This window comes from Garra rufa, chromosome 5 (genome assembly GCF_049309525.1).
Source record: "Garra rufa chromosome 5, GarRuf1.0, whole genome shotgun sequence".
NCBI lineage: Eukaryota > Metazoa > Chordata > Actinopteri > Cypriniformes > Cyprinidae > Garra > Garra rufa.
In genome coordinates, this window is record NC_133365.1 from 41,950,135 (window position 1) to 42,094,313 (window position 144,179).

The window sequence follows — 144,179 nt, forward strand, 5'->3', positions numbered from 1 at the left end:
ACTGAAATTTAAAAAAGGTCTAATCACAGTCATATCTGTTGAGCATGTGAACACTATGGCCAATCAGCAATGTTTAAAAATGGTCTCAACAGTGCTCAAATGTAAGCGGGACTTGGACGTTTTTAAAATTTCAGTACCGAAAGTACTGAACTCTGTACTTTTTGACAACTCTAATTTTAATGTTACATCTAAAACATTAAATAACAAGTTAAAATAGAACGTTGGAAAAATACCTCAGACCTTTTCTTCATGTCAGTTGCGGCGAGCTCAAAAATTACCACCTGAAAGATGAGCGAGGTGTGGGATAATTTTGAATAAGAAGGATTCAGAAAAGTTTTGTGTAAACTGTGTAATGTCACATTGGCTTACAATAACTCTACTGGAGCAATGCATAATCATATTCAATACAGGCACGTAGGTGTTAGCTTAGAGGCTAGCCAAAGCCAGCTAATGTCAATCACGGCATTCATTACAACCCACAATCGCTGTGATCCCGTCTGCGTCTGAGTGTTAGTCATCGCGCGGCTCGCCAAGCTTTAATTTGTGGCTCGCATGGCAGTAAATAATACAATAATATGATCAATACAGATATTTAATAAAAACATTAAAAACAAGCAGGGCAATAACATAACCCAGTAAAAAAAACGTTCACTGTGTCTACACCGGACGCGAACGTTGCGACAAAAGACAATAGAACCCATTATAATTATATATTAAGATACGGAGGGAGTCGTGGAATGCAGTTATAAAACAGAATTTACCGTGTAATGTGAAATGTTACCTAAGTTTGGCTGAGTAAATCAAAAGTAGGTCATTACATTTAGATTTAAAAATGAATCCTGAGTGTCTCTTAATAAATGAATGGCACAGGCACGCGGTTTCGTTTACTACACACATACTGAAGCGTGCAGTGTTTTCAGCGTCTCGCTAAACAAGGACATAAATACATAAACAACATTCAGTGTCTGCTTTATTACAAATAATTTATATTTTAAAAATACCCAATTACAAGATGGAAATATACACTAGAAAGATATTTGAACTTGCTCTGCACTTACATCAATGACATTGATTCACTAAATAAAAAGTTGCTTGAATCATGTTGTAGTTACATTTTCAAGTTGACTAGTTAAAAATCGTAAAAAAATAAAAATGAGAATTGGTCAAGCATTCTGAAAAAAATTTAAATTTACATCGCCCATCACTATCTTCTATCCATCTCTGTATTCGGTTGTATCTATCTGTCATTCAATTTATCTGTCATTCTGTCATTTGCAGTCGTTCATCTGCTGGGGTTGCCCTGGCATCTGAAGCGAGTGGAAGGAGAGCTCTATGAGAATGGTATGAGTAAAGAAGATCAGCCTCTACCGGGAGCTGATTTCACCTTCACTCCCGTCCACCTGCCAGGACTCAACACCACGCAGCCAGGTGTGTGTATGTGTGTGGTGTGCTACTTAAGTCATCTAACATAAGATTTCTATGCAGTGTGATATCAATTCAGTGTTTTACACAATGTGCCTAAATGTCAGACTCAAGTCTTTGCCTAAAGCAGGAACCAAGACAGAGAGTGTGTGTGTATCCATTCAGTTTATTTGCCATTTAATTAATGGCAGTAAACAACAGTAAATTATTTTCTCTCAGATAACCCCTGAGATTATGAGGTCATTTTTAAGCGTGAGGTGTGTTTGTATCTGTATAGTTTGATAAAGTGCAAATTAAAGGAAGTGTCCTTGTTTATTAGAGTTTGCTTTGCTGTGCCCATTGAATAGAATCGAATCAAACAGAATAGAATACTCATCTACACTACCCTGGCCTGTGCTTACATTGTAGCTCCAAGATGTACGTCAACCATATACTAAAATATAAATATTACAGGACGTTGTGAAATGCCACTCACCCCTTGTCATCCAAGATGTTCATGTCTTTCTTTGTTCATGCGTAAAGAAATAGTTTTTAAGAGAAACATTTCAGACTTTTTCAGACATATAGTGGACTTCTATGGTGCCCTGAGTTTGAACTTCCAAAATTAAGTTTAAATGTACTTTTTAATCTCAAACTTTTGTCTTGCTATGCTTGAACTCAGTTAGGGTTTGTCGAAAAACGTACTTTTGCTGCGATGTAGGATGATTTTTAAATGATTTTTGAAGTTGAGGGAGAAAAAAAAGATGGGAGTTTTTTTACCTACCCTAACTGTCTTAAACTAGGAAAAGAGTTCAGGCAGAGCAAGACAAGACAAGCGGTTGAGGTTAAAAAGTACATAAATTGTAATTTTATAAAAACAAAAATTATTTGCTAGATAAGACCCTTCTTTCTTGGCTGGAATCATTTACAACTGCATTTAGGATCGTTTGAAGATGCATTTAAACTGCTTTTTGGAAGTTCAAACTCGCAGGCACCATAGAAGTCCACTATATGGAGAAAAATCCTAAAATGTTTTCCTCAAAAAAGCATAATTTCTTTACGGCTGAAGAAAGAAAGACATCTTGGATGACAACGGGGTGAGTACATTATCTGTAAAATTTTGTTCTGGAAGTGAACTTCTCCTTTAAACAAACAGGTAAGATTTTTTAAAAATGCTTTGTAGATGCTCACCAAGGCTGCATTTTGTTGTTGTTGTTGTTGTTGTTGTTTTTAAAAAATATGGTAAAACAGTAATATTGTGAAATTTTATTGTAATTGAATTTTTTTTTTTTTTTTGCTATTATTTTAATACATTTTAAAATGTAATTTATTCCCATGATGGCAATGCTCCAGTCTTCAGTGTCACACGATCCTTCAGAATTCATTCTAATATGCTAATGTCATCAATGAATAAAACATGTGTGATTTTGCTGCTTAATATTTTTTGTAGATCCTTTGATGAATAAAAAGGTGACGAGAACAGTGTTATTTATTCATTGCCATTTTTGAGCCAAAAACTCATCCCCAGACACCAATGACTTGTACATAGACTTTCTTTACAACAGAAAAGTTCAAAACTGTGGCAACAAAGATAGAAACATAAATCATGTATTTAAAAATTGTATTTCCATCTCAGTTGCAACATTTTTGGAAGTGTCTAAAAAGTCATTGGTGTTTGATGATGATTTTTCGGCTCAAGGTCTGCATTTAAAGTCACACCAGAGGTGGGATTACAGCTTTGCTTTATGAAGACCAGTCAAGTTCTTCCACACTGACTGACTGAATCAATCATTTCTTTTTGAACCTTGCTTTTTTCAGAGGCACTTTCATGTTAGAATAGAAAATGTTCCTGTCAAAACTGTAGCTATAAAATTTGAAGCACACACTCCCCTAGAATAGCATTATATGCTTAAACATTAAGATTTGTACTCATGAAAATTACTACAGTAGTCAAAGCAGTTCATTAAAAGAGGGTGTCCAAATACTTCTGGCAATATAGTGTGTTGTTTCATCAATATTTAACGAAATCTAATATAGTCGTAGTCATTTTAGGACAAGAGAGAAGACATGTTTTGTTATAGGGGACGTTTTGCCCCCACTGTTGCAGCGACTTCTACCTGATGTCTTCATGTTATGATGCAAGCATGTTCTCCCTGGAGCAACTTACCTCAGGTGTTAAGCGTCTTGCTCAAGGGCACAATGATCATAGTTCAAGGAATGCCCTTGCAGGGCTCAGACCTGCATTTTTTTAGTTGTCTAGCACAGATCTTTGACCACTAGGCTGCACTACTTTAGTTTTTCTGTGCACGTACATTTTAACGCACAGGTGTGCTTGTTCTATCAAAGCTAATGTAAATAACCTCACACCTGAGAGTCCATAAGGGTTTCAGTCCCGCTACTAAAGCGATGTCTCGATACGGCAGGTGCCGTTTCATCTTTGCCGTCACCTGAATTTGACTCTAGACAGCAGAGCTTTTCAAAGAGTCCTGCAGATGATCATTTTTGATTCACATCAACTGAACCTCTGAAAAATACATCATTTTTTTGACACTAAAGAAGATATGGAGACGTCTGTGTTGATAGCATCAGAAGCAGGATTCATTCAAAAGCCCTCGGGCACCGTTTTTTGTACTTTTCACAGCCACAGCCTTTCTGTGACCGTCCATCAGAGAACCTGAGCTTGGTTGCATCATTTTCAGTCTTTAGCAACTATCATCCTAAAGCTAAAATTAAGAGTAGGCTATAGTTGTCTACATGATTTAAGAGGACTTTCTCTCTTTTTTGCAATCCAAAAGATACATTTAAGAAGAAAATCCTGTTCACTGTATTTCACATACTCAAAGTGAATGAGGACTGCTCCTTTCAAGCTTGCAATTGACAAAATAGCATCATAATGTCGCCTCTACAATATTTCAGTCTATTTCTGACACAAAGCTATCATATGGAATTTAAGACTGGGAATATTGAAAATGAGTCATATGGACTACTTTGATGAGACTTTTATGGCGCTTTTTGTGTTTTTGAAGCCTGAAAGCTCCAGTCTGTATTCATTGTAAATGCATACAAAAGAGCAACCGGAATATCTTTGAAAATGTCTGCTTTTGTATTTCATGGAAGAAAGAGAGTCGGGTTTGGAACGACATGAATACATGGCATGCACTAATACTTAGCTTAGCTTATGTTAGAGGCAAATGCTTGGTCTTTTTTTCTGTTTGTCTCTCTGGATATTTCAAGAAAATGGGATACATGTTATTTTTATTTTTATTTTGCTTGACAGATAAAGAGGTGATTCAGAAAGGCAGGGTGATAGAGAGGGGAGAGGTGGCCGTCGGGACGCAGCTGGTCCAGGCGATTCCTCCTGGACTCTTCTGGAGGTTTCACATTACGGTTCACCACCCCGAGTATGTGAAGTTCAACATCTCACTCACGCGGGATGCTCTGCTAGGCATCTATGGCAGGAGGAATATACCACCTACTCACACGCAGGTGATCACATGCAAACACAAATACAAAAAATTCTTAATAAAGTTCTTTTATTAAGAGAGTTGCACATTGTTTCATGTGTTATTGTGTATTTATTTATAATATGTGACCCTGGACCACAAAACCAGTCATAGGGGTAATTTAAAAAGCTGAATAAATAAGCTTTCTATTGATATATGGTTTGTTAGGATAGGACAATATTTGGCCGAGATACAACTATTAGAAAATCTGGAATTTTAGGGTGCCTTTAAAGTTGTCCAAATGTTTTTAGCAATCCATAGTACTCATCAAAAATTAAGTTTGATATATTTACGGTAGGAAATTTGTAAAATATGTTCATTGAACATGATCTTTACTTAATATCCTAATGATTTTTGGCATATAAGAAAAATCGATAATTTTATAAGTATTTCCATGCTACTTAAGACTGGTTTTGTGGTCCAGGGTCACATATGGCTTAAGAATGAATGTAAAATAATTAGCAATAAATTAATCACAATTAATATTTGCAAAGAAAAGCCCTTCCTTGCCGTTGTCGTCTTTGGCTTACTCAGTTGGGGTTTAAAAGACAATTAATATTAAGTAATATGATCGATTTAACCGCACTGACACTCTCAGGAGGAGAACAAAACTTGAGCTGAATAATGACCGTAACTTTGCAACATCAACACTGTTATTGAACTGAATTGAGCTGAATAATGACTCTGCCGCCTTCTGTAAAGCAGCTTACAGCTAAATTTAACTTGTTTCATAATTGATGAACTTTGCAACATTGACAGTTATTGAACTGAATTGAAACAACATTGAACTAAACTGAGCTGAATAATGACACTATTGTTTTCTGGAGAGCTGCTTTACAGCTGAAATTGAGTTTGTTTCGTAACTGATGAATTATACAACATTATTTCCCTGTTTATTAATGTGAAGCTGCTTTGAAACAATTTGAATTGTGCTAAGCACATTATAAATAAATGTGACTTGACATTGCTGTGACAAACAAGAGTAGAAATTATGAAAGTGGCTTTCAAAATAGTCCTTATTTTATTCACAGATTATTAAACGTTAATCACCTGCATGAGCCATGTGAAGTTTAAAAAGTAGTTCAACTTTGAAAAACATATTTTGAGATCGCTGTGTGTTGATTATTTTATGCCACAATGTAAAAAATGTGCACAAATACAGAATTACTTTATAAATAACTGATAGAATGCATGTGTGTGTGTTTGAAAGACTTTTGTATGGGTGCCCAGGTTTTGTCATGATTGTTCTTGTTGGTAAACGTTTTCTAAGTGCATATTGTTATGACTGGCAGATAACAAGGAGGATCAGGAGCGTATCTAACGAGGTGCTTCAGACGACCCCAACATGCTAATTACATCTCATTATTCAGGATATCATCCGAGATTAACTGTTCACTTTGCTCAAGAAATTAGAGCCCGGTGTAATTCAATTTAAGGCTTCTCGTTTTCGCCTCATTTGCATACGCGCTCGCATATGTAGGCGGAGGCAAAGCAAGAAGACTGTTTAATTGTTCCCGCTTAATGAAAAGCCTCCTTTTGTGTGTGCGTGTCAGAATAGAGATGTTTACACTGCCACAGCTTCCGTGGGTCTACTTCGTTGTGCGTGCGCGAGTGAGAGTTCGCGTGTGTGTGTGTTCACTGAGGCCTGACAGATCGCTACTGCACTGAGACTGTCAACTCCATTGCGGCTCCCACGATCGTTCCTCAGTTTCTGTGGCTGTCATTAAAAGCAGTGGGGCTCTGGTGCAACTGCTGCCCTGCTGGCTCCTGCCTGTCAGCGTGAGAGTCATTACAGTCGATAGGGCTTCAGTGCCTCCACTGCTTCCAGAGTGACTCCGGAGGAGGAGAGGGACTCATTATAGCCAGAGGGTTCTGTAGTGCCTCGGAGAACGCCGCTCATTGATGTTTCTGATGTTTGTAACAGCTCTGTCTAAACACTGGCAATCCCCCCCAAAATACAGACAGACAGACACACACACGCTACGTATCTTTTCCAGTTTCCTTGGAGATAGATTCATCCCACTTACAGGATGGAAGTGACACAGTAGTGCGAGGTGATGAGACAGACGCTGAGCACAGATATACTGATCGCAGACTGAGTCAAACGAGCGCAGATGGTGAGCTGTAAACGTCTCGTATTTGCAGCGACTCCCGACTTGATCTGGACTCTGTATGTGTGAATGGGAGCTTGTCTGGCCATATTTGCTCAAACCCCAGGCGTGTTTTTGTGATGTGTGTGGATGCTGAAGCATGGAAAAGGGATCGTCCTAGTTCATGCCCAACAACAACACGTTAGTCATGATTAATATCACTAACAGAGCATTTATAGAGCTTTTCCACCAGTAATGAACTACGTTGTAATGGAAATGCCGCTGCTACTTATTGTGCTCAGAACCTTTCAGCTCAATGGAGTCTTATTTTTGATCTTCAGTTTATCTTTTTTTATTACATCTTTACTTTACTCTCTAAATTTATTTTGTGTTGTTATTTTATTCATTTTTTTGCACTACAGATATATCATTTTATTTGTTTACAGATCTTTTTCACACTATTGTTTTACCGCATTTGACATTGTTAAATCTGTTATCTGTTTTCATGGTTTACTGTATTTTTTTTTTTTTTCAATTTCGCATTACTACTATTTTTTATTTGTTCATATTATTTGTCTTAATAGTACATGTTTATTTGGACTTGTTTTACTTAATTTTACTTTGTATAATTCATTGGTTTTTGTTAATTGCTACTCTCTAAATTTACTCTGCATTGTTACTGTATCTCATTTAACTTTATTTTATTTTGCATTACAATTATTTTGGTAACAATTTACAATAAGATGTCATTTGTTAACTAACATGAACAAACAATGAACAATACATTTGTTCCACTATTTATTAATCTTTGTTAATGTTAGTTAAAATACAGTTGTTCATTGTTTATGTTAGTTCCCAGTGCATTCACTAATGTTAACAAACACAGCTTGTGATTTTGATAACATTAACTAAGATTAATAAATCATGTAGAAGTATTGTTCATTCTTAGTTCATGTTATCTAATGTAGTTAACTAATGAACCATATTGTAAAGTGTTACCGATATTTAATTTATTCACGCTGCTGTTTTACATAATTTTACATTGTAAATTTGTGTTCTCGTTTACAATTATTAATTTATACTTCCTTAGTTTTTATTTTAGTTTTCACTACTGATACTTATTTTTATTCATTCACATTTTCTGTTTATTTTTCCCCCTCATTAAAAAAACAAGAAGATATATGTGATGCCATGCATTAACCATGTGGAGACTTCCTGCAGGTGCAGATAATGAATGTGTTTGGTAACATGCTTTTAAATTAATGTATCTAAAAATACATTGCCAGACATCGAGGCATTCAGAAGGTTTATCAGACACACTCCCTGGGTGAATGTAATGTAGCGTGGTTGTTGCCAGTGTTGGGTGGATATACTTGATTTACTGTTTCCAGTTCTGTAGGATGCATGTTTTGGCAAGTATTGGACATATAAATAGGAGCTTGTTTTCTTCGCGGACTATGCCAGGGTTGGCAGCATCAACATCAGAGACAGGATAAAGTACAGAGCGTTACTGAGACATAGAGCACCAAGTTATGGACGGTCAGTGCCAAGGGCATGAATTCAACTGTCGATCTGTGCTATGTTCTTTTTAACACAATTTAGATGAGATACACAAATAACTGCATGTCCTTTTTCTCCAGTTTGACTTTGTGAAGTTGCTGGACGGGAGACAGCTGATTAAGCAGGATTCCCGGTATGTCAAAATTCCGAACCCTCCTCCGCGGAGTCTGCTGGTGACTGCTCTGCAGGAGACGGGCTTTGTGGAATACCTTGATGTAGGCACCTGGTACCTGGCCTTTTATAATGATGGTCGCAAGATGGAACAGGTGGTGGTATACAGCACACCCATAGGTGAGAGCAAGACATGAGTATTATAAGTTATGAGGTTTTTTTCCGCCTTCGTTTCAGTATAACTTGTTACGGCATGATTGTGTTTTTGGGTATAAAAATGCTTGCTTAACAATACACTCAATAAATTAGTACATGACTTCAGAATTATTTCAGTGTGTAGTGAATTGTGTGTCTGTGTTTTCAGAAACAATAGATGGATGCTCCACCAACTGTAACGGTAACGGAGAGTGTGTCGCCGGACACTGTCACTGCTTTACTGGCTTCCTGGGGCCAGATTGTTCAAAAGGTACTGAAGGCAGTAATACACATAATGATACATAGTAGCATCATAATAATCAGGGGTGCATATAAGTGGTTGGCATGTGCGACCAAAATAAGTAAATAAGTTCATGGTTGCAGCTGTTAATGCACAATTACCATTTTCGATCGATGCTGTATTTTATTTTAAAACATAATAGTATTACCATACTTTATTATTTAGTTTATTATTTTATTTTAAAAAATAAAACTAAAAAATAAAGTCCAATGATATTATTCTATTATTATTATTTAAGAGTTATATTTAATGGGTCACACTATGTGTAGTGTGAGAACCAAACCAAATCTCCAGGTACTATGAAAACCTGGCTTATGTGCACTCCTGATAATAAGCAGCATAATCACAAAGTAATACCTAATATAATTATACACAGTTCACAGTTATGCACAAATACACAATATTACCACATTATATAATTACTCAGCTAGGGATGCACCGAAATGAAAAAAATCTGGGAGAAAAAAAAAACTGAAAATTCTGAATGCACTTAGCTGAATTTTTAATGTAACTAATGCTTTTGTAAGACTGTTCAATTTAACTAAACTATTTTAATGATACTGAATTTAAAAAAATACAAACTAATAAAATAACCACACTTTTATTGAAAGTAAAACAATAAAATTGCACAGAAAATATGTGACCCTAGACCACAAAACCAGTCATAAGGGTCATTTTTTAAAATGGATACATTGATACAATGTGCAAAAAGCTAAATAAATAAGCTTTTCATTGATGTATGGTTTGTTAGAATAGGACAATATTTGGCTAAGATGCAACTATTTGAAAATCTGGAATCTGAGGGTGCAAAAAATATATAAATAGAGTAAATCTTAAAAAAAAAAAAGAAATTTACAAAATATCTTCATGGAACATGATCTTCACTTAATATCCTAATGATTTTTGGCATAAAAGAAAAATCTAAATCGACTTAGGACTGGTTTTGTGGTCCAGGGTCATCTATATTAATATTAAATATCAGTTTTTATTTAGTTATTGAGTATTTATTCAGTTCTATGCAACTGAATCAGATTTATTTTTGTTTAATTATCCAAAAAATTCACAAAGCTATTATTATCAGACCATTAGCAGAGCATAGCCTACATATAAGATAGTTTCAGCTTATATTTTTCGCCATTTTTCTCTTTTTGCCAAAAACCTAAATGCCATTTCTGTGCAACCCTATACTCAACCTTTTATCTGTTCACTAAAGCCATCAAACAACATTTCAGTCAAACTACAAGCCTAGAGGCACATTCACAACAAGGACTATAACAATAAATATGTTTTCAAAATGTGAAGAATTCACACCACAAATGTCAAGTTCTATCATGAAACTCATGTCATTAATGCAAACTGATGATAATTCACAGCATTAAACTACTTGGTACAAGCTAATTTGGTTCTTGTTGCATACACAGCCAATGAGCTTACTGCTTTATATTTAAATGGCTGTTTAGCATTCCTCTGAAACCCTCCACCCAGCTCCACCTGTATAGACTTGCTACAGGTTATTATAAAAGTTAATTGTGCAGCAGCAGTATGTCTTAAATACTCATAGCACTGTATTGGCAGTAGCAAGTTCCTGTGTTTGCTTTGAAGCAGCAGTAATAATCTACAACAACAACGACCAACATACAGTAACACTGTTATATCCATTACCATGCTAAAACATTCAGAGAGGTGTCATGATAGAACTATATAATAAACAATTAAAATGTTATAGTTGTAGATAGCTATAACGTTATAGTTGTCATTTTTTATTTTCACACAGTATTACTTCTTACTGTTCCACAATGTTACAAAGATCTGATTATTTATGATCTTATTTGTATATTTCAGACTCTTGCCCAGTGCTGTGTAGTGGTAACGGCGATTACGAAAAAGGTGTGTGTGTGTGTCACACTGGATGGAAGGGGGCGGAGTGTGAGGTGGAGGAAGGCCAGTGTATCGATCCCACCTGTTCCAACAATGGAGAATGTGTCAACGGAATCTGTGTGTGTGCTCCTGCTTTCAAGGGCGATAACTGTGAGCAAGGTACAGCTCTCTCTCACCCCACACACACACACTTTCATTAAAAGATTTTCAGCTTTTGATGGACTAGATTCATTTTTAGATAGAAAGATTGAGTTTGAAGCACAAATAACCCTCATCTGCAACATGACCATCATGCTGAGTGCGTGTGTGCGTGCAGAGCTACTAGTCTATCTCCACGGCTTGTTTATGATGAATGTCCTGTAATTGGATTTTAAACACACTTTCTCCCCTAACCATTAAGCTGAAAATTCATTGCCGCCATTTCGGTGATCGAGAGAGAGACAGAGAGAGTTAGAGAGAGAGACTCAATTTAATCCCATGTAGATCCATCCACCAAATTAGCTTTTCCATCAGACACCTTCCCTACCTACACACACACAGACACGCACACATTCACTGAAGTGAACATACTGTTGCTGTTGTAATTGGAATTTACATGTATTTGTATCTTGTTCTTTTTTGTTATGCGCTCTCTCTGACTGTGCTGTTTTCATGTTTCACCTTCTCTGCCTCTGCCTTAAACACTATACGGACATTCATTTTCTAAACGGCGTTTGAGTTACGGTTATTAACAGAGGATGTCCATGGTTTTTTGTACTGACAGACCAAATTGAGGTTATTTAATCTAAATATAATCTATATGATTAAGGAGAACATTTAAGTTAACACCCGATTATTTGAATACATTTACATGTATTAGTTTAGAAGATGAAATTTTTCACAAGCAATTATTGCTATGATGAATGTACAATAAATAGGTGCCATGTTACAGAGTCGTGCAATTGCGAGGGAAAAAAGTCGATATTGTGGCTGCACTTTACTAATTAGTTCCCTCATTTTTTTATTTTAATCGTGGCTTTACTAGTTAATTTCTTTAATTTAGTAAGTCAAAATGAGAGAATGAATTTGTACAACGTGGCCACTATTTACTACAGGGAACGAATTAGTAAATTATGTACATTTATTTATAGTAAACTGTAGTTTATTGCTCAGCTGAATTTTCAGTAGCGACTACTCCAGTTATCAGAGTCACATGATCGTTCAGAAATCATTCTAATATGCTGATATGGTGCTCAAAAAACTATTTTTATTGTGAATATTGAAAACAGTTTTTGTTTAATATTCTTGTGGAAATCATAGTACATTACAATTCAATTATGTGTGGTAAGATTTAAAAAAATAAAAAAATAATACTTTTATTCAACAACAATGCATTAAATTGATCAAAAATGGCAGTAAAGGTATTTTTAATGTTACAAAATATTTGTATTTCAAATAAATACAAAAATATTGAATGGCAAAAACTGTTTAAACATTGATATCAATAAGAACATTGTTTTAATAATTGAGCACCAATAATAAATAACAGTTATAAATTATATATATAGTTTATATACAGTGCTGCTTGAAAGTTTGTGAATCTTATTCCATCTGTGAAACATAGTGTTGGTAGTACCATGGCTTGGGCCTGTTTTGCTGCTTCTTGGCCAGGACAGCCTGCCATCACTGATGGAGCAATGTATTCTGAATTATACCAGCAAATTCTAAAGGAAAACATCAGGACATCCGTTTAAGAGCAGAGTCTTAAGAGAATGTGGGTCATGCAGTAAGACAACAAGTCATTCTACCAAAGAATGTTTAAAAAAGAGCAAAGTTCATGTTTTGGAATGGTTGAGTCAAAGTCCAGACCTTAATCCAATTAATATGTTGTGGAAGGACATAAGCAAGCAGTTCATAGGAGGAAACCCACCAACATCACAGAGTTTAAGTGGCTCTACACTAAAGAATGTGCTAAAACTCCTACATGTTGTTGTGCAGGACTGATCAGCATTTACAAAAAGTTTTACCTTAAGTTACTGCAGCAAAAGGAGGTAACACCAGATACTGAAAGCAAAGATTTACATACTTTTGCAATGCACAGATATGTAACATTGTATCATTTTTCTCAGTAAATATATAAAATATTGTTCTCTCACTTGTTTGACTGGGTCTACTTTCAGGACTTACATGAAAATCTGATGATTTGTTGGGTCATATTTACGCAGTAATATAGAGAATTCTAAAGGGTTCACAAACTTTCAAGCAATATATATGTAATTTATCGTTCGATATTGAGTATATTTCAGCTAATATTGGATAATTAATTGTGCCTCTATAATTGTGTATCTTGGTCGTCATCTTGTGCTCAGTTAAAAAACAGTAATAATTAGGGATGCACCAATGTATCGGCCGCCGATATTTATCGGCCAATTTCTGATTAATTGAAAGCCATCGGAAATAGCTTAAAAACGGGCCGATATCGATGGTTTATTAATTAACTGCATGAAGATTTTCTCTGGGCAAAATAATGAAATACTTGCCAAAACAAAGTACGGCCTATGCAAATGTGACGCATCCAAGTGAAATGCCCACACTCAGGTAAATTCATCATATGTAAGTTACAATGGCATTAGTTTATCTGAGGATATGTCACGAACCGGCAAGCATTAGGCCTACATTTAAGTGAAAATGAATGGCAGGTGTAATATGCAGGTTTTTTGAGTTTGAAACCAGCAAAAATGGCAGGATAGTGTAGAACACGTACGGTATTCACACAAGGTCACATCACGCACCTGCAGCGCTTCTGTGAAGTTCACAAAAAGAAAAAAAAAAGACAGCAGAAAGCCATTTTATTAATTTTGCGAAAGCTTTACAGTTTTAAATGATTTTTTGCTTCTAAAAAAAATTGATAAATTAGGAGTAACAGTTGCAGTGATCACGTCGGTGCCTCACAAGCACACACAACATATTTTTGCTAACTTGACATAGCAGCCGGTTCAAAAATGTCCATAATGAAGATGCACTAGATAGCATAAGAAATTCATCTGTAATTACAGTGTTTGACATAGGTCAAAATATATGAGAAGATGCATCGTGAAAACAATAATATACTGCAATCACACGCTTTCCGATCAGGATGGGATTAGATGTCTCTGAAGTAATTTGCACTGCAATTCCTACCCAAGTTGTGTGAAGAAAAACTCTATTCGAATGGGATTAAAATCATGAAGTACATCGGTGAAGCCCCAATTTTCCTAACTTCCTCAGGGAAAACTAATTCATATGGCTTTATATGCATATACATCCTACATGCACCTGTAATCAAATATTCATGGACAAATCTGTTATTTCTGTGTGTGTTTGTCTGCAGTGGATTGCGTGGACCCCTTGTGCTCGGGTCGCGGTGTGTGTGTGCGCGGTGAGTGTGTGTGTTCCGCAGGCTGGGGAGGAGAGAGCTGTGAGACGGCACTTCCTGCCTGTAAAGAACAATGTTCAGGTCATGGAACGTACCAAGCCCAGACAGGGGGATGTGTGTGCGAACAGGGATGGAGTGGTGACGATTGCTCTGTGGGTGAGTAACAGTCAAAACACACAGACAATACAAATGTGCAGGCTTTATTCTATCACCTTATCATTGGTAATTCTAGTCTTGAAAGTGCTTTTTCATCATTTGGTCATGCGTCTCTCACTCTGATTTTATTTTGATTCGGTTACCATTGACCCCAAAACTCCAAATCCAGTTCCGCTCCTGTCTGACAGAGTAAAGCAGGGCCCTCTGCGCAAGAGTATGGATCGGATCTTAATTGTAATGTGATATATATTGCAAAAGGGAAATGTACTTTCTTTAATAGCGAGAAAATGCATTCGTTCTTATTGTCTGATTGATTGTGCGTCTTGTAAATGAAACCTGCTGGACTGTAGAATTTCCTGTTTTACAGATAGAGGGAGAGGATTGCAGTTAAATACATGATATATACTGGGCACTTTCCACAAATGCAGTACACTTTGGTATCCCATTACTATTTTAAAAGCTTTGGAGGCCCAAGTCCCATATTTTTTGGGCGGGAAAGAACTATTAGATATGTCAAGTAAAGTATTATCTAACATACAAATAAATGTGTAAAAAGTAGGTAGTTGTAAACAAAAATGTTATAATTTTGTCATTGGTATTTGCAATTAATTAATTAATTATAACCTTTTTTTTAATTATTTAATTTTTCTAAATAATCTCACTTAACTTTCTCAGTATTGCCGTGCTGACGCTATTACTTGAGCTAAACCCTGCTACTCAAGTTATTGTAAGAAAAAAATATTTTAATTTAATTTATGAAACATAAGTTTAATAAAAACTACTGTACAAGCAAACTTTTGGTCCTCAACTAGCTAGACCCAACTGAGTGATAACATAATTTCAGGTAAATATGCAATCTTGGGTGTTTATTTAAAGTTGGATGTTTTTTTTTATGTTTATTGCTGTAAAATTTATCAAACTGTATTAAACATGTGCCACTTTTTTGTTACAAGGTTGCAAAAATGGTAGACCTCATATAAAATGAATAGAAAATAAAACAACTTTTGTAATATTTAGTACAACCTCTCCTGAGGTTGACGATCGATATATTTTGAAGGTTAAACAGTTCCTTTCACTGTACAGTTTGTTGAAAAAAGAACTTCCTGTTGTGAGCGTTTCAGGCCCTATTTTGTACCCTATTCATGGAACATGCCACCAGTTTCATCATTTCCTGGTTAACAATGATGATATTTAAATAATAACACTTTTTATTGCAAAGAGATTGCTCTTCTGGAAGATCGGCAGGATTTGTATCTCATTGCCTTTTGGCCACTGGCTAGAATATGAAGCCATTTATTAAATATTAGATTATCAAAATGCAATATTTATCAAAATGCATGAATATTACAGCACGAAACCGGCCGTTTCCACAGCAGAGCAGTTAAATTGATAATGTGTGTATTAATAAACATTCCGGTTTAATGCCCTTCCTGTCATTTCCAGACATTTATATCTCGCGCGTGATTGAGAGGAAGAACTCTCGTCCGATGTGCTTTATGGAACAGCAAGGATAATTTGTTTTGAACGGTACGAGACGTAGAGGGCGATAGGAGTGAGAAAGACAGAGGAGAGGCTGTCCAAACTCAACGCTCACTGCTGCAGTTACAGAGGAGAAATGTGGCAGCTGATTTTAAGTGACTTTTAAGATATGAAAAACTGTCATCTCAGTTTGACCCGTCACGAATCCTGTAAGTACGCGTGAAGACAAAGCCATTCTGTCTGAGGGCCAGAGAGCTGAGGTATCTTACTCGTTCAGGGAAATTGTTTTTGTCATGAAACCGTGCTAAACTATGTCTTGAATTCAGAACCGCAGTAATATTCGGACAGTTTACGCTGGTGTGATAAAGTAGGCTGGAGAGGAGAGGTGTGTGTGAATTTCAGCTCTCTTTACACTCATTTTCAAAAATTAAAGTTGTACAAAATTATAAAGTCTTAGTTGTCTTAAAAGTTTTAAAGTTGATATGATTCTTATCAGTCTATACCATACTTTGGTTAAAATTTCTCAATGGTAGTGTAAAAAGCACTCTTTTTACCTTGTCAGAATCAGCCCTTTTTAGAGTGAGCTATTCTGTTGCATGTTACTTTAAATGCTAATGACCTCTGCTCACCCCACCCCTCTGTGCCATGGGATGATGGGCCGTAATGTTTACTTTAGCTGCATTTAGCTGTGTTTAGCTGCGAAACATGCTAACTAGCACATTTTTAAGATAAGCCATTTGCAAAGATGCCTAAAAACCCTTATATTCACTTCTGCTGTGGGTGAAGCTGCATCACAAATGATTCGCACGAACATAGACGCATATGTAGATCGGGATCGGTGCTTTCCTTTCAAAAATGTAAATAACGTTAATCCTCTGCATCTTCAGTAGCTCAGATGTTGGGAGTAAATGACGACTGCTATGTTCAGTTTTACATCCAACAACAGAACACCTCAATCACTCAATCGGAAACATTCTTGTCTTCCCCTGCACCTGAGTCGACACAATGGCAAAGTCGGACTGTTTCAGCTGTCGTCACACCGACAAGAAGCTCAGAATGACCTGATTTTAAAAAGGCCATATTACTTTTAAAGATTAAAAAATACCACTGGGTGGATTTTTATCATTGTAGGGTGGTTGTGTACACAAACTGCCAACACACATTAATGTTCAAACAACATGTAAAAGTGAGTTTTGCATCCGATGACCCCTTTAAGAAAAACCTGTTTTACTCTAAATGAGTTAGGCACATTTATGGGCACATACATGTGGCAAAGAAAAAAGTTATGTATAGTACTTTTAGCCAGTATGCTCAGATTGTTTGCAATTTCCCAGACAAAATGAGTGAAAAACTCCAAATAAGCAGTCCCTACTGGAGCGATGAAACAAACCGTGACGACCGGCAACAGCCGTGCCGCTGATCGAGGAAAAACACTGGGACGTCAAGTGCAGAGTGTGAACACATGACCACACTACTAAATTCCTTCGTTCAAGATATAACCACAGCAGGAAGTGAGCTCTCGGCAGTCATGGTGCAGCGCAGCAGCCAGCTGTGAACCAGCATGGTCCACCAACAACACACAGAAAATCACTGGATTGATTTCAAGAACGTCCATATACTGTATACTTAGTATGAAATGGAGGAAAAGAGACAAAAAGGAAGAAAACAAAAAATGAACTTTGATGTGAAGCATCAAGAGTTAGTGAACTTCAGTAGGTGTCAGTAAAATATCCAAGACCGAAAGAAGCAACAGCGTAAACAAAAACTTGCAAATATTTATTTGTGTAGATTGTAATGAATAGTAACAAATGTCTCTTTCTCTCTGCTTTTATTTCAGAGGTTTGCCCCGTTCCCTGCAGTGCCCATAGTGTGTGTGTTGCTGGGCGCTGCCAGTGTGAGGAGGGGTGGGAGGGGACCACTTGTGACAAACAGGCGTGCCATCCAATCTGTGAGGAGCATGGAGAATGCAGGGATGGACAGTGTGTCTGTCAGCCTGGCTGGGAGGGAGAGCACTGCACTATTGGTATGTTAGAATGACACTAATTGCATTATACTATTAAATGACATTAGCAGCGTTGGGGAGTAACTAGTTACTGTACATGTTATGGCATTATGTAATTGAATATATAAAATGTAACTGTAATAGTTATAGTTAACTGTTATAGTTACTGAGACAAAATAATTAAATCACAGTTACTTTTTTTTATGGGAGTTACATTTGAATGTTTTCTGTAAAAAGATAGGAAATGTTAAATAATAATAATTTTTTTCTTTGCCTGTTTTTCACTGACTGCTTTAAAATATGCGACAGCAATGTTTCTGGAGTTTAGGATACATATTATTCAATAACCTTTTTGATTTATGCTTTATTTTTTAAGAGAAACTGTGTTTTCCAAGGCTTTGTTAGATGCCAGTATATACCTGTTATAGCTATTCTAGATTTGATTTTGAAAACATTATCTTAAACTATTAAAGCTATTAAATTATTAGGGCCCGAGCACTACAGTGCGAGGACCCTATTGGAATTGCTCCGTTTATTATTATTAGGGCCCGAGCACCGATGGTGTGAGGACCCTATTGGATCTGCTTCGTTTATTATTATTATTATTATTATTATTCTTCTCCAAAATGAATCGCATTTTTGAGGGCTTAGACATACCCGAAAACTCATGAAACTTCGCACACACATCAGACCTGGCGAAAATTTACGTCTGATATGGGTTGCAGAAGTGGGTGTGGCAAAATGGCTCGATAGCGCCACCTTTACACGTTCCGCGGTGTGCGCTTTCAGTTGTGATTCACGTACATGCACGAAAATCGGTACACACATGTAGCTCACCAAAACCTACAAAAAAGCCTCTTGGAGCAAAATTTGACACCCAACAGGAAGTCGGTTATTTTTAATTTTCTTAGCAAAATTTGTGTAATTTTTGCCATTTTCAGGCGTCATACTTGAACGAACTCCTCCTAGAGATTTATTCGGATTAACGGCAAATTTGGTGAGTCTAATCTAAAGCCCTTTGTGACGTTAAATTGCGAAGATCTAGAGTTTTCATCGGAGGGCGTGTCCGTGGCGGCCTGGCAAATTTCGATGCTTCGCCATGAAAAAGGAAGTTGCTATAACTCAGGCATAAAATGCCCGATCTGCCCCAAACTTCACATGTGTGATAACACACCTGACCTGATGACATCTACATGCCCATATTCAGTTTTACTCATAGCGCCACCTGCTGGCACTAGGAAGTGTCATGCTGTACTCTGCAACAAACTCCTCCAAAAGATTTAATCAGATCAACACCAAAATCGGTCAGTCTAATAAAAAGGCTTTAGCGATGTTAAATTGCGAAGATCTTGAGTTTTCGTTGAAGGGTGTGTCCGTGGCGGCCTGGCAAATTTCGTGGTCTCGCCATGGATATAAAACTTGTTATAACTCAGCCATAAAATGTCCGATTTGCCTCAAACTTCACATGTTCGATAAGAGTCCTGGCCTGAACCAATCTGAAGGCCTATATTCTATTATAATCACAGCGCCACCTGTTGGCAATAGGAAATGACTTGTACCAAACTCCTCCTAGAGATTTAATGATATCAACATTATATTTGGTCAGTCTGATCTCGAGGCCTTAGAGATGTTAAATTGTGAAGATCTTGAGTTTTCGTCAAAGGGCGTGTCCATGGCGGCCTGACAAAGTTTGATGTTTCGCCATGGACATAAAAGTTGTTATAACTCAGCCATAAAATGTCCGATCTGCCTCAAACTTCACATGTTTGGTAAAAGTCCTGGCCTGAAGACATCTAAAGGCCAATATACAGATATTATCATAGCGCCACCTATTGGCAGTAGGATATATCATATCTTGCACTAACTCAAACATACCAAGGTCAATCTGCACCAAACTTCATATGTTTGATGAAAGTGCTGGCCTGAACACATCAACATGCCAATAATCAGTTATAGGCATAGCGCCACCAGCTGGCAGCAGGAAGTTTGGCACATTTAAGTGACTTTGATCTATTTTTCCTACATTTACTGTATTAAAAGCATACTGCCCACCGTTTGCTGTGTTCCTAAAGCCACCGGTCGGCGGTGAGCCCGGGTGCGAGGGCCCGTTCATCGCTGCTTGCAGCTTTAATTCTTCTTCTTCTCCAAAATGAAAAGTCTTTTTGAGGGCCTAAACATGCCCGAAAACTCACGAAACTTTGCACACGCATCAGACCTGGCGAAAATTTACATCTGATATGGTTTTCAAAAGTGGGTGTGGCAAAATGGCTCGATAGCGCCACCTATAAAATTTCAACGGAGTGCGCCTCGAGCTACGTTTCACGTACATGTACGAAACTCGGTACACATATGTAACACACCAATACCTACAAAAAAGTCTCCTGGTGCAACATCCGAAACCCAACAGGAAGTCCGTTATATTGAATTTCCTGTACGATTTTTGTGCAGTTTTTGCCATTTTCAGGCCTCGTACTTTAACGAACTCCTCCTACAGTTTTTATCCGATCATCTTCAAATTTGCTGAGTGTCATCATAAGGCCTTTGCGATGTTAAATTGCGAAGCTTTAGAGTTTTCGTCGATGGGCGTGTCCGTGGCGGCCTGACAAACTTTGATGTTTCGCCATGAAAAAGGAAGTTGCTATAACTCAGGCATACGATGTCCGATCTGCCTCAAACTTCACATGTTTGATGACAGTCTGGTCCTGAACACATGTCAGTGCCCAAATTCAGTTATAGTCATAGCGCCACCTGCTGACAACAGGAAATGACATGTTTAACACTGTTACGGACTCTTAGCAACATATTGAAAAGCGTTAACAAGTCGTAAATAGGCTAGCAACATGCTACAAACATGCTAAAACATGCTAGCAACACTTAGCTAAGAGCTAAAGCATGCTATTAATAAAAATACAAAAGGAAATTGCTGTAACTCATGTATATACTGTTGAATCTGACCCAAACTTAATATTCAACATGCTACAAAAATAATAAAGCATGCTAGCAACACTTAGCTAATATGCTAAAGCATGCTAATAATACAATAAAACAGGAAGTTACTCTAACTCAGGCATACCATGTCCAATCAGCCCCAAACTTAACACGTTTGATAAGAATCCTGGCCTAAACACACGCCCATGCCTGTATTCAGTTATAGTCATAGCGCCACCAGCTGGTAACAGGAAGCCATATGTTTAATACTGTTGTGGATGACTAGCAACATTTAAAAAAAATCAACAACTGTTAAAAAGGGTAGAAACATGCTAGAAACATGCTATGACATGTTAGCAACATTTAGCTAAGTGCTAAAGCCTGCTCTTAATGCAATGAAACAGAAAGTTACTGTAACTCAGGTATGCAATGTCCAATCAGCCCCAAACTTCACATGTTTGATAACAGTCGTGACCTGAAGATGTTAGTGATGGGTCGTTTTTGAACGATTCGTTCATTTTGAACGAATCTTTAATGTGACTCGGGAAGAACGAGTCGTCTCGGGAGTGATTCGTTCAGTCGCGCATGCGCAATTGCGCAACTATGAACGAACGACTCAAACCCGAAAGACTCGAGAGATGAACTAATCAATTCTGTTTCCGGCTCCAGCAGCATAGGTTAAGCGTATGGGGCTGTCATGTGATGAACGAACGACTCAAACCCGAAAGACTCGAGAGATGAACGAATCCATTCTCTTTCCGGCTCAGGCAGCATAGGTTAAGCGTATGGGGCTGTCACGCGATGAACGAACGACTCAAACCCGAAAGACTCGAGAGATGAACGAATCCATTCTCTTTCCGGCTCAGGCAGCATAGGTTAAGCGTATGGGGCTGTCACGTGATGAACGAACGACTCAAACCCGAAAGACTCGAGAGATGAACGAATCCATTCTCTTTCCGGCTCCAGCAGCATAGGTTAAGCTTATGGGGCTGTCACGTGATGAACGAATGACTCAAACCCGAAAGACTCGAGAGATGAACGAATCCATTCTGTTTCCGGCTCCAGTAGCATAGGTTAAGCGTATGGGGCTGTCACGTGATGAACGAACGACTCAAACCCGAAAGACTCGAGAGATGAACTAATCAATTCTATTTCCGGCTCAGATCGCGTTAGTTAAGTTAATATGGGGCTGTCACGTGTTGAACGAACGACTCAAACCCGGACAGATAGAGGTGAGGGAGTTAATCATAGACTGAAGACCCAGGTAAAAAATGAATTAGTCTCTTATGTTTCTAATAGCATTATAGTTTTGTCTTGTTTGTAGTGTGATCAACGTTTGTATAAGCAGTACATGTGTTATGGAAGTAACACGTAGCTTTTTTATTATATTTTGGTAAAATGAACGGAATGAACGAAATGACTCGAAAAAAGATTCGTTCATTTTGCTGAACGAGACTCAAAGATCCGAGTCGGTAAAATGATCCGAACTTCCCATCACTAGAAGATGTCTACATGCCAATATTCAGTTATAGTTATAGCTCCACCTACTGTCAACAGGAAGTGACATGTTTAACACTGTGACACACTATTAGCAACACACTAAAAAAGCCATTGAGTGCTAAACTAGTTTAAAACATACTCAAACATGCTAGCAACACTTACTTAGTGCTAAAGCATGTTGTTAAAGACATAAAACAGGAAGTTACTGTAACTCAGGCATGCAATGTCCAATCAGCCCCAAACTTCACATGTTTGATAAGACTCTTGGCCTGAAGATATATACATGCCCATATTCAGTTATAGTCACAGCGCCACCTGCTGACAACAGGAAGTGATGTTTAATGGTGTTACGGACTCCTAGCAACATATTAAAAAGCTTTAGCGAGTTTTAAATAGGCTAGCATCATGCTAGAATCATGTTAAAACAGGGGTTTTCAAACCTGTCCTGGAGCCTCCCCTGTCCTGCACATTTTGTATGTCTCCCTTATTAGGCACACCCAATTCAGGTCTTGCAGTCTCTACTAATGAGCTGATGATTTGAATCAGGTGTATTAGATGAGAGAGACAAGCAAAATGTGCAGGGCAAGGGAGGCTCCAGGACAGGTTTGAAAACCCCTGTGTTAAAACATGCTAGCAACACTTAGCTAAGAGCTAAAGCATGATATTAATACAAAGAAAAATAAGTGTAACTCATGCATACAATGTCCAATCTGACCCAAGCTTAATATGTTTGATAAGAGTGCTGGTCTGAACACAAGCCAATGCCCATATTCAGTTATACTCATAGTGCCACCTGCTGGCAACAGGAAGTCACATGTTTAATACTGTTGTGGATGCCAAGCAACATTTTAAAAATATCAACAAGTGTTAAATAGGGTAGCAACATGCTAGAAACATGTTAGCAACATTTAGCTAAGTGCTAAAGCATACTCTTAATGCAATGAAACAGGAAGTTACTGTAACTCAGGCATGCAATGTCCAATCAGCCCCAAACTTAATATGTTTGATAAGAGTCCTGGCCTGAATACATTTACATGCCAGTATTTAGTTATAGTCATAGCGCCACCAGCTGGCAACAGCAAATTACTTGTTTTACACTAACTTAAGCATGCAATGTACAATTTGCACCAAACTTGACATGTTTGCCAATAGTCCTGGCCTGAAGACATCTAAAAGCCAATATTTCGTAATAGTGCCACCTGTTGGCAGCAGGATATGTCATGACTTACACTCAAGCATGCCATGTTCAAGCTTCACCAAACTTCATATGTTTCATGAAAGCACTGGCCTGAACACATCTGCATGCCAATATTCAGTTATAGGCATAGCGCCACCAGCTGGCAGTAGGAAGATTGGCACATATCAATGACTTTGACATATTCCTCCTACATTTACTGTGTTAATAGCATAGTGCCCACCATTCGCCACCGATTGGCGGTGAGCCCGAGTGCGAGGGCCCTACCATCGCTGCTTGCAGCTTTAATTTCTTCTTATGATTTTAAATCTGTATTTAACCTCAGAACGATCTCAAAGTAAAAAAAGGTGCTAAAGCCTGATTTTGTGGTGGCTATGCTTAAAATGTAAATTATTAAAGGCCTAATCTTAATTAAAGTAAAGGATTTGACAAAAGAAGTCTGACAGTAATTAGTATTGAGTCCTATTGCAAGGTTAACCCTGTCTGGTTTAAATGTTTGAAAATGAATAACAGTTGAAAACATGTGTTAGAAATTCAGAAAAGTTATCAAAAAGTAATCAAATGTAATGACATTACTTTAATAAAGTAATTGAAATAGTTGCACTACATCTTACATTTTAGGATTACTTGTAATCTGTAACCAATTCAATTTCCAAAGGAACCTTCCCAACACTGATTATTAGACAATTTGTATGTATTCTATTATACATTTCAAATGTTTGGAGTCAGTCTGATTTCAATATAAAATAGATTTATTAAAAATATATTTATAATGCTAGAAAAGATTTTGATTTTAGATTGAAGACTAGAGTAATGGCTGCTGAAAATTCAGTTTTGCCATCACAGGAATAAATAACATTTCAAAATATATTTAAATAGAAAATTTAACATTGTAATAATAGCTCAAAGTACTATCTACTGTTTTAACTGTAAACTTGGTAAGCATAAGAGACATAAAAGAGATCACGCTGCACACAGAAACATTTAGGAGAACAGAAACGTGTCAATGCTGATAAAATAGTTTAAGCTAAACTAAATTCACAGCTTCATTGTTTGTTGAGAGAGATGCGTAGATGCAGCTAATTCACACATAAAACTTATCTCTCTATCCATAATTAATTCAAGTAAATGCTACAATTCATTCAAATAAATGTGATCTTACCACACTATTTAATCTCTGTGTCTGATTTGAAGCAGGCAAAATTATAGCGCTAACGAGTCATAACTGACAAAATGACCGTCATTTTTACCTTTCCGGTCAAATATTGCACTGCAAACATCATTAACATCTTTAACTTGTCAGTGCTAGCAAATAACCATGGTATAAGCGGGATAATTGCACGGCTAGCTGTGCATTAAATGAGTTTGGATGATTCTTTTACTCCATATTGTGCATTAAAATAATTTAATGCACAGCTAACCAAGAATTATCCCTTACATATACAGTATGTCACAAAAGTGAGTGCACCCCTCACATTTCAGCAACCATTTTAGTATATCTTCTCAAGGGACAATACTATAGAAATGAAAGTTGGATATATTTTAGAGTAGTCAGTGTGCAGCTTGTATAGCAATATAGATTTATTGTCCCCTGAAAATGACTCAATATACTGTACAGTCGTGGCCAAAAGTTTTGAGAATGACACAAATATTAGTTTTCACAAAGTTTGCTGCTCGACTGCTTTTAGATCTTTGTTTCAGTTGTTTCTGTCATGTACTGAAATATAATTACAAGCACTTCATACGTTTCAAAGGCTTTTATCGACAATTGCATGACATTTATGCAAAGAGTCAGTATTTGCAGTGTTGGCCCTTCTTTTTCAGGACCTCTGCAATTCGACTGGGCATGCTCTCATTCAACTTCTGGGCCAAATCCTGACTGATAGCAACCCATTCTTTCATAATCACTTCTTGGAGTTTGTCAGAATTAGTGGGTTTTTGTTTGTCCACCCGCCTCTTGAGGATTGACCACAAGTTTTAAGATCTGGGGAGTTTCCGGGCCATGGACCTAAAATGTCAACGTTTTGGTCCCCGAGCCACTTAGTTATCATTTTTGTCTTATGGCACGGTGCTCCATCGTGCTGGAAAATGGATTGTTCTTCACCAAACTGTTGTTGGATTGTTGGAAGAAGTTGCTGTTGGAGGGTGTTTTGGTACCATTCTTTATTCATGGCTGTGTTTTTGGGCAAAATTGTGAGTGAGCCCACTCCCTTGGATGAGAAGCAACCCCACACATGAATGGTCTCAGGATGCTTTACTGTTGGCATGACACAGGACTGATGGTAGCGCTCACCTTTTCTTCTCCGGACAAGCCTTTTTCCAGATGCCCCAAACAATCGGAAAGAGGCTTCATCGGAGAATATGACTTTGCCCCAGTCCTCAGCAGTCCATTCGCCATACTTTTTGCAGAAGATCAATCTGTCCCTGATGTTTTTTTGGAGAGAAGTGGCTTCTTTGCTGCCCCTCTTGACACCAGGCCATCTTCCAAAAGTCTTCACCTCACTGTGCGTGCAGATGCGCTCCCACCTGCCTGCTGCCATTCCTGAGCAAGCTCTGCACTGGTGGCACTCCGATCCCGCAGCTGAATCCTCTTTAGGAGACGATCCTGGCGCTTACTGGACTTTCTTGGACGCCCTGAAGCCGCCTTAACAATGCAGTGGAAAGTTTTTTTTCGGGATTAAGTTCATTTTCATGGCAAAGAAGGACTATGCAATTCATCTGATCGCTCTTCATAACATTCTGGAGTATATGCAAATTGCTATTATAAAAACTTAAGCAGCAACTTTTCCAATTTCCAATATTTATGTAATTCTCAAAACTTTTGGCCACGACTGTACAGTCAAAATAGCTGGCAACAAAAGTGAGTACACCCTAAGTGAACTTGTCTAAAGTGTCAATATATTGTGTTATCTGGCACTGCCTTAATTATCCTGGCCATGGAATTGACCAGAGCTTCACAGGTTGTTGCTGAGATCCTCTTCCACTTCTCACGCAGCTGCTGGATGTTAGACACATGGTGCTTCTCCACTTTATGCTTGATGATGCCCCACAGGTGCTTTATAGGGTTTAGGTCTGGAGACATACTTGGCCACCCCATCACCTTTGCCTTCAGCTTCATCAGCAAGGCAGTTGTCATCTTGGTGGTGTGTTTGGGGTCTTTATCATGTTAGAAAACTGCCGTTCTGCCTAGTTTCTGGAGAGAAGGCATCATGTTCTACTTCAGAATGTACAGTACATAATGGAATCCATGCTTCCCTCAATGAACTGCAGCTCCCCAGCACCAGCAGCCCCAGACCATGATGCTAGCACCACCATGCTTGACTTTAGGCAAGACACAATTTTCTTGGTACTACTCACTAGGGCATCGGCACACATGCCGGACACCATCTGAGCCAAACAAGTTTATCTTAGTCTTATCAGAACCAGAATATTGTTCCAGTAATTAATGCTCTTGGACAGGTTGTCTTCAGCAAACTGTTTGCAGGCTTTTTTGTGAGCCAGTTTCAGATGAGGCTTCCTTCTGGGACAACGCCTACGCAAACCGACTTGTTGCAGTGTGCGGCGTATGTCCTGAGCACTGACAAGCTGACTCTCTACTTCTGCAACTTTTAAAGCAATTCTGGCTGCACTCATGCATGTTTTTTGAAGCCAGGTTCTGCACCTGACGCACAGAACAAGTGCTCAACTTCGTTGACCGACCCTTGCAAGGCCTGTTCCGAATGGAACCCATCTTGTAAAACCTCTGTATTACCCTGACCACTGTAGTGTAACTCAGTTTCAGGGTTTTCTAATAGCCTTGGCCATCTTTGTGGATAGCAACAATTCTGTGGTCAGCATGTGAACTATACTTAAAGCACCTAATTTTAACACAACTTTGTCTGGTCCTGTCAAGCAGACAAAAACATGATGAATAGGAAATGTGGCTTTGCATGGTTAAACAACATACTGCTGTTAACACTTAGGGTCTACTCACTTTTGTTTTCAGCTATTTTGACAATAATGGCTGTATGTTGAGTTCTTTTCAGAGGACAGTAAATCTGTACTGCTATACAAGCTGCACGCTGACTACTCTAAAATATATCCAAGTTTCATTTCTATAGTATTGTTCCTTGAGAAGATATATTAAAATGGTTGCTGAAATGTAAAATATATATACACTGGCTTTTCATTGTCCAACCCCAAACTACATATATGCTCATGTATAATCATTATACAGGAATTTAAAATGTGGAATCTGTGGCACCAGTTGTTTTGAACTCTGTGTGAATAGTTTTAATGTGCAAAATTGTTTGTGTTTCACAATACTTTTTGTACTTTCTTCGTGTGAATAGGCCTTAACACCCTTTTTTTTGTAACATCTCATTTCAGTCTTAATATTTACCCAACATTTCGCCAAACCTTTGGCAACGGGGTGTCACATTTGATTAACACGTTAGCATAAAAACAATCTTCAGTCTTACTGGCAATCTTTTAAAATCATGCTGCAGACACATTGTAAATATCATATCTTGATGATTATTTGCCTTTTCAACCATTTTTCAGCAGTAATTTGACAAGCTTTGTGCATTTTTTATGAAAGATGTAAATCAACTGACGCTGAACCAACACGAAGCTGTGTTTTTGCCTTGTTGATGATGTATAAACTAAACAGCCTCTCTCTTTCTGCCCATCTCTCTTTCTCTTCCTCTTTTTATGTCTTTTTTCCTCCTCCGAGCCAAACTGTGTTCCTTTAATTGTGGCGCACATGATGAGAACAGTCTGTGAAACTCAGGGGACAAATATACGCTTAAGGCAGCAAACGACAGGGACACTTTAAAAAAAACAAAAAAAAAACACCAATGCACATACACGAACACACAGAGCTTCTCTGAAGTATGTCTCCAATGTAATTTCTCCTCTTTGTTCTCTCCGTCTTTCAGCAGCACATTACCTGGATCTGTTTGATAAAGGTAAGTGTATGTATGATAGAGTGAATGAAGGAATGAATAGATGTCTTTTGTATGAACAATTTTACTCAAGGTCTGAAGAAAGAACATTGTGATTATAGATGTGCTTTCTCTCTCTCCCTAAGATGCGTGTCCGGGGTTGTGTAATGGTAATGGACGCTGTACGCTGGAGCAGAGTGGTTGGCATTGTGTGTGCCAGTCAGGATGGAGCGGGCCAGGCTGTAATGTCGTCATGGAAACCGAGTGCAATGACAGTAAAGATAATGACAACGGTAAAGAACCCTATAGAAGATGAGCTGTGCAGATGACAGATATAGAAGAGATGAATTTAGCTTTAGGTTAACAGACACATCCTCTCAATGGTATTGTTCTAAGCATGACTAGTTACACCAGAGTTCAAAAATTTAAGGTCAGTAAGATTTTTTTTTTTTAAGAATTTAATAATTTTATTCAGCAGTGATGTATTCAGTTGACTGAAAGTGGTAGTAAAAACATGTATATTGTTACAAAAGATTTTTATTTAAGATAAATGCTGTTCAGTTGAACTTTCTATTTATCAAAGAGTCAGGAAAAAATGTATCACATTTTCAACAAATATTAAGCATCAAGCATTTTCAACATTGATGATAATAAGAAATGTTTCTTGAGCATCAAGCCAGCATATTAGAACCTAAAAATTCAGCATTGCAATCACAGGAATAAATTATAGGGCTGGGTTTTGACACAAATTTTACTGTTCCATATGATTCAGATTCACAAGCTTGTGATTCAGTTTGATTTCCACTTCGATTCTGTTTGGTAGAGATTATTTTTAGATATACATCAGGTACAGTACATGCCAGATTTTCTCATGGAAAAAAAAAATATACATTAGATTCCGTTGGTACTACATTACTATAATATTAAAGGTTAAAAATAAGTTATAAATGCTTAAATTGCACAAATTACAATTATGTTTTTAAAATAATAAAGTTTCAATTGCATAATTATATTTCTACTCCAATTTGTTTTGTAAATTTGAAATTTAAATATTTAAATGATGGCTGTCATAAAAACTTGACAGATTTATTCAAACATAAATTAAACATTAAAGTACAGTAAAAATTATAGTAAATGTGTTATATGGTGCATTTATTTAGCAAAATGCTCCTGTCTAGAGTTCATTTTTCTAGCTGACTAAAGAGTTTATGGTCAGCAAATATGTGTTTTTCACAGGTAAATGTGATGTTACGTGACATTTTTTTACAAGCTGATATATTGACGTCTTTGTGCGGTTAAAGCATTGATCAAAAGATTACATGAGACAGGATATAGATTCTGGTATGTTTTACTAACATAGATTTGGATCTTTATTCATGTTTATTTTGTGCTGAAACTGGTTAAAGTGGAGGGAAATTATCAGTTCACGAGTGCTTCGCCAAATTAAACAGCGCCAAAACGACATTTATTGTTTAAATACTGTAACAAAATGGACAGAATTTGAAATCTAAGACTGTTTTATATCTAAAGTACCAAAGAACAAAAGTTATTGCTATTATTTTTTATTTATTTGATTTATTTATTTGTTTATTTATTTATTTGCATGGAAGGTGCTAAATGTTCTGTTTATTAACTGAAAACAGGCTAGACTAATTGATTCTTGATATTTAAGAATCAATATTGTTTCACAAAAATTAGAATCGATAAAAAAAATAACAACAATATTTTTTACCCAACAGGTATTTTAAATTAGTATAATATTTTATAATATTGCCGTTTTACTGTATTATTAATCATAAATCCAGCCTTGGTGAGCATTTAATCACCCTAAATGTTTGAATGGTAGTGTAAAAATGCACAACAAAACCAGCCCTATGATTAAAAAAAATTGCTAGGCAGAATTGTAAACAGAAGTTTTTTTTTAAAAGGTAGTGTTGAGGAGAGTCTATAGTGATTAACCTTAGTTTTATATAAAAACATTGGAAGTCTAAAATACACATGTCCTCTTTAAGGGGTCTAAGTAAACATATGTGTGGGTGTGTGAGAGAGAGGTTTCTGGGTTATTCTCTCTGAGACTTTCTCCTGTGGGAGGTTAAAAACACAGATCCCCTTTAATGGAGCTGACAAATGAGATCACGCACACACAGACAAACGCAGAGCAAGGGCAAGCTGCATCAAGGCTACATGTCTCTGCATGTAAAGTGTGTGTGTGTGTGTGTGTGTGTGTGTGTGTGTGTGTGTGTGTGTTTCAGATGGTCTCATGGACTGTGTCGACCCAGACTGTTGTAGTCAGCAGGTGTGTGTGAGTGCCCCACTGTGCCAAGGCTCGCCTGACCCACGTGACATCATCCAGCAGAGCCACGCCCCTTTTGAGACACGCCCTTCACGTCAGTTCTTCGACCGTGTGAGATTCCTCATCGGACGGGACAGCACACACATTCTGCCAGGGGACCTTCCATTTGACAGCAGGTGATAAACACGCACCTGCAATTATTAGCGCAAAGACTCTGAGCCAACACACAATGCGCACTTAATATTATTACAGGGGAAACAGCACTTGGTCATGATCTTTCCAAGATATTCATAGATTTGTTTGCATGATTGTGATCAAATTTACTTGTTTTATTATTATTATTATGTTGTTGTTTTTTTTATATAATTGTTGTGCAATCCCACTGACATTTTGGGTAAAAATAACGGCAGACTGTGTGCTGCTTCAACTGTCTTTCTTGTCAGACTGCAGTAGACATCTTAGTTCAGACTTTGGTCACGATTGACAGCATTGACTGGCCGTTTAAGCCACCAGCCTGCATCCGTTTTGACATCCTCATTCACATGCGAAATTGAAATGATACTGCACAAACCCAAGCACGCCCTTGTGTGCTAATGTTGCCAATGTTTTGGCTGGAAAAAAGGGAAAAAAACAACGTCAAGTGTCTGGAAGTATTTGTGAAAAAGAGGTCATGGACTGCTCATTTTTCAAAGTAATTCTGATCAGGCATTATGCTAATTTGTGAAGGTAATTCTGATTTCTTAGATTTTTATTTTGCATACTAAATTTCTATCCCCCTTTTTCACAGAAACACTTCAACACATTATCAAGTCTATCAATTATTCAGCATTACTTTTTTACAGTTTTTTTTTTTAATTGTTTCCGAAATGTTGACTGTTTTGCTTCATTTCTGTTTCAGGTTGGTCATGTTATGCTGGGATAACATGTATTTTTATAAAAAATAAAGAGAATTATGTGTCTTTTTTAACCAGTCTATAGAGACATCAGAGCCAGCAGCAAATTTTAGAAGATCTGGCTGAGGTGAGGCTGCTCTTGGTGGGTTCATGAGCGCTGAACAGCCGCTGACGCCCTAGAGCTCACATCTCCCAAAACATCTAAGCAAATTTTCAAATATACATTATCTTCATTAACAAACTGCATATTTGAAGTCTAAACAAGTACATTCTCACCTAAAAAAATCTTAAAACTACATTCTGTGACACAAATTTGAAATATTATTTATAAAATAATTTGGGCGTCCGCCATGACACTCACTGGAAGAAATACAGCAAGTAGTGATACAATCAGTAAAATGGTTGTTTTAATATCACTAGAATATCGCACTCCTCTCAACCAATCAGATTCAAAGACCAGAAAGAACTGATTTATAAATATACATCTATCCCTTTAGTTTAGGGATCAATTCTTTTGGCTGTTTATTAGTACACTCTAAAAATGCTGGGTTAAAAGCATAGACTGTATAAAATATGGACGTAGTATCCGTGACGTCACCCGTAGGATTCTGAAGCGCTATTTTGAAGCCTATAGTGGGCGGGAGTCGGCCGTCGCCATCTTGGAATCCCAGATAATCAAAAATGGGCAAAAAGGCGGGACGTGGGTGGAGCTGGTTGCTGAAACCACGCCTGCCTAGCGCGACAGTGGTGACAAGCAGCGGCAATCCCCCTGTCACTCAAGTGGCCACGCCCTTAATTATGCAGAACTTTAAGGCTTAATATAACTTAAACGGATGAGTTATAAAAAAATTCACCCCCCTCACAGTTGACATTAAGGGCAAAACTAGCTATATAGACCAAAACCATTTTTGAACCAGGCTTTAAACATACTATTTTCTGCTGTAAAGTTGGGCATTTTAACATGGGGAGTCAATGTGACTGACTCCCTTCTGCAGCCAGTCTCTAGCGGCCAGTCGATGAATTGCAGTTTAAGTCTCTTCCGTGTTGGTTTCAATAGAGAGAGCGGGAGGTTGCCCCTTGGTTAAAAGCAACCTAACTGATTATTTGGCAACCCAGCGTTGGGTAAATATTAGACGGAACCACTTAATCACTTTTCACCGAAACAGTGCAAATTCTCGTGCCGGTGTGTTGGCGAAATTTAACAGGCTGCTGTTCACCGGGGGACTATGACTATGTTCAACTATGAACCTCAGACCGCTGCCTCGCATTACTCTTGTAGTTGAAAGATGCCGTGACTGACTTCATAACCTGCCTATAAATAAAGAACCAGGCGGTTGGTTAGAAAAAATAAACCAATATTTAATAACCCATTAAAAATGACCCAGCAGCTTAGTTATAGAAAAACTAGCCAGCACCTGGATAAAAAATATTTATCAACCCAGCAGGCTGAACTCAGCATTTGGGTTAAAAAAAATAACCTACCACTACATACCTAGCTACAATAGCACATATTCATGCCTTATTCTTATATATGTTATATTAATATATATTAATTGTTGTTTGGAGGCACAGTGATTGATTAGAAAATTAAAATTAAAAATGGCATTTTATGACAAAATGGTTGCTGATCCCCTGAACTGCAATCCAACACTTAAAGCACTAAGGCAGTACATGTGTTTAAAACAAACATTTTGACGTTGTATGTAGTATGCAATAATGAACCTTCAGTTATCCAAAAAGGACGTGTTATAATATGGTGATGCTGGGTCCATAAATATGTCCGTGCACAGATGAATGTGTTCCAGCGTTTCATTAGTGTGCGTGAACTGTTCCTCAGGCTCTCATATGCTGATACAATAACAGCTAGCTGCTACGAGCAGTGTGACTCACCCCAAAAATAATCTCCCAAAATGATTTTTGCCATCATCGTCTAGTTTGAGGAAGTTCAAAATCGATTGAAGCATGTATTGTATTTTTCTCTGATTACTGAAAAGAGAGTGCTCCTCTCACAGTTTCGATCTCTCCTGGCAGATCCTTTGGTTTCTCTTGCAGTGACTCTCTCTCTCTCTTTCACTCTTTCTCTCTTCTCTGTGCAGTCGAGTGTGTGTAATTCGAGGTCAGGTTTTGGCCTCTGATGGAACTCCTCTCGTTGGTGTGAACGTCACGTTTCAGCATAACCCTGAATATGGATACACGCTCAGCCGGCAGGACGGCAGGTAACACTTTTGTACACTTTGTAAAGAAAGACATGGAACATGCACTAACACACACACCGTAGACACTGTAATAACCTCTCCTGTATATTTCCTATATATGAAATGTACTGCGTATGTTCTGCTTGTTGTATAGGCTCTATATATACAGGTATACTTTATTCTTTCTGTACATTCAGTGGGAGGCAGAAATCTCACACTGCTAGCTGAATAGAAAAAAGGATTATTTGTCACAAACTTCTTAGTATTTGTCCAGTTTTGCTTTACTAAGAGCTGCACTCAAGCTGCATGAGCTCCAGTTCCTAATAATTCTTTAAACAGCATTCTGTTATTTAACAGTGATCTAAAAATGTTTCAGAATCTTAATTTCGTATTTATTTAACGTTTCCTTGTTTATAAATGTTTAAAAATGCTAAAATTTATGAGCCTGGACCACAAAACCAGACTTAAATAGCATGGGTATATTTGTAGCAATAGCCAGAAGTACATTGTATTGGTCAAAATGTCAAAAATCATTAGGATATTAAGTAAAGATCGTGTTACACAAAGACATTTTGTAAATTTCCTACCTTAAATATATCAAAACTTAATTTTTGATTAGTTATATGCATTGCTAAGAACCTAATTTGGCGAACTTTAAAGGCAATTTTCTCATTATTTCGATTTTTTTTGCACCCTCATTTTCCAAAAATGGACCAGGGTCACATTTTGATGCATATTTAAATTAGATTTTACATCCCTGATGTTTGAAATGTACACACAGATATGCACACACATAAATACACAACCATTCAAATTGTGCGAGTAAGATTTTATAAGGATGCATTAAATTGATCAGAATTGACAGTAAAGACAATGTACAATCTTTAAAATGTTTACAATGTTATAAAACACTGCTGTTTTAAATAAACGCTGTTCTATTTCCATTCATTTTTTCAAGACTTCTGAAAAAATGTGTAATAGTTTCCACAAAAATAATAAGCAGCACAACTGTTTTCAACATAATAATAAAAAAAAGTTACCTAAGCACTAAATCAGCATATTGGAAGGATTTTTTAAGTATTATGTAACATTAGAGCAGAGTAATGGCTTTTGAAAATTCCGCTTTTACATTTGAAACATATTAAACAAAAAAATAGCTAGTTTAAATCTTAATGATGTTTTACTGTATTACGATTTATACTGTATTTGTGATCACAGAAATATAAGTGGCTTCTTTTAACATCATTAGCAAATTGCTACCAAATGTCCAGTATACCCACACAGTTTACTGTATATTTACTGTATGAAAAAACAATAAACCTTTGTTTTTAATTGTTTGAATTAAAATTTTTCCTTCTAGCTTTGATCTTCTCGCAGTTGGCGGAATCTCCGTAAGTCTATTGTTCCAGCGAGCCCCCTTTTTGTCCCAGATTCGGTCTGTCTGGCTTCCCTGGAACCAGTTTATGGTCCTGGACCGTGTTTTTATGGAAAGAGCTGAGTCCAAACCACCTGTCTGTGACCTGAAAAACCTGATCAGTCCACACGCCATTGTTCTCTCCGCCCCCCTCCCGCGATTCGCCGGCGACTGTGAGGACAGAGGAACTGTCGTACCTGAACTACAGGTGCGAGACACATTCATTCTGAGAAAACACTGAATGCAGTATCTTAGAGACTTTACCAGAATCAATGTTACTCAAGTCTCTACTTCAACTCTATTTATGTGACACTTGAAACTGCTCGCTTGCAGTGTTAGCTGTGTAATACCTCATATACAGTGCAAGCTGGTACTAGAAAAAGATGAATGTTCCTGTTATAATCAACAAGGCATAAACAGTGTAAAAATAAGATTTCTGCAGTGTAGACATTTTTTGTCAATTATAATGTGAGCATTTGCAAGAGTCCAAATCTCGGTTGCGTAAAACTGTGTAGACCTGACACTGTTGTTGATTGTAATGTAATGAGAACTTCCTAATATTGATGCGTTGCGCACTTTGAGTGTATAATTTACTCAACGTTTGAAGAAAACAGACTCTCTGAAGTTGAGTGATGAATAAAACAGCAAGTAATTCAGGAACACAGTTCTCAGCTAAATTTAGATGTGTAGCGCACAGAAACAATATAACATACTCATTACCCACACAAAACAAGTATTTTTATTTCTAGTATTAATCATCGTGATTGCAATATCAAGGGAAATCAATGAGTTTTTGTCATTTTCACACAGTCCTTCTGCTCATGCAAAGCGTTTCAAATCAGTCCCTCATGAGAATTCATTTCAGTTAAGATGCTGTCTTGGAGGGCAGTATCCCATGTAGGCAGTAGACAGCGAGACAGCTCACTCAGTTTTGGAACGGAGCCTGTGTGTGTCTGTAGGCTGTAAGAACTGCAACCTGTGTTTATGGGACATTTATTTGGCAGCATTACGGTCATTGGCTTGGGTTTTGTTCTGTATGGAAAGTGCACGCAGTAAATAGAAATACAATTAATTTCTCTCACTCTCACCATGCCTCTGCCTAATTCATCCTTGTTCTTTGCGTCTGCACGTCTGCTTCTGTCTCTTTCTCTCTGTAGGCGGTCCAAGAGGAGGTGGTTATCCCTGCTACTATTCTGAAGTTAAGCTACCTCTCTTCCAGAGCTCCAGGCTATCGGTCTCTCCTGAGGGTGGTTCTGACCCATTCCACCCTCCCGCCGGGCTTGGCCAAAGTCCATCTGTCTGTGGCCGTCCAGGGTCGGCAGCTTCTGAAATCATTTCCTGCAGCTCCAAACCTCATATATGTTTTCTCCTGGAATAAAACCGACATCTATGGACAGCAGGTCACGGGGCTGGTGCAGGCGCACGGTGAGAGCCTCTGAGCATGTGTGAAAAATAACTTTTGTTTTTTGAAGTTAAGGCTTTATTCAGTTTCACAGTGCAATTCAAAAGTTCAGGTCAAAAGATTGATTTTAATTGAATGCTTTTATTCAGCAAGAATGCACTAATTCGATCAAAAGTGACAGTAAAGACATTGATAGTGTTTCAAAAGATTACTATTTCAAATAAATGCTGTTATTTTTAACTTTCTATTCATCAGTGAATCCTGAAATGTATCACATTTTACACTAAAATCATGCAGCACAACTGTTTTCCACACTGATAATAAGAAATGTTTCTTGAATACCAAATCAAATCAATCATATTAGGAAGATTTCTAATGAATCATGTTACATGCAAGATTGAAGTAATGGCTGCTGAAAGTTCAGCTTTGCCATCACAGGAATAAAAGACATTTTAAATCAATTTAAATATTTAAAAATTCTAATATTTCACAAATTTGACCGCTTTGACTGTATTAAGGGATGCACCAAATGTTTGGCAACCAAAATTAATAAAAAGCTATTTTGTGTTCGGCCGAATAAGCGAAAAGACTATAAATTATACCGAACAATGACGTGATACGATCAAATAGAGGTGCACAATAATGCAGCAAACATGTCTGCAGTGTGAAAGCATTTAAAACTGTCTGAGAAAGATGCAAAAATCATTACAAGCACCGACAGTGAGAGACAGTTTAGTATCGCATCACAAGCAAAAGTAATGACTTTACTCAACAATTTCTTTGTTGTAGTACTATTTAGTCATTTCTTCTCTTCCATATCAGACTCCGTTACGCATTCAAAACAGTACCACGATGATGAAATTGTTGAATAAAGTCATTTTTTTTCTTTTCTTTTCACACAAAAAGTATTGTCATAGCTTCATAAGATTACAGTTGAACCACTGATGTCACATGGACTATTTTAACAATGTCCTTACTACATTTCTAAACCTTGAACATGGTAGTACTGTTGCTGTCTATACAGGGTCAGAACGCTCTCGGATTTCATCAAAAATATCTTAATTTGTGTTGAGAAGATGAACAAGGGTCTAATGAGTTTGGAACGACATGAGGATGAATAATTAATGACAGAATTGTCATTTTTGAGTGAACTATTCCTCTAAACTCTTACCGACCCTAAACTTTGGAATGATGTTATAACCATTACACATTAAATAAAATGTCAAAAAATGCAGTTGTGTCTGGATAATAAGATGCAAGAGGCGTCTCTTTCATAATTGAACTGTATTTAGGAGTCCAAAAAGAACTGACAACTGTATTCTACCTCACAATACCTCTTTTTCTGTCATTTTTCATAAGCTGAGATTGACAGCTAGCTAATATTAATGATTGACAGCTAGAAAATAACCTACGAAGCTCACACTTATGTCCTGGGTATATCAATGATGTGACTGACAACTGTTTGTCAAGTGTGGTTCCATTCAAACAGCACAAGTCAATCGAACTCACTCTTAAAGTTTAGTCGTGACCTCTGGAAAATGTAAGAAACTAACTTGAATGCGGTTGTCACTGTCTTTTGTAACTGAATTTTGTATGAACAACCATATTTAGTGCTCCAAACAGGACTGACAACGGTATCCTTCTGTTGTACAATCGCAGCCCCTCTTTCTCGCTATCTCCCTCTCCATTATTTCGAGATCCATCACAATGACAGCAATCAGACACCGCCGAGAGTCTGAATCCATCATCTTTTGCTCATTGAAAAGCATTCTGTTTTACGGCACCCTTACGTACCTACTGAATAATGGATCAAAATTACTAATTACTGGATATTATGGAGGAAATTAACTCCTGTTTTCAAGTAATAATTAGAAAGAATTAAGCGAAAAACATTTCACGCTTATAATAAACAAATGTGTGAAATATGTGTGAACAGCTGATTTTTCTTTTATAAATAGAAATAATCCACAAATTACAGGATGCTAATATAGATGTGAATTCATTTAGTGCTTGTAACATTTTGACAGTAACATATTATTAAAAGGTAAAAAGACAATTAAAAAAAAAAATCTCATGACTCAGGATCTCTGCCCTGCAAATAGGCAAATATAATTATTGGTTAATAATTATTATTCATCCTCCTAACTCTGTTTATGTTGGCTACAGTTCAAGCGTTGCTATTTTGAAGCACCTGCCTAATTAAGATCACCGTAACACCATGGCAACACAACTGTAACTGAAGCAAATATAATTTATCCACATAGACTAGCAACCTGCTGCTCACTTAACTCTGAGGATGGATTCAGCTCTTTAAACATCTTCCAGTGACGTGACACATTTATGTTTAGTGAGGTATTTGTAAATGTTATTGAGTTAGGTAAATACATTTTTAAATGATTAATAGTATCAAGATTTTATATATTAGCTCATATTAGTTTAATTAATCTTGTGGAAATGACAGTAATTATTGGTTATACTGGGTAATTTATGCATTAAAATTATACAGTTTCACTTTAAAATGAAGAATTACCACTAAAAGTGTGTGTTAGTAGGTACGTTTGTTTATTCCGATGATGGTGATGATTTGTCTCTTGGATTTTGATGATGATGATGATATTTAATGGGCACTTACATTGGTGTGTGTGTGTGTGTATTAATTACAGTCTCTGTTGGATATGAGTATGAATCCTGTCTGGACGTTGTGCTCTGGGAAAAGAGAGTTGCCCAGCTGCAGGGCTTTGAGCTGATGCCATCAAACTTGGGCGGATGGACACTGAACCACCACCACGTTCTCAACCTGGAGAGCGGTGAGGGATTATCACACACACACACACACACACACACACTCATGCACATGGGTGTTTTCTTCAACTACAGGCACTTTATGGCTCTGTGTGCGTTTAGAAATTAAACCACTTTTCAAAATCATTAGTTAATTTACCTAGCCTTCTAAAATGTCCAGCAGATGCACTGTAGTACAGGCGAGTTCTGTCATATTAATGTTTTTGGCCCTAAAACTGTCAGAAATTATTTCCACCATTTCTCAAACCAACATTCCTTTTGAGGAAGGAAATTACATTTTAAACATTTTTGGAATTAAATAGCAGACTATGTTTTTCTGTATAATACACACAATTTAATACTATTTTGACAGTTTTGGCATAACAAAATTACAGCTTAATTAGAAAAAAACGTTCAGTTCACAACATTTTACACATCTTATATTTCATTTCAGTCATGCCCTTCACCAACACAGCTGTCTCATTTTTAAGCAAATAAACTAATTTTTAATACAGTGGATTAGGGTTAGGCCATGGTGTAAATGACAACACAGCTGATAGATAGTAATAATTTGTGTAAAAAGCTATTTTTACACAATGAATGAATTGAATGTGCTAGCTAACCATGTGCTGATTAGCATCTTTGAGCTGGGCTTAAAAGTATCTAAAATTGTCACTACACTGTTAAAAATAAAGGCTCCAAAGGAGTGTTTTTGCAGTGACGCCATAGAAGAACCATTTTTGGTCCACCAAATAACCATTTAGTAAACAGTTCCTAAAAGAACCATTTTGAAGAACATTTTATAAATCTAAAGAACATTGTTCCACTACAAAGAACCTTTTCTGCATTTAAAGGTTCCATGGATGTTCAAAGTTCTTCATGGAACCATCTTTTAAGAGTGTACCATAACAGTCATGAATGTGTTGTTGTGCTACCAAAATATTACTGTCACTACCAAAAATGTCCAGTCATGACCAGAACATGGATGTTTTGTCAAAAATAAAGTATATTAAATTATCAAGTAAGATCTTATGATAGTGTTTGGTTCAGTGCATATTCAAACTAATTAATTCTTAACTTTGAGCTCAGTATGATCAACTTTATGCCTTTTATATAGAAAAATTTGGATGAAAAATAGAACACATGTCATGAATCACACTTGAAATATTCTTACAGTTTTAATTGTTATTGATTTACCTCTAAAACCTTTTAATAAAATAGCAAAAAAAAAAAATTTACAAGGAAGATGTAGACAAAATCTTAATAGGTCAATATAACCTTTCTTTTTAAATTATATATTACTGTTTTTCAGAGAGGGAGAGGAAAAATATTTTTAAACTTTCTGAAAATACAATATGAGAATTAACGACACAATTACTAAACGCGTACCTTGGATGTTATACAATTTGCATGCATACAAAATTTGTGGAAAAGACTCTTTTTATGTCAAGACGTCTCCATCTTTGAACCAATTCTGTAGAATGGCCCATATAGTCTTTGAAATTAATTTCCTTGTTTTAAGATTGAGAGCCTAAGCTAAAAGAAATAATTCATAAAACCAAAATAATCAAATGTTTCCAACACCATTTTAAAATGAGAAGTTGATCCTTTGGATCTTTATGTGCTCAAGGGAAAATGAGCTTAAACCATGACCTTCAGAAAGCAACACAGCAGTGATTACCAAAAAAAGATGCCCAACAAAGAGCATGTTTAAATCAAACATCCTCTCGCTCAATAACTTTTTTTGGCTCCCGATAGCTCCCTAGATGGCAGTTTGTATCATTCTTTGCTTTAGTTTGTTTCTACAGGGTCTTTTAGCACCATCACATTTCATCATTGATATATAAAGGCTTCAATCTAATATTCTGTTTCTTTTCTCTGCTGCAGGTATCCTTCATAAAGGTAATGGAGAGAATGTCTTCATTTCCCAGCAGCCTCTGGTCATCTCCACAGTGATGGGGACAGGGGTGGTCCGCGCAATCCCATGTCCAAACTGCAACGGCCCGGCAGTGGAGCAGAAACTGTTTGCCCCGATTGCTCTAGCCTGTGGTTCAGATGGGAGCGTGTATGTAGGTGACTTTAACTACATTCGCAGGATTCTACCCAACGGATTCGCCATCACCATCTTGGAGCTCAGGTCTGCCATCTTTTATCTATCCTATATATACACATATTTATATTCATTTCATCATATAAGCAACAGTTGTATGTAATTTCTATTGTTTGAAACTAATATTTTTAATCAAGAAATATCAAGTGTTTAATCATTTATTTTACTAACATTGATTTTGTTGTTTATTTATAAGAAATTTATTTTTGTATTTTTTATTTTAGCTGTTTTTATTTAATCCTGTTCATTAATAAAAAGGTAGAGTTGAATCATATACCCTTTGAAATATTTAAATCAGTCTATATTAAACTGCTTTATTAAAAATAAACAAAATTTAATTATTAGATTATGTAAAAATTACCCTTGAGGTAAAATATGTTTATAGCATTTAAAACAAAATTTGAAATTGTGGAAATCATCTAAGGAATATCTGTTTTTAATTGTTGGCTTACATTTTTTTTCCTTCCGCATCCAGAAATCGTGATATTAGACACAGGTATGTTTCTTTTCAGAACCGCTATCACCATATAGTTTTTCAGTGGTTTATACAGTGCACCTGTGCTTGAATTCATTATTTTTGTTTTGGATCTCCATTCATCCATGCATCAACCTTGGAGGAGCTAGAGGTTAAGTGACTCGAGTCTCAAATGCAAAACAACTAATTTAGAGGCAGCAGTCCCTATAGTAAGTCAGCAGAGTCCAATTTTCAAAACTGGATCTTTTCTTATGAAAAAGCCTGAAATAAAGTTAATATGATATGTTTTATAGTGTTAACTGATGCTCCTAAACATTAATATTCCAATGCTCGATAACATTAATGATAAAAATAGTAGTAACCCCCAAACTTTAGTCAATACATCCAATTAATCATGATTTTTAATGACTACAGCTTTTTTTCAACTGTAGTTTTATTCCTTTGATTGACCCCTCCTTTATTGCATGGCTTGTTTTTTTACTTTTCATTGTTATACATTTAATTCATTTGTAGTTTACCTTTTAATAACTGCTGAGCATAACATCTTTTATTTGCTTCTAACTGAGGCAATCTTTTATCATTTCTTTTGTACATATGAATGCATGGAATCTCAATGTGTTTATTTATGTAATTATGTGTCCATCTGTGTGTATTATTGTGTTTATGTGTGTGCACCCATATTTGTGTGTTTATGTGTGGGCGCGTGTGTTATGAAGCCACACAGTGGCTACTGTTGCTTGTAATCTTCAGTGTGTGGTCAGAAATCCATCGGAGGCATTTTTCTGGTCGATGGATTGAACACTAACAGCTTTTCTCAGCAAACCGCTAGCAGCGCCACACCGCAGTCTCCCGTTTATCGTCTAGATCTTCCTCGTTTCATGTGAATTTAGAAACGGCGCCCCCCACAGAGAGGGAGTTAGAGTGCGGGATAGACCTCTGCCCCACAGACTAACACTGACAAGCGCACTGTAATCCTTTATCTTTGTGTGCGCGTGTGTGTTTGCACACAGTATTACATCCCACAGCAAGGGGGAAATCCTACCTTCAGCCTTCTTTTGGAGATAATGCTTCTGATCAAACCAAAGTCTGATTCGACCTCGCAGAGACTCAAAAGAACCTTATAGTATTAACATTTTCAATTTCATCAATCTGTCAGTAAACACAGACAGCTTGACGGGCAGATTTTGCCCTTTATTGTAACAAAAACAGCTTTGAGAGAAATATGAATCTCTGTTACCATTTCAATATTGTTTGGTTATTGGCTTTTTGAAGTACATTCACATTTGTGCAACCTTTTGTTCTCAAAGTAATTAACAGTGAATTAGGGGTAAGCTGAGTTGATTTTGAGAAAATGCAAAATCACCAAGCAACATTGCATATTTTCCTCCAGTTCTTTTCTTAATAATACTATATAATCACAATATAGATATTTTTTAATTTTATCTTTGTTATTGAAAATAAGAACAAAGATGCAAATAAACAGTAGTTTAATCAAGAGCACAGAGTGATTCCGTCTTTTCTTATAATGTTTAGCATTGAGACAGATCTATATTAAGACTTATGTATAGTTGATGTATAGATGTATTGATGTTAGATGTATAGTTATATGGTAATATAATGTTACACATTAGACTTTTCCCCAACCATTAACTAAATGTTCGTGTGAATATTGCCAAGATATGTTTGGCAATAATGTACTTTATAGGGAGATTGCGCACTCTCTGAGTGGAGCGTCTTATGCATAATTTTAGATGTTTAATTACTATTTGGAGCATTCGGATCGCTAGAAGAGGGCTTAATGAACTTGTTTTTGTGAAACCTCAAATTCGACCAAAACTGATATTTTTTGCTTCTTTTGCCTGTAGCTTAAATTAGACCATGCAGATTCTGACTCATTTTGCCTGCACAGGTCACATATAGTTATTTTTGCTTTAAATAACGTCTTTATGACATTCACATTTTTGATACTATAGAAATTTCATAATTTTTGTCCCCAGTGTCAGTATCACAAAAAAACTAATACTAGCCTAAAAAAAGCTCACTGAAGACAAGTAAGCAGTTAGTTTAGCTAGTAACAGACAGCAGGAATATTAGACTGCTCTCACTTTAAGAGCTGCCCGTATTCAACATACTGTTACACATGTGTTCTCTTTCTCAGCTGTTTGCTTTTACTTAAGAGCTTAATTACTGTGTTCACGAAGATACTTGCAAAAACAGAATTTTATCAAAACAGCAAGTTCTGGCATAAAATTCTAGATTGTGCAGTCCGATAGGTCTAACTCAATTTGATATAATGACATCATTATCATATGGAACAGCTGATTGGTTCTCTTCTGTATCAGTAGCCAATGAGCTTGCTGCTCAACATTTAAATATATGACTGGTGCTTGCTGTAGCAGTTTGCAGCGAGCTTCAGAAACCCTCCACCTTCCCCAGCTCCACCTGTATAGATCTGCTACAAGATGATTCATGTATGCTATATGGGGGTTATTTAATGTATTTATATGTGCAGCAGCAGCATTCTTTACATGCTCACAGCAGCATGTTTTGGATGTATTGGCAGTAGCAATCGGTACTTGCTCTGCCGCAGCATCAGTGTACCAGATCTCTTCCACCAAGACCAAATACTTTAACAGTGCCATGTACATTACCATACCAATCCCTCCAAGAATTGTCATGACAGACCTTTAATACTCCCACACTCTATGAGCACAAATTTTTCGGTGACTTAAAATCACCTGTTTTTAAATCACAATGCTTAAAAACGCATGGAAACAATAGGTTTTCGTGACCATGTTGCATAGCAGTGTGATGTGGGCATGTAACCGCGATGGAGACAATATCTCTACCAGTTGACAGATTTCTACCGGTTAATCACGTCTACCAGTTGAGTTGCTAGAAGTTGGTTAATAGCTTTGTGAAGTAACTATTCACATTTGTGAGACTCTTTTCAAAAGCAACTAACTAGCAGTGTACACTTGCATTTTTAGGAACTGAACCCATGACCTATTGAAAATTCCCCTTTATTATAACAAAAACAGTTTTGAGAGAAATATTACCATTTCACTTTTACTATTTCAGTTTTTGTTTTACTTTGTCTAATGGCTTTGTGAACTATTTTTGCAAACTATTTTGAAAGCAACTTACAGTAAGTGTCTTCTTTATCAGGTGTTGCTAGTGGTTGCGCAACATGAACTACTCCCCTTTACCCTGACCTCGAAGCCCCTACACACTTCTAATCCTTAAGCCCAAAAGAGTGAATCAACTTCTCTTAAATGTCAGAGCAGCAGAATGCCTCGTAATCTTCAAGCACCAAACTCAGACGCCACAGGTGTTGTGCCAGAGGATGTGTTTTGCTTTGACAAAGAGAGCACAACCTCAAAAACATGTTTCTGTTGTCAAAAAACAAAAAAGACCTCATCAATTTTTTCTGGGGGACAATGTTTTGCTCTTTTTGGAAATGCTGCTTTTTTTTTTTCTTCCTTTCGTTCTGGCTAAGGAACAGTTGAGAAAAAGGCAGCAGGTAGATGTGCTCTTAGGGCAGAAGCGGATGGAAGGAAGGGAAAAGAAGGTTTTAGACTGGCAGGGGTCCGACACGCTGGAGGGGCTGGGAGTTTTGATCGGGGCTTGAGTTCAGAATGATTGAAATTTCTGCAAGGCGCCAAGACCTGGAGGGGTTTTTTACTCTAACCGTGTGTGTGCACGAGTCTGTGTGTGGTTGTTTTTGGTATAGATTCCGACTCGGTGAAATAGTTTAAGCATAAGTATGTTGCCAATATGTGTTCAGCCCTGCTTTGTCATAAAGCCTTGTTAAAATTCTCTTTCTCCAGCTCTAGTCCGGCTCATAAGTACTACTTGTCTATGGATCCCGCGCGCGAGTCTCTCTACCTGTCGGATACCAGCAGCGGGAAGCTGTACCGCCTGAAGACTCTGACTGAACCGAAAGATCTCAGCAGGAACGTGGAGGTGGTGGCTGGCAGCGGGGAGCAGTGCACACCCTTCCACCCGAACCAGTGCGGCGATGGAGGCAAGGCCACTGAAGCGGCGCTCAGCAACCCCAGGGGTGAGAATCCAGTGCACACACATGCTGCGTTCCCCAAGTCAAAGAGAAAGAGCGAGTGAGCGAGGCGGAGTGGTTATCGAAGGCGAAAAGAGAAAAATAGCGGCATGTTTCAGCGAGAGAAATGGGAAAACTAGAAAAAGTAAGATAAATGAAAGATGCCTTCCCTCTTTGCTAAATCAGGCGGAGCGGCTATTAGTCCCGCCTATCCATCACTGCCACTGTCTCTTTAAAGCCGTCAGTCAGGCTGATGGACAGATGGGGGCGTGGCTAACAGGCACGTATGTTCTCTTATCCTTCAAGCCTCATTGTGCACTCTCTCTCTCTCGCACAGAAACTCACTCACTCAACTGTCGCAGTTAAAAGCCTCCACTTACTTGTAAACCCCTGAGGATAGAATTCATAAAGAATCCCAGAGCAGGAATGTTATGTATGTGTGTGCGTGCGTGCGCGCTTTGATTTTGGACTGTTCTGCAAAGGGCTGTGTTTCAGATCAAACTGTAAATCACATTTAAAACTGATTTAAGCCTTTTTACACTCGCTTCAACGATCCATATGCGTTTTTTTCTGGCGAACTGATGGATAAAAGCCTTCCGTTGTGCATGTCGGGGTGGAATACCCGTTTCTCCCTTTGTTAAAGTGTTTTTACTGAAGTCTATTATCTGTAACAGGCTCTGACCGAAATGCTGAGAGCTTCAATAACTGCAATCCGACCTTCTATGTTCTCGGGCCGCGAGGGGGTCCACACAAATAGACTGCAACCAAAGCATTAGCATCTCCGCGTGATGACTTTTTGCTGTTTAATTCTGCGAAACTGACCCGTAACGCTGATATGTGTCACTTACATATGAGTTTTGACAGCTCTGTATGTTGCTGTGTGGCTTGACTTTGGCTGGCTGTTGATTCAATTAATCTCAATATACGGAATGTTTTTATAATCAATATCTCTTTATACACATAGAAACTCAGAGTGATGCAGTATTGATCTCTGCACCACGGCAGCATCTTCCGTGACTATGATCTCTTTAGTGCGGTAAAAACGGATAGTCTTCGGCTAGCTTCAACTACCAAAGGCCCAGAGCTTCATGCAGAGAAGCCAGTAAACAAGACCAAATAAAATCAAAATTGAGATCTTTTAAAACACACTGTTTGTTTTGAAAAGGAGATTTTATTTTCAAGAGATTTAATGGAACATTACAGGAAAATATACTGGCAGGATTGACACTTTCGGTATCTGTAAATAATGATTTTGAGCATTTTTGGACTGTAAAAACTGATTTTACCATACGCTGTATTTGTTGCTCAAAGATCAAGTTGAAGTCTGGGCATCACTCTTAAAGCTGCAAGACTTTTGCAGTTTTTCATTATTTATTGGATAAGGATTTGAGGAGAAGATTTCTTTTCCCCCTCATAATTTCAACCTGATACAGTATTTTAGAATTTGATGAAATTAGAAAAATGTAAATTTATGTACATAAATTATAAGATTATAAGAGTTATGAGATTTTTATTAATTTACATGACTTTTTAAAGTCTAAAAATCAATCTTTTAAACTTAGGCTACCTCATATACCCCGGTTTTCCAAGACAGTGGGAATCTTGATTCTTCTAAGAAAAACAAAAACAGTTGTAATATCTTCATTTTAGTTGTTTCGGCTAATTTCAGTGATTGTTTTGTCTTATTTTAAGTCAGTTTAAGACAAAATATGTAGAAAGTTCTTTTTGGTAACCTTTTCGGTTTTTACAAAACAATATTAAGTAGCACAACTGTTTATAACTGATAATAAAAAAGAAACATTCTTAACTCTTTCTCTGCCAAACATGGAATTTTCAGTTATTTATGAGACAGCACTTCTCTGCCAAACAGAGATATTTCAAAGTTTTCACTGTTATACACTTGGGGGTTGCTATTATGCATCTCCCGATTAAAAACACATGCAAAAAAGACACAGAATTGAGTGATGTAAGCAGATGCATATGTGACCCAGGACCACAAAACCAGTCATAAGTTTCAATTTTTTGAAATTGAGATTTATACATCATCTGAAAGTTGAATAAATACTGTAAGCTTTCCATTGACATATGGTTTGTATCTAAATATTGAGAAAATCGCCTTTAAAGTTGCCCAAATGAAGTTCTTAGCAATACATATTACTAATCAAAAATTAAGTTTTACCATATTTATGGTAGGAAGTTTACAATATATCTTCATGGAACATGGATCTTTACTAATGATTTTTGGCATAAAAGAAAAATCGGTAACACTTTACAATAAGGTTCATTAGTTAAACCTTAGTTAATGTATTAACTAACATGAACTAACCATGAGCAATACATTTGTTACTGTATTAAATAATCTTTATTACCGTTAGTTAACGGAAATACAGTTGTTCATTGTTTGTTCATGTTAGTTCACACTGCATTAACTAATGTTAACAAAATTTTAATAATGCATTAGTAAATGTTGAAATTATCAAGATTAATAAATACTGTATAAGTGCAGTTCATTATTAGTTCATGTTAACTAATGTGGTTAACTAATGTTAACTAATGAACCTTATTGTAAAGTGTTACCGAAAAATCATATAATAATAATAATTTTGACCCATACAGTGTTTGTTTTGGCTATTGCTACAAATATACCCGTGCTACTTGTGGTCCAGGGTCACATCTGAAAAATAATGTGTTTATCAACAATAAATAGTATAGCAATAAAAACTGCCTAATGTTCAAGTGTTGATTCAAAAAAGAATGCTTGAAGCTAGAATAAAACAGAGTCTTTTGTTTATTCTCTGTTGATTTTTGTTGTATTCCATGTTCAGATATTCATAGAACAAAATATTATAGAGGCCACTTTTTTTGCGAAAATGATCTAAAATGCTCAGAGCTTCATGCAGAGAGCCAGTAAACAAGCCGAAATAAAATAAAAATCGAGATCTTTAAAAAAAAAAAAAAAAAAAAAAAAAAACACTGTTTTGAAAAGCAGGTTTTATTTTCAAGAGATTTGATGGAACATTACAAGAAAATATACTGGCAGGATTGACACTTTCAGCATCTGTAAATAATGATTTTTGAGCATTTTTGGACTGTAAAAACTGATCTTACCAGCTGCTCTATCTGTTGCTCAAAGATAAAGAAGAGGTCTGGGCATCACTCTTAAAGCTGCATGACTTTGCAGTTTTTCATGATTTATGAATTACGGATAAGATTTCTTTTTTCCCCTTATAATTTCAACCTGTATTTTAGAGTTTGATCAAATTAGAAAAATGTAAATTTATGTCCGTAAGGTATAAGATTATAAGAGTTTTATATTTTATTTTATTGATTTATATGACTTTTTCAGGTCTAAAAATCAATATTTTTAAGATACAACCAAGTTTTCCAAGACTGGTCTTCAAAGAAAAACAAAAACAGTTGTTAAAGGTGTCAATTAAAATAAGTAATATCTTTATTTTAGTTGTTTTGGCTAATTTCAATTGTAATTGTAATTTTAAGACATTTTAAGACATCATAAGACAAAATACTTTCCACCAAACACTGAATCTTCTATTATTTATGAGACAACACTTCCCCGCCAAACACAGAATTTTCCAGGTTTCCAAGTTTTCACTTTTATTCACTCGGGAGCACTACTACGCATCTCCTGAATAAGTCCAGAATCTCTTGATCAAAGGAACACAGGTGAGGAAGATACAGAAACAAACTATCTCAAATGTAAGCAGATGCATATGAAAAATTATGTGATTATCAACAATACACAGCATATAAATGAAAACTGCCTAATGTTACCGAGTGAAATTTAAATCCAGACAGTGCTAAAAGACTGTGCATGCTTTGGGAGTGTTGATGGAAGAGATCTACTACATCTTTGCTTTGCATCTACTACATGTACTATTTGATAAAAATGCAATTTACTCCGCTTTTTGCTCAAAATGTTGCTTTTTTATGAAACATACCTACATTCAAGTTTTGATTAAAAAAGCTTGAAGCTAGAATAAAACTGTTTTTTGGTTTTTAAAGGAGATGATATGTTCTTTATTTTTGTTGCATTGCTTGTTCAGATATTCACACAAAAAATATTCTTGGGGTGTTGGCGGTGGCTGGCAACTTTTTTTAAAAATGCTGGTGGGGAAAGAGTAAAGCAGCAAAAATAGAAACTGTAAACATAATACACTTATATTTCCGCTTCCTTTTTTGGTTTAATTAATAATCGCATGGTAAAAACATTGTAATCCCTTAAGTATGCTACTCCATTAAGTACCCCGATGGAGCAACCACTGAGCAACTCCTCTGGGATTCTGCTGTACAATATGTGTCCACGCTGTATGTTTGTGTCAGCGTGTGCTGTGTATATGTGCTGTACAAGCTCAGAGTGTGGGTGAGTGTGTGGTACAGATGCAGCACTCTGTGATTCACTGAAATCTTGGATTCAGGATGGAGGGAGATAGAAGGAGAAAAGGGCACATTAATTCACAGCTCCCTGTAGGATAGGGTGCTCACTGTCTGGTCTGATGCCAGCTAAGAGTTTAAGAGAAATAGAGAGAGAGAGAAAGAGGAAAGGAGTGAACAGACAGACATGCTCCATTCAGTCTTGAGTCCAGTAGGTTCACAAAAGAGAAAAGCTCCTGCAGTGCAGTCTAAATTAATGTGGTCTGCTTTTGAATTTTATGTATGTGACGATTAGCTTCTCCTCTGATCATTTTCAATCTTACCAGTGTTTTGCATTTTAGAAGATAAGTAAGAAAAAGGGGATTTGGACCTAGGGGTCTCTGTGTGTCTTCAGGACCCTTTGAAGGGCAGAGGGAGGTATACCCCTCCATGGCAGAATAAATAATTAAGCTCGTTATGCTCGTTAAGTGGGTAATATGGCTCGTAATTAGCACCCATAACAAGATGCATTTGTAAACAGGCTAATTGAGGCAGATAGAATTTCAGTAACAAGAGTAGTGTGCGTGTATGCTTGTGTATGTGTGCCTTCACATGTATTTCTGTCTGGTTTACAGCACAACATGATCTGTGTTGTTTTTTATATTCAAGTCTAAATGGATCCTCAGCAATTAAAAGGATGTGCATCGCTCATCAAGACTAAATATTACTGTAAACTATACCACTTCAAGATCATCAACAAAAATAGTGGGACACTGGGGCTACTCTATAGTGAATATTTTGCAGAGTTGATTTACTTTTCAATGTCAGTTTCTGTATAGGGACATACATCAAAGTCTTGGCCACAAAAAAAACAAAAAAAAAAACTATTGAACATTTCCACTGCTATTGCCCAGGAAAAATGATACAGATCAGTTTTCATAATGGCATTCTGCCACTGCACACCCTATTAGAGGCTATTTGATGGCTTACCAACTAAATCTAAACCGTAAAACAATAATGCAGCACATAATTCATAAAACAAAAGTAAATTGCATTATACAGAAATGTCATCGAAAAAAATGAATTGGTAATTACTTACAATAACTGAACTACATTAAAATAACAATAATTGGTCTTAGAAAAATGTGGTAGTGTAAATCATAATTATGACTACAAAATTATACTTATGTTTGTCATAATTTTGATCTTTGTTTCTCAATTTCAAGTTTTTTTTTAGTTATAATTATGAACTAAAGTCACATATAAAATTTAGCTGCTGGCTGATAAGGTAAAGATTAAACAAGATCAATTTGTGATAAGTATTTTTTACAGCATTTCCTTTATTTCAAGCTCATATGATAGCACTTTTGACAACTGATAATATGTACTGTTTACATCACATAATCACTCTATTTTGAAAGCCTACCGAATGTATATGGAGATGATTAATGCAGAAATTATTATCATTCTAGAAGTTTGCTACAGATTTAACTTATATGTAGAGGATTGTTTTACTGCCAAATTGGTAAAACAGTGTGTGGTTATAAAGTATATTTCCAGGCCTTTTTTCATTTTAAGGCCTGGAAAACCCTTGAAAATATATTCATGCAATATTCCCTGAAGACAAAATTCATGCAATTGCATACCTTACTGTTTTCGCTTATTTAGTAGTAGAATTGACAGTGTCGTGTAAACACGGAAGACGCAAAAAGAGTAAGAGATGAACCAAATCAATTGAGTCATTTATGCTGGAACCGCTCTGATTGATTCAAACTCGTGACTTCAATCATTAATTTCAAGTGATTTTACTAGCAAAAACCAGATCAAATAAAAAGAGCCATTTATTTTCGAATTTCAACATCGCTTGTATCTAGGCCTGCAGCGACGCGTCGATGACGTCGACGACGTCAACGACTCGGTTCTAAAAAAACGTCGACGTTAAATCCAGTAGTCGACACATCACGCCCACTCACCAGACGCATGTGGGCGACCAAAACAAAGCAGCATGGATAACGAAACTCCGTCCACTTCTCAGGTTCAGCAGCCTGCACTCCCAAGCAATACATGTCATCAGAAACAGGGCTCGACATTAACGCTTGTCCGGGACAAGTGGATTTTGTGAATGGGCAAGTGAAGGAGAATTTTACTTGCCCGACCGGACAAGTAACCTGATACATCAATAACAAACAATAACTAGCGTAGCACCGAAACTTTGGTGAGAATGATTCTGAGTGTACACTCTTAAAAAGGATGTGTTAAAAACAACACAGCCTGTGTTGTTTCTTAACACACCTTTGTGTCTAGTTAAGGGCAACACATTTTGTGTTAGTTTGAACTCAACTAGTGTGTTATTCCTGCTAACACAGAAAATGTGTTGATTTTTTCTACACACTATTGTGTTATAAATACACAATTTGTGTCAATTATGTGTTATTTTTTACCAAATTTTTGTATGCAATAAAGACACTGCAAACTAATGTATAGTTTAAACACAATTTATTAAACCTGCTACTAACAATTACATAAAAACTCAAAAAGGTTAAAAAAAGAGAGGTAAACAATCAATGCAGTCATTTCAACATATAATTGTTCCTTGAGTGAAAAGTTGTTAATGGTTTATAAAGTTTGTACTTTTAAAAAAAAATTGGTATTTGACAACCTCTTAAGCATTAATCGTTTTATTTACATATTTTTATCAGCATACAAGTGATGGTGAGGGTCAGTGAGATGAAGTCTCTCGTTTGTCTCTGTCTCGTCAGTAACTGCCACAAGCGCTTCAGGAGTGTCTTCCAGTCAAAGCTGAAAGAGTAAAATAAAGATACTTTTGTTATTTATAGGCTACACATAGCGAATATTGTAAAATAGTGATAGCTAAAAAGGCAAGAAAAGCTTTAGCATTAGAGATTATGTTAGCGTTTTAGGGCAATTTGCACAATACATGTCACAACGAAGCTGTTCATTTTCAAAGAGAAAGACGCGATGAACGAATGCATTTTCTCATTAGCACTACAACGTGTCAATGATGAATTAAAAGCGATTCTGTTCACAATCCGACAAAAGAAACTATAAAGCTTGTTAAAATAAGCTCCCACCGTCGTGATGTGCCGCAGACGCAGGCCGCATCGGCATTCGTGAGGCAATTTTACCACGTAACGTTATATATGTGCCAAAAGCCCCTCGACCGTCTCCAAACAATCACAAAAGACATTTTAAAAACGTATAATGGCAAATACAAACATTTCTTACCTTCACACATCGAAGTTATGTCCTGACGATGAAAACTTGCAGCACGAGGAAATTAGCTTGTCTCAGTAGAATAACGGCTCATGAAGTGAGGCAAGCAGCAATGTGATTGGCTGATATTTAACACATATTGTGTTGGACACACTGTGTTGGATATTTTCTTTTTTCTTTTTTGTTTTTAACACACATTTAACACAAAGTAACACAAAATGTGCTAAAATAGACATAACAGAAACAATGTGTAAAAAATGAACACATCCTTTTTGAGAGTGTATTACTTACAGTGTAAATGGTGACTGAAAACGGACAGTATCAAGCATCAAGCTCGTGCAGCCTATCTGAATAACGGACATTTTAGAACTTATAGGCGCAACAGCATACACAAAGAAACAAACATACTGCGGTAGAAAAAAATGATAAATATTGTATAACATATTATGTAGATAAGCAACATTACGATTGCAAACGTGGCATTGATTTTATACAACAGTAGTTCAATAAACTAGTATTTAATATCAACTAATATTAACTGACTTACATTTTTAGACACATCACTGACTGTTTTTGTTAACGAAATAAGCAGCAGAACAGTCGCAAATCTGAGAAACACACAGCGGTGTTTCAATACTGAATGATTTAGCATTTAATTTAATGAATCGGGAGAGTCAGTGAACGAACAAACTGGTTGAATCCGTGACTCGCTCATTAAGACAGTGACTTACTGCCACCTATTAGTGGTTCGGTTTCATATTTAAAAGTATTGCATTTTTTCAACATTTTAGATTTATATGTTAAAAAAATTACAACATTAATCTTATAACATTATTTATGTATTTGCAATTTTACTGTGTAAATGCATTTTTTGGAACCTCTTATCTTCATTAAACAGTCTAAGTAAATACATTTAAATAGCATTTTCGATGCAGACTGGATTTTTCCTGTGCAGTGGAAAGATGGAGTTTGTTGATACTGATTTAATCTGAATGGTAACCATACAGAGTCTAGTTATTTTAATTGAATGTATTGATAAAATTTCAGAATTTAATATAAATGATGACACATTTAGTAAGGTTAGGAAAATAAAGTTAAAAAGTGTCCTAGAATCAATTTAAGGCAAATATCACAAATATTCTGATTAAAGTATGACCTTATAGAGCAGTGATGAGAATATTGCTTCAGAAAAGATTAATTTACGGCAAAAAAAGGCTCTTTTTTGCCTTGGACAAGAAAAATTTTTTACTCGGACAAGTGAATGTCTGATTTACTTGTCCGAAGGACAAGCACATGTCAAAGCTTAAAGGAACATTCCACTTTTTTTGGAAATTCTCCAACTACGGCAGCAAACTTCTTTGACTATTACACCGGAATGGGAGTGTAGTTCCTAATCTTATCAGCCTAGAAAATTGAAGCTTTGCATTTCCACCGGTCTTAGTACACGATATAACTACAGAAGAGTCAAGTTTTAAATAGGACAAATATCGAAACTCGTTGGTCATTTTTGAACGTGATGCTGTTGGTCTAATAGGATTCAATGATCTATGCTAAGCTATGCTAAAAGTGATATCGCCAGAACAGAAGAACGGCTGAATGGATTTCAAAACGGTAAAACTCAACTTATTAACTCGGGGGGAGTTGGAGAATGAGCCTATTTCCAAAAAAAGTGGAGTGTTCCTTTAATGTCAAGCCCTGTCATCAGAAAACAACTCGCCGTTCTACCTCAAAGGTGTGGGAATATTTTAAACACAGCCAGAAACGTAACGGTATAGTTATATGCAGTCTTTGCAAGATGGAGCTAGCATACCACACCAGCACGACTTCCATGTGGAGCATCTTTTAGGAGGGAACTGCTAACTATGTTTAAAAAAAAAATAAGATAAATCATCTAATTAGTCATTAGAATAGTCGACTATTCGATAAAATAATCGCCCGAATAATCGTTTTAAAAATAATCGTTTACCCCCAGCCCTACTTGTAACGGTTTTAAAAAGCATGTATTAATGAGTAAAACTAAACTTTTTGAAACTCTGAATCAGTTTAAACCATTGCTTCGCAAATAATTCACTGTTTTGAAACAAATCATTTGTTTCAGATCGGGACTTCAAATCGTGTATTGTAAATCATTTTATTTAGATCAGAACTGGGTTTGTGAATCATTTCGCAAGTTGAATTATTCAAGTCAAATGATTGGTTATGCAAATTTCCGATCTAAGTAAAATGATTTGCGATCTGTTCTCTGAGTCCTGTATCCACAAAAAAGTATACACAAATATGTAGTATACTTTGTAATACAGCAGAAGTAATACTTTGCATGTGCTTCACTTTATTTTTGCCATTTTGTATTAGTTTTTAATTTATCTATTTATCTGTTTTTTAAAGAATTTGAAATAGAAGAAGTGACATCTCTGATTGAAGTGAAAATCAATTTGAAAATCAAAAAGTATTGCTTGACGAACCCTGATAAATGTACAACTGTTGTGTTGATGTGCAGGGTTCATACAAGGTGCTTTAAGTGCTTGAATTTGACTTTTTGAAATTTAAGGCCTGGAAAACCCTTAAAAATAGTAATATTCCTAAAGAGGTACTTGAAAAGTACAGTGTATCTGTGAAATAAGTGTTTTATTTTGTCAATAAGCATGTATCTTTTCACGTAAAATTCACGCAATTAAAAAAACTTCATTCATTTCAAGTGATTCACTATCAAAAACCAGATCAAATGAAAAAAAAAGAGCCATTCATCCAATGTAGTGATGGGTGAAACTGAGCTTTTCGAAACTCCAAATTAGTTAAACCATTGTGTCGCAAAATGATTCACTGTTTTGAAGCACTCCAGTCGGATCACATATCGCAAATCATTTGTTTCAGTTCGGGACTTCATAGAGTGGATCGCAAAACATTTGATTCAGATCTGGACTTCGGTGTGGGTGCACGAATTGTTTCGCAAATTAAATGATTCAAATCAAATTTCAGATTTGCAGTCCCGATTTGAAGTCCCGATCTAAATCAAATGATTTGCAATACACAAAGTTACGATCTAAGTCAAACGATTCTGAAATGATGGTTCATAAATCATTATTCAGATCAGAAATTCAGAGAGAGGATCGCAAATCATTTGATTCAGATCAGGACTTCGGTGCGGGTTCGTGAATCATTTGTTTCAGATTAAGATTTCGGAGTGTTTTCGCCAATCTTTTTTCAGGTTTTTTCCCCCTTAAACAGTAGAAAACATCAAACCATTAAGGCAGTGCAGTTATGAAAACAAAAAAAAGTATACACAAATATAAATTAACCATGGTTTTACTATAGTAAAAACTTAGTATACTTTAATAATAATATTTTAGTAGTAATACTTTGCATGTACTTCACTTTATTTTTGCCATACATTTTTTGATACGTGAGATCTCTGATTGAAGTCCTTGAAAATCAAAAAAGTATTGCTTGAAAGGTCTTTGAAAGTCCTGGAGTTTCATTTTACAGTATCTGTACAAACACTGATGAATGTAGAACTGTTGTGTTGATTTGTTATAGTTTTCGAGGTGCACATAAATTATCCATACGTTGTTTGCTCCGTCAAAGTCAAGATTGATTGTATATGATTGAGTCAACCCGACTACATTAGTTTAAGTCATTTCAAGGGTCATGACAGATAGAAAATAAGCTTCTCAAGGGAGCAACTGCACATATTCAGTTTTTACAGCGTGGGTTTGGAAAGAAACAGACGATGCAACTGGTGAAGTACTGCTCTGTGTCAGCTATTATAGGCAGTTTATCCATATGGAGAAGGTGCTGTTACCACTATCCATACTGACAAGTGTGAGCTGTCATTTACTGGAGCTGTGTTGAGATGCACTCTGCAGGCAGATTTTCTTGCCATATACTGTCTCCAAAAATATGTGGGTCCTGTTAGTATTTTCTAAATTGTGAATCCAAATGGGAGCATTTCAAACATCTGGGACATGCATGTGTACGTTTGTATGTGGGTATGTGTGTGACTCGATCTCCCCCAGAGTAAATCAACGTGGCGAGAACAGACCAATATGTCTGCTTATCTCTGTGATTCTCATTAGAGGGAGAGAGTGAGAATAAAGAGAGCAAATTAGAGAAGGGAAAGGAAAGCCGCAAACACACACACACACACACACAAATACACACACAGTGCTATTTGCCATAACAAACTCTGATGTGTGTGTGAGGGAGATGGTTATATAAGCACGTTCCCACTTCAGAGTGAAATCCCTCTGGAGGACAAAAATATCAGTAAGCGACATGCAGCAAAAAAAAAAATCATAACCTCTGTGCTTATTTGTGTGGAGGTGCATACTACTCTTACTATGTATACTGCGCAGAATATGCAAATTTTCTGTATGCATAGAATATAATGCTATACAGTGCACTCAACTTGACCTTCAGTTTCCAGTGTAACAAATTAGCTGGAGGTAGTATCAGCTCAGATTTTTGTTTCTTGCCTTATTATTTGGTCCGACTGCCAAATGTTAAGACACAAAATTGGATCGCAATTGCTAAATGATAATTTCTTTATTTTAACATGCCGTGAAGTTTACTGTGAAATACTGTCTAGCTTAGTCTTAATAAAAATTAGGTAGCCGTATATGGTGCATACTAAAGAATATTAAGTAACAGGCTAATATTCCATTCATAGCATAGTTTGCTCCTTAGAAACCTAATGCTTTGAACGATCTTTAACGAAAGTCTTTAAAGAAACAATAACAATAAAGAACAATGAAGTCTTTGACAGCAATGAGGGTGGCGATTGTTTCCTGATGTTAGTGGCCTGGAGGTGTATTTGTGCTAAAGATCAGTTTTAATTAAACTGTAACAATGTGTGTTTGTGCGCCGCTCGATTTAAATGTAAAACCAAGTTGCCTTGCACAGCTCAAGGTGATTTGCAAGCATTCGAATAGAACAAGACAAATGAAAGAGAGAAATTGGATGAACAATGAAAAGAAATACCGGATTTTTAGCATATCTGATGTCATTTCGCATAAATCTGCATACATAAGATAATTTGCATATATTTAAGATGCTGTGAACAGAATGATCACACACAAAGGAATATACTGCCCGAGACAGTGAAACTCGTCTTTCTTCATTGCACCCTTTCTCATCATCTGCTGTTAAGCTGCGGCTGCATGGGCAATGCAAATGTAACGTTATTTGTTACGCCAATAAAGCGCATTAAAACTGAAAGAGATGGAGAGAAATGACTGTGTGTGTGTGTGTGTGTGTATCCTGTTGTCCTGCAGGTATCGCAGTGGACAAGCACGGGTTCATTTACTTTGTTGACGGATCAACGATCCGTAAGATTGATGACAAAGGAGTGATAACAACCGTCATTGGGTCAAACGGACTCACATCCTCCCAGCCAATCAGCTGCGACTCTCGAATGGACATCAGCCAGGTGAACAAAACACACACACACAAGTACAAATTTACATACGGTGGCTCCAAAAAGCATTTAGAATAAACCAAACATAATGTTTGAATGTCATTGCATTAGAAACAGAATATCAAGCCAAGTGGCTTCTGCAAACAAGTATTACTTGACCTTTTCTCAGAACTAACTTCATTTTTCTTATATATTTTTGCAATTAGTTTTAATAAGCTAGTCTCAAGGTGATTTTGTAGTCGATATATCAAGCAAAATACCAGATTTCAGATATATACTGTACTTCTCCTGGGAGAAAAATAAATAGGGTAAGTTTTTTATGTTGACTAGATTTTTAGGACTTGGTGTCAGTGAAAAAATTCACTTTTGATTCACATGCTGTCAGCTATATTTTAATACATTTTGGTATATATTTTTCAGTAACAATGTCCATTTTGCTATTCTATAAAAAAAATCAACAGTTTCAGTTTTTTAAAAACTCATGAAAACTAGGATTGATTGAAAGAACCGACTGTTTTGGACTAAACTGATAGCGCTGTACAGTATGTTGTTGATTCTTTAAAAGAACTGTCTGAGAAGAGTCATTTGTTAATGAATCGGTATACACTGTATGTTTTGATTCACAAAAAAGAATTGTTTGTAAATTAGGCTACACTGGTCATGCTGTGTGTTTTTGATTTATGAAAAATAACCTGTTATTTAGAGTAATTTTGTTGGTGAAGCAGAAAAAACACTGGTTACACTCTGTTTTTAATTCACTAAATAGAACCAACTCATGCAAATCTTTTTTTTTTTTTTTTTTTGAGAATTGAGCTGCATTGGTCATGCAATGTTTTTGCTTAAAAAAGATGTTAATAAGATTTATTTGTTTGTTAATCAGATTGACTCTGATCACACTATGTATTGTTCATTTACTAAAAAATATTATATTTTTGTGAATCGGGCTACACTGATCACATTCTATGTCTGTCTTTACACCACAAGGACAACTCAATAAAAAGACACAGTCCGTTATTTACAGTTATTAGTTATTAGTAGAGTTATAAGAACACTCATATTTTCACTAGTTATAAAATGGTTTTAAGTTAGTTATTTCTATCTTTAGCTGTAGTGTGTCAGTGGGAAATGTTATTTTACATTTCCAAACATTCATACTGATTAACTGTAATAATCCAGTGAGATTTTTGTTTGCACAAGGACTCTGACAACAGCCAGTGCTCCACACAGAGATCTGATCTCATCATCATCCAGTCTGTCTGGAATCACATGAAGAAACAAACTGAGAAAGACTAAATTCAGAAGAACTGTTGCAACATCTCCAAGTTGCTTCAAGAGACCTACCTGCAAAGCTACCTGAACAACTATGCGCAAGTACACCTAGGGCAAAAGCTGCCTTAAACACAAAGGATGGTCACACCAAATGTTAAATAAATTCAGTTAATACAAGTTAATTGGTAAAGAAAATCGATTTATGAAATTATTTTTGACAGCATCCTCATTTTACAGCATTTTTAGTACTGTAGCTTTGCAGGTAGGTTTCTTAAAGGCTGTATCAGCGATTTCTAGCCTAAAACATAAGTGTCAATTTCAGCTTACCTTTCTTCAGGATCCGCTCGCTGACTGCCCCATAAATTGTCTGTGAAAAAACCGTGTCTCTCTGGTCAGCCTAGGGTCCGAGATATGCCAAAAAAACAATCGGTACTACCAACCTTTCCACACAAAAACAAACAGTGTTCCAACCAATCAGCGTCAGGGATTTGGTGTTGTGGACGTTCGCTCCGCCTCCCTCACATCCCTGCACCAGTAGGAAAGTCCACAACACCAAACCCCTGACGCTGATTGGTTGGAACACTGTTTGGTTATCTGTGGTGTGTTGATAGCGCCGATTGTTTTTTTTGGCATATCTCGGACCCTAGGCTGACCAGAGAGACGCGGTTTTTTCACAGACAATTTATGGGGCAGGCAGCGAGCGGATCGTGATGAAAGGTAAGCTGAAATCGACACTTTATGTTTTAGGCTAGAAATCGCTGATACAACCTTTAAAGCATCTTGGAGACGTTGCCACAGTTCTTTTCGGTTTAGTCTGTCTCAGTTTGTTCTGTTCCTTCATCTGATTCCAGACAGACTGGATGAAGATGAGATCAGATCTCTGTGTGGAGCACTGGCTGTTGTGCAAACTAAAATCTTACTGGATTATTACAATTATAGGCAAAATGAAATGTAATCTGATATTTCCTACTGACACTCTACAGCAATAGCTGGTGAAAATACTAGTGTTCTAATAATTTTGGCCACCACTGTACATGGTGTTTTTGTTGCATCACATTCAAAACAGACTGCGAATTCATGCTGAAGTGTGAAACAGGGTACAGGGAACTTTACTAAAATATTCATTTTAAAAAATATAAGATGGCCTGAACTATGCATTTTTGTGAGTTAGTTGAACAGAACACAATACAAATATGTTTTAGGACGTTTGAATACAACACTACAACACTTAAAAAGGTGGATGTTGTTGATTTCGATAATCATTATCAGGATTGTTCGAATTAATCATTTGAGGTTCATTGGAAAATCGTTACTTTTACCCAGCCCTGTACACTTTGTACACACGCAAATTTACAATTCATTGATGTGTGCATAAGATATTTCTTAGATATGGCGTACCTCTGTCATTTTAATAACCACTTAACTTGTTAAAGGCAGTCACACACTCTTTTAACTTTCCGTTTGCGGTCAGACATCAGAAGAATGATCTGTCAGTATGTCTTTTCAGCATAAATGAAGTGAATAACAGCACACAGAAGCTGAAGAGCTGAAAGATGAAGGAAACCCTTCATACACACCCCACACAGCGAGAGTCTCGACCAACCCTCCCGCTCTCTCCTTCTCGCTCCCTTTCTTTCAACCTTTTCCTTCAGTTCACAGGATTCACGCACACACACTTTTCACTGTTCACCTCAAGAGTGAGAAAGTGCTGATACCGAAGGTCTCTCTGGTGCTACAGAGTTACATTATACAGCTTGCAGCAACATCCTTACTTTTCTTTTATCTCTCGCCCTCTCTCTCTTTCTCTCTCCCTCCTTTGAGGTTTCCGCCTTTTTCTGTTCTATCCATTTCGAACACTAAAATCGTAAAGCTTTTCTCAAACATAAGGCAATTCCTCGTCTTTCTCTTAAAGTGCTCTTAAAAATCTATTTTATTCTCTCATTCTGTCTCTCTCTCCCCCTGCAGTTTAACTCAGTGTGTCCTCATTAAATCTGCAGGACCGCTCTCCCTTCAAAGTCAGACACAATTCTTCCCACTTCTGAATAGCATCAATTTTTGTCAGACTGTCCCTTGATTTCTCTTTCATTCTCTCTCTCGCTCTCTTTCTCGCTCTCTCTCACTCCCATCTACACACACACACACACACACACACGCACGCTGCACTTCTTCACAGTTCATCCAGTGGGGTGTGTTGTGTGTGAATAAGAATCAGACAGTGAAGAGAGATAGAGAGAGAGGGAGAGAGAGAGAAGGGGAAATGAGGTGCCGCAGGCCACTGGGTAAAAGAAGCACTGAAATCTGCATAATTCCCAGCATGCCTGGGATATGACACACTTCACACTCAATACTGTCCGGCTGTCGGGCAGCTGCGGACACACACACAGGACCAAGATGTGTTTTTTTTTTTTTCCCCCTTTACCTGGCTGCACATTAGGGCTGGGAGGTATGACTAAAATATCATCACAGTAATGGTATATATCACAATGTAGTTATTTTTGCAGCAAATTTAACAGGGAAATGGTTTATATCATGTAGTTAGCCAAGGGGGTGTTTTTTTTTTCATCAGACTTGAACAGTGCTACTGCTCCCTGACCCTACTTTTTTAAGATTAGACTGCAGTCCACACGGTTATTTTAATGACAGCAGACCATAGACTTGCTGTGACTGGCTGTATTTTTTTAAATATACAAAGACGGTGCACTCCTATTTATGAATGGGAGAGATTGTAATAAGGAGGAATAGTCCCACTTTCTGAATAAAAGAGCCAATCACTAATTGGTAAAGTCACTGCATCACTGCAGCTGCAGTTAGATGCTTTGTTTTTATATAAACAGTCAGCGTTCTGAGACCCGTGCTTAGGACTGCACATGCATGGCTGCTCTTCCCTGAAAAATATTTTTTAAAGCTATTTTAGCATAAGAAACGACATTTATGAGATTTCTTTGGTGATTTCAAATATCTAATTTAATCATGAACTTGGCCAACAGTTCTGGAGAATTTGATGTTTCTAAGATGATTAAAAGAGAACAGAGCTGTACTTGCATGACTAAAATAGCTACCTTTAAAGATGGCATCCGAGTTAAATGACTTGCCTCAAAGGGACTTTGGTTTTAAGCAAAAGCTGTATTCATGATTTGTTCTAAATATTTACTCACTTGACTTCATATATTTTACATATATTAATTGTAAAATATAGTTTAAGCATAGTGATAATTCTAAATTGTGTATTTTTATTTTTATTTCATTTCATTTCATTTCATGGAAAACTGGCTTGGCTTTGTATCTGTTAGGTCCTCAGGATCCTCACATTCAACTTGTGTATATATATATTAACTAACCATACTTTCAAGTTAAATAACATAACCAATAACCATCCATTAAAATGAAAGGTGTGTGTGTGTGTGTGTGTGTGTGTGTGTGTGTGTGTGTGTGTGTGTGTGTGTGTGTGTGTGTGTGTGTGTGTGTGTGTGTGTGTGTGTGTGTGTGTGTGTGTGTGTGTGTGTGTGTGTGTGTGTGTGTGTGTGTGTGTGTGTAAATGTATATGTGTGATATTGTTGTTATATAATTTATGTATAATGTATAATATAGTTTGTTAATCAAGATAACGTCTATTTGAAAATTTGTGTAGATGTTTCCGGACATGAGAGTGCCTCACCTCGGCCAGATCTTCTGGAATTTACCACTGGCTCTGATGTCTCTGTAGTGGTTACACATGAAATATAATTTGTCATGGGTAAATCTAATGGTAGTCTTTGGTCTCATTAATCTAATATTTGTTCCATAGAAGATAGTTTTGGCAAAGTCTCATTTTTACATAAATTCAGTGCTGAATATCAGAGCACTGCTTTTGTACTTTTGACTGAATTGCCTAGCAACTTTTATTATGGATGTTGTTGATTAAATATTATTATTCAATAAATAATAATTAATGATAGTGTTTAGTATTGAGAAATGGTGTGTGTGTGTTTATTATGGCAATTTTAGTTACATTGTTCCACTATTAGATGGCGACAAGAGACTTTTTATGAGTCAGCAGTGAAGACTTTTATACTGAAAAGTTGACGCTATTAGCAAAAGTTTTTTTAGTTTCAACAACAGCTTGACGCAGCGAACAAATGAACTGAGGAGCAAAATCAACCTTAACACATGAAAGGATATTAACGTTACACCAATGATAAAGCTTTCCTCAGCAGATATTCAAACTAATGTTTATCGTGAATAAAAGACCGATCTGAAGAATGAATGCTGTATCAGATGTAGGTAATCACGATCGCAACTCAACGTTCCTTTATTACTGTTTCTAAAGTGACATTTTGGAATTACTAATGGAGGCTTGGACTCAGCTGTCAACTTTAGATTTGAATTCATGGAGGAAGGAAGTAACCGTGCCAATATACAGCTATAGCTCACGTATACTTGTGTGTGTGTGTGTGTGTGTGTGTGTGTGTGTGTGTGTGTGTGTATTGTTTAATATGTATAATATTTGTAATATCTTTTGGTGTATATTTATAACAAATATGTCTAGCATCAGTGCAACAGCAGCTTCACATCATGTATCACTAGAATTCAAAACAAAAGAATCAAAGCAGCAGAACTAACATCCGTAGATGCAGGGTGCATCTTTTGGCTCTCATAGTTTAGCATACTTCCTTTTTTGTTGGTAAAAAAGGTTTTTCCACCTCCAGTGGTGAAAAGTAGTTTTGGCGTTTCCACCTCCAGATGACCGGCGTGCGACACAGTTTGCAGGCAATATTTTTCTGCTCGCTTTCAAATTTTGCAAATCCAAACCATGTCCACACAATACAAGACACAGTATGATATCAAGTTATTCTTCTTCTTCACTTGTTTGGTACTTGCACATGCCTCCCTGTTTCATCTCTTCCCTGCATATATAATGTAAAACAGTCCTGCCCATTGATGTTACATGTAAATCGGTACAATGACAGTCAAAATGAGATAACTTACTGTCCTTCATGTCAGCTGGAGAGAGTACATCTGAATGGGCCATGATGAGATGAGAGTGGCTGGAAAAACTGTCATGATGAAAATCACACTTTTCACATTCATAGCACTTAATAGTATACATTTGTGTATCCACAGGTGCGTTTAGAGTGGCCCACAGACCTGGCAGTGAGTCCGCTGGATAACTCTCTCTACGTTCTCGATAATAACCTTGTGCTCCAGGTGAGCGAGTCCCAGCAGGTGCGTGTGGTTGCTGGACGACCCATCCATTGCCCCATGGCCAGTATTGAACCGGTCCTTCTGGGGAAAACAGCAGTGCGTTCTGTGCTGGAGGGAGCGAAAGCTATCGCTGTTAGCCATCAGGGGGCTCTGTACATCGCCGAAACCGACGACCGGAAGCACAGCCGTGTGCAAGAGGTGTCCACAAATGGAGAAATGGTCATAATCGCGGGGGCGACCAGCGAATGTGATTGTAAGATTGACCCCAACTGCGAGTGTTTCTCAGGTGAGATAAACATACATCAATGTGCAAAGTCTGGTGGTTTTCTTTTGGCCCTCAGAGAGGTTATTCATATTGATGATGTGTTATTTTTCCTTGTTAAACCTTTTTTTAATAAGCCACTGGTTATAAAAATGATGAATTTTTAATGCATATTTTGTCTTGGCTGAGTTTTGAAAAATTGCAACACTGGGATTTCAAGGTAGCAAAATTTCACCACTGTTATAATCAAGTATACAAATTGGCTTTCTCAGGCAACCTTTCCAGCAAGCTAGGAAGCTGAAATTCAGATATGTTAATTTCAGAGCAATCCTCTGACACTCTATAAAATTTCATAGTTCTGGAAGAATTACTTCCAAATGGATACAAGCCTACTGTGCAGTTGCATTGACTGTAAAAGCCTTCCCAGTAAGCTGGATAGCTGAAACTTGAGTGTGTTCATCTGAGAGCAGCCCTCCTACGCTTTCTAATGTTTTATTTGCCTACGTTGAAAATCATTAGGAATACTTACACTACCAGTCAAACTTTTTTAGAGTAAGATGTTTAATGTATTTTAAAGTCTCTACTGTTCACGAAGCCTGCATTTATTTGATCCAAAGTACAGCAAAAACTGTACAATTTTGAAATACTTTTACCATTTAAAATAACAGTTTTTTTATATATGTATTTTTTTATGTAATTTATTAGTGTGATTTCAACGCTAAATTTTTAGCATCATTACTTAAGTCACATGATCCTTCAGAAATCATTCTAATATTCTGATTTGCTGCTCAAAAAACATGTATCATTATTATGTTGAAAACAGCTTAGTAGAATTTTTTCAGGTTTCTTTGATAAATAGAAAGTTCAGAGGATAGAATTGATCTGAAATAGACATCGTATGTAACATTATAAATGTTTCAACATCACTTTTGATCAATTTGAAGTATCCTTGCGTTAAAAAAAAAAAAAAAAAAAATTAAATTATACTGACTCCAAGCTTTTGAATTGTGTAGTTTGTAATTATTTTTTATAATACTTTTTATTTCAGATAAATGCTGATCTTTGGATCTTTCTATTCATCAAAGAATCCTAAAAACTAAAAAATTACTCAACTGTTTTAAGTATTGATAATAACAATAATTAAAGGGTTTCTTGAACCACAAAACAGCATATTAGAATGTTTTCTGAAGAACTACTAAAGGACCACTAAAGACTGGAGTAATGATGCTGAAAATTTAACTTTGATCACAGGAATAAATTACATTTTAAAATATATTCAAATAAAAAGCAGTTATTTTAAATAGTAAAACTATTTCACAATATTACTGCTTTTGGTGTATTCTTGGATCAAATAAACGCAGGCTTGGTGAGCAGAAGTCTTCTTTAAAAAAAAAAAAATTAGTGTTCAAAAACTTTGGCTGGTAGTGTATGTGGAAAGTATTATTTTTATTCTTCAAGGATCCATTAAAATTGATCAAAAGTGACAGTGAAGACATTTATAATGATCATGTTACAAAAGATTTCTATTTTCCACAATTAGAATTTGAATGACTTCTAAAGGAAAATGTGACAGTGAAGACAGGATACATGGCTGCTGAAAATTTGGCTATGCCATCACAGGAATAAATTACATTTTAAAATATATTTAAATAGAAAACGGTTTTGTAGAATTGTAGTAATATTTCACAATACTGTTTTAACATAGCTGTTTTTTAATCAAATGGATGGAAGTAAATGCTTGGTAAACAAATTTAATTCAAAAATGTAATTTAATTGTGAAGTAAAAAATACAACTTCTTATCTATTACAGCGTGTTCTTGTGCTTTTGGGGGGCAAATTGCTTTTTTGCTGCATCTGATCCAAACCAGTCAGCAGTGTGTCAGTAGGCAGCAATGTTGTGTGACTTTAGCATGCTGAGAGATTCAATTTGTAAATATCTCCCTGCCAAATGTGTTGCTATGACACGTTTAGACGTCTGGGCTGCTGTTATACGCAGGTTTAATTATTGAAAAATCTTTATTATTTAACTACTGTAGACAAGTGTTGCGATTTTACTGCAGTGGCTCTCTGAGGGTTAATCGTTAAGTCCAACACTGAATGCCTAATGAACTAGACTTCCTTTTTTTCCCCGCTTCTCTTTCTCATTCTCTCCATGAATTCGTCCCTAGGTGATGGAGGTTACGCTCGCGACGCCAAGCTGAAGTCTCCCTCATCTCTGGCGGTTTCTCCTAATGGCTCCCTCTACATCGCTGACCTCGGGAACGTGCGGATTCGCCGGCTCACGGCTAACCATCCTCAGCTCACTCCCGAGGGGCTGTACGAGCTCACCTCGGTTGCGGACCAAGAGCTCTATCTGTTCACTCCAAATGGTACTCACCTGTTCACCCGAAGCCTGGTGACGGGGGACTACCTGCTTAACTTCACATACACCCCCGAGGGCCACCTGAGCAGCATAGCAAACAGGGAGGGCACCATAGCGCAGTTGCGGCGGGATGCTAATGGCGTGCCCCTGTGGCTCGTAGCCCCGGGCGGCCAGGTTTACTGGCTGACCATCAGCAACGCAGGAATGCTGAAGCGCATCTCGGCTCTCGCGCACGACCTCGCGCAGCTCAGTTACTACGGCAACACGGGGCTGCTCGCCACCATCAGCAATGAGAACGGCTGGACTACTGTCTACGAGTAAGTGATGCCCTTCCTTTACTCTCCCTTTGTCTATCTCTTTCTCATCAGGAGGGTGCGCTGCATTGCTTGATTTATAGGTGCGCTTGATAGCGCGATCCGTCTTCGTTTTCACGTGTCATATCCTGTCATCGAGTCTGTTTCGTCTGCCACACGAGCCTCACTTGCACACTCTGATAGTCTAATGCTGTTTTATTAGCAGGAATAGTAGCAAGATTCTACTGTATATAAAACAAAATTCCCTCCCCACATTGATTAATCTTTACCTGCGTCTAATCTAATCACGCTTTATCAGAATTTATCAGAAGGAAAATAATCTAATACAGTCTGATCGACAGTGTTGCCTGAGATCGTTTGAAAGAGTGCAGTAGTTCGATTTCTCAAGCTGCGCGTTTTTCTGCTGCAATGAAAATCACTCAGCCTTAATCTATCCAATAAAGAAAAGAACTCTGTATCCTCTTCTGATTTCACTATGAAACAGCCTGGGTACCTGTGAGTGTGTGTGAGCGCACGTGCGTGCGGGTGTGTGTGTAAACTGTTTGCATGGGCATTTTCAGGGATTTGTGAGACTGAGCTGCAAGTTCTAATTTAGTGTGAAAATGTCAGGGGCTTCTTTTCCTCTCTCTCTTTCTCTCCTTTTTGTTTGATCAACTCGGTGACCTTTCACACACTGTGTTTACACACACATACACACACAGATACACGTTCTCATGCAGCTCATGGTGTAGTGTTGAGGCAGGTCACATGCCTGGCTCTCTGTGTTCAGTCTGTTGTGAGACACTGCCCCCTGCTGCTGCGTACTAGTGCAAACTCAAACATTAAACTGATGCCTTATGGTTCAGGGCAGAAGCACGAAAATCACGTTTTTGGGGTGGCAACACTTTGTAATTGCTGTTCCTTAACTTTAGTTAATGCATTAGGTATCATGAGCTAAAATTAAGCAACCATTATTAACAGGGCTTCCAGAAATCAAATTTCCTGGTAATTTACTCATGTCATTCAAAATGTTCATGTCTTTCTTTCTTCAGTCGAAAAGAAATGAAGGTTTTTGAGGAAAACATTTCAGGATTTTTCTCCATATAGTGGACTTCAATGGGGATCAGCAGGATGAAAATTAGAATTTCAAAGCAGCTTCAAAGGGCTCTACACGATCCCAGCCGGATATCATATACATTTAAAATATACATTTTAACCACAAATGCTCTGTTGCGCATCTGTTACTTTACACATTATGTAATCATGTTGGAAAAGTCACATGTGGTTAGTTCTTCGTCTGTGTACTCGGGTTTGAAAAGGTAGGGTAGGGCGAAAACTTCATCTAATTATCTCCTCCAACTCCAGAATCGTCCGACAACGTTGTTGTCTCTATTTGCATGTTCGCTTTGTAAACAGTCACGCGTGACCTTTTCGACATGACTATGTAATGCGTGAAGTCGAGCTAGTGCAAGATGAGCATTTGTGGTTAAAAAATATATACATTTGTAGCTTTTCTTAGAAAATGACCAGTTGTTTCACTAAGACAACCTAAATTAATAAATGCTGTTAAAATGTCTTGTTTATTGTAAGTTAATGACACCTAATGCATTAGCTGTTAACGAATAGCAATTGTAAATCATCGCTGCAAAAATATTGCTTGTTTTTATTATTTACAAAGGCTTTTTTTGGTATAGTGAAATTCTATCCATCATCATTAGTTAATGCAAGTTTAGTTACAGTACTAACAACATTATTTCATGTTAATTATTAACAACAGACTTTTACTGCATTTATTATTCTGGGTTAATCTAAATTTTGATATATATCATACCAACACATTTTGAAGGAGTTCACTTCCAGAACAAAAACTTCCTCATAATTTACTCACCCGCTTGTTATCCAAGATGTTCATGTCTTTTTGTCTTTAGATGTAAAGAAATTATGTTTCTTGAGGAAAATATTTCAGGAATGTTCTCCATATAATATACTTCTGTGGTTCCCTTGAGTTTGAACTTCCAAAATGCAGTTTAAATGCAGCTTCAAATGGCTCTAAACGATCCCAGCCGAGGAAGAAGGGTTTTATCTAGCAAAAGGGTTATTTAAAAAAAAGTACTATTTATGTACTTTTTTAACGTCAAATGCTTGTCTAATGCTGTGTACTCTGGTACAATACAGTTTGGGTCTCTAATCCAACTTTGAAATCTTCCTACATCGCTGCAGAAGTACCCAGGGTTTACAAAGTGAATGTGTAATGAAGGTCAAACGCCCTTTATAAAAAAAGGTTAAACAGCAATGTCGGACGATTTTGAAGTCGGAGGAGAAAATGAGATGAGAGTTTTTCAACCTACACTAACTGTATTGAACCGGAGTACACATGCACATCGCAGAGCTAGACAAGACGAGCATTTGAAATCAAAAAGTATATAAACTACTACTTTTTTTTTTTTTTTAGAAAATAATCGATCGTTTTGCTAGATAAGACCCTTTTTTCTCGGCTGGGATCGTGTAGAGCCCTTTGAAGCTGCATTTACTACTACAACTACATTTTGGAAGTTCAAACTCGTGGGAGCCATAGAAGTCCACTATATGGAGAGAAATCCTGAAATGTTTTCCTCCAAAAACATAATTTCTTAATGACTGAAGAAAGAAAGACATCTTGGATGACAAGGAGGAGAGTAAATTATCTATTACCTACTATTTTTGTTCTGGAAGTGAATTACTCTTTTAACATTTTAAAATAATGTAGCATTATATAATATTGAAATAAATGTTTTTTGTTTTTTTTGTATAGAGTCTTTAAAATGTGCTTTCTCAAAGTGCTTTACAAGGACAAAACAGCAGAATGAAACAAAGCACAAAAAAGATTAAAAAATGTAAAAAAATATATATATATATATATCAGTAATTCTTGAAATTAACGTTAACCGTTAACGTTAAATAATAAAGGAGTAAAAATACAGCTCATGACACTGTTAACAAAATGAATTAACTGATAATTTTATTATATAGTGTTAGAATGTTTGCTAATTTATCTGTTTATCATTTATAAATGGGTTCATATGCAATTCTATAAGCCTGAAGCGTATTTAAATTATGTTGCAACATTCTGTTCTGCACACAACACCCAAGGAATTAGCGGAAATGGTGTGTTGACTTTGATCAGTTCCATCCATCCAGAAGTAATAAGTACTGAATATTTTAGAAACATACCTCAAAGCAGAATATGCACCAACGTAGGTGTTGCAAACTCGTCAACAAGCGCCCCTGGTACAGGGAAATTTCTTAGATCTGATATGCATGCAGTAATGACTTGAGATAAAAAGTTTTCTTTTTTTTTTTTTTCATTCTTCAGATCAGATAGGCTGTGTGGCAAAACCTAGCTTCCTATCTAAACTTTGTTTTGGGGGAATTTTCATTCTTAAAAGCATTTTACCTTTGCAGATGTTCATCTAGCCAATGTCCAAAGTAATATCTAAACAAAAATGAGTCAGCATAAGAAGTACTACAATTCAGAGTTCCAGAATTGCTCAGAAAAAAATTCAAGCTACAATAAAGAAGAAAGGGAGAGGCAGTGTGAATAGTTAAGTAGTTTATTAATTATTTATTTTATTTTCTAGTTAGTGCAATAATAGCATTGAGTCAAATGCAAAATCAAAGCCAGCTTGTGATGTTTCTGGTCTTTTAATGGGCCGTCAATTGTACCTTGACTCATCTGTAAACAAAACTTTGCAGGAATACAATCTCAGGCGTCATTAGTCAGCTAAACACGCAGAGCTCTGCTGGGTATAAGAGAAAGATGAATTCCTTCACTAAAATATTTGGCCCTCCACCTGCCTGGTGTTCTCCAAGGCTTTTTGAGTTTGAGACCTCTAATATAGACGTTCTTGAAGGTGCCTAGGAACTTGAGGGAGTTGAGAAGATCGTTCCACTGTTGAGGAATAGTGAAATTTCGGGAAAGTGATTTCGTGCCTGTTGATTTGATTTGCAAAAGTGAGAGGCTGCTCAATATGCATGCATTAGTGTCTTGATGCAAGTGTCTGGAAACCAGTGAGGCGAGACGAAGGTGTGCGAATGATCGATCCAAACCTTCAAATGCACCCGTGATGCCCAAAAATGCGTTTAGGTAGGCAGCTCATTAAGTTTTGACACATAGCCATATTAGTAAGGCTTGCTGAGGTGAACATCACTATCAGTGTTGCTCCTAGCACTCAGAACACCTTAGTAACCGCATAGCAACCACTCCCCTCATGTTTTCATCAGAAAATGTTGAAATATAGTTTTAGAACAAGATTACAGTAGAGTTTTGATGAGAATCCAGTAACATAAACCATGTGGATTAGGTGCTTACGCCTGCACAGTCAATCCATTTAGTCTCTTTTCAATTCAGGTTTATTTATTTAGAGCTTTTTGCAATACACATTGTTCCAAAGCAGCATTAGAGAAAATAGAAAAATAAAGAAGATAAAAGGAAAAGAAAAATAGTGGCTTACAACCCCCCAGTGAGCAAGGAAAGGAAGGAAGAAGCCCCTAAGATGTTTAAGTAGATGAGGAGGAAACCAGCATTTCAGGCAGACTCAACATTTTGAGTAGAGAAGAACACGGCGGCTGATGTCTCTTGATCTAAACCGCAGGCCTTTGAAAGCTCAATAGTTTCATCAAATGAAAAGCTTTTATTCTTTTACATCAGTGTGGGTGGCCAGACACAAGTATATGAAGTAAATTGGCATTGACATTGATTCGACATAAATAAATTAGGGCCAGAGAAGATGAAGAAACTCGAGCTGTTTAGTTCTAAAAACTACTCTAGAAACGGAAAAAGAGAAATGAAACATGCCAGAAGTATTTCACCCACTCATTATATCACATGACCTGCCGTCCACACAGATTCAAATGTCAAGTCATCTGTTCCTTTGTGGTGCATCAGCGGATTTTGGCATTCACCTTTATGATGTATCTCACACCAACACATTTGTCCTTGTGTCATTTTGGGGACTTTGCATTGACTTTTATACTGAGTTGATGTTTTCTATTCTATAACCTTTATGTAATTGTCATTTAGACATGTAGTGTGTTTATTAAGCTGTTTAAGCTTCTGTAGGAGATTTCAGTCTTTACTTTCTTTAAAATGTATACAAGTAGAAAGTCCATTAAAGGAAACTGCGGTTGCGGTAAAAGAGTGTCCTGTGTGCTTAGCACAGTGTTCATGAGTTCACTAATCCCTGCGTATAATGAAGGTAAACAGATTTGGCTTGCTGTCAAAGACAGGACTGCAGCTTGAGACTTGAATAAAGCTCTTAAGAACCCCTGGACTACTTAATAATGAAGTTAGTAATGAATGAGTAGAGGTAGAGGTGGAGTTCATAATTGGTGAGATGCTGGAGAATTGTCACAGCAGTGAGATAATCCACAGTTTTTCTACATTATCTTATAATAAGAATAAAAACTCATACAGCTGAGGTCAAAAGTTTAAATCCCCTATTCAGAATCTGCAAAATGTTCATTATTTGACCAAAATAAGGGGAATCATACAAAATGCATGTTATTTTTTATTTAGTACTGACCTGAAGAAGATATTTCACATAAAAGATGTTTACATATAGTTAGGGCTGGGCCGATAAACGATATCATATCGAATCGCGATAAAATTTATGTTAATAACGATGATAGGCTCTAGACATTTTTTGCTCGATATGGATTAATCTAAGAGCCAATCACACAGTAGAAATATGCGACAACAGCCAATCAGCGTACAGCGTGCGTGTGCACGTCAAAGTACAAAGTTCATTTCCTACCGCACTTTGCGAAGCAAACTTAACACCAGGGCTGTGTCCAAATTCAGGGTCTGCATCCTCCTTAGGATCCTTCCTACCAGGTCTTCGGAGGAGGGGTCCTCCGAAGACCGCAAAACCTGGAAGTAGGTGTCAGTGAATTTGGACAGCCTACCCTTCTTTCAGTTCCCTCCCTTCCCCGTTGCTCGTATCCTATCGCCTAGCAACCGTGACAGCGCTAAGCAAAAAGTAAGGTTATCTGTACTGCACAAAACAAAATAACTGCTCTTTCGTCCCAAAAAGCGTTAAAAACAGCTTCAATCACTAACAAGAAATTAGCTGTGTGTAAGGGGATATTCACACAGGCAGTAAGAAAGAAGCTAGTTTACAAAAGTGATGTTTTTTAACATATAAACATACAAATGTAAAAAAAAAATAAGTTTAACGCTAAAACCAAAGGCCTAACTAGACATCCGCTGTAAAAAAATATTTTTTGAAACGCCAGTTTTTTTAAAACTTGCATCATTACTACCGCTCGTTTTGTCCGCCATTATTTGAAGCGCTCTGCCGAAAGGAATTATGGGATAGGTAGGACGGGAAAGGATCCACCAGACCCATCCTTCCAATTCGGGGAAAAGGAGGACGTATTTGTGGGCCGCATTTGAAGGATCCTACGAATTTGGACAGCCTTCGTCGCGGTGCTGTGACGTAACATCCTTCAAATGAGTCCTCCGAAGGATGTAGACCCTGAATTTGGACACAGCCCAGGACGACAAAAAAAGAGAGAGGAAGCAGCGACGAAAGTGAAACTAACTTCGAGTTATTATCCAAAGATGTTGAAATTGTCGACAAAAAAGGTAGCACGAATTCCGTTATATAAGTGGTTTGGCTACCTGAAAAGTGACTCTTAGCTCAGCTGAGAGTTTGGCGCGATTGTTAAAACTGAAACCGAAAGCAAAAAACGCACGCGCATTCAAAAGCAATTTTAATCCCCCCAATGCACGCAAATTAGGCTACATGACATATCTAGGCTGTTATTTGTATGTAGGCTATGATAGGTTGTGTATGTCTATAGCTCTGTATCATGCTTGAAATATCCGTCTCTATTTGCACTTTGAATATTTAGAGAGTAGCCTACTTTGATTATGGCTGAATTGTCTGCACTTAATACGATTAAGAAAGAACCGTGTCATAATTTTTTGTTATTTATACTGTAGATTGTTTCAAAATACAGTGGTTGCCTCTAATTTAAATAGCTCAACCTATAATAGAGAAAATAAACAATTGTGTTAATAATAATAATAAATAAATAAATAATTGTGTTACAAATTATGTTTTTACAATAATTTTATGTTTTTTCATTTTGTACATTTACTCTCATTTACCATACTCTGTCACAACTTTTATTTTTTTAATTTATTTTAGTAAGTTGTTTTAATTTTTAAGGCCAAATCTGTAATCTGTTTTTGTTAATAAACTATACTTTAAATGTAATTTAATGAACCCTTTCATTTTTGTGGCTTTAGTCATTGTTGGGATACTATTTTAAAGCTGGCAACATCAACAGCTTATATCGAAATATATATCGTTATCGTTCAATATGGGGGAAAAAATATCGAGATTACATTTTTGCCATATCGCCCAGCCCTACATATAGTCCACAAAATAAAATATTTGATTGTATAAAAATGACCCTGTTCAAAAGTTTACATCCTGTTGATTCTTAATACTGTGTTCTTACCTGAATGATCAACAGCTGTGTTTTTATTTTAGTGATGGTTGTTCATGAGTCTCTGGTTTGTCCTGAACCGTTAACTGCCTGCTGTTCTTCAGAAAAATCCTTCAGGTCCCACAAATTCTTTTGTTTTTCAGATTTTTGTGTATTTGAACCCTTTCCAATGATGACTGTATGATTTTGTGATCCATCTTTTCACACTAAAGACAATTGAGGGACTCATCTACAATTATTACAGAAAGTTCAAACGCTCACTGATGCTTCAAAAGGAATCATGATGCATTAAGAGAATGAAGAACAGAATGAAGATGTGCGCATTTTTCTTATTTTGCCTAAATATCATATTTTTTCATTTAGAGCTGCCCTTCAGAAGCTACCAAAGATACATGTTTCCTAAAAGACAAAATAAGTTAAATTTACCCTGATCTTCAAATTCATTGTTTTCACCCCCCCGGCTCTTAATGTATCGTGTTTCCTTCTGAAGCTTCAGCGAGAGTTTATTAATTCTGTAATAGTTTCATATGAGTCCCTCAGTTGTCCTCAGTGTGAAAAGATGCATCTCAAAATCATGCAGTCATTGTTGAAAAGGGTTCAAATACATAAAAATGCCAAAAAAACTAAATAATCTGTGGGACCTGAAGGATTTTACTGTTCAGGACGAACAAGGAACTTATGAGCAACTATCACTAAACAAAAAAACACAACTGTGGATCATTTAGGTAACAACACAGTATTAAGAATCAAGTGTATGTAAACTTTGGAACGGGGTCATTTTTATAAATTCAACTATTATTTTCTCTTGTGGACTTTTAATGGGAAATAAATAAAAACATAACATACATTTTGTATGATCCCTCTTATTTTGGAAAAATAATACATTTTGCTGATACTGCAAGGTGTATGTAAACTTTTGACTTCATCTGTATGTCAGGACATTAGTACATGAACGGGATAGTTCACCCAAAAATGAAAATTCTGTCATTAATTACTCACCCTCATGTTGTCCCAAACCTGTAAGACCTTTGTACATCTTCGGAACACAAATCCAAGAGCTTTCTGACCCTGCATGGACAGCAATGCAACTACGACGTTCAAGGCCCAGAAAGGTAGTAAGGACATTGTTTAAATAGTCCATGTGACATCAGTGGTTTAACATTAATTTTATGAAGCTACAAGAATACTATTCATGCACAAAGAAAACAAAAAACAACAACTTTACAGGTTTGGAACAACTAGAGGGTGCGTATTTTCATTTTTGCACAGTCACAGTAAGGTAACGAGGAAGAAGCAGAATAGACACTTAAAAAAACAGAAACTGATGTTCCAATTTGTGTATAACTAACAATAAAAACATCCTTTACATTGTAACTGCAGGAAAGTGTGACTGAAGTTTATTTTTAACAAGGTCCCTGATCATTTCAGTTCCACCTTCACAGTTCAGCACATTTCAGTGGATTGTTTTATGATCCTGTCACAATGTAATTCAGTCTTTTCTAAGAGGCCGTTATTGAAGAATTCAGTAGCATGAACTATATTGGACCCAACAGCAAACCCAAGCCGCATGTAAGTGAAGCAAAGCGTTGTTTCTCATTTCAAATGCGAAGAGGGCGTTTACACAGAGGTCTTAAAGGCACGGCAGCAAAAAACAGCCTGTTTACTGCTGTCGTAAGGTTCAGGGAGAGAATGGAAAATTGTCATGAAAAACTAAATTATGACACACGAAACCTTGGCTAGCATTTCAAATGTCGCCAGGGGAAAATAAAATGATAAAAAATGCATGATATGACCCCTTTAAACTCCCTTACATGCACATGCATTTACACTCACTCATTTAAACTTTACTACAGTCTTTCTCTCTCTCACACACACCCAGACTAACAGAAAGTGTGTTTATGAGCAGGTATAACTCTGACGGACACCTCATCAACGTGACCTTGCCAACTGGAGAGGTCAGCAGTTTCCATGGAAACATGGAGAAAGCTGTCAGAGTGGAAGCCACTGCCTCGAACAGGGAAAACTTTATTATAATTACAAACCACTCTGCGGATAACACCGTCTACACACTTCGACAAGGTGAGAGAGTATATGTGTGTAAATCTACAGATTAGTGATAATGATAATGTCAAATACACTTCAGCCATATTTAAAGGGACAGTTCACACAAAAATAGAAATTCTCTCATTATTTCATGTAATAAATCTCTGTCCAGCTCACTCTGTTAGTGTGTACGGCGTTAGAGATGACGGCTCCCTGTGGGTGACGTATGCCAGTGGGATGGACGTTACTCTCAGTACTGAACCAACCGTGTCATCCGGGCTGTTGCCGGGGGCATCGTCAGGCCTCGTCCATCCCACGGTCGGAAGGTGCAACATCACGTTGCCTGGGGAACCAGCTCACAGCCTGATAGAGTGGAGACAGAGACGTGAACAGGCCAAAGGAAATTTCACAGCATATGAACGGAGACTAAGGGTAATGCACAAACACACACGCAGCATATGAATGCAGACCGAGAGCAATATTGTGTTTACTGTGTTGGGTGACCAGGATGTAATGCAATTTCAGACATTGAAATTTGTGTGTCAGACATTGTTTTGTGAGGTGTTTGCGGAATGCCATAATAAAATTAGTAATCTTTGTTAATTTTGAATTGCTCCTAGACTTAAAATGCCGTAATTATTTTGTGTTCACCTTGGTACTGAACAGTCAGGTTTTTTTAGGTTACGTTAACACTGGCGCATGATTAGATTCAAGTGAAGCTGTCACAGCAAATGCGACACTCATCACTGAGGTCAAGTCAGTGAAATCGCTAACTAAAATGGAACCAAATGAGATCCCGACTCCTGTTATTCATCTACTGCCACAGAACTGCGTTTTTATTTTTTTCTTAATTTATTAAAAAGGATAAATTAATTTATTCCAGCTTTGTAATTGAACCTGGGTCGTTCTAAATGAAGAGTACTAATCTTACCTCTGACTCTGCATATTTCTCACAGTGGTGCTACACTGAGCTCTAATTAACACCATTGTGATTTAAGCTTTAATTGTATGATTTAGTTTGACACCCTACATTAAACCAACTTTCTTTTATCTGATTTTACATGTACATTTTCTTTTTAAAAAGGTGAGGGGAAGCTCTGACAGAAGCCAAAGACTTGATATTTGTTTTGTTGGTGCTTTGACATGTTATTGAAACTTAAGCTTGAAAAAATAGTTTTGCTTTTGGTCTTTCCCTATTCAAGTATATATAAGAGATGACCTCTTCCCTGACTGCTAATAGCGGCCCAGGATGTTACCAAGATTGTCTTTCCATAAAGGGACTTATGTGTAGGACAAATGGAAGAAACAGACTACACTACACACCTATACTCTCTAATATACAGCCTATATACCCTCTTACAGGCACTGCACAGCCTTATACCCTGCACTTCACACACTGTTCCAACTTCCCCTTTAAATAGATTCCATAAATCTTTCTCTTCTCTATTTCATTCTTTCTAATATTCACTCTTTCTCTGTTCCGTTTCACTTCTTGGTTGCAGTTTCAGTATTAGTGTGCTTTACAGGCACTGCAAAAGATAATTAATTATCTCATATTTTCCATAGGGTTGTAACATGTATTTTTGAATAAAGACTTATGTTCACCAAGACTGCATCAAAAATAAAGTAAAAACATATTGTGAAATATTACAATTTAAGGGGAGACACTGCAGGCAAAAACACAGTTTTTTCATTCACCTATCAAGTTTGAGATTTTGGGCTTTTTGGTTTTTCAGACTAGTGGAAAGAAAACACTGTTAACAACAACACTGTTAAGTGTTTTTTATAGCACTTTATCTATTTGTGTCAATAGATTTCAACTACAATGCATATTTTTAAAGGCTACACTGAGCCATAAATCTCCACTTAAGTAGCACTTACACACACCAAACCTTACATTTTTATTCCTGTCTATATCCTGAAGGTTTTTACAGAGGGATTTGTTCATATATAATTTGCTAGTTTTTTATTCCCCTAAAAACAAATTTTAAAAAAAATTGTGTTTCCTGTCTGTTCTGAATTTTTTTTTAATTATGTTGTAACGAAATTAGATACCCAAAATTCCCTCTATAAAAACTTTTGACTCTAATATGTCAAAAAAATTAAACAAGAATTTTGAAATTGACTTGATCCAGTGTTTAGATTTTTGTACTAGAAATGTATGGAAATTAGCAAAGTAATCAATCAACTGGGTAGGTAAGGTGATAACTATTAGTTAATTTTTTTTACACTATTCACCTGCAGTGTCTCGCCTTAAAGGAGACATCGGATGCCCATTTTCCACTAGTTGGTATGATGCTTTAGGGTCTTCGTGAAATGTCTGCAACACGTTTTGTTTAAAATTCCTCAATGGTCATGTAAAACAGCACCCTTTTTACCTTGTCAAAAACAGCTCTATTCACAGCTATCAGTTTCAGTGCATGACTCTTTAAATGATAATGAGCTACTGCTCACCCTGCCCCCTCTTTCATTTTTTGTCTATTTGGTGGCATGTTACCATGTCCTCAGTGGCTCTGTTGTCGGGAGAAAATAAAGACTTTTATGTTCACTTTTACATCCAAATACAAAACACCTGCATTGTTTACGAGACATTGTTGATGCTACAGCTGCTCAAGTGCGGAGAAAATGACGGTGAAATATGCTAATACGGGATAGTCCATCAGCAGTCATGTGCGGGACCTGATCAGTATAATATCATACTGCTCAGAAAATCAAAACGGCTGGATAATTGAGACTGTTTAGATTTTTTGAGGATTAAAAAAAAGATTGAATGGATTTTTATCATTGTAGGGTGGTTCTGTCCACAAACTGCTAAGACACATTTATATGCAAACACCATGTAAAAGTGAAATTTGCATCTTTAAAATAATGTTATTTATTCTTAATACATGATGTTGATTTGGTGCTCAAGAATCGTTTCTTACCATTATCCATTTTTTGTAGAAACCATAATACATTTTTTAGAACATTTAGAAGAACAGCATTCATTTGAAATAGAAGTATTTTTTAAACATTATAAATATATTTACTGTCAATTTTGATTAATTTAATGTCCTTTCTAAATAAAATCATTAAATTTGTCGTAAGATGGTGTGTATTGGTGTATACTAAGTGAAATAGTTGTAGTGTCAATTTAAATATGTAAATAAACTGCCTTAAACCAAAAGTTTGGAAACACCCCTGGCAAAGTGTGGTTTTGGACGATATCAGCGTGAATCATCTTTGGGCAATCCTTCAGGAGGCTTGGAGTAATATATCAAGTCAATGTTTGAATAAACTGACAGCTCAGATGCCCAGATTATTCAGAGCTGTAATAGCTGCTAATGGTGGATATTTTGATGAATCGGAAAAATTTAAGTTTTTTCTATGTATAAACTGTTTATGTAATCAAATATTTTTTCGTAGTTTGTGTTGTCCCTTATCAGTGCAAAATGATCACAAATTAAAAAGGATTCATGCCAATATTGTCCAAAACCCCACTTTTCTAGAGCGTTTCCAAACTTTTGGAGGGCAGTGTATTTAATTAATTATATGCTTTGAGCACTTCTAATAATAAATTAGAAAACAATCAAAACGTAGCTTTATTAGAGAGAAAGACACAAGATGATGCCAGTTTCTCACTGTCCTTTATATGGTGACAGGCGAAGACACAATGTGCCGGTACACTGTGCTCCTTGAACCTGAGTTTTTTTATACTTATATATATCTGACACAGTGGACAGTGCTTTATTCCTTTCAAAGATGTGGATTAGTGCAAGTTGAAAGTCCAACTTCAAGAAATTGGAAGTTCTGACTATACTAGTTAAATGGAAAAAGTTCAAAAAGTGTTTTTAGGGCCAGACAGCATTGCATTTTACTTCATATTTCCAAATGTGATATAAACATGTTTTGCTTGTGTTTGTAATTTGGTTTATTCTAATTAGGCTCACGGAATTACTCTGGTCGCAGGGGGCGTGTGTATGTTAGTACAATTAATTGTAAAGCCCAGGACCAGCTCAGCGAGGGGTCTGTTCTCTTTACTCAACTCTTCGCATTGCAGGGTTTTATAATGATATGGGGATCAGTGAATTAATGTTATTGGCCTAATTCCACCCTGCATGTGTTATTTGCGGTGTTCCCATTTACTTTAAAGATATTTTTTTACTGAATATTGCATGCAAGGTCTCAGTTGGATGTTTTTCCCATTTGCCTAATTTCTAATTTGTTAGTGGACGCCACACCTCGCTGCCGTAAAGGGCAGCCGGCTCAATTATCGATTCTAATATAGTCAGGCAAATTCTAACAGGCATCTCTACAGGACATTATCTTTTTATGGGAGCAAAATCTTCCAGAAGGTCCAGACTCTGCGGTGGCCCCTTTCAGTGGGAGCCGGCCGAAGCGATTCATCTGCATAAAGCTGGAATTTGATTTCGGAATCACAGAGTGAAATCAGGAGCTTCAAACTGTTCCAGACTCGTTGTCAATTCATTGATGTATCTGCTGAATATTGTCGGCCGTAACAGCAACCCTGTCTCCCTCTGTGCCCCTGAGAAGGAAATTTTCTTCTTTTATTGCCAGTTTTATTGCACACATGTTTCTGTGTACTCTGATATAATAAGATCATAAGTTTTACCTTCTTTCTCATCCCCTTCTCTCGCTTAGGCTCACAACAGGAACGTCTTGTCTATAGATTATAGTCAAGAGAGTCGGGTCGGGAAGATATATGATGACCATCGCAAGTTTACCCTGCGGGTTCAGTACGACGAAAAGGGCAGGCCCGTGCTCTGGACTCCCAGTAAATACAATCAAGTGCGAGTAACCTACACAAGTGAAGGTCTGGTCACCAGCATACAGAGAGGAAACTGGACCGAGCGCAGAGACTACGATAATGGACGCATTATCACAAGGACCTGGGCCAATGGGAAGATCTGGAGCTACACTTTTTTGGAGAAGGTGTGTACTTTATGTGTAAGAAGTGTAACTATACTTGTGTGAATCTCGAAAAATAACTGTCTAGAACATGTCCAGGTCATATTTGACCCCAAAAATGGGATGAAAATAATTGATTGTTTTATTTTATTTTATTTTTCATTTTTTGTAAAACAAACATTTTGCAGATCTTTTATGGTTGTAAGATTTTTTTTTTAAGCAAAACAAAATTGTTTTTGTTTGTTTCTTCTCTTTTGTTGATTGCGTTCTTTTGATTTTGGGGTTACATTTGACATGTTTTTATGAGATTCACTTGCCTGTTAAAAAAAAAAAAAAAAATCTTTCTCTTTCTGTTTTTTCCTGGTTGTTCTATTAAAAAACTTGTCAAGAACTTGTGCAGGTCGTATTTTGACCCCAAAATGGGATAAACGTAATCAGAACTTGTTTTAATTTTATTTATTTTTATTAATTTATTTATTTGTAAACATTAATATTTTACGTTTGAAAGTGATGCCTATTTTGTGAACTTTTTTATTTATTTATTTGCATTTTTCTTTTAATTTTTTGCATTGCAACATTATTTTTATGACATGTGCCCTAATTATCATTACCATAGTGGGAAGAAAAATCTTGTTCTCTTTACTGTAAAGGAAAAATATATCACTATTAGAATTGTTTAAATTGTGTTTATATAGAAGTATTCAACAAGTATTTTTTTATTATTATTTATTTTATTGGTTTTCATTTTCACATTTTTAAAATACTTTTTCCATGCACAGAAAAAAATGGGAATCTCAAAAGAATAGCCTGGATGTTTTATGGTTGAGAATTTAGTTTTTTAAGCAAAACAAAATTTGTTTGTTTCTTCTTTTTATTGTTTGTGTTCTTTTTTGGGGTTTAATGTGACAAGTTTTCATGAGATTCACCTGCCAGCTGGTATGTTTTAGTGGAATTTGTTAACATTAGTTAATGTGTTAACTAACATAATGAACAATGAATAATACATTTATTACAGTGCATTAGCTAATGTTAACCAAGACAACTTTTGATTTTAATAATGCATTAGTAAATGCTGAAATTAACATTAACTAAGATTAATTAATGCTGTAGAAGTATTGTTCATTCTTAGTTCATGTTAGCTAATGTAGTTAACTAATGTTAGCTAATGACCCTTTATGTAAAATGTTACCATATAAATCTAATCTAAATGATTTTTCTCTGTCTTTTTTCCCTGTTCATCTCCTTCTCTCAGTCTGTCCAGCTGTTGTTACACAGTCAGCGCCGCTATACATTTGAGTATGATCAGACAGACTGTCTCCTGTCGGTCACCCTCCCTAGCATGGTGAGACACAGCCTGCAGACCTCTCTATCTGTGGGCTACTACCGAAACACCTACACCCCACCCGACTCACCGACCTCCAGCTTCACGCAGGACTACGCCCACGATGGGCGCCTGCTCCAGAGCCTGTACCTGGGCACAGGCAGGCACGTGATCTATAAATACAGCCGAGTGGCTCGGCTGTCTGAGATCCTCTATGACTCAACACTTGTTACCTTCACCTACGATGAGGCAACAGGTGCCGTTAAAACCATCCACCTGATGCATGAAGGATTCGTTTGCACCATCCGCTACAGACAGACAGGTATAACACTTTGACAATGTTATCTGACAGAAACTTTGACAGCAGGGGTGGGTGGTGTGACCAGAATCTTCAGTGTGAGAAATGTTATATTATGGTACATATCATGATAGTTAGAAACTGAGAACTGCATTTTATTCAGATTTTTTGACATATTTGAGAATTTTTTTGATTTCTAACCAATGTCAATCAACGTCAATGTTTTTTTTTTTTCAGTGAATCAAAAATATACACCAGTCTTACCGAACAAATTACTCATTTGAGTCAAAAATTTTACTCAATTAACAACATGCTGAACAATCAGTATAGTTTAATTCCCAAACAAATGAGTTTAATGAGTTGATTCTGTTTTAGTGAATCAAACTGGCTGGGTGTTTAGTTTGAATAACAATTATGTTATCATATGGTTAACAGAATTACATTTTTATTCAAAATATTTCTTTCTTAAAAGAACTTTAATCACTGAATTCTTTACCATTGCTATTCCTAATCATGCTGTAATTATTTTAGCTGTAAATTCGCCAAAAAGTAGTTTATATTTTAATAGCAATGTGATGCCCTTTTTTATGGAAGCCTATTTCAGCCACTGAATAAAAATAAAAAAGGTAATTGTGACTTTTTATCTCACAATTCTGACTTTTTTTTTCTCGCAACTGTGAGTTTACAATTTTACAAGTTTGACTTTTTTCTCAGAATTGTGAGATATAAACTTGCAATTGTAAGTTATAAAGACTTTTTTCTCGCAATTTTGAGTTTATATTAGTGTTAATTTCGTCAGACGAGACGAAATATGTTCGTCAACGACCTTTTTTTTCATGACTAAGACGAGACGATGACAAGACTGCACCACTGTCCAAAAACGCTGACTAAGACTAAATTAACATGCCTTATTGTTGACGAAAAAAGACGAGACTAAAATGTTTTGCATAAAATAAAAACTAAGATAAAATCTCTCTTCATTTTCGTCTACAATCGTCTCTGCTTTTTCATCAGCTGTTACGGCTTTAAAATATTCAAACTGGCTGACGCTGAGCCAGAGACGGACGAGCTCTGCGCTTGTCATATAATCACAACTATGCAGTGTTTTTAACCACATAACGCTTATTTTAGGTTTCAGACATTTAAATACACATAAGTACTAGTAAAAGGAGACATTTAGAGTTTGTAAAATACACACATAGGTCTATGGAAGCAGCAAATAACAATCTATTCAAATATAATTTGCCGATGTGTTTTATTCATATCACATACACATAGGCTAAGTAACTAAAAAGTTCACTCTATTCCTCTTCTAGTTCACCAGCCACTTACTTGCATGTATTTCGGGAGAAACGGATGAATGTATATGTGCTGTAAATACGGCTGACAGGACTCTCTGAACAGCAGCGCGAACAAACATGGCCGCGCCCATCTCACGTTACAGATTACGATCCAGATCATTTATATAGGGTTTTAAACGACGAAACATACTAATTCACACATATTTGTGAATCGGAATATTAGATTAGTTCATGGCATGGTAAGCAAGTGTGTGAGTATTCTGGATAAAAAAGGAAAAACGAAATAAAAGCGATCTATCTGTCATACAGTGTTATTGTGTCTGTGTTGTGTCACGTGACAAGCTTGATGCGTCGCCATGGAAACAATAAGGACGAACGTTCTAAAATAACGGTCGCTTAAAAAAAAATCACTCTCAGGGGTCCGCTAGAATATTTTAAACTCACCACTGAAAGGGTTAATCATTTGTGAATGTGTCTCCTAAATCAGAAATTGAAAACCAGACACGTTTAACATTTGCATTCAACAAAAATCATTCAACAAGTGTATTTTGTCAGGTAATTATGACATTTAACCAATGTTTGAGATATGTGAAACACTTTTTTTTACTGAAATGTGTATCAGTAATAATCTCAGTAATAATGTGTTATTTTAAAAAAAGACTACAATTTTTTGACTAAACCTAGACTAAAATATATTGAGTTCTTTTTTGACTAAAACTAGACTAAAATTAAAAGACTTTTAGTCGACTAAAACTTGACTAAGATACCTTGAGTTTTCTTTTGACTAAAACTAGACTAAAATGACGAGACTTTTAGTCGACTAAAACTTGACTAACAAAAAAAGATATGTGAATGACTAAATATGACTAAAACTAACAAGGACATTTGGCACAAGACTAAGACTAAATTAAAAATAGGTGACGAAATTAACACTAGTTTATATCACACAATTCTGAGAAAAAAGTCAGAATTGTGAGTTTATATCTCACAATTCTGACTTTATAACTTGTAATTGCAGGTTTTTAGCTCACAATTCTGACTTTATTTCTCACAATTGTGAGTTTATATCTCACAATTCTGACTATTCTGTCAGTTCTGAGAAAAGCTTGCAATTGCAAAAAAGTCAAAATTGTGTTTTTTTTTTTTCTTCCCATTCTGACTTTATTTCTCGCATTTGTGAGTTTATATCACACAATTCTGAGAAAAAAGTCATACTTGTGAGTTTGTATCACACGATACTGAGAATTTTTTTTATTTTATTTATTTTTTATTCAGTGGTGGAAACAGGGTTCCATACTTTTTGGTTAATCCAGTGAATATACATTAAAAATGACATACACTAATAGCCATGCAAAGATGTCTACCACAGTATAAACGATATAGCAAAATCTCTACCGGCTGACACATTTCTGCCATCACATTATATACACTGTCATACCATTCAGCCCTAATTGACAGAAAGCCAGGTAATTTGATTTTTTCACATATTTATCAGGTTTTGCTATAGCCAGTAGCTAGGTGAAATGTTTCGATCAATTAGCAGAGAGACAGGTAGCACCATGGCATCTTTGCGCAAATTAACAGGTGAGATGATAATCCCATGAGACAGGGAGACAAGTAAGATGGGTGAGCGGTTGGACAGGTAAACAGGTTATACTCTTGCACCAATAAACATCCAGGCTGACGTTTAATCTTCCTTTAGTCACTTCGCTTCCCCTCACCTCCTGCTTGGCTGATCTAAAAGCGCTTTGAATCACAATCAGTCGTCTGACAGTGGGGGAGTTCATCCTATCTCACACTGTGGCACAGCTGACTCATGCTTAACCTCACCCCTGTGAGGCTCTCTGCTAACTTCTCATTCTCTCTTTCTATTTCTCAGGTCCTCTGGTGAGTAGACAAATTTATCGTTTCAGTGAAGAAGGATTGGTAAACGCTCGCTTCGACTACAGCTACAACAACTTTAGGGTCACCAGCATGCAAGCTATGATCAACGAAACACCACTTCCGATTGACCTCTACCGCTATGTGGACGTGTCTGGACGAATCGAGCAGTTTGGGAAGTTCAGCGTCATCAACTACGACCTGAACCAAGTCATCACCACGCATGCAATGAAGCACACTAAAATCTTCAACCCAGACGGGCAAGTGATCGAGGTTCAGTACGAAATTCTGAAATCCATCGCCTACTGGATGACACTGCAGTACGACAGCATGGGACGCGTCACAAATTGCGATATTCGCATCGGCGTGGACAGCAACATCACGCGATATGCGTACGAGTATGACGCGGATGGGCAGTTGCAGACGGTTGCCATAAATGAGCGCCCACAGTGGCGTTACAGCTACGACCTGAATGGAAACATCAACTTACTGAGTCACGGTAACAGTGCGCGTTTGACACCTCTGCGCTATGATCTCCGTGACCGGATCACACGCCTTGGAGAGATCCAGTACCGCACTGATGAGGATGGGTTCTTGCGTCTTAGAGGCAACCTGCTGTTTGATTACGGTTCGAATGGACTTCTTTTGGGTGCCTACGACCGGGACAGCGGACAGAGGGTGTGGTACCGTTACGATGGGCTCGGGAGGAGAGTGGCCAGCCGCAATAGTGACGGATCACAGCTGCAGTTCTTCTACGCTGATCTGTTGGAACCGACACGGGTGACACACCTATACAACCACAGTAGTTCGGAGATCACCTCTCTCTATTACGACCTACAGGGACACCTTATCGCAATGGAAATGAGCAGCGGCGAAGAATTCTACATAGCATGTGACAATGCCGGAACTCCTCTTGCGGTTTACAGTAGCCGTGGCCATGTGGTGAAGGAAATTCGGTACACACCCTACGGAGACGTTTACAGAGATTCCAATCCCACCATTCCTCTCGTCTTTGGATTTCAAGGTGGCCTCTATGACTCTTTCACACGGTTGGTGCATCTCGGACGACGTGACTACGACGTGGTAGCTGGAAGATGGACAACGCCCAATCACGAATTGTGGGCTGAGCTGAGTGTGAACCCCAAGCCATTTAATCTGTATTCATTTAGGAACAACTATCCTCTGGGAAACCTACAGGATATAACCAAGTTCACAACTGGTGAGGATGAAGTGTTGTTTTGTGTAGTGCTGTCAAAGTAAATTTTTCCAGTTTAGCGGCATAAAAATATTTAATGTAGTTAACACGGGCGGGGCTAGGGTTGACCACCCCAGTTACAACTGCTGCTTCTGTCTCTTTTTTTCTTGACAAGAATTTCATTTATTTAGTCATAGTATGTCTTTACGACCACATCAAACGGGAGACTTTTCAGGCGCACACTTCAGCGGCAGGTGTTAGTCAAATGACCACAGGAAAGGTGACGAGGGAGCTTTAGTAGAACGTGCTCTTCAATTGCATGTGTAAATATGGCGAATGTTTCATGTTGTAGCCTGTATCATTTCATATTAAAGCGAGAATGAAACTACAAGCATGTGTGCCAGATTCGCACCATGTTCAGCAGTGGCAGCTCTTAAAGTAATAGCAGCCAAATAAGCTAATAACCCAGCTCATGTGATGTCTGTTAGTCAAAGAGCAAAAGAAAAAAGAGGAAATCTATAGCTATGTTTTCATACAAATATGCAAATTTAACTCGTGCGCAAAACTGGAATATCGCATAAAACATTTGTGAATAAAGCACCGTTTCCATCAACAAATGTGTCACTTCCTGAGAAACTGGCACTAAATATCACTAATAAAAGTAGGAGAAGCCACTAAATATAATCATTTTCATAGTACTTACGCCTAGGGATGCAACGATACCATTTTTTCAAAACCGATCCGATACCAAAAATTCTGAGTATCGACCGATACCGATACCAGGCCGATATCAGTGGGGGTATTTTACCTTCAAAACTAAAGAATGTATACAATTCACTTTGTCATTAAGATTTCTTTGTTTTAAGTAAAGAAAGAAATACCAAATCTACTTGCAAATTGTTGGATGAAAAAGGGGGGGGGGGGAAGAGATACATGCATGAGTGCAATCAAATTCATAAATTCATATTAAGATTAATGTTTTAAAAATAACATTTTGAAAACAGAAATATTACAGATATAAATAATTGAACAGATCTGCCAGCAGATGGCGGCAAGAAACTGATTTAATTACTGAATCATTTCATTCATTTGATTCATTCGAACGGATGGTTCATTCAGGAATAACGCAAGTGACTCTCTGTTTGAATGGGAAATTGAATCATTTCACTAGATTCGTTTATAAACGCACGTTCATTCATAAACGATACAACGCTGTGTTTGAATGGAGATGTCGTTTTTTCACATTAATTTAAAGTTTGAATGTGAAATTATTGCAATATAAAAATATATTATAAAACTTTACCGCTAGGTGGGATTAATCATGATAAATCACGATAATTTCAGAAAAAAAATGTGTAATTAATTAATTTTTTTAAGCGATTGACAGGACTAGTTTTGTCAAAGTGTCCACCTTGAATGTATTTGATAGGCTAACTAAACTAAAATCTTCAGGTAATCTTTTTCCTAACTGGCTAACTTGGAGTGTCCATCAGATTCACTTGTACCTCGTGTAGAAATTAGAAATAGGAGGGCAACAGCCAGTCAGGTGAAACAAATGTCATGCTTTTGCTTTGGCTTTGTGAGCTGTGATTGTGCTTTTTTTGCCAGTGACATTTCCCTAAGGGGAAATGAGCAGCAGAGAAATAGCACATGGCAGGGCTGAGATTCATTAGTTAGAGCCGAAGCAACTTGCTGTAGACTAATTACTAGGACAGCCTTCCTCAAGCTAACTAGGGTCAAGTGACTCGCTCAAGGCTATGTTGGCTTTACACCAAGATCTTCATAACCCCAAGGTCAACTCCATTTTAGAGTGGTCCTGCTCTTTTTAACTGTTAAACTGCTAGTTTCCTGTTGAATGTAAAATGTTTAAAATGCAAATGTGTCCTATATATCATACTGAAAGGCCAGTTTTACTAAACAGGGCAAATTAGCGTTAGAGCGCAATTCCATGGAAAGCGCCGATGGGAGGGGAAAATTCTGCATGTGATTTACAAACAATGCGCACATTAAAGAACACAGACGTAGCCAGATCATTTTTATAATGACCAGCGCAATCTACCAAGAGCAGTGCAAATTAGCGCCTGCTTTAGGACATGATTTTTGGGCATTAAATAATGGTGAAAATACCAGTAATTTTGATGTTGCCAGGCACAAAAATAATTCAGCGCTAATTCTTCACTGCACTTTTATTTTAACATCGGGAGACGGTTTGCGCTGGTCCAAAGTCTGAATCCAGGGGACTAAATGTTTTTGGTCACAGTCACACTATATAAAATGCACTTATCACTCTCAAACCTTTTTGTTTGTTCTGTTCTATTCTTTTATGTAACTCACTGTTTTCTAACGTTGCATTCACATGAGCAGAATAGTTCCTTATGTAGTCTTTTACCATGACCAGCAAGTTCTATAAATACATTTTAAACCTTAAGGCTTTCATGAAAACATAAATCTTGAACAGTTGTACTCTGTTTTGCATGTTTCTGTGCAGATATCAGTAGCTGGCTGCAGCTCTTCGGCTTCCAGCTTCATAATGTGGTTCCAGGGTTCTCCAAACCAAAGGTGGAGAACACAGAGCAAACGTATGAGATGATGGCCACACAGATCCGCACACAGACCTGGGATACTAGCAAGGTGAGTTGAGGTTTTCCACAACATGGAATTTATTTCAGACACAATTATTTTGAATTCCTTTTAGTCTCAAAGGAATAGTTTTCTTAAAAATTGGGGCAGTCACGTTGGTGTTTACCCACTATATTATGTTATAAAGTGGCACATTCCACAACCAGTCATTTTGGCAGACTGGCTTCAGTATAGGCTTTTTTTAGACTACGTTTTGAGTTCTGAAACTTACAGGATGTTTTTTTTTTTTTTTTTTTTTTTTAAGTACAATGACTTCATAAATGTCAAAAGATTAAGGGAATTCTGATTTCTTAGTTCATGACCCCCTTTAAAAGACTAGTTCACTTCCAGAACAAAAATTTATAGATAATGTACTCACCCCCTTGTCATCCAAGATGTTCATGTCTTTCTTTCTTCAGTAGTAAAGAAATTGTTTTGTGGGGAAAACATTTCAGGAATTATCTCCATATAGTGGACTTCTATGATGCTTGTGAGTTTGAACTTCCAAAATCCAGTTTAAATGAACCTTCAAAGGGCTCTAAATGATCCCAGGCAAGGAAGAAAGGTCTTATCTACGAAACAATTTGTCATTTTCTAAAAAAAAATATATTTATATACTTTTTAACCTCAAATGATCGTCTTGTCTAGTTCTGTGTACTGTGTGTAATACGGGTCAATACAGTTGTAGGGTATGTCAAAAACTACCATCTTATTTTCTCCTCTAACTTCAAAGTCTTCCTACATCGCTGCAGAAGCACCGACCCAGTGTTTACAAAGTGAACTACCACTTTAACTCACTGATTCAATTCAGTTGCATTGGTTCATTTGTTGATAAACTATTCCTTTAAAGAGTTAATTTTGTACATCAAATAACACTCGTGGTAATTATTTCATAACATCTCCCCCTCAACTTAGATTGTACTCGGCATCCAGTGTGACCTTCAGAAGCACTTGAAAAACTTCATCTCGTTGGATCGCCTCCCCATGACACCAGCCAATGGGAAAATTGGTGGCCGCCAGGGCCGCAGACCAATTTTCTCCGCCCTTTCTTCGATTTTTGGCAAAGGTGTAAAATTCGCCATCCGTGATGGAGTGGTGGCGACTGAGATCATCGGCGTGGCAAGCGAGGACAGCCGCCGCGTGGCTGCCGTACTAAACGGTGCTATATACCTGCGTGGCCTCCATTTTACTGTGGAGGGGCGTGACACACACTATTTCACCAAGTCTGGCCCACTGGAGGCAGATCTGGGAGTGGCCGGGGGCGGAGCTGGAGGCGGAGTCCGAGTGTTAGAGAACGGCGTAAACGTCTCGGTGTCCCAGATCAGTGCTATGGTTGGAGGAGAAATGCGGCGATTCGCTGACATTGTGCTCCAGCAGGGGGCGCTTAGCTTTAACATTCGTTACGGAGCAACGCCGGAGGAAGAACGCACACGTGTGCTAGAGGCGGCACGGATACGAGCTGTGCAGGGGGCGTGGCTATGGGAGCAGAAGCGGGTCCTGGAGGGCGAGGGCGGAAGTTTGCCATGGACTGAAAAAGAAAAGGATGAGCTGGTTGCAGAGGGCCGCGTCTCAGGGTACGATGGGTTCTACGCTCTACCTGTTGAACAACACCCTGAGCTAGCAGACAGCCCCTCCAACATTCACCTGATCAGACATGTGGAAACTGGTCGCAGGTAACAGCGGCACCTCAGCACACCTCTACATGCCTACACACCCCTTTATACACTCCAAGCTACCACATATCTCTTCAGCTTTTTCTAGAACCCCAACCAAACGAAGTGAGAAAGACTCTATTGCCTTTAAAATGTGACAAATGATGGTATTGTTTTTGATTTTGCATTGGTTTATGTACTCTTAGCAAGTTCGGATTCCTGTTTTTCAGTTTCACTAGGTAGATTTTGTTGAAAGTTTTTCTTGTTTTACAGTGGCTTAACCGTTCTTACAAAAGAACAAGCCTTGCTTGCCAATCTGAGGGCGCAGAGAACGATTCACCTGTGACTGTTCTTGGCATACGTTAAGGAGTCTTCATCTCTACACATGCTGATTCTCTCACTTGGGCTTGTACAGTAATCATTCGACTTTATGGGAATGTCGAGTCAAACTGGTTATGGCATTAAATCTTGCAAACCTGAGGGTTTTCCTTGTGATTTCATTGAGCTCGGTGTTAAACGTTTCTCTCCAAATTTTGGGTCGATCTGCATTCCAGGATTTACGTAGACGGCTTGCAAGAGCCCTCGCGGTTCGAATGACCTTCCAGAAGCCCGACATTTCAACAGAGCTCTAGGAACTGTCATATCACAGCAGCTTTGTGGAGTCCTTGAGAAGTATCTGACTCAAAACTGTCACAAAACTTAACCCCTGGGCTGCAAGGGATTCACAGTGTTTGGAGTCTTGGCAAGAGCTTACCACCATCTTGTGTTGTTTCTGCTTAATCGGTGTTGACGAAGCTGAGAGAATTACGCCGCTGCTGTGGAAGACAAATTTGTTGTTTTTTTGCTAAAACTGTACAGTTCAACTCATTTTTTCCAAATGTAGAAATCAAAAAAATATTATGTATGTGGAAATTGTGCCTTCCTGGTCTGCTAGAAACGATCACATGAAACGGGCTTAGACATATCGTACATACTCAGCTTCAGTATTCGTCACATGCCTTAGTTACATGCAATTATTTGTGTTATTTTAGGTTTTATTTATTTATTTATTTTCGGTGGGGAGGGGTTTGGTTAGCGGGAGCCAAAAACGTGAATGCTAATATGCCTGTGAGGTGAATTCTTGTAAACAGACCCCAGGATATAAACACATGTCCCAGTTTACAGTTAATATGCTGCTCTTTTTTTATTTGTTCTCATGTGACTTCACTCTTTTTCTTTTTTTTTTTTTTTTGCTGTACACTTAATGTGAAACTCACATGATGTTTTTGTCATTTCGGTTTCTGAACGAGTGTCAAAGCTCCAACGTTTTGGATTTTGCCAGTACTTTGACAGGTCCTTTTCCTTTTTTCTGATCCCCCTCGAAACTAGTGGGAGGCCTGAGGAGGAAGATATGTAGGGAAATGAAAGAATCACCTGCTGAAGAACGGTATTTTTCTCTTTTCCAAACTATTAAAGTCTGCAGCACTGTGGGTAGACGTTCTGTGTGTAGGACTCTCGATATGGACTTGTATATCATTAATGGACTATTGTAGACTGTTTATAGATACTGGACTATTTATACACGACACTCAAGAGAATTAGGAGTAAATGTATTTTCTTGTGAATTCTGTGGATATGCTGTACCATCAAGCTTTGTAATCTTAATCTGAGATCTATATTTGCACTGAATATAAGGTGAAGAGATAAATGCATTAGACTGAAGTTTTAGAGCGTGCAAATATGAACAGATTCGTGTGAGAGGTGCTCTGAAGGCACGTTACATTTCCAACATTTTGCAGATGTTCATTTCAATCGAAGTACCGTTATGTTGCACGAAGAAAAAAAAATTGTGGCGGAAATATTTTTCGTTTGGTCTTAGTTTGCATCTTTGTCATAATCACAATCATTGCTGAAGTGAAAAAGGAATATGTAACTTTTTTTCATGATCAAATCATCTTCCTCTCTCAAAAGTCAAGTACTAAAAAAACTTCAGTGTCCTCTCCTTGGCCAAACAAGTTCCTGTGGTGTATATTTGGCGGATAGGCTTTATGTACACAGATTAATGCAGTTTGTTAAACATGCCTATTTAAAACAAAGTACTTTGGGCAATGGCCTTTTTATAAATAAAAACGCAAATGTAACCCTTTCTTCTGTGCGTCAGTATGTGTGGGTATCTGCACAGGACACAGCTGAAGACTTGAAGATTGAAGATCCTCTTTTTTTTTTTTTTTTACATCAGTTCAAAAAAATATAAAGATTCAGACAGAACATTTTTCTACTAGTTTTATTTTTAACATCAAAAAGGCTTTGTTTCTAACATTGATTTGTATTATTGCAGGAATTGTGGCACTAAATGAAGTTTAATTAGAAAATGTTTCTTGTTTAATCTTCACGAGTAGAATCATCTAAAACGAGTTTTACACAAACACTTTTCAAACCCTCATTAAAACAAGATAGCAATCAAACTCAGAAAGGATTTGACATTCTGTTCAAGGCCTATTTCTCTGATGGGTTTAGTTTCTGTGGTGACCTGTAACTGGTTATCTGTATAGCTAACATGAAATGGTTATTCAAAAAAAAAACACTGAAGAAAACACTTCAGCGTTTTTGTTGATAGACTGACAGTATACAGTAGAGTGATCTATAATGTAATGGGATAGGCAATTATTTAAATTCTAGCAGAGCATTTATTGTTTTGATATATTGTGAATTATTTCTAAATTCATATGATTATAAAGGTATATTTCTTCAGAATAAGACTCTAATACACTTAAATATTCTTTTCAACATTTTTACAATTTACAGGATTTTTACAACATTTCTACTATTTACATTTTGGTTAAGAAGATACGCTCTTTCACATTTACAGCATGCTTTGACTTATGTGTTATTTAGGTTTGTTTACAGGATACAAAAGTGGAACAGAAATGCCTTGGTCTGGGATCTTGAAGGCAGCAATGAGGTTCCCAACTTTCCTAAAGAGCCTTTCCTTCATCCCAGGAGCCACCTGGAGGGAAAAAAAAAATATTAAAAACTTCCTGACCCCGTAAGAAGAATTTAAAAAAATACAAAGAAATGCCTTAACATTTAATTGTACATTTTACTAGTGATGGTAATGATGGCATTAAGTGTACAAATTTGTGGTTTATACCATTTGACTCATGCGAGGAGGCACGTTTCCGTTGAGTCAGTGTTTTTTTTTTTTTTTCATTTATAAATGTATATTTAAAAGAGTTGTGTGGTATTTTTTTCTCGTGTGGCTGTGGTTGATGCTGATCAGTTACAGGAAGCTCAATGCAGTCAGATAAAATGGAGATATGAAGAAATTATAAGATTATGTACACAGAAGAAAATGCTAATGCCTGTTTAAAACAGGGTTTAAAGAGACCATTCTAATGTTATAAGGATCTTGGTCATTAATTAGTCAGTAGATCATTATGAACCAAAATGCAAATGTTTATCACCATTTTGGGTGTGTTTACAAGTTGCACATCTTGCTATTTCCTTGATGCGCATGAAACGAGATGTGTGGGTGACACTGAAGCATAACAGATGTACATGGCGATTTTCTGGCTGTTAATTTGTGTGGAGGTTGAGGCTAAAAATATATGCAACACACTGACCACAAAGAGAAAAGTGTGTTGCATAGTGTACTTCTGTATATAGCTTGCTCTGCACTTGTTTGAACAGTAACAGGGTCATTAAATTGTGCTACCAGAATAGTCACAGAAAATATGTTTGTACTGTATTACAAATAGCATAACACAAAACATATGTTAAGACATTTTAATTTTACCACAAAAATATGTTTGTATTTAAAGACATGTCATATCAGGTTTTACTAGAGGAAAAGTGCAAAGCTACAAAAGTCCAAAAATCTATCCGTACCTCTATTGTCCAGAGGCCATCCTTGTGTTGGAAAATTCTGTAGGTGTAAACCCATCCATCACACCTGAAGATTTACACACAGTCATTATAATGTTATTCGCAGCACAGTATTTAAACTTGCAATTACCCTGTTTTGCAGTTGAATGTGTGCCTCAGCTTGTTAAAGGCACAGTAAGTAATTTTGCAGCTAGAGGGCGCATATTCCAAAGAAACAAATGTGTAGTTTGATAACACCGCCGTGTTTAAAGGAACACTCCACTTTTTTTGGAAATAGGCTCATTCTCCAACTCCCTCCGAGTTAATAAGTTGATTTTTACCATTTTGAAATCCATTCAGCCGTTCTCCTGTTCTGGCGATATCACTTTTAGCATAGCTTAGCATAGATCATTGAATCCTATTAGACCAATAGCATCACGTTCAAAAATGACCAACGAGTTTCCATATTTGTCCTATCTAAAAGTTGATTCTTCTACAGTTATATCGTGTACTAAGACCGGCGGAAAATGTAAAGATGCAATTTTCTAGGCCAATAAGATTAGGAAGTTTGCTGCCGTAACATGGCCGAAGCAGGCGCAGTAATATCACACAGCACATCGCAGCACAACATGACCAACTGCATGCGTTCCTCGTTGGAAGTTACCTAGCTGGGAACTAATTTCAGCACTGCGTGATATTACTGCGCCTGCTGCGTTCATATTACGGCAGCAAACTTCCTTGATTATTACACTGGAATGAGAGTGTAGTTCCTAATCTTATCGGCCTAGAAAATCGCATCTTTACATTTTCCGCCAGTCTTAGTACACAATATAATTGCAGAAGAGTCAAGTTTTAAATAGGACAAATACCGAAACTCATTGGTTATTTTTGAACGCGATACTATTGGTCTAACAGGATTCAATGATCTATGCTTAGCTATGCTAAAAGTGATATCGCCAGAACAGGAGAACGGCTGGATTTCGAACCGGTAAAACTCAACTTATTAACTCGGGGGGAGTTGGAGAATGAGCCTATTTCCAAAAAAAGTGGAGTGTTCCTTTAAGTGTGGAATCATGTGAGTTGTCGTCTTCATCATAGCTAATGAAGTCCGATGGAACTCGGGTGGAAGTCATGTTTATCGATGAGTAATGTATTAAAGATTTATTAACGTCATTGTAGTATGAAGCAGGGTGGGGCTGAAAGCCGTGGAAGCGAAACGAGGACATTGGAGTGATTGCTAATGAGACTCTGAGCTTTTATTATGCCACAGTTGACTGTTTCCACTTTTTTCTGGTCATGCGTATGTGGGGTAAAGCAGCATTGCTTTATCAAACTAGATACAGTTGAAGTCAAAAGATTACAGCTGTAAAGTGTTAATTAGTTTACCAAAGTAACAGGGGTCATACGAAATGCATGTTGTTTTTTTATTTAGTACTGACCTGAGTAAGATATTTCACATAAAAGAAGTTTACATATAGTCTACAAGAGGAGAAAATAGTTGAATTTATTAAATGTACCCTGTTCAAAAGTTTACATACACTTGATTCTTAATTCCGCTGTTCTTCAGGAAAAAAATCCTTCAGCATTTTTTTGATTCTTTGATTTTGAGATCCATCTTTTTACACTGAGGACTACTGAGGGACTCATATGCAACTATAACAGAAGGTTCAAATGCTCACTGATCCTCCAGAAGGAAAAGCTAGGGGGTGTAAACTTTTGAATGGAATGAGGATATGTACATTTTTCTTATTTTGCCTAATTATTATGTTTTTTTTTTTTCATTTAATACTGCCCTTCAGAAGCTACAGAAGATACTTCCATGTTTTCCAGAAGACAAAATAAGTTATATTTACCCTGATCTTCAATTTCAAAAAAAAAGTCACCTCCCGATTTTTAATGCATCGTTTTTCCTTCTGAAGCATCAGTGAGTGTCTGAACCTTCTGTAATAGTTGCATATGAGTCCCTCAGTTGTCCTCAGTGTGAAAAGATGGATCTCAAAATCTTTGTTGGAAAGGGTTCAAATACACAAACATGCTGAAAAACCAAAGAATTCATGGGACCTGAAGGATTTTTCTGCAAAATACAGCTGGAACAGCGGACAAAAAAGGGACTTATGAACAGCTATCACTAAATCTGATCCCTCTAATTTTGGTAAAATAACATTTTGCAGATTCTGCAAGGTGTATATAAACTATTGACTTCAAGTGTACAACTGAGTGTGTTATAAGTTCTGTTATAATGCCACAAAATATATAATGCCAAAAAAAATTTAATTGCTTGTTTCTTCGGATTTAAACATTCTTGGAAACATTTGGGATAATGTAAGAACACAAGTCAGGAAAATATTTAACACTGTTAAAGTGATTTTTTTTTTTTTTTATTAAAAAAAATTGAGATACCTGCTTTACTAAGAGATTTTATGGGTTTGTTCTGTAACGGTGTGTGGTATTGATTTAATTTGTGCAGATCATTAAAAAAAGTTTGAAAATGTTTAAATGTAATTTTAAAAACTGCAGAAACCCTGATTAAATTATTGTAGCTATTACACGCTTCTCACATATGCTTAATTCTAACCTCAAAATGCCTCCATATCAATTTTACTGTATTTTTGAAGCAGGGTTGCATGTTTCTCAGTTGATTGTTTTATTTTTTCTTAGCTGAAGGTTTAAGGTAATACACAAGCAAGATTACAAAGAAACTCATATCAGTATTTCACGTCAATATATGTATTGATTTGATGAGTAGCCGTGTAATAAGAGAAATAATAGCACTGTCATTATCGCAAATAACCATCTTTACCCTAAAGGGGTATATTTTTGCAAAATGACCGAATGAATGTACATTATCACTTAAATGACATATTCTCAGTAATATTTATCACAGCATTTTAACTATGTTTAAAAAATCCTAATTATTAATTCAGTGACGTTACCTACAAATGTGATGATAACACAAATATGACAGTGCTTCTCAAGTGGCTTTACTTTTTTAGTAAACTTTTTAGTAAACTTTTTTAGAGTGGCAAACCAACAAAGTAACAACTATTTATCACACAAAAATTACAAAGCATATAAATCTGAGTTGTGAGTTAAAGTCTGTATTTTATTTTACAGATGAGTAAAAGTTTTTATTTTTGTCACAAATGGATTGGAACTGCATAGTAGTCTTTTTAGCATATCTATATTTGGCAGAAATAGCCAGAGTAGTATGCTGCTGTTCCTAATTCAATTTTTTGAGCATTGATGCAACCATGCAATTGGCACACTAATACAATAGAATTTGACTGGACACACAGACTTTGACACCAACAAACACCCCTGCTGTACCAAAACCAAAGTCAGATCATCAGTCAAAACATTTTTTGGTCATAGCCCACCAGATGAGAACCACAGCACTATGTTATAGATTACTGTACATAATACTTCTCAGAATGTAGTAATGTTACTCACAGCACACACACGCAGTAAGATCCCGCTGCACTCATGCTGTCTCTGATCAGGTAGCTGCCATCTCTGCCTGCTTCATTCAGGATCTCTTCTGCTTGTCTCTTGCTGATGGGACCATGATACTCTGCCAGATCCTCCATTCTGTCTCACTGTGTCTAGCAATTACGCATACACACACATATACGCAGACACCACATGAGGTGCCCTCACTGTAAAGGAAGTCATGAGAAGTGAGTGAGTGAAACTGATCTAAGATCAGCTGCAGATATCCATCGTTCCTAGTAGAAAAAAAGGAATTCGAATTTCTAATGTGTAATAGTATGATATACTGTGTCAGAAAAGTGTTTCTGTGACTAAACATTTCAGTATTGCAGTTTTTCAGTTTGCACTTTTATGCAATGCATTTTTCTACATTACAAGTGTGAGATGTGGCACCGACTAGACCATTGTGTCCACGCGGGGGCACTGCCGTTCCGTTTTATTGATATAACTAAATGATTTGATCAGAATTTCAGTTTTAACATGTCTCAAAAGCTTTATTGTAGTGCTTAACAAGTGATATAAAACCAAGCGATTTTTGTTAATAGGTAGAATTGACATGCATTGATTGTATAGCTATAAAACGAATAGCAATTATTCTGATTGGGTCGATCTAGGATGTCAATGCTTACTTTATACTTAATTTAATAGTTAAACTCACCCAAGCGATTTTTATTAGCCTAATGGGTAGAATAGACATGTGTTGCTTGTATAGGTAAAAAAAAAAATAGCTATCCTGAATGGGTCAATGCAAGACACTGGTATAACTTATTTTAACAGCTAAACTCATCCAAGTGATTCTATCACTAGGTAGAACTGACATGAATTGATTGTATCCATTTTTTTCTGCCCGTACAAGTGGGCGCGGCCATTTGTGCATTTTACACGTCTGGTTTCTGCTTGATATTGCAAATGGGTGTGTCTTACCATATATGAGCACACTGGTTTGTGTTGCAAACACTTTACCGCTATTCTTCTCGTTGTTTCCTTGTAGGGGATAATGAACCGGAAGTCACACAAATATGCTTGAAGAAAAGAGTAGCTAAAAATGAGTAATTATTCTGACTGGGTCAATTCATGAAGTATACTTTATCGTTTATTTCATCAAACTCATTAAGGTTTTAATAAGCTTAAGTAGTAGGATTTGTCAACCTATAAAGGAACATTTAATATTTCAGTTCATTGCACACTTGGAGACTAAATGTTTTCATTGAATATTAATTATTTTGAAAACGGAACACGGAAGTAACTACTTAAGCTGTCAGACAAATTTGGTGGAGTAAAGAAAAATCAATATTTGCCTCTAAGACGGAGCAGAAGAGTTAGGCACATCTTATACTTACAAATCTTTATATAATCAAAAGATACGAAACATTACACATCTTTTGATACAATACTAACATGTGACTAAACATTTTAGTTGCCTATTTTTTACAGATTTATTCAGTGCACTTTCCACCATTACCTACATGCAGAGGCGTAGCAACCGGGGACGTCCCCCCGTCCCCCTCACTTTTAGAAACAGGTGGTTCTGTCCTCCGCACCTTTTTTTTTTGACCTACTGCCAATATTTCCCCCACACTTTTAAATTGGCTGCTACGCCCCTCCCTACATGCGAGATGTTGGACTAGACTAGACCATTATGTCCACGCGGGGGCGCCGCCATCCCTTTGTGATTTTGTAATCAAACCGAGCTATTTGACGAATCAGAAGTTTTGACATGTCAGAGAGGCTATTGTGTTTAACTAAAGCGCTTTTTTTATTGATAGTTAGAAGAGCCGACATGCATTGGACGGGTCAATTCATTATGTGAACAAAATATGCCTACTGTATGACTTATTTGAACAGTTATGAACTATATTAATCAGTTTTAATATTTTACAATGAACAAATTTTCTAATTAAACAACGAACATGCTTTAGACCTAGGAGTTGGGTGACCTTGGACGGTTTAAGCAATTGTTTAGCACGGATTTTTACGTGTAGGGATTGCTCTCATAACAGTACAATACAGTATGCATGCAATTAAATATTTTTCTTACGCTTTTATGGTCATATTTGCTGCTTTCATCCTAATGTTATTTTATGTTAAGACATTCACATAAGCATAAAAAGGTAGGCTATTAAAAACAGAAGCTTGGCTGTGCGTTTTCCCCATAGCGGTTTATGGACAATATTAGCCTACAATGGTTCTATTTTAGTCAAATGTCTCAGACTAGTGGATAAGTTTAACACACGCAAATTCAACAAATCATCATAGGATATGGCAGAAGGTTTCCTCCTGTTGGGGGCTGGCATCTGTAGCTGGATGGGACGGTGATTACATGCTCATACCGGTATATGGTGTAAAAGCGAAAGTACTTTCCCGTTTCCCTGAAGCCTATTTGGGGGAGCATTAGGCTACCGTGGTGTCAATATATTCCATCGAATTCCGACAGATGTGTGAAGAACAGATTAGGTAAGAGGAGCTGTTGTAATTCTAATTCAGTGGCGTGCACGGGCGTGAGGTCCGACGGTAAAGTGCCCTTGCGGTCCGGTCTACGTGCCCCCGGTCCGCGATTTCCGCCACTTCGCCCCTGCCCCTCCGGAGGTCTGTGCACGGACGCCACTGTTCTAATCTATACCACAACAATTGTCTCCTTCAAATGCATACACAAAAGTCATGCGCTTGTTTTTATCGTTCATTGCTGAAATAATAATTAGACTCGAGCCTTAAAAAATCACTTTAGCACTGTTGAGTTATTCATTTGTGACGCGGTGAACATTGCAACTCTATTACTAGCTATAGCTATAGCTATTATTAGCTGTGTGCAAAATCGTGTCGACTTTAACTAAACTTGTAAAATGTAAAATGTAATAGGCTAAATTTATTTACCATTTATTTACAAAATGCATTATGTATTTGCTCTGTCTTGGTTTGGTTTTGAAGTGGGGTAAGCAAATAACACCAATGTGATTAAATACATGGTTTAGGAAAAATATTCCACATAGAACTACTATTTTTCATACGTTGTTATAACCATTTTATTTAAAAAGTGCTAAAAACACAAGACTAGACGTTACCTATACAGATTTCCTAGGTTTCCTATTTATACAGTAATAATTAGATAGAAATACAGTGTAAGTCAGTAAGTTTCCCATCAGTCAAGTTTTCTCTCAGAACAGAACACTTCTGTTGACAAATGTATCCAGTTTTACCGATTTGGGCCAGGCTACCCAGGGTTAAGCCGCGGTCACACTAGACTTTGATCATGCTGCAACTGTCGTGATATGACGTCATGCTCTGCTGCGTCTTTTTAAAAGTTAAATTCAGCACATGACACTAATAATACATTTTAAATGTAAAAAAACACAATCTACTACACTTTACCGAAGTGCTGCAGTTTTAAATGTTTAAATTTAATGTTCTTTTCATTCAGCTAGAGGTCAGCTGTGACGTATCGATCTCCTGTTGGTCCCACAGAGTCATGTGATACGAATTCGTTGGTCAGAGTTCACCAAGTTTGAACTTTCAGACGCAGCGAAATGCGAAAATATTTCGCATGGGCTTGCGTTTCGCTGCACTGCATAAAACAGCTTTTTTTACTTAGATTTTTTGTCTTGTTTCCAGCCAAAATATCTACAAATTCTTAAATCAAGAAGGATTTTCTAGACAAGTAAAAATTATTTGCATTAATCTGCCAATGGGGTAAGAAAAATAATCTTGTTTTCTGTTTGAAATAAGGTTATTTTTCTTACCCCATTGGCAGATTATTTTGCTTGTTCTAAGCAAAACCTCACTTAATTTTGACTTGTTTTTACTGAAAACAAGAAAATAATTTGTACTGGTCTAGAAAATGGTTCTTGATTTAAGAATTTTTTTATATTTTGGCTGGAAACAAAAAAAAAAATCTAAGTAAGAAAAGCATTTTTTGCAGTGTGGGTAGGTGTGTGAGGGGGTTCATCAGTTCTATCGACAGTGAAAATGACCCAGCAGCAAAGTTTTCGAAAAACTACCCAGGACCTAGGTGAAAATATTAAAAATAACCCAATAAAATGACCCAACAAGCTGAACCCAGCATTGTTTAGACTGAGTGCAGAAAAACTACCTAGCACCTGGATAAAAATGTTATAAATAACACAAATAAAATGACTCAACAGGCTGAACCCAGCTTTTTTTTTTTTTTTTTAGAGTGTAGGCAAATCATCTGTGACAGTGTTATTTATGCGTAATCTTTCACCATTTCTTTTTTTGCAGAGAATAAAAATTAAATTAAAATTAAATAAAATGTGACCCTGGACCACAAAACCAGTCAAAAGGTTAAATTTGACAAAACTGAGATTTATACATCATATGAAAGCTCAATAAATAAGCTTTCTATTGGTGTATGGTTTGTTAGGATAGGAAAATATTTGGCTGAGATTCATCTATTTGAAATCAGAAATCTGAGGATGCAAAAAAATCAAAAAGACTGAGAAAATCACCTTTAAAGTTGTCCAAATTAGGTTCTTAACAATGCATATTACAAATCAAAAATTACATTTTGATATGTTTACAGTAGGAATTTTACAAAAAATCTTCATGGAACATGAACTTTACTTTATTTCTTAATGATTTTTGTCATAAAAGAAAAATCTAAAATTTTGACCCATGCAATGTATTTTTGGCTATTGCTACAAATATACCCCAGCGACTTAAGACTGGTTTTGTGGTCCAGGGTCACAAATGTTCTTTTCACCATGTTCAAGGCACTTTCTTTTGAAGCATATGAAAGCAACTTATCCTTACATGATGTTTATTTTAATCTCTTTGTAATTTAATTGAGATTTTGAGCACTGTAATCTAGTTTGTCACAAAGGAAACCAAACTTTTGGATGATGGCTTGCATTTCAGCCTGTTTAGTTTTGGCAATCATTTCACTAATTTTAATTGCTAAACAACTCAATTTATATTTCATAAGATCCCAATGCAGTCCATACTGGTTAGTAATTAAACCCTGTTTAAAGGTTTTCATAAATAAATTAAATATTAAATAATACATTTAATTTTATTATTATTATTATATTTTCTAATTTGTTTTTCTAATTCATGAAGTAACTGCAGATTTGTATGTTTGCTATTAGCTATAATACCCACGCACGTGTGAGTGTATTATAAAATGATTATTAACCACCTTCTATTATTATAACCCTCATTTCCCCCTAAAATTTCATTTTAGAATAAAGATAGGTTTGATAGGATTTGGTAGGATTGATAAGAAGTTGATAGGATTCAATAATTCAACACAAAATTCATATCATATAATTTTTTGTCAGTTTAAAACCAAAATAAAGTTAGAATGATGAAAATTAACTTTGCTTACAAATAACAGTTACTAATAATAAATAATAAATATTAATAAAGCAAGATGATTGAAATATGTGAGATATATGACTTTTGAACCGTAAGGTCTACAAGGAAACTTCTTTTCCCCTCTGATTCTGAGTCAAATGTAAAAAATCTTTTTTCTTCTTCCAATGCAGAATAGATGTGTTCAACTTCATGCAGCACTGCCCAGACCAACTGTTTCAGAGACGTTTTCAAGAAACAACAGAAACACTTTTCATATACTGTTTAATACAGCACCAACTGTACAAGAATACATTTCAACATAAGCCTATACTATTTACAGTGGTGCTTGAAAGTTTGTGAACCCCCATTTTTCTGCATAAATATAACCCGAAACATCATCAGATTTATGCACAAGTCAATAGAGAATAAAAAGATACCAATCAAACAAAAAAAAAGACAACTATATATACTCTGGGATGTTGGTAGTCTTCCTCATATGAACCGTTTTCTTCAGGACCTTTCACAATATTTCAACTGGCTTAAGGTCCAGACTTTGACTCTTCCGTTTAAAAACATTAACTTTGTTATTCTTTAACCAGTCTTTGGTAAAAATGACTTGGGGTTATTTTTGTCTTGCTCCATGACCCTCTTTCTCTTAAGATTCAGTTCTCAGGCAGATGTCCTGACATTTTCCTTTAGAATTTGCTGGTAGAATTCAGTATTCTTTGTTCCATCAATGATGGATGTCGTTCTGGCCCAAATGCAGCAAAACAGGCCAATACCATGATACTACTTGCTTTAAACAAGAATGCTTCTCATTTAAACCAAAATCCATTCACAAACCATTTCTCTAATGATCTTTATCAAACAACTCTGCTTTGCACACTATGCAAACACTTGTTCAGTGTTCTCCTGATGGTGGACTCATAAACATTAACATTAGCCAATGTTTGAAAGGACTTGATAATACCTATGAACAGATGGACTCTAATGACAAAAATTTTTACCAGCATGAACTGCTTCAAGTCTGCCGCTAATTGGTCAATGAGTAACCAGTGTTCCAGTTCACCAGTGCACAAGTTTGGGTACACAATGCACTGATTCATAAACTAGGGAGCCGGGGGGCTGACTGGGATGCACACAAAAACTGGGTGAGATCACTCATTCATATTGTGACAGATGGACGCATACATATTACACTAGTAAGACTGGAAGCTTATCAGTGTTCGACAGGGACTAAAAATTGTGATGTAGAAGGTTATGGTATAACTTTTTCGAATCCTTCAGTTGTAGTTAAGGATAGGTCTTGATTAGTTCAAAATTAGCTCATGTCTTCATTAATCATGATTTCATGTTAAAGTAAGTATCATTACAGGCCTTAGTACATGATTATTCAAGTACCAATATTTTAAAGTGTTATCAACAGGTTAATAGAAAAGAAATACATTATACATATTAGAAAACATTTATAATAACAAAAACAATTTAGAAACAACTTTGTCACCTGTATTTTCCTATATGGAATAATATATTAATGATGATGATGATCACAATATTAATAATAGCAAAATCACTACATTTAAAGTATAATTCATTAACTATTCATCAAACATACTTTGTCAGATTTGTATCTGTAATCAAACTGATAAAGGCACTATGACTGAATATTTAGTGTCATTTAAACTGCTCTTTCTCTGTGTGCTTTCTGTCCCTATTTAGGAGAGAAAAATGGCGACTGCTGGCAGCAGTAAGTCTCTGTGTAAAAATTTTGTTTTTATGAAAGCTGTTAACAGTTAACTATATACATGCCCCAAAAGGTGTTTTGGACACTTTAGGCACACTTAAAACTGTGTATATTAGTGTGTACATGTATGTTTACATCTGTGAACTGACTTTCTTCTCTGAAACATGTCACCATTTACTTTCCGTACATGAAAAAGGATGCAGTGAAAGTCAGTTGTAACTGAGGCTGTCAGTCCTTAGCATTCAGCTAACATCTACATTACATTCTTTCTAGTGAAATTCTCTAAAAGTGTCCAAATGCATTTTGGGGCCACTGTAGGTTTTAGACTTTAAAAAAGTTCTTCTTAGCATCAGTTAACATTTAGAATAATTTATATATATAATAAGTGTGACTTAACACTGGTTTGTCTTTTTCATCACAGATGAGTTTCAGCTGGAAGTCCCTGAAGACAGAGTTTGTGTTGAATGGGGCTCTGGATTCACTGTTACATGTCATCTGTCTCCTAAAATCAGTGCTGCTGACATGGAGATCAGGTGGTTTAAGGGGACAGACTGTGTGTGTGTCTATAAGAACAGCCAGGTGATAGAGGGCAGGAGATATGAGGACAGGCTGAAAATGATCTATGATGACCTGAAAAGTGGAAATGTGTCCTTAAACTTGACACAGTTCATTGATTCAGATGAAGGAGATTACCTGTGTCAGGTAATCAGTGGAGACAGAACGGAGGAGGTAACTATAAAAATAAAAAGTGAGTATTTCATATCTCTACATCACCTTAGTATCACCTACATCATCTTAGCATCTCCATGATAAAAGTTCTTTTAAAAGTGAACCAAAAAAATGCAAAGCGGACAGAAACCTAGATTTGGAGGGCATTACTGAAGAAATTTAGCTATTTTTGTTGTTTAAATTCTTTAATTGAATTGTAACTGAAGATAACCTGTAGAGCTTCTGTTTGTCTAAACAAGGAATATACAGTTGAAACAAAACAGCTGAAACTGCTAATAAATAGATTAAAATTGCACACTGTCAGCTCGTGAAAGAGAAATACTTTATAATTAAGCAAATGGGATAAAGCACATCCAGCCTAGATGGCTGTATTGTTTATAATGAGAATAATCTAGTGTAGCTACAGAGACCAAGTTGTAACTAACCTAATTTCATTAAGAATTAAGTAAAAATTTGTTTCATTTGGACATTTCAATAGCAATAGGAGATGTATATCTTGCACTAAACCTAATCTGTAAAAAATGCCACAATGTATCAAGTAGGCTGGAGCTATGGGCATAGCGAAATGTTAGGATGTGCTTAAAGGTAGGGGCATGGAGAAAGGTCTTTATGATTAACAAAGCTGTATGTCATGGTGTGGGGGTAGGGCTGGGTTACAGGTAGTTTCAGGGTAGTTTACTGACTCACCTTTCAGGATGCCTCCTTTCAGCACGTACATGTCTATAGCTGCAGCTACCCCTAAATGTAGTTTGTTACAATATAATACTGTACTTACAGTAACAATAAAATGCTATATTTTGTACAATATTTATATGACAGGAGAAACACAAGATTTGTCTCTGTATCATCAGAAATTCACTTCCAGAACAAAATTTACAGATAATTTACTAACCCCCTTGTCATCCAAGATGTTCTTGTCTTTCTTTCTTCAGTCCAGTGTTAAAGGAGAAGTCCGGTGTGATATTGACCTAAAGTGTAATGAATCATGATACCGAGTGTGAACTTACCTTTCATAGCTCATCTCGGCTTGTCCCCTGCACTACGAAACCTGCCGCTAGTTAGCCGATGCTAACAACAGGTTGTCGTTGAGGGTGCCTCGGGCATCGGACTAGCCATGTAAATAAATCACTTTTTTACACCATTTACGAGGCACACAGTAGCTCCACACTTCATTGGTAGACTTCCTAGGGCCCTGACATTTAAAACGAGACATTGAGAACTTTGAAAAAGCACTGGTAGTTTATTTACAAGAAGATTTATACAGACAATACCTTCAGGAAATGTACAGTTCGCCGCCATCTTGAATTTAGTCATGATAAGTCGAGTGACGAGCAGGAAGGAAACTAAAATACTGCTTCATAAAACTCAGTAGCTTCATCGTCCGACATCCTTGCAATTGCCAACTGTCTGCACTAACTCCAGTCCAAAAGTAACGTGAGTACTCACATGACTTATCAGGTTGTAGTTTCCTTCCTGCTCGTCACTCGACTTATCGTGACTAAATTCAAGATGGCGAAAATGAGACGTTAATGAAACGAAAACTCGTTTTGAATGACAAAAACTATGACAAAAATCTATTGACTAAAATCGTATGATATTTAGTCGACTAAAACTAAAATCAATTCAAATGACTAAAGTATGACTAAAACTAAATGGCATTTTAGTCAATTGACTATGACTAAAACTAAATCGAAATTTGCTGTCAAAATTAAGTTTTTTGAGGAGAACATTTTAGGGTTTTTCTTTATATAGTGGACTTCAATGAAACAACTGAAGAAAGAAAGACATGAACATCTTGGATGACAAGGGGTTATCTAATTATCTGTAATTTTTTGTTCTGGATGTGAACTTCTCCTTAATTACATGGTTCTCTTGAAATAACCTAAACTTTAAATTTTCAGTCAGGCACCCCCTTGAAATAAATACACTATCAATAAAATTCAGAAACAGGTCTTTTCATCACTCTTATTTTTTTATCTTTTTATCTGTATATTTATGTTTTATCTGTGTATCTGTATCCATAGTTTTCAACAAAAGACGAGGAGCTTACACACTGTGGACTTTCAAGGTTAGTGTGGGAAAAACTGTTAATTTTATCATGACAGTAACAAATTCTCATTAAACTTTTATTATTATTATTATTATTAGGGCCAAGCACCAAAAGTACTCAACTATTCTGTTATGTTTTCTTCTTCTTTTTCTGGTTTTGAGTCTATGGCAGCTAATAGAACCGCTTCCAGGAAAGTTTTGAAATTTGGCCCACACATCGGGGACAGACTCAATATTAACCACAGCAAGTTAAGGGTCTCTGACTCAAACCCTCTAGCCAAACCAACAGCTCAAATGCACACTCATATTTATGCAATAATTTTTGTGTAAAGTTTAGACAGAAAAATATTTTTCCCTCTGATTCCAAGGCAAATGCATACAAGAATTTACATTTCTGTGGCACAAGATTTTATGCAATTAAAAAAAAAAAAAAAAACATTCTTTTTTTAACTCATCCTGGATGTCTGATTTTTTTTTCCCCAAAATTGGCTCATTTTTTAAAAAACGCCTCAGGCTATTTTTTTTTTTTTTTGGCTTGGCGCGTCATGTTAAAAACTGACCTATCAATGATATTGGTGCTTATGTTCACGTGCCTGGAGCTGCTGAAGTTACAGTAAACACGACTTGGTGGTGCTTAACCACAAAACAGTATTGCCGAGCACACATGCATACCTAACGACGAAGAGGAAATAAGTAGACAAAGAAGATGCATCGAGGCAAGATGAATGTAGAGCTTTGGTGTCTGAACACAGAAAGCTTTATGACAAATGCGACAGCGACTACAAAAATCTTGATAAGAGGGAGTTGTTATGGAGAGGAATTCCACCTTTAGTACCAGGGTATTGCTGTTTCTCATTAAGTGCCATCTAATGTCAGAGAGTACATTTGCACATTCACGCGGCTCATCAAAGACGTGGCGAAAAAAGTCTCACAATATGTCACGTATCAGCCGTTCCTCACGCAACTCATCTTCACAAATCACCGTCACCTGGACCCAATCACCCGCGCACCTGTCCGCAATCATCCTCCTCACTATAAGAACGCACGCCACACACCACTCACTGTCCGGGCTCGTTCCCACGAAAGCGGACTGTAGTGTCTCTCTCATTGGAGTTTCGCTATCAAAATATCTACCTGATCGTACTTACCTGAACTCTGTCTTGTTCCAGTCTTCCTAGTTCCAGTCATCCGAGTATTCCCAGTTCCTGTCTTCTGTGGTGTGTGCCGTAAGTCAACTTCCTCATCGCTTAAGGATCGTTGGATACGGACTCCTTCGTCGAACTCCCGCTGCAAGTATCCTGCAAATAGAAGCCACAGTTATACACGGCACCTATCTACCTGGTTCAATCCATCCCACGCAAGCAATACTCACCTTCATCGGGTCTTCTCTCTCCACCGGCACTGCTGCTTAATAAATAAACATTACCTGTTCTCCACTTACCTTGTTGTCCCGTCTGCTTCCTAACAGAAGCCCGGACCGAAAACAGAAAGCAGCATGTACAACCCCGATCCAGAGCCCAGCCAGCAGCTATCACCCTACAGCACGGAGCACCAGCCAGAGCCCGCCGCAGCCGCAGCGCAAAGATCTGCCGGATTTAAAGCGACAGAGGACGTCGCGACTGACCAGGTGTGTGAGCCGGCTAGCGTCACCGTGGGAGTACTCGTGGAGATCGAGGGCTTGGAGGAAAGCCCCGCCCACACTCCTAACCCTGAGGGTGAGCTGAGACTGCGCTGTGGAGGATATTATGAGGAATTATTGGAGATATTTGAAGCAGATTTAATTGACTGGTTTGGAGAAATAATGTCCTACCCTCCTGAGTCCCCGCTGGTTCCGCCCAGCCGTCCTGAGTCCCCGCTGGTTCCGCCCAGCCGTCCTGAGTTCCCGCTGGTTCCGCCCAGCCGTCCAGAATCTCCGCCAGTTTCATCCAGTCTTCCAGAGTCTCCGATGGTTCCGTCCAGTCATCCAGAGTCTTCTCCGGTCTCGTCCAGTTCTCCAGAATCTCCGCTGGTTCCGTCAAATGCTCCAAGGTCTCCAAAGTTCCCACCCAGCCTCCCTCTCCCGCCTCCACGCAAACCAGCCAGTCCTCCAGCCCTGTCTCCGCTGCCGCCCGTCTGTCCCACAGCTCACCCTCAGGCAGCGCCACCTAGGAGTGTGGTGCCATCGTGGGACATCCAGGCTCCAGCTGCACCAAGGCGGATCATTCCCCAGTCCCTGCCTACATCCTCCGAGTCCTGGACTCCACCTCGGTCCTCCGACCCTTCGGCTCCGCCTTGGCTCCTGGCTCCCTCATCTCCACCGTGGCTCGTCATCCCACCAGCTCCACCGGGCTCCCTCGTCTCTCCGGCTCCGCCTTGGTCAGTCGTTGACCATCCGTCGCCTCAGGACTCCACTCCTCCGGCTTCACCTCGTCATTCCGTCCCTCTGGCTCCGTCAGGCTCCTCCTTCCCTCCAGCTCCGCCTATGTCCTCTGTCGCTCCGGTGTCACTGCGGTCTTCCGGAGCCCCAGCTCTGCCTCGGTCCCCTGAGCCGGCTGCGTCACCTTGGCCCTCCAGACCTGCGGTGTCACCCTGGCTCTCCGTCTGCTCGGCTACTCCTGGCTCATCTTCCCCAGAAGCTTCGTCTCCGTCGCTCGTCCCCAGGGTGTCGTGGGCCAGTTCTCCACCATGGCTCCTCCCTCCCTCGACTCCGCCCTGGGGTGTCTTCCTGGCTGGGCTCTGGACCATCATCCGGCTCCTCCTACTTATGACTACACTCTGGCTCCTTCCTCCTTCCACTCCACCCTGGCCTCACGTCCCAGTTCATATGTCCATCTCCAGTTCGTCACCTGCTCCTCACCCGCCTCCTGAACCCCCACCCTCCCTCCGCTGGTGTATCCATTTCGGCGCGAGGACGCGCCGTTCCGGGAGGGGGGCCATATGTCACGTATCAGCCGTTCCTCACGCAACTCATCTTCACAAATCACCGTCACCTGGACCCAATCACCCGCGCACCTGTCCGCAATCATCCTCCTCACTATAAGAACGCACGCCACACACCACTCACTGTCCGGGCTCGTTCCCACGAAAGCGGACTGTAGTGTCTCTCTCATTGGAGTTTCGCTATCAAAATATCTACCTGATCGTACTTACCTGAACTCTGTCTTGTTCCAGTCTTCCTAGTTCCAGTCATCCGAGTATTCCCAGTTCCTGTCTTCTGTGGTGTGTGCCGTAAGTCAACTTCCTCATCGCTTAAGGATCGTTGGATACGGACTCCTTCGTCGAACTCCCGCTGCAAGTATCCTGCAAATAGAAGCCACAGTTATACACGGCACCTATCTACCTGGTTCAATCCATCCCACGCAAGCAATACTCACCTTCATCGGGTCTTCTCTCTCCACCGGCACTGCTGCTTAATAAATAAACATTACCTGTTCTCCACTTACCTTGTTGTCCCGTCTGCTTCCTAACACAATAAGTGTGCGATAATCATCCTGGTGTGTATGAGGCTTTACAGTATTAAAAAGGAAAATAGTGTGTCGATAAGGTCAATAGTAAACACTCCATTTTCAGTTAAAGTCAGTTTATCATTAATTCAGTGATGTCATTTTCCACCTCAGTTCAGTTCAAATAGTATCTGTGCAATCAAGTTGATGATATCGCTAAAAATATATGTTTTCTGTTCACAGCAAAACAAAAAATGGACTGAGGAGGAGAGAATAAAAATGGATGAGGAGTCTTTAATGACAGGTAGCTGTTGTATTAAAGATCAGGATCAACAAAAGGAACACACTTGCCTGGCATTAATGTGCTGTAGTATCTAAATAATTGTTTTTTCCTCAAATTTCCTTTACATTTAAGTTCCAATGTATCTCCAGTGTAGTCTGATTGAATTTAACCTATACAAAATGATCATTGCCTTACTTCATCTATTGTGACAGTTATTTCCATTTAATTTTCCATTTTATGATGACATGATTTGAAACCTTCTCCTAGAAAATCACACTCTTCAAATGAAGGACGTGGCATTAAAAGAAAATGTCAGTCTTCTTAAAAGAACTATTAATGAATTGGAACAAACAACCAGAGAAGTTGAGAAGAAACAGAATCAGCTTGAGGAAAAAGACACACAATTGAAGAATATAAGCAAGCAGATGACTGAGAAAGAGAAACTGCTGGAGAGCACAATCAAAGAGATGGAAACCAATAAACAACAACTGGAGACACTGACAAAGGAACTAGAGAAACAGAGCATGCAACTACAAGGGATGGTGATCCAACTGGAAGAACAGCAAAAAGGTAAGGACTTTTTTTGCATAATTTTTCTTCAGCTTAGTAAGTGCTCAAAAATTGATTTTCCAAACTACTTGTCATATGCAGAGTCATGGGAATGCTGAAGGCAGAAAAAAAAAATGCTGAATGGCTAGTCCTTACAGGGCTGATGCATGCATGCTCGCACCTACAGACAATTTAAGTGTGTCTCCAACTCACCTATCTTGCATGTCTTTGAATTGTGAGGGACACCCACACCAATACAGAGAAACAATGCTATCCACTTAGCCACAGTCATGTAGAAATTCTGCATGATAGCAGCATGGGTAGTAAACCTGGACAAAACCCCACCCTCAATTGTAATTATTTGTGCATACATATGACTTCACTCCAACACTTTTCAGTTGTAAAGATTCTCAAGTACATTTCCACTTCACCTTCCCACATAAATAAACTCCCACAATAAAAAAACAAGTACAAACAACAATAGTTCCACACTTCCTTCGTCAAGTGCCCCCCCCCCCCCCCCCCCCTTGGTTTTCAAGTCAGTAAATTGACGAAAATAAATCATGTTGCATGATTCATTTAAATAATCTTCCATAAATGTTGCATCTGAAAGGCAAACTCATACAAATGCATATACAATAAGGTACATTGCAAAATGTGTCCACACCTTTTCTTCGCTAATTTTTCACTTCTTTATCAGTTCCACATTCAGATTTAAGACTGGTTCTTTTGGGAGCGTCTGGATATGGGAAAAGTACAGTAGGAAACATGATCCTGGGCATAGAAAAGGAGATCCAGATTGGAACATCTACAGAAATCCAGCAGAGTGTGAGCAGACAGGGAGAGGCGGCTGGGAGGAAGTTGACTGTGGTGGAAACACCTGACTGGTTCTGCTCTGGACTCTCTCTGGAGGACGTGAGACAGGATGCCGAACTCTGTGTCCGTCTGTCTGCTCCAGGACCCCACACCTTCCTCTTTGTCATACCAGTGAAAGAGTCTGCTGGAGGAATGCTGGAGAAAATGGAGGAGATCTTTGGAGAAAGATGTTGGAGGAACACCATAATCCTTTTCACCGTTTCTGATGAGAAACAAGAAAAGAACATTGAAGAGTTTGTTCAGTCAGGGAATCAGGAGGTGCAGAGACTTGTAGAGAAATGTGAGAACAGGTTTCACTGTCTTAATATTGATCAGAGTGGAGATAATTTTCCAGTCTCACAGCTGATGGAGAAGATTGACAAGATGGTGGCTGGAAACACTGAGACATTCTATAGCAGTGAGATCTACCTGCAGATCAATGAGATGGCAAAAAAAATTGTGAAAGAATTAAAAAAAATTAAAGAAAGACAGCACAGAGAAGTCAGCAAGAAATTAGATGGGGAAATGCAAGAGGCACTTCACAGATTTAGAAGTAAAATCAAATTACTATACGAACATGTAAGTCAGATTGAAGAAAGAATAACACAACTTGAGAGAAAAATAAAAGAAGAAAAACATGAAGAGATAATAAAAGAGCTTGAAAGAGAGCTGGAGAGAGAGAAACAGCAAAGGCAGATGACTGAGGATCAACTTAGAGAATCTAAAGAACAGTGGGAGAAGGAGAGGAGTGAAATGGAGGAGAGACACCGACAAGAGGTGGAGAAGATAAAGGAGACATGTAATCAAGACTTAATGAAGATGGTTATGGCAAAATTTCAGATCATACTGTCTGATATCTTTTTTTCTATGACAGAAGAGCACAAGATAATGAAGGTGGAAAGAAAGACACTGAAACAAAAACTCGGAAAATCAAAGTCTCAGTCAAAAAGTGGAGAAAAGGAAGGTAAAGACAATCAGATATTTTTGAAAGTTGTTTACATTGAATTGACTATATTATTTCATTAATATAGGTCAATGTAGCATGGTAAGGCATAAAGATACATATTGTTATTAAAAATATTTTTTTTTATAGATGTCATAGAAACCTCAGCAGCACCAATAAAAAGGAACAGCATGGATGAACCTCCAAAGTGTAAGTAACATTATGAGTAACATAAATAAATTATAGAGATATGTAAAATTATAAACCACGCAAAGACCGGAAGAATAACCATAAAAGCGTAGGTAATTGTTAGATTTGCAATTAGATTTTGAGATGAGTTTTACCTATGGTTGGTAAACCCTTTATTACTCAACTGCCTTTATAGTAAATACTTAAAAGCTGAAAACACAGAATACACATCAAAGATTTTATATATAAGAAGACTGTGCACTCCTATTACTTATGAATGAGTGCAATACCCAATATGGTGAATAAGCCCCGCCTTCTAAATGAAAGAGCCAATCGTTGATTAGTAAAGTCAACGTGTCACTGCAGCTGCCGTTATACACTCCAGTTCCTATAGAATGGGGCAGCGTTCACAAATTCACACATGACTCCGCATGCCTGCTGAGCCTGTTGTCAAATTTTTTATTGGTGTTTTCACAATTTCACAATTTAATCTGAGCTTAGTGAACAGTTTTGGAGAATTTGATGTTTCCCTATTTAAAGAGATAGGAGCTGCACTTGCATGTTCAAGAGGTTTTTCAAAAATCGCTGCAGAGATATACATTTAGAATACTTTAATTCATGAATTATATTGAAAGCCAGTTGACTTTCCTCTGATTTTTTTTAAGTGAGTGCAGAAGCATCCCCTCCAGAGCTGGGATCAGAACTCAGGCTGGTTCTGTTGGGAAGGTCTGAATCTGGAAAGAGAGCGGCAGGAAACATAATCCTGGGCAGAGAGGAGGGAAGCCACTTTAGTACATCTACAGAAATCCAGAAAAGTGAGAGCAGACAGGGGGAGGTGGCTGGGAGGAAGGTGAAAATGGTGGAAACTCCTGACTGGTTCTGCTCTGGACTCTCTCTTGAGGAGCTGAGACAGGATGTCAAACATTGTGTTTGTCAGTCTACTCCAGGACCCCACGCCTTTCTCCTTGTCATACCAGTACAAGAGTCCACTGGAGAGGAAAGAGGGATGCAGGAGAAATTGGAGGTGATTTTTGGAGAAAGATGTTGGAGGAACATTGTGATTCTTTTCACGGTTACTGAGGAAAAACAAGAGAAGAACATTGAAGAGTTTGTCCACTCAGGGAATCCAGAGGTCCAGAGACTTGTAGAGAAATGTGGGTACAGGTTTCACTGTCTCAACATTAATCAGAGTGAAGATGATTCTCAGGTCCCACAGTTGCTGCAGAAGATTGAGTTGATGATAGGTGGAAACACAGAAAGATTCTATAGCAGTGAGATCTACCTTGAGACTGAATCACAGATCAGAGAGATGGAGGAACAGCTCATGAGAGAGAGAGAGGAGAGGAATAGGATTAGCAGTCAGGTAGAAGACAAGGACAGAGAGATAGAATATCTCAAAAGCATCATCTCAGAGCACACAGAAACTCAAGAAAACCGCTGTGGACTAATGAACTGGTTTAAAAAGCTCTGCTGTTGCTGTTGTCCACAGTCTTATGAAACTGTACTCTGAAAGCACTAATTCTTCTATATAGTATGACGCTCATACAAAGACCCTACGTTTCTTACTTCATTGCTGATCTTATATGATCAAATATGTTTCTCTCAGTTCCCAATATGTTTAGGTCAAATACCTGGTGTATGGAGTGGTGGGAGTGGTTTGAAAGCACTCTAACCCTCTTTTCCACCAGCAGGTACTGAGTGCTAGTTCAGAGCTAGTGCTAGTGCAACTCATTATGCTTTTGAATTGCTGTAGCATTCTATTGATGCCACATGCCGAGCGGTACGCACAGTGCCAACACATCCCGAACAAGCCTGATATCAACAATGGCTTTGCGAATCTACATTGGCATCCAATCCAAACACAGTGAATCCAACATGTTTCTTGTTTAGAAAAAAAAAAGGCTGGTCAAAAGTTTCTGTTTGTCTTGATGGTCACAGTATACTCCCAGCCCGAGACGCAAGCGGTTCTTACTTCTAGACCAGCAATGTTTTAGTGCTACTTACGAACCAATTTTCCAGGTTCTGAGCTGGTGCTTTGGGTGTTGAAAGACAAAGAACTGATTTTAAACTATGCTTTGGCTCCGAACCAACACTCGAACTGGCTAAGTGGAAAAGGGGTATCTTTGTTCTTGGTAGATAATTGGCACTCAGATCCATTTACAGGCTTTTTTGAGTTTCAACTTAAGTAAATGTGATGTAATTAAGCTCTCTAGAACCACAGATAAAAAAAATGGTCATCATGACAGCACCAACTCATGGTTTTTGCCTGTTTAATTAGTTACAAAGAGTCAATAACAGTGAAAGTTAATTATATGGACTGTGAAGAAACAAAATGCTCTTGATATTTACAATTAATTAATCTTGGCTGCTGTTTTACACATCAAGAAAACTTTTCTTCCACCCATGCACTGCCAATAGTATTTTGATACCTTAGGTTGCCAGTTGCCTGAAAACACAGTGTATGGAAAACAGCAAATAAACTCAGAGTCAGAGACTGTGGAGTCTACTAGATCTAAAATGCCATTCCGATATAAAAGCTGCAGTTAATTATTGAAGATTTTATGGCTACACTCGTTATTGGACTTTTCCGTTTTATGGATGTTGCCATCTTTGATATTGCGTCGTTCACTGTTGATATGGATATTGGTTAGAAAAATAGGCTGGTGAGCTTCTGGGTGAAATAGACATTTCGAGTGTCGAGACTTATATCTGTAAGTTCTCAAAACTCAAAACTGGCAGTCTGAATGCAGCCATTGTGTGCAGCTTCTCGAGAGCATCTGCAAGAGCATTGATGAAGGCAAAGCTGTTTCTCATTTGGCTGGATTCATCGATGACAACAGTCATGTGTTTTTATTTTTAACACCTTCAATTCTGCTAATTTAATGTTCACAAATTAGCTTTTATAACAGCAGAAATTAAAATTATTTATGTGTGAGTATGCCAGTGGGGTACGGTTGAGACAGTGTATCAACTACCACTCATATTACCTACACTCTAAAAAGTGCTGGGTTAAAAAATAACCCAACCATAACCCAGCTGCTGGGTAACTATGGGACAGAACACGCGTTGGGTTGTTTTGACCCAAGTGCTGGGTTAAACCATTTGACCCAAAATGCTGGGTTGTTTATTTGACCCAACCAGTGGGTCAGATTAACTGTGTTGCTGGGTTAAACACTACCTAAATATTGGGTTATTTGTTGTCTAATTGCCTTGCTACCTTTATATTTACCAATAATAATATATCAATCACAAAAGAATGTAAAATTATTGTTTTTCTGTAATACAGTGACACAACACAAAAAAATGCATCTGTAAATGTCAATTTAATGTGTTTTCATATTTCTTTTTAATACAGTTTTCAAATAGGTGCAGCTGTCACACATTTTGTCCAACCCTTACAGACACAAATAACGGTTTTAGTAGATCAGTTTCTTTTAACACAAAACTGTAAACAAGGCTCAATATATTCCTATTCTTTATGTCAACATTGCAGCAGCAGAACACTCAAAAATTAATTATTACCACATTAGAATCATTCCAAACATCGTGCCATTAAAACTAAGCCAAACAAAGAGTCCACCAGACAATACTTACAATTTAAAACATGTTACAAGTGGCCAAAAAAAAAAAAAACTGTTGCCCTCAAAAACTTCACACATGAAGACTTATGTCCATCAATATGATATACTGCAAGCTGGAGAAATTCCCAGGCAACAAGTCCGCTTCAATGGCATGGCCTGGAACAATGGCGAAGGTCTAGAAATGTTGTTGTCGCATCCCAAGGCTCAAATCCACCATGTTGATCCCCACCTGTTAATTATACGGCATTTAGTCTTGCAACATAACTAACATTTTAAGTTAAGTGTATTTTATGAACATAAACACAGAGGCATGAAATAAATTCTCATTTTACATCTCAACTTTTCATACAGTTGTGGCCAAAATTATTAGAACACTAGTATTTTCACCAGCTAAATGAGGTTTTAAGTCAGTGATTTCTATCTTTTGCTGTAGTGTGTCAGTAGGAAATATCGGTTTACATTTCCATTCATTTTGCCATTAATTGTGATAATCCAGTGACATTTTTGTTTGCACAACAGCCAGTGCTCCACACAGGATCTGTTCTCATCATCATCCAGAAGAACTGTGACAGCGTCTCCAAGATGCTTCAAGAGACCTGCCTGCAAAGCTACAGTACTGTTTAAAGTTTTACGCACTTGTCTAAAAATGTCATAAAATGATGCTGTCAAAAATAATGTCATAAATAAATGTTCTTTATCAATTAACCTTGATTAACTAAATTAAATCAACATTTGGTTTGACCATCCTTTTGCGTTTAAAGCAGCTTTTGCCCTACATTAGGTGCACTTGCACATAGTTTTTCAGGTAGCTTTGCAGGTAGGTCTCTTTAAGCATCTTGGAGACATTGTCACAGTTGTTCTGGATTTAGTCTGTCTCAGTTTGTTCTGTTTCTTCATGTCATTCCAGACAAACTGGATGATGATGAGATCCGATCTCTGTGTGGAGGATTGGCTGTTGTACAAACAAAAACCTCACTGGATTTTCACAATTTAAGGCAAAATGAATGTTTGGAAATGTAAACTGATATTTCCTACTGACACACTACAGCAAAAGATAACAAACACTGACTTAAAATAATTTTTTAGCTGGTGAAAATACTACTGTTATAATAATTTTGGCCACCACTGTGTTTATATATATATGTGTGACCCTGGACCACAAAACCAGTCATAAGGTTAAATTTTACAAAACTGAGATGTATACATCATATGAAAGCTCACTAATTAAGCCTTCTATTGATGTATGGTTTGTTAGGATAGGACAATATTTGGCCGAGATACATCTATTTGAAAATCTGGAATCTGAGGGTGCAAAAAAATCAAAATACTGAGAAAATCACCTTTAAAATTGTCCAAATTAAGTTCTTAGCAATGCATATTACTAATCAAAAATTACATTTTGATATATTTTTAGTAGGAATTTTACAAAAAATCTTCATGGAACATGATCTTTACTTAATTTCCTATTGATTTTTGGCATAAAAGAAAAATCAATAATTTTGACCCATACTATGTATTTTTGGCTATTGCTACAAATATACCCCAGCGACTTAAGACTGGTTTTGTGGTCCAGGGTCACATATATATATATATATATACATACATACACACACACACACCCTTATTAGAGCAGAAAACGTAAAATTACCTTTTATCCAGAGTGGGCAGGACTTTGAAAGCACTTTCCCCTTTAGCATCTAAACCATAGGAATAATATGCAAACTGTGAAACATATTTTATAATCAAAACAACAAACTGAAACACTTTCATGTGAAGATTTCTTCACTACTTTAAATAATGCAAATTAATTCCCACCCTCATTCAACTACTGCAGGTTAAGTTTAGGTATGGGGTCAGATTCAGGGATGTAGAATATGCTCATGCAGAATAAGTCATCAGTATGTGCTTCATAAGTACTAATTAACAGCCAATATACAAGCTAATAAGCAACTAGTTAAGTGTTACTGTACCCAGAGCCGGATTAAATAAATGGACTACACTAGGCAGGCTGCATTTTTTGGGCCCCCCTCCATCTATGTTATTTATGAATTGAAATCTGAAACTTACCAAAGTTACTAATAAAAGTTAATTCACATTTTACATAGCCTAGTCTTTGGTTACAAATTGGTTGTTTGTATGCCAAAATAATTCATGTGTTGTATATTAAACAATCAGACTATTTTTTTTATATTCATTATTGTCATTACACGGCTCTATTAAATGCTATTAAATTATCCTCATCTTATCCATTGGGAGTGTCATTGTTAAGGCAGTAGTACCAGTAAATAACCAAAAGCTGTCAGTAAACTATGTAAACAGAGCAAATAACTTTATCTGGTTTAGCTGGCGCCTCTATATATATATATACACAGTATATCAGTGATGCGTGGGTCAATGTACATACAACCCGAACCCGACCGACGTTTTCAACTAACCCGCCCGCAACTCGGACCGCAAAAAAAAAAAAAAAAAAAGGTAAATTGTACCCTACCCGCTTCCTGACCCGCATGTTTAACATTTGCGACTGACGCCAGCGATTATATGCGGCTATGCGGTGCAGATGCGTTCACTGTCAAACATCATTCGGCATTTGTTAGGTAATTTTGTCAATAGAAATGTTCTTGATTAAAAGAATAATACAGATTGTTCTTGTGATTTATTTTGTCTTTCCATTATACAGATTAGTTTCGTTTTCGAAATACTCTAAATTATGTCAGTAATTCTGCAATGTTAAATAAAGAATAATTTTATTTCGATCTAAAGTGTAATAAAAGTTAAGAAAAATATTAGCCTATAGCCCTAAAATATATAGACTACAAGCTAATTCCTTTTTTCTAAAAATTATCAAGAATATTTAAATCAACTTAATAGGCTTGGTTAATGAATTTTCTTATACAAACATAACAAATGCACTTCAAAACGAAGTTTTCATATCAGTGATTCTTGAGAATTTGGATAAAACAGGTTTTAATTTTCCAAAAAAAAAATGTGTTTAATTACACCATCTGAATGTATATTATTATAGACCAAGGTCTTAGCTTTTCAGCAATGTACTGGTGTCACCTCCCCATTTTGTATTTTTTTCATAAAATAGGCGTTTTACTTTTTAGTGTTTTACAACGTTTACTTTTTGCTTAAATCAAACAAAAAATGTTTTTTATTTAACAAATGTATTTTTGTATTAAAAGAGACTATTACTTTATTAACTCAGCAGCACTGACAAAATATATTGTAGGCCCCTATGCATATTTATTTAAAAAAAATTAAAACTCCCTCTGACGGTGGTGACACTAATCTGACGGTGGTGACAGTGGCCTCATTACAACATAAAATTCCAAAATGTATACCACTCAAGTCAACGGCTTCTTGTTTAATAACTTTATTTAACTATTTGGTCCAACAAATAACAATCCTGAGCACTCTGATAAAACATTTTTCAAATATTTCAACATCGTCAGACAGAAAACCTGACGGTGGTGACATCTGACGGTGGTGACAAAAACCTACTATTTCCCATGATATGCATTAGTTGTTCACAATAGCCATCTTGTTTTCACTCTGTTGCTAGCTACTTCAGACTTGTTTTTAAAAAGTATACATTTATGTCATAATCAAATCTAATATTATTTATACAAAAGAGACGGTGTTGACATGTTATGGTTGCCACAGTAGCAGTGTCCAAAAATATGAACAATTTTAAGAGAAAATAGCAAATTTACAGGAGCTTGGCTGATCTTGAAGCATACAGTAGAGCTGAAGATTTGATAATGTGGTCCTCAGGAATGCAGTTGACCTTGTAGTTGCCTGATTTTATTGCTTTTTTATAAATATCTGACGGTGGTGACGCATATGTGGGACACATTTTGTGCAACCAAAAATAATTGTAAATATTATTCAAACACAGTGTTTGTAATTTGTGATACATATTACAATGTACTCTTTCATATAGTAAAATTATTATTCAATTAAATGATTACTTTTTGCTTTTTTAATCAAGCTGAAATGATTATCTCCTATCTGAGGACAAGTGATTTTGTAGGCAATGGGCCAGATTTGATAATTAAATTAATACAAAATTAAAAGAAAACTATAAAAGAACCTTACATATGTGCAACTGACCCTCTGATTATAATCTTGATTCTTTTGATTTATGAAAATGTTCTTCATTTCCAACAGAATGAGCACTTTTCTTGTTGGGACATGTTTTTGCCAAATTTTCAAGAATCAGTGATATATAAATTCAGGAATCACGAATATGATAAAATAATATAGTTTTATCAAATGAATAAGGAAATTATAGTGCTTTGAATTTATTACGTAATGTTTAATTTCGTTCGTTTCGCTCTGTGGAAATGTAAAGAAAACATACCGTTTTTACATGGATTTCGTTATTAATCCCTGGTTTTAAACAAGCATATATGAGGTAATTTATATATTATTGCTAAAATAAAAGTTTAAAAGTAGTGCTAGAAATTTTATAATTAAGGAAATTAAACAGACCTAGGCATTTGAAAAGACAGTGAAATGTGTCTAATAATTCTATATAAATAGTAGCCTATAAAAATGGTACAATTACATTGCTCAGTTCAACCTGGGAAATCAGGCATTTTGTCCCGCCTCAGCATTTATTCTACAGTTAATAACGCTTAACATTCAAAAGGTAAATATTATTCAGCCAATAAGTATATATTTTATAGAAAATCGTGTCTAGTACTATATAAATTACAAAGGTTTAATTGCCATCTTCATTTCAAACGACGCGACCGTCCGCGACCTGAATATCATTAAAAATATTTATTTTTTTATTCATAACCGCGGGTCACTGCTATATATCAAAGACTATACTTTGTATATATTAAACAGTCATGGGCTGGCGTTAATGTGACGTAATGTAACAGTCTATGGTTAAGATAAACATTGTCACTATTTTTAGTTAATTAATAAATATTGAAATAAATTGTAGATAGGACATTTGTACATTTTATTTTATTTTTTTTTTTATTTTTTTTTTTTGCCCTCTGTCTGGGCCCCATCCCTCCAATCGGGCCCTAGGCACGTGCCTAGTTTGCCTTTGCGTTAATCCGGCTCTGACTGTACCATTGTATTTACCAGTTGATATGTGTCAAATACAGTTGCATATAGATTGACATTATAAGAAAAAGCTTACCTTAAGTCATGTCACCCAGCTCTGAATGCACCTCACTGAGCACTGGCAAGAATTAGGTCTGCAACTGTAGCCCAGACTTCAAAAAGTCTGCCTCTGGATATAGCTTCCTAAAGTCTTGTGAAATCTGATAATCTGAAAAACAAATGTGGTTCAATAAGTTTAAGGTTTATACTGGTCTCCTAGTTTGTAATGCAACACAGGCATTCACTAAAATAGAGGAAGAGTAAGTGGGTCTGAGGGATGTACTTTCACATTGGGGTTTAAAGAGTCACTAAAGTAGAGTGGCTAAAGTAAACATTACAGCTCATCACATTTAAAAGCAAATGCAACAAAACGGCTCGCTGTAAAAAGGGCTGATTTTGACAAGGTACAAAGAGTTTTTTACACTACCACTGAGATATTTTTAACCAAAGTATGTTATAGACTTCTCATTAAGACCATAGGAATCATATCAACTTTCTGAAAATGGCCATCCGATTTAAACAAATGTACATTACTACTTTAAACATTAGTGTTCATTACTAAAGTTGTGCAAAAGGGCCAGATCCAATGCTCACAGTTAAAAAGTGAAGCAGTCTGAGTTCAACAATGATCCAGGTTCTCTTGTATCACAACAAATAGTTAAATGTGAATCTATGTACTCATTACTTAAGGTATAGTTCACCTAAAAATGAATAATTCTGTCATTAACTACTTATGCTTATGTTGTTCCATTGAAATTATTTCATTTTTGGGTGAACTCTCACTTTAATGTTCAGTGTCCATGTTGTAAATTACATGGTTGGAATTACCATGATTTTTTTTATTGTATTGTCATTCTATTGTAATACTTTTTCTCCCTATTATTTTAATTTCTTATTTGCAATTTCCAAAGAGAAGTGACCAAAACGGAAGGCCCTGAAAGATTGAAAGAGGCCTGCCCCCACACAAGCTCACCACAGAATACCCAACAGGGTGAGGATTTTGTTTGCAGAAGATTGAAAGAGTCCTGGAGTAGGAGAAAGCAATAACACAAGTCCTGGCAGCAGACAAAAAGACACAGCACTTTGTACCCACATGGCAAGACATCATGGTCAATCACAGCAGCACTGAAGCCACTCCAGGATTTAGCAAATCCACTGTTAGGAGAACCTTACATGAGCGTGTAATATTTGAAGCCTGTCATCCATCTGTTAAATACAGAGGTCCTGAATGCAAAATAAGGTGATACTGATCCTGCAACAGATGAGCTACTCACCATGGCTACCTTGTTTGCACCAAGACCATGTACATGTCCACTGAGTATCTGAAGGAGTATCTTAAGGTTAGAGAGCCTCAGAGAACACTGCTGTGGTAGAATCATCTCTGGCAGAGGATCAACCTGAAAGAGAGAGAGAAGCAGTCACTACTCCACTACCGTCAGCCAAAATCCTGAGAGGAGCCTAAGTAGCTCCTTCAAGAAGACCAGCAGTGCATCTGCCTCATGTTCACAGAAGCAGAAACCATTATAGTGTTTGTAATGACAAGCCCAATTAACTTTCATGTAGCAAAATACTTTCATTTTCCTTAACACTTGTGTTAATTATATATTTTAGTTAATTTTATGTAATATTTAATTTAATTCATACAGGTCTACCTCAGTTTACACTTTTTGAGAAAAACTAAAACTTTTCAGGTTTGTCCAATCCCTCAATTTTTCTAGTTGTATTAAATTTAAAAATATATTTTCCCTGTAGTTTAACTAATGTCAACTAAAATGTGATCCGATTTTTTACCACTTATATGTCAAAAGATCAAGAGAATTTTTTTTTGTCTTAATAAAGAAACTGCCCTAAATCACATGCTTTATTCTTTTTATTCAATTGAGAAAACAACGAACGATTAGCAATGCCATTATTATTATTATTACATTTAAAAACAAGTTAAAAGAGGTTTGTATGTGACACTTCAGTCGGTTAACTTGACCCACAAAATGGCGGACGGGAACAAATCTTCTCAATGCAGGTGTTACGGATCAACTGGGGATCATGTGCACGCAAATAGTTTTACCTGAGTTTCCAGCAGATGTTGGACGGCCACAGATTCATCACATGGAATTTTCTACGGAACAGACTTCAAAGTTTTCTACATTAATACACTATTTGTGAATTTTGTATCATTATTGGACTCTGTTGTTTCTCCTTTCGCAGACCTGTGACAGCACCATCTCCCTGCTGAACGAGCTGAACACCTTCTTCGCTCGCTTTGAAGTGCAAAACAGCACCACAGCACAGAAGACCCCATCCCCTCCTGATGACCAGGTGATGACTATAACTCAGCAGGATCAACGCTCGCAAAGCTCCGGGTCCTGACAACATTCCTGGTCGTGTACTGAGAGGCTGTGCAGTGGAACTCACTGATGTCTTCACAGACATCTTTAACATCTCACTCTCCCAGGCTGTCGTCCCAACATGTCTCAAAGCCACCACGATCAATCCAGTGCCAAAAAAAGTCATCTCCCTCCTGCTTTAATGACTACCGTCCAGTTGCACTTACCCCCATCCTCATGAAGTGCTTTGAACGGCTAGTCATGCAGCACATTAAGTCTGTCCTTCCCCCCTCCCTGGACCCCTTCCAGTTTGCGTATCGGCCCAACCGCTCGACCGATGACGCCATCTCCACTGCACTCCACTACGCACTCACACATCTGGACAAAAAAGACTCATTTGTCCGAATGCTGTTTAAAGACCTCAGTTCAGCATTTGACACTATAATCCCCCAACAGCTCTCACAAAAACTGGTCCAGCTGGGGCTCAACACCTCACTGTGTAACTGGCTGTTGGATTTCCTCACTGGAAGACCACAAGCAGTACGGGTCGGCAGTAACACATCCCGCACTATCATTCTGAACACGGGTGCCCCCCAGGGATGTGTGCTGAGCCCCCTCCTCTTCACTCTGCTGACCCACGACTGCACACCGTCACACAGCTCCAACCTCTTCATTGAGTCTGCGGATGACCAGTTGTGGTGGGTCTCATTAGCAACAGGGATGAGACAAACTACAGAAGCGAGGTGAGCCGCCTGGCCACGTGGTGCGGGAACAACAATCTCTCTCTGAATGTGGAGAAGACGAAGGAGATTGTTGTTGACTTCAGAAGAGCGCACACTCAGCACGCTCCTCTGACCATCAACGGTGCGTCTGTGGAGAGAGTGAGCAGCACCAAGTTCCTGGGTGTGCGTGTGCACATCACTGAGGATCTCTCCTGGACGAACAACACCACTGCACTGGCCAAGAAAGCACAGCAGCGTCTCTACTTCCTCCGCAAACTAAGAAGAGCAAGAGCACCAGCCCCCGTCATGCACACATTCTACAGAGGAACCATCGAGAGCATCCTGTCAAGCTGCATCACTGTGTGGTTTGGAGCCTGCAATGCGTCCTGCCAAAAAACTCTCCAACGCATAGTCAGAGCAGCTGAGAGGATCATTGGTGTCCCTCTCCCCTCCCTCCTAGACATCTACAGCACACGTCTCACCAAAAAAGCCCTCTGCATAGCAGCAGATCCATCCCACCCAATGCAAAGTTTCTTCAGCCTGCTGCCATCAGGGAGGAGATTGCGGAGTCTCCAGGCCAGGACCAGCAGACTGAAGGACAGTTTCATCCATCAGACTGCCAGGAAGCTCAACTCTCTCCCTACTCTGCCCTCACTCCACTTACTCTCCTCTTCTGCCTCACAAACTTTCTGAACTCTGTCACACACACACTCACACACACACTGACCTGCACCAGTCACTTTGTGCAGCATTGGTCTGCCAACTACCTCACACTGCTCACAAGACGGTTACAAGACTGCTCTGACATTTTTACACACTTACAAGCTCTGTTGCACTATAATGTTTACATGGTTTGCACTCTCTACCATGTGCCCTTACTTGTATATTGTATTTTTCTTTTTATATATTATATGTTTATTTGTATTTATTCTTTTTTTTTTATTCTACCTTTGTATTTAATGTTACTGTTTGTATTTAATGTCACTTTTTGTGTTTAATGTTACTTGTGTGCACCATGGGTCTGAGAGTAACGCAATTTCAATTCTCTGTATGTCCTGTACATGTGGCAGAATTGACAATAAAGTTGACTTTGACTTTGACTATTCCAATGTATCAGACGCCGTTTAATGCATGTTATTTTAATGTTCCGTCTTACGGACCACGCCCAAATTGTTTTGTTTAGGCTACATCTTTGAATGTATTTTTCCCCCCTAATGACCAGTCCATTAAATAACGTTTTTACAGCAACGTGTGTATGTGCAGTAGTTAAAAAAAATCTTTAATTTGTGTCTTAATTTAAGCAGGAATATTGCTGTGGTTAAAGGGACATGTCAAGCACTTAATTTTTCCTTTATTTCTTTTATTTTTTCAAATATTGCTAAAGAATGAGTGATAAAAGATATAGTTTTGTATTACATCTATAATTTAGAATTAGTGACAGATAGGATGCAGTGATTTATCCAGATTATTTATTTCAGGGAATGTTCCAAAAACATATGTATATAGGAGGTGGTGAAGCAAAATCACAAAAAGCACCTTTAATAATACATATACTGTAGCTTCAAAGCAGCAATACATACAATGCATGTTACTGTTACTAGATAAATCTGCTATGTCAGAAATAACTGTCAATGTAATGTCCATATGTGACTCTGGACCACAAAACCTGTCATTAGGGTTAATTTTTTTAAATCGATATTTAGTACATCAGCTGAAAGCTGAATAAATAAGCTTTCTATTGATGTATGGTTTGTTAGGATAGTTATTTGGCCGAGATACAACTAATCTGAGGGTGCAAAAATAAAAATGCATATTTCTAATCATATAAATGAAATACAAGTGCTTCTGAAGACTGTTTTTTTGGTCCAGGGACAAATATGCCAGAAATGTTCTATAATAGAGGTCTGTCAAGTCTAGTCATCTTTATTTATATAGCACTTAATACAGTAAAAGCAGCTTTACGGTGTAAAACAGGTAAATCTCGTGTCAATAATGCAAACAAACTCTGAAATGAAGATAACTGGCATAATTTAAAGTTATATTACACATAAAGAGGGCCCCGCTCTTTACATTTTACTTATATGAATATGTTACTGAATATGTTTCATATTTCAATGAAATAAATCTGCAATAAAGTGCATAATAAAGCTTTTCCTATTCTAATTGATGTTTAGGAGAGAGGTATTATTCTCATGTGAGGTGCCAAATGGTTATGAGGTTAGTGTTGTATAATGTCTCTTGGAATATTAGCTATATATGTAATAATACATCATCACAGTATCATATGTTCTGCCTATGTTCAACATGAAAAGTTGTGGTTGCCACTGAGCGGTTGTCACAGGACTTTAATACAAAAGACAGTATAAAAACTGCAAAAGGAACCTATGAGTCTGTAAGAAAGATTCTACAGCATGGTTCATTTTTAACCTTTGTCACCTTAAAAATGTAAACATGCCACAAATGTGACATACATATAGCTCATATAAACTGTACAAAAAAAAGTCTGGCGAGAGACCAGTATGTAGTAGGCCTATGCAAAATGAAAAGCAGGAGTCATGAACCAAAGACAAATTGTTCTCTACATTTTCACTGAAAGACAAGATTCACAACATTAAATTCACGAACCTAACTGAACACAATGTACAGTACAATACAAACACATTATCAAGCATATCTAAAATGTTGTTACTTTAACTGATTTGGATTCTAAGAAACTGAATACAGAATTGTTCTAAATAGAGTTCTAAGCCTATGCAAAATGTTGATTTCAGATCAGTCATAAAAACACGTAGTATACAGCCGTAAAAAGGCATCTCTGTTCTTTTTTTATTTTTTATTTTCTTTCATATTAAGTAATCACTCAGGAAATACATTATTTGACTAAGAACAATAGTAAACTACAGATTAATTAACAAGACTTGTCAATAAAAACATAACGGACCTCGCAGTTATTGTTTGCTTTAGGTAGCCTACTGCTAATTTTAACTTAATCTATATTTGTTAATTAGAACACATATGACAGCACACTATAGACACAATGTTATACAGTGATATAAAAAAGAAAATACTTACAGTTTTACTTAAGTTCGTCGAGGAGTTTGATAACGTGGGCGTGGTTTGTGAGCGTGTAATGGGAGCGTTTTAAAATGATTTAAAACAGCGTAAAATATGCAGGAACGGATACCGCGAAATTAAAGCGCTTTATTATGCATACCAAATGTATAAAACGGTGAAACGCGTTTTAATCTATGATCTTTAATCTAATATCACATGTGACGAATCTGTCGCCGTCTAGCATCTGCTGGAAATCAAGGTAAATATAGTGGCGTGCACGCGCGCATCCCTATCCCCAGTTGGTCCATAACACAGGCATTTGATTTGCGCAAGTACCTCCAAAATTGAATAATTAACAACAAAACAAAACGAGCTTTGGCGTTTACTAATTGAATATTATTTACTACAATAATTCTCGCTAGAAAGGACAAAAGTGAATAAAAATTGTCAAGAACCTACATTTACCGTAAGGTTTTAATTTCTTCAGGGAATTGAACACGCAGGTAAGTTAAGTGTGACAGGCAGCATAGCATATACTATCGATCATGGATGTATTCGTACCTTTTTGCCTTCCTACCGGCGTATTTTCAGCTGTCAAGAGGCAGTCAATGCGCCTTTCGGGGTCATCAGAGAAACTGCCACAAAACGCGGCGGCGACCCCGAGAGTTATTGCGGTTCGCTAATTTATGGTATTTTATATTTTTTTTATTAGGGGATATATGTCGGTTATTATTCCATACATTAGCGACTCCACAGTTTTAGTGTGACATCAGTTATTAAATGTAGGGCTGGGAATCGATTCCAAAAAGAATCGATTCCTCGATTCCGAGGCATTGGGAATCGAGAGTCGATTCCAACGTTTGGAATCGATCCTCTCAAGGGGAATCGACTCCTCATTCAGAGCCGTTTTCAGTTCAACAAAACTTACCTCTTAAACGGAAGGCTGCATTCCATGAAGGCTGAATATTTCGGCTGCAAGTCATCAAACGTCGATTGATGAAAATAAACGTAATAAAAACGACTCATTACTAAACTCGTCTGAGTTTAAGGATGCAGCCTTCAGTTTGAGAAGCATCCATTAATTTGCCTCTTGCTCGCTAATAGTTATTATAGTCTGATACATTTCCACGAAAAGATTCGTTCGGATAGATCATTTAAATGAACCAGTTCAAAAAACGATTCAGATGTTATTTTACGGGAGAACTGATGTCCACAATTTTGAGCGCTGCACGACAGAATAGATCATGACGTGTCTTGATCTTATTTACATCTTAAATAAATGCTATTTTTAATCTTTCTATCAGCCAATGATAACTCTGAAAGAAAACGCAAAGAACACGTCAGTGGCCGAGAGCGCATCTGATTGACAGCTACGCCACGAGCTCTTATATCATCCTGCATTTATTGCGAAATTATAGCTCTTATATCAGTGCTGTTGTTAAAGTTCTGTTTATTTTGTTTCAGTGTATAGTTTGCTAATTTTGTCATTTTATACACGTCATGTCTTGTTTTATTCATGCAAAAAATGCATGTCCACTGCTGAGCTGTGGGTTATGACTAATTTCCTGGGCAATGAATTACAATTTGAAATCAGTCAGAGCTACAGAAAAATAGTATATATATATATATATATATATATATATATATTTTTTTTTTTTTTTTTTTTTTTTACAAATGAAGCTTCATATTATGAGAAGGTAACATTATACGACCTTTACATCCTGCATTTATTGCGAAATTAGCTTCCTCCAATCTAAAAAACAAGAATCGAAAAAGAATCGAAACAACAGTGAGGAATCGATTCTGGAATCGAATCCAATCGATTCCAGAACCAGGAATCGGAATCGGAATCGATTCCAAAATTTTCGGAATCGAACAGCCCTAATTAAATGCGGTTGCCAGTCTCCCACATTCAAATGGCCACTGACGTATCGCGAGACTTGCCTTTTAAAGGTAAACAGTTCTGTATTGTTTACAAACGGCCCCTGGAGACGCAGAATCTCTCTGTTTATTACCTGTTACAGACGCAAATATTGTATATGCTCTATCCAGAGTTTCCTGTGGAAGTTTAACTAGTCAAAAGACGAATTTCACTCGTGAAATCATCTGCTGACAAGTCTTTCTGAAAGCATAGTTGTGCGGACCAGTCTGAACGTAGTCTACGGACCGTACAGTCTCTACACAGCGTGCAGAATTGCACATACAGAAACACCGTGTGGCAATTGGATAAATCTACACCCGATATTATGCCTTCAAGACTATCGACCATCTCTGAGGAGGGTGTAGAGAGCCAGCTGAGCTTCGACAACCAAAGTGTCATGGAGGCTTCTGTCGAGAAGAGCTCAAAAGGTGAGATTAAAATTACGTTTGAAACTTAAACTATGATTGACACAGACCTCACAAATTCAGGAAAACAAGATAAAATAGATGGTTTAGAGTGGGGCTAGGAGTTATGTATCTGTTGTGTTCCTGTCATATTTGCTCTAGCATTGAAGAACGTAGCATTTCATCTGTCTGCTGGTAGTGGTCAACTCATGCTTTGGTCAATTTTAAAATGTAGTGAATATTATATTATAATGTAGGCCTAGCTCTTTGGAAAATGGCAATAAAAAGTCATGTTAATTACCTTGTATTGTAATAGTACTATATATTCAGTTTAGTTGCCAAGGCAAATAAAATAAAAGTGGTACTTAACGATAATAACCTTGGGTCATATTTGTCACTAACAGTATTTTCTAACTGTTTTTCCTACTATAAGAACAACATGCAAGCTGGACGAAGAAGAAAACCATGCCTTCATTCTTCAGGAGAATATGTAAGGCTGCGAAGCTCCCCTTCTACTGCTCCCAGGACACAGTGGAGTCTCAACCAGAGCTGGACATCTCTACACCAGATGTCAGTTTGTCCATCTCTAAGGAGAGTGTGGAGCGCCTGGAATTGTTGAGCTTCAGCAGCCAGGATATGCCGTGCTTTAGCGTAGGCACGTGCATCAGTAAGAGAGGAACTGTGGACATCCTGGACGTGTGGAACGATGACCATCAATCCACTTCCGATAGCTACCAAGAGGAGTGTAGCTTTGTACTTCCGAGTGAAGTTCCCGTTGAGTCAGTGGGGGCTTCAGCTTGCCTGAGCTTAAAGGCACTGTCCAAAGTAGATGAAACTACACCCAACATCAACTCTAAGGACAGTATGGAGAGCCTGCAGTTGGAGGCTTCAGGTGAGAAAAAATGCATAACACACAGTGACAAAACAGTAAAATGTCAACTAATTAATTATTTATTTTCCAATGTCAGAGATGTATCTAATAGTTGTGTTATCAAATTGGTTGATTTTAGTTCCACAAAAGGCCACAGAAGAACCCAAGAAAGGGAAAGGAGTCCGCTCTTTCCTCAGGAGAGTGTGGAAGGCTGTCAAGCGTCCTTTCTGCTCTAAGAATAAAGTGGAGCCTTTCATGCCTCCTCAGCCAGAGCTGGATGATCCTGAGCCGTCCCCTGCCCCAGACTCCTTAGACTTCGTCCCAACTAATGGTAAGTCTGTGATCATTAAATGTACAAAAATAGTTTTCAATTACATTTATTTTAAAAATACTTAACCTGAAGATAGTTTACAGCTAGCGGGCAACTACCGTCTCAGCAACATGTTTTTATTTTGTCTATATTAGTATGGTTTGTTGTCACAAGGCACCAGCTGTATAAATTAAAACTGTATCTTAGGAATGAACCAAGTTGAAATTTGTCAAATGTTGTCAAGTTTTTATGCCAATGACTTTGTAAGTTATTACAAATCTTGAAGAAGATAAAAGATGAATTTGTTATACTGCTTTAAGCGTTTTATGCAACTTCAAAGGATCTAGCATGCTTATATGTTCTTATATTTTTGTGTGTTTTTTCAGAATCCATTCGCTCTTGCTATAGAGTGAAAAAGATTATTGGACAAGGATGCTTTGGCAAGGTGTATGAGGGCATCCGAATTTCTGATGGCAAGAAGGTAGACAAACATTTAGCTTTTACTTTGCATTGAAATCTGTGTCCACTGTGTTTTTAAAGCACCTACATATAGTTTAATACATAAATACTCAATTCAGGTGTTCAATATGCTTATCTGTGTTTTTGACCATTTGCAGGTTGCCATCAAACGTATTCCGAAGACTCCACAGGATCAGTATCTTCAAATTGTAAGTTGGCAAAACATATTATGTCTTTAGTTGTTTAAGAGCTGATTATTGTAGATTAAGCAGCAAGAACTTTTGACTCTGAACATTTAAAATGATACATGGTCTTCAGAGTTTTACCAAACTAACCATCTTTTCTTTAGCCTGGGTATCCGAAACCTCTCATTACAGAAGTTGCATTGCTTCTAATGATGAAGGAAGAGCCCGTGAGCCCTCACTCCATCCAGCTATATGACTGGTTTGAGCATCCCCGAAAAGTCACACTCATTATGGAGTTTCCAGATCCCTGTGAGAGCTTGTTGGACTTCATCAACAACAATCCTCAAATGAGTGAGACAACAGCGCGGGTCATCATGCGTCAGGCTGTGCAAGCAGTCCAGCACTGCATTGAGCATGGTGTTTTTCATAACGATATTCATCCCGAGAATATCCTATTGAGAAAACACACTTTGGAGCTCAAGTTGATAGACTTCGGCTGCGGTCATCTACTTGATTGGGCAGGCTACGACTGCACGGAATACAGAGGTGAGTTGGCATTTTGTGTAACAGAGTGTGGAAACCAGTCTGTAGTGATTTATTGATCATGTGATGCTTCTAAGTCGTGTAAAATGCTGAAAATGTCTTGCTTACAGGATTAAGGGATTACATTCCACCTGAGTTCTTCATCCATGGCGTATTCTTCGCCGTCCAAACAAATGTCTGGGCTCTTGGAGTGTTGCTTTATGAGATGATGAACAAGTACCCTCCATTTCGTGACAGAACACAAATCATGCAAGCCAACGTTAGGTTTGACAACCCAGATTTATCTGAAGGTGAGAGAATAGCATTGATGCACACATACAGCCTTTGCACAGAATGACCAAACATTGGTAGAGAGCATAGTAAAACACAAAGCTGTTTTCACACATGCCAACATTAGTGTCACATGATAATGACTAACCGGCTCTCTCCTGAAAACAGAATGCCGTGATCTGATTCTTCAGTGTTTAACCCGTGATCTTATTGAACGGCCGGTCATCGAAGAGGTCTTGCAGCATGGCTGGTTTGAAACAGTGGAGTCAGAGGATTGAAACATCATTGGTTTCAGAGGTGAGACATTTGTGCCGTCATCCTCAATTTTAGATCATATGTGATATACATTTAAAATATGATTAGTGAAGTGAGTTAATTGTAGCAATCTTGTTGTGCTATAATATATGATAAAAGGAAAAAGACTTGAGTAAAAGACAGTCAGTGTGAAGAATGCTCTGCCTTTATCTTTGCCAGGGTTGGACACCATCCAGTGAAAAGGCACAGTGGATTGACATGTGCTGACGGGAAACTCGGGCCTCTCAAGGAAGCCACCACAGCAGAACTAGAGAGCCTGTCCACGATCGTACAGCCCCGTCTGAAGAAGAGCAGAAAAACGAGAGCATGTCAGTGTCTAAAGCCTAATGGTTAGCGCACTGACAAACAGCGCAACTGCGCTTGCGGCTGACCTGGGTTCCAATCTCGACCTCGGATCTCGAATCTCGGCTTGTAGCTTAGTTTCAAAATAAATGTTTTATTAGGAAGCAATAAAAACTATAAAGAATGTATAAAAAATATTTTTTTTAAATCTAATAAAAAAATAAAAATAATACAAATAAAAATAAGAATTTAATAAAAATTATTAGTTAAAAAATAGTTGTAGCTTAGTTTTAAAATGTTTTATTAGGAAGCAATAAAAAATAGAAAGAATGTTTAGAAAAATTATTCAAAAAATGATATCTAATAAAAATATAGAAATAATACAAATAAACTGAGTATAGAATAAAAATTAGAATAAAAAGTATTTGTTTTAAGAAGCATGGTTGTAGCTTAGTTTAAAAAAAGTTTTATTAGACAGCAGTAAATAAAAATATTAAAATGTATACAAAAAATTATAACAAATTATACAAAAATATAATAAACTATATATTATTTTTATAGTTATTTATTTTATATTATACATTATTTTATTATATTATATATTTTATATAAAATAAACAATTTAATTAAAAAATATTAGTTTTAAAAGCATGGTTTTAGTTTTAAAATAAAAGTTTTATCATGAAGCTGTAAAAAATGTATATATTTAAAAAGATTATAATTTAGAAAAATTATTCAAAAAATGATATCTAATAAAAATATAGAAATAATACAAATAAACTGAGTATAGAATAAAAATTTGAATAAAAAGTATTTGTTTTAAAAAGCATGGTTGTAGCTTAGTTTAAAAAAAAGTTTTATTAGACAGCAGTAAATAAAAATATTAAAATGTATACAAAAAATTATAACAAATTATACAAAAATTATATCTAATAAACTATATATTATTTTTTATAGTTATTTATTTTATATTATATATTATTTTATTATATTATATATTTTATATAAAATAAACAATTTAATTAAAAAATATTAGTTTTAAAGGCATGGTTTTAGTTTTAAAATAAAAGTTTTATTATGAAGCTGTAAAAAATGTATATATTTTAAAAAGATTATAAAAAGGTTATTTTAAGTTTTAAAAGCATGGTTGTATCTTAGTTTTAAAACAAATGCTTTGTTAGGGAGCAATAAAAATATAACATTAATGTAATGAAAATATAATGTATTAAATTATAAAAAAAAATATTTATACATCTAATAAAAATATAAAAAATACAATTAAACTGAGTATGTAGTAAAAATGATAAATTAATAAAAAATTATATTAGTTTTAAAAGCTTATTTTTAGATGCTTAGTTTTAAACGCGTTGTGTTAAATGCTTAGATTTAAAAGCATGGTTGTAGCTTAGTTTTAAAATAAATGTTTTTTTTACGAAGCAATACATTTTAAAATATATATAGAAATGTATAAAAAATATAAAAATAATGATATATAATAAAATGATTATTTAAAAATTATTTGTTTTAAAAGCATAGTTTTAGATGCTTAGTTTAGTTGTAGCTTAGTTTTAAAATAAATGTTTTATTAGGAAGCAATAAAAAAAATACAAAAACTAAATACAAATGTACAAAATTTTACAATATATTTAAAAAATATCTCATACAAATAGAAAAACAAATACAAATAAAGTATATAATAATAATTAATAAAAATTATGTTCGTTTTAAAAGCTTAGTTTAGACACTTAAACGCTCTTGTGTTAAGTGCTTAGTTTTAAAAGTATATAAAAAAATGAAATCTAATAAAAAAAAATACAAATAAACTGAGTATATAATAAAAAATGTTTTTATATATATATGTGTGTGTCTGTGTGTGTTTACTTTATTTCAAGTAACAATTTTTTTTTTTTGGTGTTAGTTATAGATTTACATAGTTTTACATAGCTATAATAAGCCTGTTGCTGACAAATGAAATTTATGAAATGTATAAATTCAATTTAGGGGGAATATAGATGTTCAATGATCTATCATTCTGAGAAAGTTACAACAGTACTTGTTATCCCGATTTGAGACGCTTAGTTTTAAATGCATGGTTTTAGCTTCGTTTTTAGAGGTGTAAGAGCCATTTATTGTATTGTTGAGATATCGTGGTCCACTAGCTGGCGCTAAATAATAAGTATAACTAATGCGCCTGTGTAATGAGCCAGGTGGCGTTGGTAATGGCAAAGCACACGGTTTTTGACCGTGCTAAAGGGTAACTTGCCTGCTTATGGGAATAATGCAGTATTTAGATATGTTCTTAAGTTACGAATTGCATATGCACATGTTCACGAAGAAAGGAGAAGCAAACCTGCACAAAATAAAGACATTCTGCTCGAATCAACTTTAGCATGCATGGACTCTGATTGCACGCGTTAAATACGTGCTCACTCCTGTTACCAGCGACAACAGCAATGGAAGGCTGTTATAAAAGGCATGGTTTTAGCTTAGATTTAAAACATAGTTTTAGACGCTTGCTTTTAAGTGCTTTGTGATAATTGCTTAGTTTTAAAAGTGTAGTTTTAGCTTAGTTTAGTTTTAAAAGCTTAGTTTGAAGCGCTTGGTTTTAAATGCTTAGTTTCATTAGGAAGCAATAAAAATATAAAAAGAAGTATCAAAATAACATATATATATACAGTAGTCAACATTCGAAGTGGATCAAAACCTTTCATCAAATTTGTCCTAAAACCAAAAAGAATACCCGTTCTTATCTTAGGACAACTTTTGATTAACTTTTTTGATCCACTTCGAATGTTGACTACTGTATATATATATAAGTACATCTGATACAAATATATAAATACAAATAAACTGAGTAAATAATACAAATTATAATTGAATAAAAATAATTTAGTTTTAAAAGCTGTTTTAGTTCAGTTTTTTTAAATTAGTTTAAGCTTAGTTTTAAAATCTTTGTGTTAAATGCTTAGTTTTAAAAGCATTGTTGTAGCTTAGTTTTAAAATGTTTTATTAGAAAGCATTAAAAATGAATAAAAAATAATTATATCTAATAAAAATAATACAAATAAACTGAGTATATAATAAAAATTATAATTTAATTAAAAAATATTAGCTTTAAAAGCATAGCAAAGTCTTAAAATTAATTACATTTTAAAATATGTTCAAACAGAAATCAATTTTAAGTAATACAAACAATATGGATGTTATTGTACAAAAACTTTGAGTCTTTAACTTTCTGGTCTAGGGATTTTGAGACCAGAAAGTTAAAGACTCAAAGTTTTTGTACAATAACATCCATATTTTGCACTGCACTTGCAAGAGGAACCCTTTTTTGACTGAAACCACCTCATCTTTTATTTTGGTGGACAACTGTAAACCCGAATAAGTTCAGACTACTCAAATGATTTGAGGAAAGTGATTCCCTCAGTTCGTTTGAGTAATGGGAAATCGACAACTCGATTAATTGAGTTAACCAAATGTGGTCTCTTCATTGAATTAACTTATATGTTTAAGTACAGATAACTTAAAACAGCTAATAGACTAAACTTCAGAAATTTTCATCTTATATATTCTTTACTTGTATTAAATAATTTATAAATTATTAAAACAAGTTTTTTTCCCCACATCAACCACTTTATTAGGCTTATTCTGCATTTACATTACATTGCTTATAAAGGTAAGCACCTATTTTGTAACAGTAAGCTCACATTTTTAAAAGACATGAACAACAAAAGCATGAGCTCATTTTTAACAGTAAAAATCATATTTTTGTCTATAAGCTCACATTCAGTCATTTTTAAGACACATGAAAAAGAAATCATAAACTCACATTTTTTAGAAAACCTTAACTCATTTTTAACACAAAGTATTTTTGACTGTAAGCTCACATTTTTAAAAGACACAAACAAAATAGCTAATTTTTAACAGTAAGCCCACATTTTTAAAAAGACACAAACATCATGAGCCACATTTTTAGAAGACAGGAACTAATTTTTACAGTAAACTCTTATTTTTGAATGTAAACTCACATTTTATCACATTTTTAAAACAGGTCATTTTTAACAGTAAGCTCACATTTTTAAAAGATGTGAACAACAAAATAATCTAATTTTTAACAGTACACTGTTTTTAAATGTAAACTTATTTTTTTAAATCACATTTTTACAAGACATTAACAACCAAATGTAAAGGTGATTTTGATTTTTTTTCTCAGATGACAAGCACAAAAACAGTAGCACATAAATTTGTCCAAACAGAAGGCACATTGATCCAGGAAGGTCACGTAGATTGTCCATCACCACTTTTCCCTCAGTTACTATACCAAATGAGAGGCGCAAATGCAGAGTTGAGAGGCTGAAGAGTAGTCCCATCTTCAGCTATTACAATCCCCACTGGCACGTCATGATTCGAGCTGCGATCATCAGACATCTAGTGAAGATGAATAAACACTATCAAATTAAAGTTAATTTAATTAATAATTCACATACATGCAAGCTCATATAGATTTCAAACACTGCAACTTAACCTTAAGGAACAGTTCACTCAAAATTTAAAATTCTCACCCACATGTCGTTCCACACCCCTAACACCTTCGTTCATATTCCAAACAGAAATGAAGATATTTTTAATGAAATCCAAGAGATTTCTGTTTCTCCAGAGATCCAGTGTAACATATTTAAGGTCCAGAATGATAGGAAAGGCATTAAAAAAATCCATGTGGCTTCAGTGGTTTAAACTCAATTTTATGAAGCAGCACGTGTGTTTAGTACAAAAATTCTAATTTACCACTATATTTACAAAATAATATTATTCGAGGCCAGTTCACACTTCAGATCTTGCGTGAACACAAAACATGCACTACAATGCTCTCGTGAACATGCGTTGCAAATCTGTATTTTTAATAGTTTGTTTCGTGCAAACAAAGCATGTACATTGTTTTATAAAATGGAGGTTAAACCACTGGAGCCACATGTAAATGTGTACTTTAATGTCTTTCTTACCTTTTGTCCCTCTATGGAGGAATGGAAACCTCTTGAATATTATTATTTTTTTAAATCTTAATTTGTGTTCCAAAGAGGAACAGAAGTTTTACGGATGTGGAATGACTTGAGTGTGAGTAATTAATGACAAAATTCTAATTTTTGGGTGAAATAACCCTTTAGATTAAAATGTATATATTGAGTGTGTGTGTGTGTGTGTGTGTCTTTTTAAAATTATTTTCTACATGGAATACTTACCAAAAATGTCTTGAAGAAATCTCCAAACATCTCCAAACAAGAGAGGTAGTGTAGTCCTTGGAGCAAAAGTGTTCAGCCCTCAGCTGGCTCTAACAACTTCTGTGGGGTAATAAAATTTTTATTAAATCCAACCACTTTTACTACATTTTTTTTAATGAAATGTATAACAGCATTTAAATCAGGGGTGTCAAACTCAATTCTTGGAGGGACTGAGCCCTGCACAGTAGAGGTCGACCGATATTGGTTTTTACCGATACCGATAGCTAGGTTGGACCACACTGGCCGATACCGATTAATTAACCGATAGTTTTTGAAAATGGATACTGAACAGCATTAAAAATAGTGATCTACTATTTTCTTTTAAATACTAAACCATACTTTGTAAATGAATAAAAATATTATTTATTATATATTGATAATTAAAGTTATTTCATAGTTCATTAATGTTAACAAAATATCAGTAAATGTTGAAATTAACACACTCTAACAAGGAACAACACTTCTATTCTACAGCTTTCATTAATCTTAGTTGATGTTACGAATGGACTCATTGTCATCTTTACATTTTAACAATATGTAAAATTGCAGGTTCTATGCTATTTGTTTATATTTGCCATCTTAAAATTACGATTCAATTTAATTACGATTTTCAATATTAACTAAATATAACCATGCGTCACATTCTCAGTTTTCAATGCACATGGCACCATTTTCATATACATTTTATATCAAATTTTTGTGCAAAATTTACTTTTTTTTTATTATATAAGCAGGCTACTTAAAAAAAAAAAAAAAAAAAAAAAAAAACATTTACTTATTTAAAATAAGCGTTCTTTAAGAGTCGGCAAGTTTACAGAACATAGTTATTGTTTTTTCTTTTTTGTTTGATTATTACTGATGAGATCACAGACAGTCGCTGCTTTAACCGGCTGCATTCAAACGAATGCACAGATTTATTTCGATGTATCAGATGTTTTGTCCTGCTCTGAAAACATAACTGACTGTGTGTACATCGAAAGTATTCGAAAATCCATGTGCATTTAACCTCATCTGCAAACAAGCTTTTTTAAGACGAACAGACACAAAGAGAAAGTGAAAGTCCGTCAGTGCGCGAGTTTAGTGCATCTAATAGTACTGCATTACAAACAGCAGAAATGAAGGCATATCTAAAGTAAAACACTGCGATTGAAAACTCACACTGTCAAACAATGCACACGTAGCTCACAGTGCAAATTCTGTGCAATGAAGCCTGCCGCGTTTCTGGCGCGCACACGTGCCATGTGCGGGAAAAACACAAGCTCAACTGGACAAAAGTGCAGCGCTGCGTTGCGCGGACAACTCGCAGGTATCTCTCTCTCACACACACAAGACGCGTCGCGTGTAGTTCAAGCAGAAATCTAAAACAGTTTATTTAATCACCAAACGGGCAAATGTTTACCTCCAGAAAGATCAAAAAACCAGCAAAGGTTAGTCTAGACAGATTAAACGGAAAGAGAAAGTGCGATCTATATCGTTAATTGCAGCCATTTCAGAAACAAATTCTTTTCTGTTTTACATTTATGTTTAAATATTATTTGTTTGTGTTTTGTTTCAGTTAAATATATTAATTACGAAAGAAGTTTGTGTTATTTGTAAATGTCAGACGTGATATGAATTGGACGAAAATACGCCGGGAGAATTGGAGAGGGTCAGACACAATTTTTGACCACTTCGTACGTTTTTATTTGTGAAAAATACCTCCTTAAACGAATTTCGTTTTGTATAATTTTTATCTTCATTTTTAATATACATTTTTGTTAATCAGTTATTAAAATCAAATAAGAACAGGAAA

At 36.8% G+C, this 144,179-nt stretch overlaps 3 protein-coding genes and 1 long non-coding RNA gene across 4 annotated transcripts in view; 2 read left to right on the forward strand and 2 right to left on the reverse strand.

Annotated features, from left to right (window-relative positions):
- The first annotated feature begins 17,447 nt into the window (after positions 1 to 17,447).
- tenm1 (teneurin transmembrane protein 1) lies at positions 17,448 to 95,463 on the forward strand. Its single transcript, XM_073840088.1, has 23 exons — positions 17,448 to 17,520; positions 17,906 to 18,091; positions 28,613 to 28,642; positions 28,765 to 28,911; positions 30,871 to 31,087; positions 33,901 to 34,020; positions 35,360 to 35,621; positions 36,571 to 36,838; positions 39,479 to 39,622; positions 41,484 to 41,733; positions 42,182 to 42,202; positions 46,012 to 46,244; positions 59,114 to 59,268; positions 65,626 to 65,992; positions 68,137 to 68,647; positions 78,027 to 78,199; positions 78,336 to 78,595; positions 82,805 to 83,095; positions 84,324 to 84,714; positions 87,871 to 89,091; positions 91,556 to 91,698; positions 92,602 to 93,359; positions 93,612 to 95,463. Exons 1-23 carry the CDS (start codon positions 17,448 to 17,450, stop codon positions 93,682 to 93,684), a joined length of 6,294 nt encoding a protein of 2,097 aa, XP_073696189.1. The 3' UTR covers positions 93,685 to 95,463.
- Positions 95,464 to 95,585: 122 nt separating this feature from the next.
- Positions 95,586 to 100,768, reverse strand: sh2d1aa (SH2 domain containing 1A duplicate a). The gene is made up of 3 exons (XM_073841426.1): positions 100,632 to 100,768; positions 97,206 to 97,269; positions 95,586 to 96,324 (listed from the first exon to the last, which is right to left on the reverse strand). The coding sequence occupies exons 1-3, from the start codon at positions 100,766 to 100,768 to the stop codon at positions 96,205 to 96,207; spliced, it is 321 nt and encodes a 106-aa protein (XP_073697527.1). The 3' UTR covers positions 95,586 to 96,204.
- A 2,243-nt stretch (positions 100,769 to 103,011) lies between these two features.
- On the forward strand, positions 103,012 to 120,144 carry LOC141335509 (GTPase IMAP family member 8-like). The gene is made up of 9 exons (XM_073841000.1): positions 103,012 to 103,124; positions 107,697 to 107,724; positions 108,143 to 108,469; positions 110,475 to 110,518; positions 114,165 to 114,225; positions 114,472 to 114,774; positions 115,454 to 116,572; positions 116,702 to 116,761; positions 117,406 to 120,144. The coding sequence occupies exons 2-9, from the start codon at positions 107,706 to 107,708 to the stop codon at positions 118,248 to 118,250; spliced, it is 2,778 nt and encodes a 925-aa protein (XP_073697101.1). The 5' UTR covers positions 103,012 to 103,124; positions 107,697 to 107,705; the 3' UTR covers positions 118,251 to 120,144.
- A 21,194-nt stretch (positions 120,145 to 141,338) lies between these two features.
- Positions 141,339 to 144,179, reverse strand: part of LOC141334586 (uncharacterized) — a 4,278-nt gene continuing 1,437 nt past the window's right edge. The window contains exons 2-3 of the long non-coding RNA XR_012355577.1: positions 142,349 to 142,447; positions 141,339 to 141,539 (exon numbers count right to left, since the gene is read on the reverse strand). This is a non-coding gene — a long non-coding RNA (uncharacterized lncRNA). The remainder of the gene's footprint in view (positions 141,540 to 142,348; positions 142,448 to 144,179) is intronic.

What these genes read in the sequence shown, in the direction of transcription:
- tenm1 (XM_073840088.1), top strand. Translation starts at nt 17,448, where the DNA reads ATGAAACAAACCGTGACGACCGGCAACAGCCGTGCCGCTGATCGAGGA. An exon ending in CTCAGCCGGCAGGACGGCAG is followed by an intron (nt 34,021 to 35,359) that starts GTAACACTTTTG and finishes TTTTCCTTCTAG; the next exon opens with CTTTGATCTTCTCGCAGTTG. An exon ending in CTGTCGTACCTGAACTACAG is followed by an intron (nt 35,622 to 36,570) that starts GTGCGAGACACA and finishes TTCTCTCTGTAG; the next exon opens with GCGGTCCAAGAGGAGGTGGT.
- sh2d1aa (XM_073841426.1), bottom strand. Translation starts at nt 100,768, where the DNA reads ATGGAGGATCTGGCAGAGTATCATGGTCCCATCAGCAAGAGACAAGCA. An exon ending in TCTTACTGCGTGTGTGTGCT is followed by an intron (nt 97,270 to 100,631) that starts GTGAGTAACATT and finishes GTAAATCTTCAG; the next exon opens with GTGTGATGGATGGGTTTACA. An exon ending in ATGGCCTCTGGACAATAGAG is followed by an intron (nt 96,325 to 97,205) that starts GTACGGATAGAT and finishes TTTTCCCTCCAG; the next exon opens with GTGGCTCCTGGGATGAAGGA.
- LOC141335509 (XM_073841000.1), top strand. An exon ending in AAAAAGTGGAGAAAAGGAAG is followed by an intron (nt 116,573 to 116,701) that starts GTAAAGACAATC and finishes TTTTTTTTATAG; the next exon opens with ATGTCATAGAAACCTCAGCA. An exon ending in CATGGATGAACCTCCAAAGT is followed by an intron (nt 116,762 to 117,405) that starts GTAAGTAACATT and finishes ATTTTTTTTAAG; the next exon opens with TGAGTGCAGAAGCATCCCCT.